The 144179-nt window shown below is 43.2% G+C and overlaps 1 protein-coding gene and 2 long non-coding RNA genes across 5 annotated transcripts; 1 reads left to right on the forward strand and 2 right to left on the reverse strand.

Moving 5' to 3' along the window:
• Positions 1-8765: 8765 nt before the first annotated feature.
• SLC24A4 (solute carrier family 24 member 4) lies at positions 8766-118689 on the reverse strand. Of its 2 annotated transcripts, none has more exons than XM_053376520.1 (17): positions 117461-118689; positions 110801-110911; positions 45339-45415; positions 40816-40890; positions 40276-40360; positions 38633-38736; positions 36083-36157; positions 34237-34262; positions 33445-33498; positions 30967-31109; positions 21165-21334; positions 19352-19490; positions 14823-14989; positions 12975-13089; positions 11552-11664; positions 10262-10327; positions 8766-9485 (listed from the first exon to the last, which is right to left on the reverse strand). In XM_053376520.1, the coding sequence occupies exons 1-17, from the start codon at positions 117615-117617 to the stop codon at positions 9333-9335; spliced, it is 1830 nt and encodes a 609-aa protein (XP_053232495.1). In that variant the 5' UTR covers positions 117618-118689; the 3' UTR covers positions 8766-9332. The 2 variants fall into 2 exon arrangements, with proteins under 2 accessions (XP_053232495.1, XP_053232505.1); XM_053376530.1 differs by having other exon boundaries at positions 31024-31109; positions 117461-118676.
• On the reverse strand, positions 61579-64394 carry LOC128407804 (uncharacterized). Of its 2 annotated transcripts, none has more exons than XR_008328910.1 (3): positions 64065-64394; positions 62747-62958; positions 61579-61842 (listed from the first exon to the last, which is right to left on the reverse strand). It is a non-coding gene; the product is annotated as an uncharacterized LOC128407804 (long non-coding RNA). The 2 variants fall into 2 exon arrangements; XR_008328909.1 differs by lacking the exon at positions 64065-64394 and adding an exon at positions 63699-64055.
• On the forward strand, positions 66048-74376 carry LOC128407810 (uncharacterized). The gene is made up of 5 exons (XR_008328912.1): positions 66048-66219; positions 67082-67110; positions 67445-67493; positions 69629-69837; positions 73973-74376. It is a non-coding gene; the product is annotated as an uncharacterized LOC128407810 (long non-coding RNA).
• Positions 118690-144179: the final 25490 nt, after the last annotated feature.

Genomic DNA, 144179 nt, shown 5'->3' on the forward strand with positions numbered 1-144179 from the left:
ACATCCACCTTCTTGCCCTTTAATGTGCATCTGCATGGGAGTCTTGGGTGTTGCACTTCATTCAGTCACAACACAGCAATATATACACATCAAAACACTCCCCTACCCCCAGAACGCTTTGCAATGCACTGGACTTTGTTGTGTGTTTTTTTACCGGAAAAGTTAATGCAGAAAGGATTCCCTGATAGTATTGTGTTTGAAAACCACTGCTTTGTATCTGCAGAAGAAACCAGGAATATGACAGCATCTAAACCAGTCTTTCTCCAACCTGGTGCCCCTCGGATATTGGAGTTGTGATGATGGGAGTTGTGGTCCAAAAGCGTGAGGAGGGTACTAGGTTGAGAAAGCCTGATATAAACACTAAAGACTGATCTAATCAGCCCTTTTAGGGAAGGTTTTGACATGGTCCTCTATTTGCAGGGCAATGGCTTTCTAGTTCATTAGATAGGAGTTGCTTGCTCTGTTCAAGTAAATGGCACAAATAGCAATGCTGCAAACTACTGGTATAGGATAACAGAAGAGCAGGTTTCTAAACCATACCAAACACTAGTTTGCCGTAACTAAAAAGGGGAATCAAGGAGCTTGGGATAGTTTGAATACCAAGGAGCAAAGGGACCTTCTACTATACAATTTTGAACTTTTAAGGTGCTGCAATTTTAATGGCAAAAATCTTTGGTTTCACATGGGTACAAACATTATTCATAATTTGCTTTAAAATTACATTGGAGTTTTAATTTCCTGCATTAACTTCAGCGCTTAGGCAATGTTAACAATGACCTAAACAAAGGTTCTGTTGGAACAACCTAATCTTTAACATTTAAATCAGAAGATGGAAAAGGACAGAAGGTCGTGGAAACTGAAAGAGAGCTGGAGCGCCAATTTCTACATTCACAACAGAATTTGGTGAGGTGAATGCAACTTTCTGTACACTTTTCAGTATAAAAACGACCTAAGGAAAATAATTATAATTTGGAACTCTTTCCTGTGTCTTTATGTTTTAAAATTGACCAAACAACAACAAAAATCCACTGTTGAAAAACTAGCTACTTATTTTGTTGTATCTGCAGTGGATGTAAGAAATCATATAAAAAGAAAATAAACTTGGCACAATGATGATTAAGAGTGAACGACACGAAGGATAAACTGCTGATCCAAAGGGAAGACTCAGGTAGGCAGTCTTCCAGGCTGACTTGCAACCCAGCATCAGAGTTCGGATCATCACAAAGTCATAAAAATAAACACAAAACTAGCTCTTGCGTACAATTAAAAAAGAAAAAGAAAAAACCACCCAAACAACCCAGAACCACAAAACCAAACCCTGGGCCTGCAGCATTTATTCAGTTAGTAGTGCTCCCTCTTAGTAAGGTTTGAAGTGCAGATTCCCACTGCAGGATCAGGGACATTGCAAAAAACGAAAACCCAACAGCCATACTACATTCTACTCTGCCGTGCTCTTTTGAGAGAGCTGCAGAAAGCTGGAAACGCAATAGTTTTTGAAAGAGAATTGAAAGTGGTTTGAGAGAGAGCACTGCTTTACCTCCCCACAGATTTCTTGTGTCCCACTTTCGTTGCTGGTCAATGTATGGTGTATGATTTTTGGAGGAGTTAGCTGCCTTGAGGTTAGTATGAAAGGCGGGATATATAAACCCCCAAATAAATAAATAAGCAAGTTTTGCACGACTTTTAAAGAACAAAAAACAAACCCCAAATGAGGCAAAACCTGCTTACTGGGCGCAGAAGTCAGAAGACACACTGCAAGCCATGATCCCTCTTTTAAACCACTTTCAAGTCTCCGAGAAAGGTACAGTAAGGAACTGCTTTGCATCCAGTTTTCTCGGTGGTTTATCAAGCATTTAGCTATCAAAGATCTTTTGGAGGAACTCAGTCCTATAAGCATCTCACACCCCTGTGAATGTAGCAGCAGTTTCATATTTAATCAACTGTAATCCTAAACGTGCTTATTGGGCTAGGAAGTGAGCTCTATTGAAGATAATGGGACTTGCTTCTGAGTAAACACGCATGGAATATTTAGTATGACTCACAGACCTGCACAGGACTCATTTTTCATTTAAGACAGAGTAAAAACAGGGTAAGATGGATCAGTTCAGAAGTGGAGAAAGAGCAGTATATAGTCTGATATAGAAAGGCTATATAAATTGTGACAAAAGCAAGTAACAGGCTGCTATCCTAAGTACGCTGGCATGGATTTTGAGCTGAGGTTCTAAGCCCACTTACCAGGGATTAAACCCCACTGAAGTTACTTTAGAATAAAGCATGCATAGGGTTGTGTTGTAAATCTCAGTTCAATTTATAGGATTTACTACTAAATAAAGAGTTTAGGATCTTACTGTTAGCTTCCTAAGTAGGTCTCAAACCACAACATTTAACTAAACATTCAAGTACTTGCATATCAAAAAGGTTGGCCCATGAAAAGAGACTTTTTGGGGTGAGTGGGAACCAATATGTTATCAAAACCACCTCCTTTCTCAACTTATTTGCTGCTTGAGGGCAACTGCTAGTTTCTGCAGTCTGCTTCTCTGTTGTCTTTTATATTATTTTATTTAGTCTCCATCTACTTCGAAGTATGACCTGGCCAGCTAAGGGCTGCACTGCATGATGCCACAGAGCCAATCAAATGTGGTGACATTATGATGTCATAAAGCCAATTCAGAGTGAGGGCAACACTTCCCTTCGTTCCTAAGAATATGCAAGCCCCTTTCCGTCCCCCTCCAGTTCATAACTCCCCCTCCAAAATAAATAAATAAATAAAGCTGGAAGGGCTGTGTGCTTTGACAAGCTGTGAAACAAAACCTTTGACTCTGCTCATCACACTCAAAGCTACAGTCATGTCCCTAGATTCTAGAACATGAAGCCTAAAAATGCCTTTTGAATGCTGCACAGATAAGCATATCCTTCCTTTTGCCACACAACCATTTCGTATATTGTCACTGCTACTACTCATAGTTGCTAGCTGCACTGAGAACTTGCTAGCTGCACTGAGAAACTGTACAGTACCAGTACAACTTCCTGGGACTGCTTACAAAGTGTCAGGGATTGTGGGAGTGTACTGGGATAGCAATCGTGCGAATCGTCATATACATTTGCTAGATCAGTGGCTCATAGTGTATAAGACACCTATGTACTGCTGGTTTGTGAATAATAATAATAAAATTTTATTTGTACCCCGCCCTCCCTGGCTGGAGCCAGGCTCAGGGCGGCTAACATAATAAAACTAACACAGTATCAGCTTATGGGGAATTCAGTGCTTTATGGCAAAATTCATCCATCTTGTACTCTCTCTTTTTTTTGCAGCGTACATTCCCAAATAAAGAAATATTTTCATGTTTAATCTATTGGCCACTTTGGTATCAGGGTAGAGAGCCTTTTCTTTCATCCACAATCTAAAACTTACTCAGCTTCCCCCAATAAACACAGCTTAAATGCATCATTACTGGAATTCCAGTAATGTTTGGAATTCCCCCTGCCCTGCACCCCAAAATACATTAGTAGTTGTATTCTCTCTTCAGACCACACGAGTGAATCTGTTTCAGGAGCAAACACAAGGCACAAGTTTGAGACCAACTTAAGAGATTCTTCCCCCGCTACCCCCCTCCCCCCCAAAAGAATGTAAGAAATCTTGGGAGATAGGAGACTCACTTTGTTTGCATGGCTTTAATTCTATGGGCTTTGCATATGGATTAACTATATTATGGGACTCTTCAACATAAATAACCATTGCCATCCTACATGCATTTTTGTCAGATCATTTGTGTGTGTGTACATAATGCAGTATAATCAAATACCACATAGAATAAACCTTTTATCAGGGTGAGAGTATAAGTATCATTCTGTTGAAAAATAACCAGCAATAAAAATAACAAACTGAACAAAATTCAGAATCTGGGGGTTGTGGGGTTTTGGAATCCAAATCCGGACTCCTTTAAAGTGCAGGCAATTTCCAGTCTGCCATGAAATGAGACCTGTGGCTGGAGTTTTTGTCTCTGGGGCCCCAAGCAAAAGGGAAGGAAATTTTTAGGCATATATAGACCATTCCTTTTCTGGGGCGATGAGGGAACATTACAAGAACACAATGCCTCTTCTTGAATCCTTTGTCTTTACTTCTGGGTCTTACCTTAGATTATGGCATTCCTAGAATAGGAAGAAAGTGCTTTTAGCATGTACTCTGGCTTATATATTATACAGATGTTCCCTCTGGTGCCATAACTCAAAGACACCTGAATGCTTCAAGGTTGTCCTATACAGATCAGGCCTACCTAACATATAAGCAAACCTTCCTTATCCTATTGGTATCCTTTGGACGGGCTAATCCAATCAGAGACTTAAAAGCCTCATCCGATAAGTGCCCACAGTTAGGCAGCAGCATGTGCATACTGTCAGCTTGTGGGGACATCTTGTTCCCTTGTTCTAGCACAAGAGCACCATCCCAGTGGCAATCATTGCAGAATCAGTTATGCTCTTCCACTTATTCTTTGCCATGGTCCCATGGGGCTGGGGCACAAGGGCAGAGGACAGCAAGAAACCACCTTAAGCAGCATGTACAGGGCTGTTCACTGGCTCTAGAGCAGGGTTTACCCAAACTTGGGTCTCCAGCTGTTTTTGGACTACAACTCCCATCATCCCTAGCTAGCAGGACCAGCGGCCAGGGATGATGGGAACTGTAGTCCAAAAACAGCTGGAGACCCAAGTTTGGGAAACCCTGCTCTAGAGGCAGAAAAGGACACACAAGCATTTGCCTGTACCCACAAACCCCAGGTATATGGGGCAGAGTATGGCATCTCTCTACACACACACCCTCATGTGCCAAGTATAGGGTACAGGCTGTTTCAACTTTTCTGATGCACTAGGGGCAGCTGAAGCTGATTCTTGGGATTTGCTTGCCAGCTTAGGTCAATACTGATATTCATTATGAAAGACAAAAGAAGATTAAGTAGTACGTTTCTCCCTTTGCATAAAACTAAGATTCAAAAGGAGCAATGAATTCCTCATACCAATTAAAAATGAAGTGATCTGTTTGAAAATAATAATTCCTATTTACGGCACACTTCCCAGTACAGTATAATGAATTTCCTGTGCACATATTTGCATTGAAAGGGATCAGCAGTTCTGTGCAATTTGAGTGATTCATGCATGCAGGAGACGGCCTACAGCAGACTTTTCCACAAGCGACCCTAGCAGTGCCTTTAAGCTTCTTCCTGCTGCTTGTATGGATGTGGGCTGATTCAGACATGCATGCACGTAATCTGATAACTGAATGCTTGGATGCTGAGCCAGCTCACACATTTTTAGCGGACCAGCTGAAAATCACCTGTGAATGCATGGAAACACATTTAGGATACTACACAAGCTATATGTATGCAAATATGTTTTCTGTCATAAGCTCAGCAGAGGGCCAGGACTCTGCTGAGTGTACAACACTTTGGCAAACCCAGGCTTGCCTCTATGTAATGTGTGAAACAGCCCTGTGCGATTCAATTGCCTTGAGAAATCTTGTGTCTAAGGTGAAGCATTATGGAAGTTCTATCCCTGATGGTTCACTCACACCTGATGTACACCAGGTGATGAAACATGCCCAGGAGAACTAGCCTGTAAGAGAGGGAAATGGAAGGGGAGAGATTTAAATCTGCATTGCAATCTTGATGTGTTTCAAAATGCTCCCTGTGAGCAGAATATGTGGAACACACTATTCTACTTTCCCATGGAGTAGAAAATTTGTACATGTACACTGAAATTTGAGGGCAGGCTTTTAATGCATAATTTTTTCTTTCCTTCCTTTCCAGAAGTTCCTCTAAGGTCATTGTGAATTGGGCCAGCATGGGCTAAAATGGATGGGTGAAAGGGAAAAGAGTATCCTATTTAGTGGGGAGTGGGGGTTATTGTGTGGACCTTTACAGTGCAAAAAGACTTGAGTTGTGAACAGTGAGAATGATAGACAGCAGGAGGGTTAGTGGCATCACCAAAGATCTGTGTGTAATAATTCAAGCAGTTTAAAAGTCCCTTGTGAGAAGCCCTGCTTGCCTCCTGCCATGGGGTATATAGTATTCTGTCACTGATACAATTAGTGCAGGAATTCTGCCAAATAGCTGAGCATGCAAAAATATATTTAATTTTTTTTCTTTAATTCATAAAATCTTTTAGCTATCCAATATATTTTATTTAGCAATGTACATTAAAAAAATAAAAAAGCTATTTATATAGATAACTTGTGCTTCTGTAGAAACTGCATTTAACAGCATAACTTTTCGTTATTTTGGAGTCAAGGAATGGTAATTAAAATATTAAATGTTTTTGGGGTGAATCTTGGTGGGATCAGCGTTTCAGCATTCCATGTAGCCAAGGTGAACCACCCCAGATGTAATTAGGAGGTGCTGTGGCTCAGTAGCAGAGCACCTGTGCTACATGCATAAGGTCCCAGGTTCAAACCCCCTGGCAGCTCTGGGAAGAGCTGGGAGAGATCCCTGTCTGAAATCCTGGAGAGCTGCTGCCAGTCAGTGTAGACTAGGTACAGGCAAACTCGGCCCTCCAGATGTTTTGGGACTACAACTCCCATCATCCCTGATCACTGGTCCTGTTAGCTAGGGATTATGGGAGTTGTAGTCCCAAAACATCTGGAGGGCTGAGTTTGCCTGTGCCTGGTGTAGACAACACTGAGCTAGATGGAGCAATGACCTGACTCAGTATAAGGCAGCTCCCCACGTTCCTATGTATAAGCGGCTTGCGCTTCGGGTTTTGTGCTTCTCCTTAAAGGTCTAAAGTGGGGCCTTTTGCGTTTCCCTTACACAATCTAGACACAAGCTCTAGATGCGGGTACAAGTAGTGCACCTCAACATGCTGGAGATGTGCATCTCCTTGCTTATACAAGAAGAGCAAATACAGGCTGAAAGAGGTATTCTACTCTTGGTCACATCCCCCCCCCCATGAAAAACAAAAGCCCAACAACCTTACACTTATTTTATTTGTGATCTATGCTGGTGAGAAATGGAAACCAGGTTGTGGTTCTAGGGGGCTATGATTCTTAACTCCACTGCCAAGTCAGTCATGATTTGCAAAACAAACAAACAAACTAACACCTCTTGGATGCAGATTGAGCTAATATAAATTCTCAGAGTGCACTTGGGCCATATTGGCAGCATACATTTAAAGCACTATTGTACTACTTTAAACAGCCATACCTTCCCCCAAAGAATTCTGGGAACTCTTTTTTTAAGGGTGCTGAGAGTTGTTAGAAGTCCTATGTTCCCTTCATAGAGCTACAATTCCCAGGGTAGTTTAACAGTTCATCTCTTGGGTGCCTGGGGCGGCATGCCCAGGGCTGGGGCGAGCCACCGCAGGGCCTCCGGAGTCTGCCTGCCTCCTCCCACTCAGCCGCCCTACAGCTGGGGGGAGGCAGCAGGTGGATCATTTGGGCAGAGCGGAGCCTGCGCGTGCCCAAGCCACCAAGTCTCTCCCAGGAGCGACGCATGGCTCGGGCGCACTGCAGGCCCCTCAGTGAGTGCCGCATGGCATTTTGTCACCCCCTTCAGTGGTGACACCTGCAGCGGCCCGCCCCCACACTCCCCCTTCCTCTGCCACTGCATCTCAGGGAACTGTGGGAATTGTAACCCTTTGTGAAGAATAGGGGCCTACAGTCCCCCCCAAAAAAAAAATTGGGAGGGGGAAAGTCATGCTGTTAAAGTGGCATAAGAGTGTTTAAAAGGTATGGTGCAGATGCAGCCTTGGTGAGAGAGAATTTAGTCTGCAAAGTGCTGAGCAGTGGATGGCAGCAAAGCAATCAAGCAGGTAAATAGCTGGGACCCTTGCTTTCCTCCTTGAAACTGCCCATGTACTTGGATTTAAGGGTTCTCAATTGATATCACCCCCCCCCAATGTTTCTAAGTTTTTTCACTGGACTGGGACTGTGGTGCTGCTTGCCAAACTCAGCAGATACGGGGCATCAATTAGTCTCCGCATTCTTAGCCGATAACGATCACAGTGCAGGCTGTGCCCAAAAGTGGGTTCAAATGTGCAGGGCATGAATAATAATGTCTACCTGTGCACACCATGCAGTACACCACAATTATTTCACTGTGTGCTCAGGTCCCAGTTTTTCAAAGCAGGGTAACAGCTCTTTTACCGTGATCCTACTGCCCAGTTTTCCCCAAAAAACCTTTTGCTAAAACACAAGCCTGTTTGGAAAAGAAAGGCTTGAGCATGTGGCAAAGCGATTGCACGGCCATTTCCACTGGGCACTTAAAGAGACGCAGCTGAAATTTCAATCCACCTTCAGGATGGTGGAGACGAGCCCCAACAGCAGAACAACAACAAACCAGGGGTTGTGCAACAACTTTTAGAGCAGCTACATCTATTACGAATATGTTAAAGACCTCCAAATCCACAGTGCACCTATGAAGACCTGGAAGGCTTTTGGATTAGGCAGACTTTTTTCTTCTTCTTCGTCAGATGATTACCTTCACAATTAGTGACTGAGCACCCAGGATTTAAGTTTTCAGTTTTCCTCTAAAATTAGGGGTTACGCTTACTGGTGCTGGCACAACATTTTGACTTGTAAGCTTAATATTCCATGTATAGTCAAGCTTGATATTTGCAATTGTTCCTCACTGATTGCAGGACAATGTGTTGTTGCTATTTTCAAGTATGGATAGCCCCATTTTAGGTACCAAGATTTTCAGAGTACATCATCAGTAGTGCTGTATTATCCTTTTCGTTCTCTTACTGTTGCTGTATCTTTCACACCTTTCTTTTTAAAAAATAAAATAAAAAAGTAAAAACAGGGTGACAAAGTACTACTGAACACCACCAATGACTCCTCAGCGTCAGTGAAAGTTCTCTATAAACAGAGCACTTGAAAGGGGGGTGCAAATAGGAGGTCCTTAGTAGTGCATGCCATAGTAAGTCCATTAGAGGCCATGGCCAAGATGCTTGCTAGGACCCAAGATAAAATCTCAACCCTTTCTCTTTCCTCTTATTTGGAAAGCCAAAGGAAGGTATGTCCCCCACCCCCTGTCCGCAACAAGCTTCATATGAATGTTGATGGATGGTTGACTGCCTAAATGAGCCTGAAACAGGATACCACTGGGCTTTTGCAAGTTTTGCTTGAGATCCACACCAAAGAGGAGCAAGAGGGAAATGCTTTGGTTGCCTTGAGCTTGTTATTCAAAGAAGCATCTGCTTTCCTTCCAAGTAGAGGAAAAGTGCCTGTAAGGTGATGAAGCAGGAAAGACACTGAGATTTTGGATAAGAAGCAGGTAGAAATGTAAAATGTCTCCTGTCATTTATAGCACAATGACATAGATGACATCCGACGGCGGTTTCTTTCAGTCATCTTCTCGGCACATTGGAAAGTTGACAAAAGTGAAGACGTTAAACTCTATCAGTATCGAGAAGCACAAGAAAACGGCGTAAAGGACGAGCACGTAGATGCCCAGTTTCTTGTCAAGTTTCCATTTGTTTATATGGATCCCGCCAACCTGCAAGAATATGATGCATGAGTTAAACAAGTAGTGGAGGAAACAAACGCTTCAGTCTCAAAGGACCTTTCTAAATTTGTATTTCAATCACTGCACAAGGAAAGTGGCATCCATGCATTCTGATGTTATGAGGATTTTTACCCCACACACACCAGTAGCAGATGAGAGACTGTCAGGGGTTTCTGAGTGAAGCTTTGCAGTACACAAACAGCAGGTGGGAGCAGAAGGGGAGCATCTTGTCCAATGCTCACTTGCATAAAAGGGCACAAAAGTGGCGGCAGAGGAGGAGGATATGCAGAGAAATAGGGCTTGGGGGGGGTTACCTGTTGTGGTATGGACCTTGGTTCATACCCAGCCCGTGATACATATTCTGCATGAAGCCCCAACGTTGGATAAAACCCAAAGGAAGTATATCATCATCATCACTTCAGAACCATTATTTATCTTAAATTAAAGCATGTCTGGAAATTTAATTGACTAACTACAATTCATGTGATCAATCAATTAGGATTTATTTAACTGAATGACAGCCTTGAAACATGACAGCATGTTGCTCTAGTCAGGAGAGATTCGCAGCTGCCTTTAGTGTTACCTAAAATATAAAGGAAATATACCTCTTGAGATTTCATGGATTTCAATGAAGCTTTGGCATCTAAAAATACACGAATTGTGAAGTTCTCTGGAGAACCTGGCTTCTGGCATCACATTCAAATTATATAGCTGTACCACATGAAACTGACTGGATGCAGAGAATGACTAATACAACACACACTTACAGTAAGAGCTACAGATCCCAGGAGAAGGACAACAGAATAGACTAGACCTTTGCTGTTTATCTTGACCTATGAAAATCAGAAGGAGAAAAATGCAGCTGAAAACTATGCCACTGTACCTCAAGGACGCACTAACTAGCAAATTGCTGTTTTCTACATAACATGGTGCATGCAGAAATAATGAACGAGGTTTAGTTCTGTATAAACAAAGGAAATTTTCTGCTCATTTGAAGTCAGTGGGGACTGTGCTATGGACATCAGCGGAAAAGGATCTGATTAAAGAACCAGAGAGAAGCAGTGATCAGACATTTTTTTCCACAACAAAAATTAGCTTCCAACAGGAACCTGGGGTGTAATGCAGAGGTGGTTTTAGGGTAGCAGGACTGCCTCTGCCACACTTGGCGCCAGTGCTGCAGGGAATGCCACAACAATGATGTAGAATGGAGCGTGAGAGGCAAGGGAGGGGTGCCAAAATTTAGCATGGCACAGGGCACTGCTGAAATTTCAGAGCCCAAAGTCCACCACTGATCTCTCTGTGCTTTTGACTGGGCAAAGTGAGGAGAAGCTAAGGCTATATCTTTGGCAACAGCAGAGGGAGCAATCCTATCAAACCAGGAGCTGAAGACTAACAAATGAGAAATTAGTAGCAGTTGGGGAAGCTTCAACATCTACAACCACCCATTATATTGAGCTACACAGTGCCTTAGGCCAGGCACAGCCCACTGGGCGTTCCACGGCCTATTGTTAGGTACCCATGAAAAACAGAAGGACACTGCAGATGCCTCTGTATTATTGGGGAGGCTTCTGGGGTGCCTTGCTGCTTTATATGAGTTTGTAACAGTCATGGCACTACTTCCAGTTGGACAACTGGCCCATGTGAAGGGAGAAAAAGTGGCCATTGTTTTCACCTGTCAGCAGGGCTACTGAATCAAGGCCCTTCGTGGCCAACTGTCAGGGATAATGATGTGAGCTGTAGTGCAACAACAACTGGAGGGCCAATGGTTCTCCACCCCTGCCTTGCAAGGCCCAACTCCCCAAACTATAGTGGTGTCATAGCAGGGGATCAAAGTCCTTGGTCAAGAAGATCTGGGCTGGAGAAATCAAATTATGGAATCTATGTACAGCGTTTTCTCTATCATGTGTGTGTGTGTGTGAAATTTTGGAGGACTGAACACACAGTGAATTTGAACACCTAGGAATTTCAGCTAAGCAGTACCCAGATAATGGTCTTTCAAATGTATCTGCTTCTGAAACAAGAAATTTAATGAGGAATGTCTAAGTTTGTATACGTACAAATGAGCCGTAATTAACCACCATCGTCTGCAAGCCCCATGGCACTCCGAGGCCCACCAGAATGTCAAACACATTGCTGCCAATTGTATTGGAAACTGCCATGTCACCTAAGCCTGAATAGGGAATAATTTCACAATTAAAACAAGCACATTGATTCATGCAGCAACTGTCTTTACAACCAAGCAAGAAGTAGAGAGGACAAGTCATGTTTAGACAATAAGCTTATCACCATTCTTGTGTGTTTTATTTTTATGGTTTTCTCCTGGTACATGTCAGACTGATACAGTAACTCTTGTTATCAACCAAGGGTTAGATGGTCTTAGCTGTCATGGCCTTGGGGGCTATAGGTTTGTGTGCTGGCCAGGGATCTCTCTGAGAATTCTCACCAGGTTTAGAAAACAATAGTCTTCATGGCTCCTAGTGTGGGAATGAGTCCCATGCCATCTGGACTGGTTCAAAACCATAGTATATTTGTAGTCCTAAGGTATGCAAAGACTAAATCTTGGAGAATAATGTGACACCCTTGGCACCTTAGTCATGTAGCTTAATACAGTGACATTCACTTAATCCTAATAGCTAGTACTTTTTATTTCAGCTGTAATTATTTTCTTGACTGATGATTCAAAATTGTTTCATAATTGCCAGAAGAGACCCAGTTAAAGGTCAAAAAAGTTGATTTAAGATATGCCACATGAACTTTGAGGTTGGAGTAAAAACTTCAGCATGGATTCTAGGGCTCTCCACTGATTGCTTCCCTTGACCAGTACAAAGCCCAATGAGAAATGGGAAACCTGTGGCCCTCCAGATGTTGTTGAGCTCCAGCTCCCAGCAGCCCCATGCATCATTGGTTAATAGGGATGGTGGGAGATGCAGCCCAACAACATCTGGAGAGTTAACCTCTGGGAGAAGCCCCCCCCCCCAAGAACAGCACACAAGGGGAGGAGAGGGGAGGTTATTCCGGTAAGCAAGCAGAAATGTTGCACTGACCGAACATTTGTTTTAGTATGACATGGATTCCCCCCTTTCTTTCTAGATGATCTAATATGTGCATAGCAGCAGAGATCTTATATGAAAGGGGGGGCACCTTATAAAAACTGGTTTAAAAATTGCATACGCATACCAGAACCAGTAATTTTTAACTTCTACAAAACTGCAGGTGTCCAGCAACATCTTAAATGAGGTATTCTGTCCTTTTCCTTGCATGTATGCATATACCTGCTACCCAATTAATTAAGAGCACCTATTTAGTTAATGAAAAGTATTTATTTGATTAATCTAAGTGATTAACCATTGCAACCCTATTTTAGCCGCACATTGCTTTTCAAACAGGGTCAAACCCATTTGTGTATATCACACGCAAGAGAATTGCTTGAATGTGTCAAGAGCACGCGCCCCATTTCCCTGAAACTGATGCAGACCATACCTTGTCTTGCTACTATTAAACTGGCCATACAGTCTGGCACACTGGTTCCTGCAGCTAGGAAGGTAATGCCCATGATAACATCAGGGATCCCCAGAGTGTAACCAATCACCGTAACCTACGCGACAAAGGAAAACACAGGAGTTGAAAACAATAGAGAAGCCTCTTTTTTGGCGTTCACGAACAGAATTGTGACTCACAGGATACTTTAACTCCTTGAGTGTGTGGGAGTTAAAGTGAACCAAACACACAAACATGAGAATTTCAGAAATGGAACTAAATTGCAGCAATAATCTGCCTAACCACCTAGAACAACAACAACAAAAAGGTGCTTGCAGATAACAGGGATCATCCACAAGAGGGGAGCTGTGTGGTGTGTTCCTTTGTGTACCCCCCATTCATTTAATAGAAATTGTGCAGGAGACATTCCCAGCGCCTGTGTGAGGCATCAAAAAGCATGTGAAGTGGCAGTCTGTACATAAGCTGCCTGGGATGGTTCAACTATGCAGCCCTTGGGTTCTATCCTAAATGCCTATATATTTCTCCTCCAACGGGCCCGACTCTTCGCTGCTGATCTAACACAGCAGGAAAACCATAGAAAGCCAGGCCACCATACATTTAAAGTACTATTATACCACTGTGAACAGTCATGGCTTCCCCCAAAGCATATTGGGAACTGTGTAGTTTGTTAAGGGTGCTGAGAGTTGTTAGGAGAAACCTGTTCACAGAGCCACAGTTGCCAGACGGGGTTCAACAGACGGGGTTCAACAAACAATCCATCTTCCCCATGGAACTCTGAGAATTGTAGCTCTGTGAGAGGAATAGGGGTCTCCTAACATCTCTCAACACCCAAACTACAGCTCCCAAGGTGCTTTGGGGGAAAGCCATGACTGTTAAAGAAGCATAACAGTGCTTTAGTTGTATAGTGCAGATGGGACCCCCAACATGGTGTGGTGGTTGCAGCAGACGGGCAGGTAAAAAGTGGGCAGAACAATGGGTGTGTCTCTTACCTCTGCCCATTAGGGGAATTTCCAGCCAATCATAGGCTTACTCACAGACACACACAGACACCTGTCTCTATCCAAACAAGCAAGAAGCTGGTTTGAGGACACATTCCGCTGGGCAAAAGTCCTTTTGAGGAGGGCACAGAGCAGGATGACTAAGGTGTTGTGGTCTGGGGAGAGGGGGCTTGGCCTGATGAGAGTCCCAGGAGTGGGGTAGAGACTTGAGAGGGCCTCATATGGCCCCTGTGCCTGAGCTACTATAGAAGACTAGAACTAGGAAAACTGAGGCTCAAATCCCCAACTCAACCCTGAAGCTGCCTGGATGATCTCAGACCAGCCACCATAGCTCAGTCCAACGTGTCTCACAGGCTTATTGTGAAGGTAAAATTAGCAAGTGAGAACAATATACAGGTACGTGCATTCCTTGGAGGAAAGGCAAAATAAAAATGTGATGCATAAACTTGTTTTAAAATAATTAAATGGTGGTGGTAAGATGGAAGTTTAGTTGCTTATGTTTTTTAAAAAACAAATGACCATAAAATATAATTAAGGCTACAAAACTATATAGTAAATATGTAGATACCTACAATTACACACACACTTTTGCCCCATAGTTGTCGCTGGCCAAATTTGTTTTGCAGGTTAATGAAACCAACAAAGAAATGTCCCTGTTTGTGTGAGCAGAGATGATAATGGGATGAGTGCTTATCTTGGCCAATGGTGCCTCTATCACGTCATCTATTCCCTACCTCCTGTGTTGGTATGTGGAGTTATTCCTTACTGGAAGCTGTATTCTGAACTGTATTTCAAAATGAATCTTCATGTTAAAAAGTGTCTTTGTACTCACCAGCCACACCATAAAGTAGGAAAACACAGCAATCCACAGGGTGGATAAGAGAAACGTCAGCATGAAAAAATTCTCCCATCGTGGTTTGCTGCAGTTTGGGATGGTGAAAAAGAGGAGGATTATCAGCGGCCAGGTCAGAATCCACTTGACTTTGTCCATCTTTCCTTCTGAAAAATGAGAAAGGGAAAAGGAGCAACTTGAATATCGGTACTTAAACATAAAACATGAGCATGTTGATAATTTTTTTTAAAATATACCAACATGCAATTTATTAGTGCCCATATGGTACTACAGCAACTGCGCAGAATAAAACAAGATGCCAACAAAAACATGGCCCTGATCCCTGCTCCACCCTCCACATTAGCGTTATCAACTACAATCTTTCCTCATGTCTACTTTGGCCTTTAGTATGCATGTACAGACGCAGGTGGCACTGTGGTCTAAACCAGAGCCTAGGACTTGCCGATCAGAAGGTTGCCGGTTCGAATCCCTGCGATGGGGTGAGCTCCCATTGCTTGGTCCCTGCTCCTGCCAACCTAGCAGTTCGAAAGCACATCAAAGTGCAAGTAGATAAATAGGTACCACTCTGGCGGGAAGGTAAACGGCGTTTCCATGCGCTGCTCTGGTTCGCCAGAAGCAGCTTAGTCATGCTGGCCATATGACCCAGAAACTGTAAGCCGGCTCCGTTGGCCAATAAGCGAGATGAGCGCCGCAACCCCAGAGTTGGTCACGACTGGACCTAATGGTCAGGGCCTTTACCTTTACCTTACAGAAAACAGTTAACTTATTGGACAGGATTCAGTTAATGGGTTCTGTCAGTGGAAGCCCTGGACAATGGAAAACCCCTCAGCCTCGACCCACAAGAAGCCACGAAACAGATCATACCCACGAAGCAGTTTGTCTGTTGCACTAGATAGTTGGTGCTGCAGTTGTGGGTTGTTGTTGTTTTTTAATTCATCTGAACTCAGAACTGACAAAACATCTTAGCAGAAAATACTATAATGCACTGGGCTGACAATGCTTGAATGCACCGTAAAAGTTAGTGGAGAAAGATTGGCCATCAGTAGCATGGTGGGATGGAGAGACATGACCTCCAGTCAGCTGCACTGCTGCAGTTTTGTTGTAGAGGGAGGCATGAGGTGGCAGCACGGTGCAAATGTACCAGCGGAGTCAATGCAATGCTCCTGGCCACTGTGTTTGCACTGCAGTGCCCTCCCCACTGCCTCCACCCTCACCCTTCTGGTAAGAAACAATGAGTCACCTGCCACAAGATCAGGCAAAGTGCCTCTGCTCCACCATGCCATTTACTAGTGCTGTCAATACCAGGGAAAATGCTAGTGTGAAAGCAAACTAAGACACAGTCATGCTGCTAGAGTGGCCAGATACAACAAGGCTCCTGCAGCTTCAACAGTTTTGTAAACAAGGAGATTCCAGCAGGTATAGCCCTGTCCTCTTTTTCACCAACATGATGCTTGAGTTAGGCCCCAAACAGAGATTTGAATCCAAGTCTCTCCACTCCTAGTCTAATGCTCTGTCAATTTCACCACATTGCCTAGCAGGAATAGTTCTGTCACTGATTACCAGTGATGTTCAAGGCACCTTTCAAATTGCTCTTGGGATCACAATGAGTAGCACAGACTAGGAAAGGAAAACTGCTTACCCTAGAACCTTCACTTAGGACAATTTAAAAGGCAATCCCCACATTGCTTAAACTTATCAATAAATACAGTGGTACCTCTGGATGCGAACGGGATCTATTCCGGAGCCCCATTCGCATCCAGAAGTGAACACAACCCGCATGTGCGGGTCGCGATTCGCCACTTTCGCGCATGTGCGTGACGTCCCTTTCCTCCCTTTGTGAACAGTTGTTGTGGATCATGAGCTTGATGTGAAGAAAGGGTAAAACCTCCCTCTAGGACGATGTTCTCATCTGTCTTCTCCCCCTGGCCTTCCACTGACTATTCATTTAAAAAAACTCATTACAGAAATTCGACGGTCTAGTTTGGCCTTGAGATGTTACAGACCAAAGGCGGGTGTGTGTGTGTGTAGACATACAGGGGTGTATCCTGCAAAGTCATCTTGTTAACACAAGGACTACTGCCTGTACAAAAGGAGCTCCTCTACCTTTCCTCTCTCCATGTGTCCCTAGCCTACCCCCAAAAAATTTCTAGAAGGTTGGTAGAAACCAGAGAACAGATTTGGGGGGTGGCGGGGGGGGCCCATGGGGAGAGGAGAGGGAAAGGAATTCTCATTGTGCATGCAGAAGTCCTAGAATATCAACAAAATTCAGCAGAAGAACAGATACTAAAAAAAAACCTCGTGATTTTATGCCACAGGTCTTCAGGGCTCTTATGTAAACCCTTGAATTCTTAACTGATCCATTACTCCTTTGTAGTCTGAAGCATAAGAGCTGCTGGTCAGTGCGGTCAGCTGTACATCAACTATTGTAAAGGATGTTCTTTAAAAAGAAGAAGCTGAATAAACAAATTAAAATTAAGCTAGTAGCTAAACCAGCAGTTCTATTCTTAATTCAAACCACTATGCCTTACAGGATGTAAGAAGTTCTGTTTGTCCATTTCTTTCTCCCTCTTTTATTATTATTATTATTATTATTATTATTATTAAATGTGGGTTGCATTTCTATATATATATATATAAGAGCCTGCTGGATGAGACCAATGGCTCATCTAACCCTGCATACTGTTCTCACAGTGGCTGATCAGATTCCTGTGGGAAACCAGCAAGCAGGATTTGAGCACAAGAGAACTCTCCCATCCTTTGGTTACCAGCAACTGGTAAAATAATGATGATGATGATGTTCAGGGAGCTAAACAAATCCCAAAAGGGGAGAGGAGGGAAGAGGCATTACGATTGTGACTATAATTTACATTTGCCAGTCAATTTATATAAAAAAGAAAAGGTTTCAAAGTGACTTAACAAGATACGAGCAATGTAATTCACTAGCTACATATTGAATATAGATCAAAGACTATACGAGTTTTCCAATGAAACACAGAGAGTAGAACACAATTTGGCAAATAGCTAAACCAATAGCAAAAAACCACAGATTGGTTTTAAGCTGTTGTCAGCAATTTCTTCTAACCCTAAGGTTAGAAGAAGTTTTGTGTCTTCATAACAATTCACAGCAGTCATTTATTCTTAGGGCTGGATGAACTGGGTCTGATTAAAGTAAGGAAGTGGAAGGCATAAATATTTGACCCAATGGGCACAATTTGCTGCGGGCGCTCCATTAAAATAATTTCCCGGTGGGTATGTTGCAGCCCTGCAGAACCCTGTGGCGTCTGATGAAGTAGTTTCTGGTCCATGGAAACCAGTACAGTACAGTAGATGTAAAATGTAGCTACTTCCGTGATCTGAACCATTTGATGACCCTCCACCCCTCAAGGTCTCTTTTTTTAATCTACAGCAAATTGCATCTGAAGGGGTTTCAAGGAAGGGGACATGTGGGTGCAATATTGCAACTTCAGCATTTAAAGGGGGGGGACTGAAGCCTGCAATTCTTGAAGAAGGAAGCATAGATTTGCAGGAAATAGTCTGAATGCACCCCGTAAGACTCATCCATATGCCACAACCAGTCTCTGGGGCATATCTTCACATAAATGTACAAGCATTCTATATCACTTTAGCTGCCTTGGCTTCCTATAAAGAATCCTGGGGTGTGTTTTTTTAGTTTGCTGAGAAAGATGAGAATTCTCTTTGCCATCTTCACATAACTGCCCTTTCCTGGGCTGCCTGGGAAGAGGAGTTGTTTCTTAAATCAGTTTGTGATTCAGATATTCCCTTTGTGCACATTTCCTAACCCAAAATACTAAGACCACTTGCAATGGCAACAAATCTAAGATATCGTTCCTGGAAATATAAAGCTGATAAGGAATACAAGTTCACTTTAAGGAGACCAAATATTCACTCACTGAGATCATAACTTGGAGACTACTTTTATTGCAGCCAAACAATTCCAAACATGTGTACAAGATTCACTTGTGTACAGATGAAAAGTTTGCCTTGCATACTATCCCTGGCCCCTGGGTGAGCACACATGAATGAACACCACTCCCTGGAGTCTCCAAATGGTAGATGACCCAAGTAGGCAACTTGAATATACCCATTCTCCCTTTTGCTGGGCGAACCAGTAAGACAAAGCAGAGTAGGAGAATGGGGAAACGACATAACTGGTGATCAAAGGAAAAGGAGAAGATCTGGGTCTCAGTGGCAGAGCACATGCTTTTGATGCAGAAGGACCCTTGCTTAATACCCAGCATCTCCAGGTCGCGCTGGTAAAGACCCTTGCGTGAAACCCTGGCCTGAGCCACTGCTAGTCAGTGTAGACAATGCTGAGCTAGATGGACCAATGGTCTGGTTCAGCTTTTCATGTTCTTAGAGCTGGAAGTGAGAGGAACTGGCTGGCTGGAGGGTGGTGGTGATAGTTTGGAAGCTGAATGCCATGGCTGGTTCCATGGGGCAAAGCGATCTTGCTCACCCATTCATTCTGTAATACAATTGAGATTTACCTGGTGGTGAAAAAGGAGACAGGTTGATGTGTTCATGCTCCTCTTCTTGGTTATCAACATGGATGGCCCCATTTTCGATATTCTCATGCTTCCCATTCTGGATCAGCTTGCCATTGGCAGCATGAATTAGTCGCTGGCGCTAGAAGACATGTGAACCAAATCCAGTGAATACACCATTTCTGGAGTGTTTCCTAATCTTACTTGTTTTTGTTTGTTTATATAATTTTGCCACTCCCTCCCTCCATGTCATCTTTGAGCAATTCTGGTTTTAGAATTCATCAGTTAGCCATTTCTGGCCCTCTATGTTTGGATCCAAAGATTTACTCTGGCATATTTTCAGCACATGTGTGGCTTTCTTTCTTTCTTTCAGATTGAAAATCCTGTTGATATATATGAAATGCTGCTGCCAAAGTTATTTCTATATAATTTTAAGTTTTCCTCTTGCATCAACATAAATAATATCAAGAACCATAAAATTTATTCCTTCCCTTGAGCTCCGATAGAACATTGGAAATGCAGAAAAGAAAGGTATCTCAATAACTGGAGGGGTAGCACATTGATAAAATAGAGAGAGAAGAATATTTAATACGCCTACAGTGAAGGTGTAAAGACTCAGACAAGAACTGGGGAGACTCAGGTTCAAAACTCCCTTGCAACCATACTATCTCAGCCTAACCTACCCTCACAGGGTTGTTGTGAGGATAAAATATGAGTGAGAGGGGGACAGAATCATGTATGCTGCCTTTGGAGGAAAAGTGAACTACTATTTTTTAAATAAATACAGTGAGATGGGATCTTCTGTATGCTACAGAAAGGGCATCTAGGTTAACAAGAAATCAGATGAGCTGCCTATCTTCATCTGGTCCATATTTTTGCCATCACTAGAAGTGCACTTTAAAATGCACTCCTGTTCATCTTGCCTAGACCAGGGGTAGGGAGCCAGTGGCTCGCCAGATGTTGTTGGCAAGTGGCCAATGGTCAGAAACAATGAGCCTAGACATTATCACTGGAAACAAGAGCCCAAATCCAGTTAAGTATTACCTATGAAGTCATTGCTTGCTTAAGCTGTCACACATCTTCATTCTTAACCACACAAAAATACAAATAGGCCTGCTGGATATGACAAAGGGTTAATCTAGTGCAGGGTTTCCCAAACTCGAGTCTCCAGCTGCGTTTTGGGACTACAACTCCCACCATCTCTTGCTAGCAGGACCAGGTATGATGGGAACTGTAGTCTAAAAACAGCTGGAGATCCAAGTTTGAGAAACCCTGATCTAGTCCAACATCCTGTTTCCACACTGTGGTCAGCTGAATGCTTCTGTCAAGGCAAGAGCAGTCTCCCATTGCTGCTCCCCAGTATACTGCCTCTGGGCAGAAAGGTTCTGTACACTTTTCCAGCTAATATTCACTGATAAATCTTTCCCTTGCAGATTTATCTAATGCCTTTTAAAAAGCTATCTAAGGTGGTGGCTGCTACCACATCCATGTGTGAAGAAGTATTTCAGGACTGCAGCTTGTGTGAAGGAGTATTTCAGATAATGAAATATGGAACCACAACAAATTACATGCATTTGTTCCCTTGTTCCCTTTTTCGCCCCTATCCTTCCTCTTTCCAATTCCCTTCTCGCTGTAAAACTTTAGTAGATTGTGAATGCCTTTGGGCAAAGTACTGTACTTTCCAAATAAATTATTCTGTAAACCATCATATACATTGACTGCTGCATAAACAATACATAACAGTGATGAAATGAATTGCGAAAAATAAAAAATGATTGAGTAAGCGCTTTAATTATTCCCGCCCTTGCAGACTCACCTCATTAATAATAATCCTGCTTGCCATCCGTAGCCTGGTTCTCGGCCCAAATTTGTTTGTAATCATTATTCGCAAGCCAGCTTCAGGGAAACGATATTTTGGAGGACTGGAACAAATGATCTCATCGACCATCACAACGGAGTTTCGGCCATACTGTTGCGTTCCCTTCACTATTGACCACAATGCCAATGGTTAGCTATACAATTTGCTTCCTTTTCTGTGCCTGCCTCTGCCCTTACTTGCCCCTTAATGGCTTTTATAGGCTGCTGAAGCGTAATGTCACCTGGAGCCTTAAAAATCGTAAATCAGCAAAATTAGGTAGTACGTCAACAATGCCATTTTATGCTGCAGTTGTGTAGAAAGAGATTGGGTATGTGTGGAAACAGGCAGGTTTCCCCTTTGCATTTCACCTTGACCCACTAATCTCCTTGATTAATTTAATCAACTGCTTAATAATTTGTCTGTTATAACGTAAGCTTATTGTATAGCATCTACTGAATTTCATGTGGTAAATTTATAATCAAGGCTGCAATCTATCCCAAGTTCCATCTCATTGATCTTAACAGAAACAGTTAGCATGTGCTCACCTCCCTGCCATCAGAATTAAAAGGCCTTAAAAGTGCATAACTTGTCTGGAATATGCACCATCATAATAAATAACTCATTATAACAGGTTGGATTCAGACTTGCCCTTTCATAGGAGGCAATATTCACCAATTACCCCTTCTGCCATTGCTCTCAGTGCCAACTCCCATGCTGTTCCTAGATTGTCCCCCAACACTTGAGCAGAGATTTTTAGGGGACACAGGGGGCTGCAAGGGGAAAGGAGGGGAATATCTGAAAATCCCTTCCCCCATTTCTGTCTGCAGGACAACATGGAGAGTAGTGTGGGAGTAGTTCTGCACACACATAGTGGGTCCAACCCAATAATAACACTAAAATGTCAATCACTGCTGAGACAGAGAAGCGGGCTCCTCAAAAATGAGTATTACTATTCAAAAGAATGAGCAAGTTTGTAGCCTGCTCATTGCCCTAGCAACCAAATGATTTAATCCTTTCAGCCTCAACTATGATTTTAGAAGGTGCGTTTGTCTTCACTGTAGCTTTTCAGGTTACTGTGCTGCTTAGCAAAGACTTGTTTCAAAGGAATTGCGACAATTTATATATAAATGGGAGCTTTAAGCTATCCTTAACTCTGTTACTAAACCAGAGGGGTCAGGGGGACATGCAGCCCTGAGAATTAATAAAAGGAACACATAATAAATGCATGCAAGTATTAACAACAAATGCAACCAGCTGGACATAGCAAGTGTAGCAAGGCTTAGCAGACAGGAGACATGTGGTGTTAGAAAACACATTGCAATGAAGTAAAATATTAACCCCAGAGAAAAAGGGGATGTGGACAATGGGGAAAGGGAAAGAATGGAGGGGCAATACCATTCTTTATTGCCTCACTTATCAAGTTGGATAAATATATACATATACATTTACAGCAGGTTACTTACATTAGCAGGAACAGGAAAATTTAGTCAACAGGAAAATGAAATAAACAAATGAGTCATTAGTGTAGAATTTCAGTTCAAAAGCACTGGAGATCAGGGAAAACATTCAACTCAAACAAAAGAATAACAGAAGAACCCTCAGAAAAATCTCACACCCGGTGATTACATGCCTGTTATCTAAAACAGATGAAGACCGGTGAGAGAGGTGGGGAAGGGGTCAAAACTAACATTTAGTTTCAGACTGTATCAGGCTATCACCTGAAGCATCTCCCAAGGCTGAGCTCAGATGATGGGTCCCCGCCCCCTGCTCACACAATTCTGTACTGAACTGGGGCCCCCCAGTGTATTCATTTGAAAACAGATGTAGGTGGTCCCAGCGATTGTGTGTGTGTGTGTGTGTGTGTGTGTGTATCTACACCTGCCCAATGACATGGTGAGTGGGCATATACCAAGATCACAACCTCCTTCATTCACCTGAGGCATGTGTAGGAAGCAAAAGGTGTGGATAACCTAATCAAGGGATGGGTTTTCAAATGTGTATCAAGTAACTTTGTGGAAGGTAAGATGTCGAATTAATCAAAACTGAAAGCAGCATGTTGAGGATTAGCACGAACGACTCCGGACTGAGAAAAACGACACCTTTGTGCTGCACATAGGTTGGTGGGTATGAAGTCTAAGTTAACTGAACCCGGGCTGCATTGAAAAGTTAGTCATGCCTATGAAGGGACAACATAGCCAGGTACCCCAGGGTCAACCTTAATCTGCTGCAGTGAAGAGCTATGTTCACTAATAGAGGAGTGCCCCTGGAGGGTGTCTTGCCCAAGGGCCTCCAAAATCTGGAGGCAGCACTAGTCATGCCTGCATGAAGCGCCATTAATCCAGAGGTCCAAAGGTTCACCTCCAGTGTAAAATCTCCCCTCAGAGGGTTAAACCAGAATATATGAGCTGGGAAGGGACCAAATGGTTAAAGGTATACAAGTCGGAGCTAAACAGTACAAACTGCTGTTGAAATGGAATACTCAGGATGAAACGGTGAAATCTGTTATGATTAAATGGGCACAAGATGTTGGACACAACATTATGATGGCTGACTGGGAACAGTTATGGACCACAGGTATGAAGTTCATGGCATGTAATGCCTTAAGAGAGAATATAATGAAAATTATATACAGGTGGTACATGACACCAGTCAAGCTTGCGAAAATTTATCATTTGCCCGATAATAAATGTTGGAAATGTAAAGAGACTGAAGGTACATTCTTTCACCTTTGGTGGACATGCCCAAGGATTAAGGCTTTCTGGGAGATGATCTATAACGAAATGAAAAAGGTATTTAAATATACCTTTCTGAAGAAACCAGAGGCCTTTCTCCTGGGCATGGTCGGCCAATTGGTGCCAAAGAAGGATAGAACTTTCTTTATGTATGCTACAACAGCAGCAAGAATACTTATTGCAAAGCATTGGAAGACACAAGATCTACCCACTGTGGAAGAATGGCAGATGAAGGTGATGGACTACATGGAACTGGCGGAAATGACTGGCAGAATCCGAGACCAGGGAGAAGAGTCAGTGGAGGAAGATTGGAAGAAATTCAAAGACTATTTACAGAAACATTGCAAGATTAATGAATGTTAGAATGATGTTGGAATGAATTTATGTGATTTTAGCAGAAATGTTACAAAGATTTAGGAATAATAGACTGTTAATTGGTGAAAGGAGGGAAAGTAAAGTTATATTAATTTCAAGATAAATTTACAGGACAAAAATTTGAAAAGAGGGAAAGGATTTGCTGAAATGGATAATTGACTTAGAATACAAAAAAGGGAGGTGTGAAGAGGTCAGGGAAATAAGTTAATGAAAGATCAGTAATGGGAAGATTTGTGTTTTTTTATTGATTTTTCTTTTTTGCTTAATGGATTTCAATTCTTTTTTTTCTTTTTGATTTTTCTTTTTTTCTTTTTTGTATTTTATCTGTTCTTGTTTAAAATGAGGTTCTTTTCGATTTTTCTTGTTGTATTTCCAAAAACTTTAATAAATATCTTATAAAAAAAACAAAACAGAATATATGAGCTGGAAGGGCCTGGTTCAAATGCCAGCTGAGCCGTGAACTTAACATAGATGGCCTTAGGCATGCCACTGTCTTAGCTTTAGCCACAATACCTTTAATAAGGATGGAAATATTGTTCTATCTATCTAATGCAGGCATTACTGAGAATAATCTATGAGAAGCACTTGAGCACTTAGGCAAAAGTGCTACAGGAGTACTAAGTGCCATTAAGTATGATTATTATCAAGAGCAAGAGACAGCCACAGATGCTTATCGCTGGATTTTAGTGGAAAAAGAAGTCATGACATTTTTTAAAGAGCTAATCTTACTAAGGAAGCCTCTCTTGGGTGAAGCACATTATTAAAAGCAACACAGAAGCATCAATGCAGTTGCTACAGAACTTGCTTGAGGAGCCCCAATGAGACTGACGAATGAGCATTGAAGTACTTGCGAGGATATACAAGGATGGGGGCTGTACTATACATATAGAGGCATCAAGGTCCTGGGTTCTGGACCCAGGAAGACTTGGCTGTGGCTGGACGAATCTGTCAATTTTAGCTTTTCTCAGTTTCAGTTTCTCATTTTTCCAATCTTCCTTGCACATCAGTTTGCAATTTTCTTAAAAGTCCTCATGAAAACTCACCAGCATTGTATTGCAAATTTCTCCTAACACACACATTTTACAATTGTTTCCCCTAATGTGCACATTTTTACCAAGCAGTTTTCACTAGCATAATGCATTTTTGAATGTTATTTTGACTGATATATGTATTTTTATGTACACTGTATCCTAGTAAATGCATTTTTGTACACATTACTTCGCTGGAGAAGTGCCATGCAAATTTCAGACATATATGAAATTCAAAAGATGGCTGTGTTTCAGTCCTTGTACTGTTTTGGAAAGTGCAAATTAAATAAGTTTTCATTTAAATGCAACCTGGATCATATTCTTCCCCCATCACCAACAGCAGCTTAACTGCAAACACAGCACATTACTCTTTTGCTTATAGCAAGTCCTCTGGCTTTGTTGCTTCAAACTGATTCTCTTTGCCCCTTGAGATATACATCAGCACCAAGCCATGGGTACCAAGGAAACCAGGGTGCTGCTTGCATAAATCTCAGCAGGATGAGATGGAACTTCTCAGGTGAAGAAGATGGGAAAGCCTGGAAGGGAGAGCTGAAGGACAGGCAGGCACAGAGACTGGTGAACAGGCAAAGAAGATGAGATGTGCTGAGGCTTGGAATGTATTTGAAGAGCTTTGTAGATGGGAATGGGGGAAAGAATCTGTCCGTTGCTTAAAGAAAAGACCCAGGCCTGACCCATAAACATTTATAGCCAAGTCAGGCTGGGGGAACAAATGTGCTGCCTCCGTGAGTGGAGTTGGGACCTGGGAGAACAATGCCGTTGTTTCCACCAACTTGCTGCAGTCTCAAGTGGATTCGCCCCACGGTGCACTGCAACACAGGTTTCAAGGTTGGGTAGAGTGTTGAGCACATACTGCATTTTACCCCTTGGCTGTTCCACTAAGAGGTAAGCTGCAGTATACCCTGAAGTAGTCCTTTCTAGGAGGTGATTCCCCAGGAGGAAGCAAGCATCTGCCGTGGGTAGCTACAACCTTCTAGAGTAAAGTGGGGCAGGGGAAACGAGAATTACTTCTGGTAAAAGTGCTACAAAAATATATAATGTCCTCTTCTGCATAATTATCAAATAGGTAGAAGTCCTGTCCTTTTTCCTTCTGATCACCCTGGTCCAGGGATTTCCAAACTGTGGTCTGTGGACCATCGGTGGTCCACCAGCTTCATCCAGGTGGTCTGCAGAGTGTCTGCAGATTTGTGGTTAAAGGTGGGAGATTGCACATCTATAGCACTGAATATTCAAACTGATTTTTTTATTGTACTTTATTGCAATAATTCTTTCATTTATTAGAATTCAGATTGTAATACAATATAAGAAATTACAATTGGTACAATGGGCAGAAACATCATTAAGTGGTCTGCCAAGAGCCTCAGAAATTTTCAAGTGGTCCATGGGTGGTGCTGGAGTTTGGGAACCACTGCCCCAATTGTTTTGGGTAAACAGTTGTATCAGACAAAGTGGGCTCTAGCCCAGGGAAATCTATGGTACAACAAGTCTGTTAATCTTCTAGAGTGCCACACATCTCTGTGTTGTTTTTGCCGAAAAAGATAAATGCCACCCTCTGGAATGTGAATAAGTTGTTGAAGCAGCTGACCTTTATTCCACACAATCCCATGCCCTAACGTATTTAATCACTATGGGGTTTCTATTGACTAGCCAGAAATCAAAGCCAATCTGTGGACCATCACAATAAAAACCAGGGGGTCCAGCCACCATGTTATTACTGTCAAAACATGGGCATTAGCAGCAAAGGTACAAATCTTCTCTTCTTGCGTAGAAGGCTTGTCTCTGAAATTGGATTTTCCTCTGGGTGAAAAGCTCTCTATATATGAGAATCCAGTAATAGAAGCTTTTATGTTTTTCCAGTCGAAGCTCTTGGAAGCAATAAAAGTTACAAGCTTCAAAGGCCGCTCAGCAGTCTGTGAACCTCCCTTTTATCTGCACCGTCAAGTAATAGAATTCCCACCATCAGGATGTAGAATGCATTGGGTAGAGAGCAGGTGTTCTTTGTTAGAAAATAATCAGACCTTGCACTCATACACTGGAGAAGATTAAGGTGAGATCTGAGCCCCACTGACCCAAGAGAGGTGTTAACCAAGGACCTGGGCAGCTTTGCTGGAGGCTGTGCTCAAAGCTACAAGTAGGGCATGTTTCAGCAGCCAGGGCAACAGAAAGATGTGGCATATTTCAGCTAGCAGCAAAAAGGCTGCCTGGAGGCAGTTAGTTGTGCAGAGGAGAGGTCAAATGAAGGCAAGCTATTGTGCAGCTTTAACATGGCAAATAGCTTCATTCTGGCTCAGTTTGCACAGTGCTCTTGCAAAGGACAATGCTAGATGGATACTCACACTGTATTAACATTCCCCCTTGAGTGAAAAAAATTACAGCAAAACCGAAGCAAGGAAGACAAAAACTAAGAACAGACCTCTTGGCATTCTCACTGCTTGAACCCTTACAGAAAAAGCTAACGATAACTGTTGTGTGAAAGCTTTTCTTTTCCGTAAAGAGTAGGAGATAGATAGACAGATGATAGATAGATAGATAGATAGATAGATAGATAGATAGATAGATAGATGATAGATAGATAGATAGATAGATAGATAGATAGATAGATAGATGATAGATAGATGATAGATAGATAGATGATAGATGATGATGATGATGATGATGAAGATAGATAGATAGATAGATAGATGATAGATAGATAGATAGATAGATAGATAGATAGATAGATGATAGATAGATAGATAGATAGATAGATGATAGATAGATAGATAGATAGATGATAGATAGATATAGATAGATAGATAGATAGATAGATAGATGATAGATAGATGATAGATAGATAGATGATGATAGATAGATAGATGATGATAGATAGATAGATAGATAGATAGATAGATAGATAGATGATAGATAGATAGATATAGATAGATAGATGATAGATAGATGATAGATAGATAGATAGATAGATGATGATAGATAGATAGATGATGATAGATAGATAGATAGATAGATAGATAGATGATAGATAGATAGATGATAGATAGATGATAGATAGATAGATAGATAGATAGATAGATAGATAGATGATAGATAGATGATATGGAAATCTTTCAGGATCAAAGAAACAGGGTCAGAAATATAGTCTTCCATGCAGCATTAGGAAAAGGAAGGTGGTGGGGGAGAAGGAAAGAAAAAGATGCAGTTCCTTTTCTAAACAGTTTTTTAAAAAAATGCCTACTTTTCTTCCTACAAGTGTTGAGACTGTCTGTATATGGTGAGAGCCATCTCTCAATGTCTGCTTCAAAAATTCAAACACTTTGTAGTACCACCTAATGCACCAGTCTCTTGGCTGTTACTTTCCCCACTCAGGAATTGCTGAAAGGCAGCATATCTTGCACAGCTGGGTGCCAGTAATTGCTTCTGAGGACACAACATGATACCAAAGTGCCAGAACACTTGCTCCACACTGGAATCCAGCACTCTTATGGATGCTTCAGTTTTCCTGCTGTTCCTCACTCAGCGGCCACACATTAATGCTGAAACTAACGTTCTTCTGTTTGGTGCCTTATTAAAATAGTTTCCAGGCTTTCCACCATTCATATGGACTTGTCAAGGGATTCCTGCACACCTGCACCAGAACCCCAGCATGTTGCAAACGAGTCTTTTGCATGTTCTTAGGTGCAAGAGAGCCGTTGCCAGGCATGTTGGGCCTTTTTGAGGCTCTGTGCATGGCCTCCTGGAATACATAAAATGCTCTGCTGTAGCTGTAAGCTGTCTTTTAGAGACGACTGTCTCCTATTACTGATGTTCTCCAGGGTCCTCCAGAATGCAGCATGAAAAACAATGCTATCCTAAGTCCCAAGGTGGTGCTATATATAATACATCTGGGAGCATGTATCTGCATGAATGATCTATGTGGCCACAAGGGCATGTCAGTCAGGGAAGAAACAGTGTGCCTGTGAGCCAGCTTCCATTCAAGAAATAAGCCTGAGATTCCAAGAGAAGCCAATAAGCACCTGTGGGAATCTTGAGGTGCATCACTACAAGTGTGGCCGTCCCTGAGAGCAAGAATGCCAACAAGACGGGTGATATAGGGCATTCTCCCTTCCAGTGACCCAACTTCGGAATGCTTGCCAGGTGCAAAGAGAGAATTGCCTGGTGCAAAATCTCTCTTTTCAGCAGCAGCTAAAGACCTTTTTTATTCCAACAGGTATTCCTAGTTTGTGCAGCTTGCATTACTTGTTTTAATCTAGCTTTTGTTTCCGTCACATGCTGGTTATATTGTACCTTCTATTGACTTGATTGTTGATTTAAATTGGTGTGAGCCATTCCGAGAGGCTTTCACTCGAAGAGTGGCCTATTAATCATCTAAAATAAATAAATAAACCACAGCAAAGCTGCAGGCACAGACATTATGATCCGTGTTAGCATCATGTGAACATGTGTGCTAGGGCAAAGGTGGATAACCCTCCCCCCGCCCGGTCTTTGGGGCTCCATGTGGCCATCCCAGCATCTCTGAATTCTCCTTAGGCTGCATTCCCTTCCTAGCACATGCCCCTCACGAGCCATGCCCTGTGTCCTCCTTGAGTGCTTTTGCTTGGCTGGAATTGACCTGCTAGCTAGATGGATGATGAAGAGATATATATGATATATGTGGGTGCATAAAGTCTTGAGCTCTGCATATCTGGCAGGTAGCCTACCATACAACGGCAAGAGTCACATCCATTGCTCCACTCCCTTTCGATTCTGGCCATGCCCAACACTGGCATGAGGACCCTGGAAGCTTCCCTACAACTGAGCATAGCCTTTGGGCTGAAAAGGGCTCCTTGCCCTCACGCTGGGGTAATTTTGAAAAGGCCTAGCTGTGTCAGATGTGATTGGGTTGCATCCAGCTATGTTTTACTCAAACCAGACCCACTAAAATTCATAAACCTAAATTAGTCATGTCCATTGATTTCAGTGGGTCTACTCTGAGTAGGGCTAACATTAGCTACAATTCTCAGAGAGTAGTGAAAGAAAAAAAGAAAGAACTGGAAAATATTATATAATTCTGCTTGAGACTGTGGGAGCTGGCTAACTTACCCTCTATTTCTGATGTTCTGGCATGAGTACCATTGTTTTTGGAACCAAAACTGCCTCTCTCTCTCCCTCTCCCTCTCTCTCTCTCCAGTTCTAGTTACAGGTAGGTAGCCATGTTGGTCTGCCGTAGTTGAAGTTTGTTATTAGTATGAGCTTTCGTGTGCATGCACACAAAAGCTCATACCAATAACAAACTTAGTTGGTCTCTAAGGTGCTACTGGAAGGAATTTTTTAATTTTGTTTCTCTCACACACACCCACAACCACCCACATCAAAACAGCCCAGTTTAAAACTGAGCATACTCAGTTGCCACAGAATGGTGATTGGCTCTTGGGCAAGGACCAGGACATAAAAATGGAACAGAATGCCCTGTCATGAAGGAGAGTATGGCTGGATGACTTGGGGCAGAAAAGAGGAGTGTTCCCCATCACAACATTTTGTTGCAGGTGCCATTTGTCAATGTATGAAGAAACACTATCAGAGAACAATATTTCTCGTCAAGCTTTTGTCCAGCTCCTGTCTGCTTAGCCTTACCTTTCCACAGCAATGGCAATGAAGGGTCATCACAGCTAATGTCAAAAGATTCATTACCATCTTCCAGTTCACTGTTGACAGTGTTGCCATTGCCAACATTCATGCTTTTGATAGTAAAGAACTTCTGCATCTTCACATTGTACCTAGATGGATAGAAGGAGAAAAATGCTAACATTCTAATGGCAGATAGTTGACTTCCAGCAATCTTTTATATGGCACTTTCCGGTGCTTGTTACCACTGTGAAAAGGGTAGGTTGAGACACAGCTATTTGCTAAAGGCCACCCAGGGAACATCACTGGATGATGAATGCAATACACTTTGGCCGTGATCCAGCCAAAATTAATCAGTTTTACAGCATTGATTTTCAAGTGCAGAACTAAGAGCATGCCTATGTATCTCCCGCTAAATGCAATGGGGTTTAAAAGTACATATGCTTCAGCTGGATCATGACTTATGCTTTTTATGGGTACATATACAAACAGAAGGTATGCATGCAACAATTGCGTATATTAGGTAAAGGGACCCCTGAGCATTAGGTCCAGTCATGACCGACTCTGGGGTTGCGGTGCTCATCTCACTTTATTGGCCGAGGGAGCCGGCGTACAGCTTCCGGGTCATGTGGCCAGCATGACTAAGCCGCTTCTGGTGAACCAGAGCAGCGCACGGAAATGCCGTTTACCTTCCCGCCGGAGCGGTACCTATTTATCTACTTGCACTTTGATATGCTTTCGAACTGCTAGGTTGGCAGGAGCAGGGACCGAGCAACAGGAGCTCACCCCGTGGCGGGGATTCAAACCGCTGACCTTCTGTTCGGCAAGCCCTAGGCTCTGTGGTTTATCCCACAGTGCCACCGGTGTCCCTTTATTGTGTATAAAAGCCATGTAATATACATGGTGCATTGCTACATGAACACACACTATTACTAACGTCCTATAGCAGCTCTCCACATTTCAGACAGTGTTCTCTCCCAGTTCCAGCCCTAACTGGAGGTGCAGCAGAATTGAACCTGGGACCTTCTGCATCCAAAGCAGCTACTCTACTACTGGGCTAGGGGCCTTCCCTCAAACAAGGCACAATCCCTGGTTCAGATGTAATGTGAAGCCAAGAATAAAGGTTTGCTTTCTCTGTATGCAAGTGGGTAGAACAGAGCCCTTTTATGTGTGATCATGGCAAACCATTAACTATTGTTCAACATGGCAAGCAAACATGACCATTGTCTACTTCTGCTCTATGAAATAAAAAAGATGAACAGCAACAGAAGAAGAAAGAGAGAAAACATCTCCCATACACATCAGACTTTTGATCTTTCTCAAGATCAAACCTTTCTCCTACTGCAAGTCATGTATTTACTTACACTGGGTTATATCTAATAGTAAAAAAAGTAAAAGGTAAAGGACCCCTGGATGGCTAAGGCCAGTCAAAGGTAACTGGGATGTGGCACCCATCTCGCTTCAGGCCAAGGGAGCCAGCATTTGTCTGCAGACAGCTTTCTGGATCGTGTGGCCAGCAGGACTAAACTGCTTCTGGTGCAACAGGAGACCTTGATGAGTGCCAGAGCGCAAGGAAACACCATTTGTGATACCTATTTATCTACTTGCATTGCCATGCTTTCAAACTCCTATGTTGGCAGGAACTGGGACAAAGCAATATGAGCTCAACCTGTCGCATGGATTCGAACCACCAACCTTCTGATCAGCAAGCCCAAGAGGCTCAGTGGTTTAGACCATAGTGCCATCCAGTCCTTTCACTGATGAAAGTTTCTTTGATCTAGAGGATGCCTTTCATCAGTGGAACAGCCCAGGAGGCCATTTTTACCAAATTCCCTTCCCCCTTGCAGTCCGCACACCACACCAAACCACCTTGTCCTAGAGGGTCCCCTAACAAGGAATGGGTGAATCCATCAGTTTTGGTTCCTCTCAGCTTCTCAATTTTCCAGTCTTAGTTTCAGTTCTCCACATTTCCAAAGCAGCTTGTTATGCATATTTGTACAGAGTGGATGGCTGGAAAACTGCATTGCATATTTCAGAGAAGTGTAAATGTCAAAGGATGGCTGTTTTTAAGTTTCCATTTGTTTCAGAATTGGATAGGTTTACCTTCAAATGCAAACTGAATTAAATTTCTTCCCCACCCCTACCAGCAATCATTTGGAGTAGATTTGGAGGGGAGGGTTTGGTTAGCTTAAGGAGACAATGGAAGGCAAGAAACCCAATTTCCACAGAAGTATTTCTTCTTAGTTGCAACTCCCTTCAGTACTACGGCAGCCTCCACAGGGCCAAACTACTAACTCAACTCTCTTTGCTTTTTTGTATACAATATATATCCAAAAATCTATCCAACCTGGGGAATGTTACAGCAATAAAAGGAAAAGGTGATGTTATCTGAGTAATCATTAGGCATGCATTAAATCACAATGCACCCCCAGATTAACAATAGCCAAACACAATTAAAGATCAGTGGGAGAAAAGAAAAGTACTTACTTCATGATAAGTATATAGAACGAATACATAATGATGAGCACGAGACTTTCCCACCTCAAAGAAATAAAAAGAAGGAAATTAGTAAAGTACCAGGTGCAATTAGCAGTGCTGTCACTAGGCCACAAAGCGTACTTTTCTTGGGAAAGCACCACTGTTACCACTGCGAGCAATTATTTTCTGCCTTTTGTGCATGCAGGGCTCCCATCGTTCATGCAAACAGATTTGCCTCTTCGGGGCTTTTTGTTGCGGGAAGCAATTCATAAATTTAATAAGCTAACTAAACTAACTATTGTCACGGGCAAAAGCTCTTTGCTCCCCCTTTCCCTTTGCACCTCGTCTCATTATCTGCATTATTTGGAAGTTCGGATCCCAATTTGTTCATAATTACTTTTTTTGGCTTGTTGGGCCTTTCATCTCTTTAGCCTCTTCTCATGCCATCCTTTCTGCTTTCAGCTCCATTTTCTCTCTTGTTACCTCCTGAACTGGTGTTCTCTAGGTCTAACAGCCTCTGCCACTCTGCTTGCCAAACCATTTCCCTCTCCTGAGACACCTTTCTTCAGCAAAGACTTCCCTGAAACACTGTAGCATCACTTTATTCATTTATCTAATGCTACGTGACCTTCACCTGCCCCTTCACCCTGGCTAACCATTCACTTATTTCAATCATCGGCATTGCAATGACAGAATGGGCTCAAGCCAGGGGTCTCTCTCTTGTCATATGGCCCAAAATACTTAAGACAAGGTTACATCTAATCCTCAATCCATGTGCAAGAAATAAGAACCACAGCTTACCATACAATTTTCTCATCATAGATAAACTAAAAGGGAGGAGAAAGGAGAGAGAGAAAAGAAGAATTATATTTCTCTAGAGCAATTTAACGAATTTCCAGTACATTACACAGCACATGAAAAGGCTTAACAGAGGCAGATATTAATGTCTGGCATAGAATGGTTTCTGGGCAGAAAAATACTTTCAACCACTATAAATGTCTGATACTGTATAACTGTTGTGGCAGTCAAGGCCAAATTCAACACCATATCTAAACTGGGTGTTTGTCACGAAGAGCCGGACACGACTAAACGACTAAACAACAACAAGGTGGCAATTATATTGTACGGATGCAGATCCAAACTCACAGATGGTGCATTAGGTGTAACAGCACTGAGTATATGAAATATTACACACAGGTGTATCATGAAGCCCTGGCTTTCCCCCCCCATTTTTTAAAACATATTTTTTATTAAAGATTTCTTGGTTTACAAAAGTATGTGCAATGTCTCTTTATTGTTTCCCTGTTTAGGGAAGTTTTTTAATGATAATAATAATAATAAAGTTTTTTAATGATGATGATGATGATAATAATAATAATAATATTTATACCCCGCCCATCTGGCTGGGTTTCCCCAGCCACTGTTGGCGGCTTCCAACAGAATATTAAAATACAATAATCTATTAAACATTAAAAGCTTCCCTAAACAGGGCTGCCTTCAGATGTCTTCTAAAAGTCTGGTAGTTGTTTTTCTCTTTGACATCTGGTGGGAGGGCGTTCCACAGGGCGGGTGCCACTACCGAGAAGGCCCTCTGTCTGGTTCCCTGTAACTTGGCAGTGAGGGAACCGCCAGAAGGCCCTCAGCGCTCGACCTCAGTGTCTGGGCAGAATGATGGGGGTGGAGACGCTCCTTCAGGTATACTGGACCGAGGTCTGATGACTGAGGTTTTAATGTATTTTTAATCTCCTGTTGGAGGCTGCACAGAGTGTCTGGGGGGACCCAGCCAAATGGGATGGGTATAAGTAAGTAGTTGTTGTTGTTGTTGTTGTTGTTGTTGTTGTTGTTGTTGTTACATTTTCTACAGATCAGTTTCACTTGTTGAGACATTTAGTGTTACATTAGAAAGAAAAGGGGGAAAGAGGTGGAGGGGAGTATGGTGAGTGGGGTCGGGGTCGGGTGGCAATGTTTCTATTCTACTTGACGTATGTATTATTTTTTAAATAAAAAGCGGCCCTGGGAAGGCTGTAGTTTTGAGTAGCAACATTGCAGGTTACTTTACTCAACCATTTCTAAACTGGTCTCCCAACGTCTTCCCCACTCCTGTTGGAATCTGGAGATATGTTTATAATATTGGTTTTTCACTGGGGGGGGGGAGTTAAGACTTTGTTCATGTATTTGCATTTGCATGCAGTTCTCCCCTACAACAGAATGCAGTTCCCTGCTCTGGGAACATTGTGAGAATGGCAATTAGACCCAGCCAGCCAGAGCTGCTTGAAGCATTGTTGCTCCCTCTACCACTGTCAGCTGGGTTAATCAAAGTGCCACCAGAGACCATCTTGCCCAGGGCCCTCTCAAACATGGAGCCAGCAATGATGGATTGCATGGGGCTTGAACACTGCACTCTCCTAGGTAACATCATAAGTGGGAGGACTTCTAGTTCCAGTTGAGAATGGGAACAGCAGCTAGATTCACAGCTCAGTAGTTTTTTGAGCTTTTAAATTTAGTTTTAAGCATCATAAGTGACCTCATCTACTGATTTTTCATAAGAAATCCTAAAACAAACAAGAACTTTCTGGTGACAACAGCACTTCTCAAATTCAGGCCCTTCACCACTTCATGGAGGAGCAGGTCAAAAATGGAAACTTACCGCGATAAGCACGATCACAGAAATGGTATAGTAGACAGAGTCCCTGAACACAGACCACCAGGTGAGACGGACCACCTAGAAAGAGGACAGAGTTACTCCAGAATTACTCCTTAGCCATCCTTTCATCTTAGGGTTTTAAAGGACTGATTCTGAAAATACCTGGTTGTATAGCTTTACTATACACGAGCAATGCTAATGAACAAAGCGTCGATTCACATATGCAAGCACATCTCTCTGTTTGCTCATCACATATGACTTCGGACAAGATAGCCAACCTGGTCCTCTCCAAATGCTGTTTGATGCCAACTCCCATCATTTTTGACCATTGGCCATAATGGCTGTGGAGGATGGAAACTGTAGTCATACGACATCTGGAGGGCACCATGTTAATGTAGTAAGAACCGTGCTAATATGGTCTATGGGTTATTTCAAGGCAATCCTGCCCACCCAACACAACATGCATGGTCTCTTACCTTCTTTTGCTATCAAAGAAGGGGAGTTCTGGATCTCAAGGGAAAGGGCCAAAATTGCCAAAATTCAGTAGTAGGTAAACCATGCGGAGCCACTACCAGATGGGGTAAGCAACAGGGAGTTACATGGACTGATGGTCTGACTCAGTATTAGGCAGCTTCCTATGGTCCTATGTTCTTATGTTTTAAGAACCACACGGGAGACATCAGAAAACAGTAGCCACATGGGTATTCATCCAGGGTACCCTACCACATTGAATGAAACCCCTCATACGATAGGACGGGGGAACTGTTGGCCTTCCAGATGTTGCTGAACTACAATGCCCAGCAAGCCCAGCAAGCATGGCCAGTGGCCAGGGATGATGGGAGTTGTAGTTCAGAAACTTCTGGAGGAACAAAGGGTCCCCCACAGCTGCTGTGGGATATTCAGGGCTATTACGGAAGAACTGCTTCACTCTGACGTAAGAAAAATTCTGAACAACACAGTCTTAATTCTGTCTGATTAAGCACCCACAGGGAAAACAGTTATACAGTGTGATGCTTTGTGGTAATAATTCAAAGTTAAGGACACTTTTAAATCCCACCGACAACCACAGGATATTGAGCATATGCACAAGTCTTTTCCAGTGAAAGCAATGGACTTTGAAGTGCTTCATTTCGGCTGGACTGCACCTCTTGTTCATTACAATTTACCATGAAAGTAGAAATATTCAGGTTTGCAAAGTAGAGAAAGGGCTGTGTGCTCAGCTGAATATAAGGAGAAACATTAGGTACTTCTGCTATTCAGATGAGTATTCCAAAGAAGTAATTCTTTAGTAATTACGAAGTATTCTAAAGAACATTCATCTGAATAGCAGAAGTACCTAATGTTCTCCTTATATTTGAATGAACATACTGTGCTTTTTCTCCATGTCAAAGTTGAATATTTCTACTTGTTTGGTAAACTTTAATGAATGTCCATTAATATTTTAAGAACAGGTGCAACACACACACACACACACGTTCCCAAGGAAGGTCAGTGTCAACAAAGCTACAGGGGAATATTCTACAGTTCTTTGTGACTCAGCCTGCTGTGTTGGAGAAAGGTACTCTGGAAAGAGGAAGAGCAGATTTCCCTCCAGAGCCGAAAAACACCTCTGGAGAGAGGGGATTTTCACTGGGATTGTGACATGGGAGGGAAAAGTTAAAAAATGTATATGCCATAATCCGAAACCTGCTGCTTCCCTCCAACCCTTATTTAATGTTTTTAAAAGAATTGCTCAAATACAAGTGCTGAGTTTAGCATCAGATTCACTTTGGTCAACAGAAACTAAAGCAAGCCCAAAACTTACAGCACATTTGTTAAGTCTCTTGTTTCTGTGAATAAGGCCAAAAGAAACGCTTCCCTTAAGAGGCAGGACATGAATCCAACCATTAGATATGGAACTACATCACAAGAACTGAGGATATGTCTCCCTCAAGCCAATATTTATTTTTTTTATAAACAAGTGTCTTTATATTTGCACACACACCAGCTGGGTTTGCACATAACACTAAGTCATGGTTTATTTGAACCATAGTTTGTTCAACGAACCACAATAAATCTTACAGTGGAACAAACAAGCCATGGCTTGTTCCTCCAAAGTTTGTGTTGTTTTCCAGGCGCTGTTGCTCTATAGCTTGGGGAACACCCGAGCAGAGGTGTCCATGTAAACCATGCCAAAGCAAGACTGTTGGGGTTGGATATACCACCCAACCATAGTTAAATAAGCTATGGTTCATAAACCAACAACAAACCACGTCTTCACAACATGGGTTATTACTAGAAAACAAACCATGGTTAGCCTGCTGGGCTGGGTTCAGTTGAACAAACCAACCAACCAACCAACCAACCAACCACACTTTGGCTAAACAAGCCAGGACACTGTGAAGCTACTTCAAGTTGATTCATTTAGGTTTCATCAGGAAATAAACAGAGCTTATTATGTTCACAATCACATAATTCCTTTGATTTTTAAATAAGATTTACTCCATATTATATTATCTGATTTACCCTCCTATGGAGAAGTAATGGTAAAGAAAATGAAAGAAACCTACTAACCTGTCCAGCAAAAAGTCCACAGACCCCAATAATGCAAAGAATATTGAAAACGGCTGAACCAACAATGGTTCCAACTCCTACATCACCATGAGTGATAAACACACCTAGACAGAGAGAAAGAGAGAAATGAAGGAGGGGGTTAGTACGGTAATAGATATGCTAAAAATAACAACTAAATGACATGATCCTTGGGAAGGGCCATAGTTCAGTGGCAGAGCATCTGCTTTGCATGCAGAAGGTCCCAGGTTCAATACCCACCATCTCCAGGTAGGGCTGGGAGAGATTTGTGCCTGAACCCCTGGAGAGCCTCTGCCGGTCAGTGTAAACAATGCTGAGCTTGATGGACCAATGGATTGACTTGGTACAAGGCAAATTCTTATGTTCCCAGAAGCTGTGCCAGAGGAGTAGCAGTATGACAAAACATCAACAGCAGCAGCTACTTAAAGAGAGGGAGGTCCCCAAAATAATATGCATTATTACGTGGGAGGGGCCAAATGCTGCTTAGAGTGCTGGAACCCCGAGAACAGGGAAAGGGAGCATATAGCCCACCAGATTTTGTTGTATTACAACTCCCACCTTCTCCAACCATTGGCCAACAACATCTGGAAGCATGGAGACGAGGAGCAGCATAAGGATTTGGTGAATAAATGAAGGGGGGAGAGGGAAGGGACAGAATCCAAGCAGGGGAAGCAAGAGGAAGGATGCACACAGATTAGCATATGAGTCTAACGAGGAAAGCAGAAAGACAAGAAAGTATGTAGAAAAACTGAGAGAAGTCTGCATTTAATGCTAAAGTTCACTTTGGTGCATAATGAAATAGAGACTTGGATGTGAATTTAAGGAAGTTCATGAGGAAAAAGTTTCTCCTTCTCTCAACAGCCAACAGCACCTCCCCCTGTTAGCCAAAAACATCCCAAAAGGGGTGAAGGCCCTCTTGGACATTGTGGCTGAAGTGTAGCTGACTGTACAAACGTAAGTTACATCCATCGTTCCACCCATATTTGCCTCTGGATCTGCCCTCACCAGTTCCCCACCCCTGACACAGTGTATGATTACTGTGTGAAGTAGGCTCCCACTTGAATGTCATTAGGTGTCAGGGAACTGCCATCAGTGCCGGAGGGAGAGAGCAAAATCCAGAGGGATTCCAGAGAGCGTCCCGGGATTGGGAGAGGCAGTCCATCTTCTGGGGAAGAGAATCAGAGTAGCACCAGTGGAGAAGGGGGGGCAGATGGGGGAAGCGGCGAGGCGGTCCCATGACTCCTTGCCGGGGACCAGTGGGGAGAGTAGAGGTCCTCTGCTGCCTACGCCCTCCTTGCGCAGAAGGCTTTCGCGCAGAGAGAGTAGGAGGAGACTAGGCGTCAAAGAGCTTCTTTGCTGGAAGAAGTTTAAGAAACGCCCACTGACGGATTCTGCCAGCGATTGAGACAGCCACGGGTGAGCGGCTGTCCGGACAGAAAAGGTTCACTCAGGCAATACAGCCAGGTGTTTGCACCGGCTTACGCACGAGCAACCCCTAGAACCATCACATTAGGATAGTTATTTTGAATACCAGTGGTCTATGCACACATCTGTGTAGTAGCCACCTTAGTACCCTTTCCTTTGGAAAACGGGTGCATATGAACACTACAAAGGAGATATCTTACCTATGACAGATGCAAATAACTCTGGCGTTGAGCTTCCTGCAGCCATAAATGTGGCTCCTGCAACATCTTCGCTCAGATGTAGTTTCTGAAAGAAACATTTGGGACCCATTATTCCAGTATGTGATTGGCAGCAATGCTAAATCTTAAAATGCCATTCTTGGCTGACATGGCCTTCAGATGCTGGGGTGAAGCAGACAGCAAACAATTAGACCTAAGAATGGAAGGATCTGTCCATTTTGGTTCTCTCGGTTTCACATTTTTGCAGTAATAAACACATTTTTTATGATATGCAGTTTTGATTAATGTCTTGCTTCACATATTGTTTCAGAAAGTGTGACCTTGGTAGATTCAGCTTCAAATGAGACCTGAATCAAACCCACCCACCCCCATTCCTGTTTAGAATGTTTGATGTGAAGGATGAAATAATATAGGTTCCATTTTGTCAGACAGGGATGTACCTTCTCCCCCTTAAGAAGGATGTACCTTCTCCCCAACTGTGAATGCATAGGTTTTGAAGAGCAAAAATCCTCTTTTACGTACCTCACATATTTTTTCTAAAGATGGAACAAAGAAATCATCACACACAATAGCCAAGGCATAGAACATATACAGAGCCTGTGGGGTGGAGAAAAAAAGAAGAATATATTACAAAACTTGGTCACAAGTGAAACTCACTTAGTACTGAGTACTGATCCTAATTAAACAAATGAAACCCAAACTCAACTGACAACTGAATCACTTAGAAAGAATCCCCATTACAAGTACCAAGTCTTCGTGGCAGCAGTGGTGATGGTAGGAGCTGGAGTCTAATAAACATTTCCCCATTCCTGTTCTACTGTGTACTCCCTTCAGCCACTTTTCACCTAGGTCCCCTACCCTTAGCTTTCCTGCCTCCAGTGACCTCCATCTACTGAGTCCTCCATCTCCAGGGGTGGAGCGCTGGATTTGGCCAGCAGGCTAGATTCTTAATTCCCACCTCCATGGGTCAACACTGACAGGTCAGTAGAGTGGTCAAAATTCAAAAGGGCTTTCAATAACTGCTGATTGGTGGTTACAGTGAGCTGCTTAAAAGTTTGTTTGCAGGCACAGTTTGGATTCAAACCACACCTGCAAATGGACAAAGTGAGGCTTCTTGAGTGGCACTGACAGTGAACCCATCAGCTGCACTAGGGAGCTCCTGATGGCCCCAACGCTATGAACAAATAGTGTTAGAAACTGAGATACGAAAGCTAGGAACTAAATGGCACCTTAAACCTAGGTTATGGGTGCAACCATGGAATGTCTAGGCACACTTTTCATAGAAAGAATACAAAGCTGAAAATGAATGAACTGCAGCTAAAATATTATATTCATTTTTCACATGGTCTAGTTCTCATGTGAAGACTGCAAAATACAAAGCCATGCTTCCCCTGCCTGCCCCCCTAATATTCTTAAGAGGGTCTCTTCTCCAGTCTTCAGAGAGTAGCTGAAGTGGGGAGGCAGAAAAAGGTCCTCCTTTCCTTCCACTCTGCAGTTTTAATCTGAAATCTTAGACACAGTACTGCACCCAGAGCTCAGAAACTGCTTGCGCTAATGAAATTCCTTGTCGCAAAATGTGCCCAGGACAGTGGGCGTTTCGAATGCTGCAAACAAACCATTGAAACTGGATCCGAAATGGATGGGTTTGCTGGTCAAGAAGATTGCAATCCTATGAATAACAGTGACCCTACCCTAGGCCCTCCAACTTGTGTGGCTGCTGCACCGAGTAACCAGAAGGGCAAAGCCTCCGAGGACACCTCTCCAGGTCTTAGTAATACATGCCAGATCAGCCACCACATCAACTATCAAATGGTAGGTCAGGGATCTCTTGTTATGGGCTGATTTGGCCCTTAGCAGCAACAGGACCAGGGATGAGGACTTTCGGTTATGGCAACTGTCAGGGAACTGCCATCGGAACTAGCGGAGGAGGCGAGGCTCCACAGCGATGCTGGAGAGGGGCCAAGCAGGAAGAGAGGCAGGTCTCCGGCTGGGGAAGAAAATCAGCGCAACACCAGGGATAGAGGGGGGCCGATGGGGGAAGCAGAGAGGAGGCTCCAGGACTCTTCGCAGGAGACCAGCGAGGAGAGCACAGGTCCTCCGCTGCCCACACCCACCCTGCGCAGAAGACTTCCGCGCAGGGAAAGTAGGCGGCGACTTGGCGTCAAATAACTTCTTTGCTGGAAGAGGTTCAAGAAATGCTCACTGACGGATTCTGCCAGCGACTGAACAGCCACGGAGTGGATGGCTGTCCAGACAGAAACGGTTTAACCAGGCAACCTAGCCCAGAGCAGCGGTAACTTACGCACAAGCAACCCCTAAAGCCATTACAGCAACCCAAAGTCTTTTGTGTGGAAGATGGCCAAGAAGGAGAAATGACCTTCAACTTTCTTATGCCCCTTCTTCTTACCGGGTCTGATCAACCCCTGGTCCCATACCTCCCTCTGCTAGTCACAGCAGCAATACGGGGTGCCAAAACACTCTCTCAGTTCTCCTCACCAAGACAGACCTCTAATCTCTTTTATTATTAAAATAGCAATTTAGCCAGAGGCTATTTGAATCATCCGATTCCTCAAAATACAAACATGAAATTCAGATTTATTCTTTAAAACAGTACAATTGAAAAGAACAATTTGCATTTAAAATGTGAAACCACTGAAGAGGTGACTTTAAAGCAGAAAAGTAAATATAACCGAGCCTGATTATGGATACTGAATTGAATTAGTTCAGAAATTTGTAGAACTGCTGAAGAGAAAAGAGGAGGCTTTATCATAGGCAAGCATTTACTACTTCCTGAAATCCAAAACGGAAATGGGTTTGTAACTTGCTGCCATCTTATAGACCTGGACCCTAACTGTGCTTTCTGTGAACAGAAGGAGTCCTTCCTTTTTCAAAAGGACCTTCAGTCCATTAAAGGCTGGTGGAAGGGAGAAGGAAGGTGATTTCTGCTCATACTGCTTCCCCCCCCCCCGCAGAATCCACCCCCTCCCAGCAAACTGTTTTAGAAGGTCTTCTAACATTAGATTTTGGGGGGCCACAAGAAGCTGCAGAAGGGAAGAGAATCAACAAAAATCGCCCCCTTCTGACGGAAGGTGTGTCCAATGAGCAGAAATTGCACCTGAACTGTATGTGAGATGCTAAATAAATAAATAAAATAGGTAAGTCCCTTCCCTGAACTACACACAGTCAATTGAATACATGGGTGTTTTGCAGGCATGGAGACTCCAAAGCAAGACCTCCCCCCCCCCGCCGCCTGCAAGATCTTCATTATTCAGTTCTACAGAGAGAAGGTTCCACTTGCTCATTACTGTCTCTTCCATTGACAGGAATGGGGGTCCAGAATGGGGAGCCACAGTGCTGTGTGTGTGCCAGTATACGCACAAAGCTTGGGGCTGGTCTTCTTGTTTTAAGAAGCGCCATAGGTCTCTTTCCCCTTCTTAGTGCAAACCATCTCACAGCCTGGAAAATGCACCTGCAAGAGTTCTCCTACTGTGCATCTTCCTGTGAAGTCTGTGAGCAGGCCTGCATGTTCAAGAGCTCTGTGTTGCATTGCTGCATACAAACCACCTTAAAGTTGCAAATTCTGCGCAGGCTGATCTAGGTGAAAGTCTCACTGGACAAAATTTGGCTTATTTCTGACCAATGTGCATATGATCAGGCTGCATGTGTACTTGGTTGCTTGGAGGGATCCATTTACCAATCCTAGATGAAGAAAACTGGGTTATGCCCAATGGTCTTCTTTCTAGAAAGCTTGCAATGCACCAAAAAGAAACAGCCACATCTCCCTAAAGTTGCCACTTGGTGTTTTGTTTATTTTGTCTTGCTGCTCCCTGTATGGGATATTTTGTAGTCTACCTCAATGAAATCTATATATAACAATATAGGATCTATATTTCACAATAATCAACAGCTGCACTGAAGGTTTTCTTTTAAAAACTAAGAAAACGTTGCACCACAATTGTAACAGGTTTTCCTGGAAATATACTTTATTCTTTTTTCTGAGGGCTAAACTACAATGAATGTTATGAATTGGGGGTCAGTGCACATGGCTGTTAATCAGAAGGTTGGTGGTTCAAGCCCACCCAGGGACAGCATTGCAGGGACCAGATGACCCGGGGGGGGGGTTTCATTTCCAACTCTGCAATTCTATGATTCTATGAATGCTTGCACATACATTTAAAACTGCATGAGGAGAAGTGAAAGGGTTATGTGCTCAGCCCTGCATCCTTGCTCCCAATCAGCTTTTACAATAATAATAATCTCCATCAGACTTCTGTTACATGCATTCGCACTCAACATGTAATTTGGTCCTGAAGCACAAGGAGGATGTAAAGGAGAACTCTCCATGTTTTGCATCAGGATAACCAAAGTTAAAAGGCAAATAAAACAGGACACAACTGCGCATTATGAGGCTGCTAGAAATAGCAGGCAAGTCTTAAGTTATTCCCTTCAGCTTTCCTAACATGCAGCAAAACTTGTGAGTGTCCTGGCATCATCACACTGAATTTCCCTGCCCTTACCAGCAGAAGCCAATGATACAGGGTGAAGAGATATCCTACAGCATTTCTGTCAACCACTAGCCCATATTAAGTGTCATGTGAGATTCTGCCCTGAGCTTTTTTAGGAGCTGAGGCTCTGTGGACACTCCTACTGCATCGTATCAGGTCAGACGGTTTGTCCATCTAAACAAGTATTTTCTGTTTTGACTGGCTGTGTGGCTTTTCATAGTCTCCAGGAAGTCTGTCAACTGAAAGCAGAGCTCCATTAAAGAACTTACTCTCTCCAGCCCTTCAGGATGAGGTTGGCTATAAATGGAAGGCATATATAAATTAAGGCCATGGGTGGGAATCAGTGTGTCCCCTTCCCCCGCGATGTTTTTGGACTCCAACTTCCACCAGCCCCAGCTAGCACAGACAATGGTTAGGGATCATTGGGGTCATAGTCCAACAACATCTGCACCTCGAGTTAAGAAATAAATCAGTGTCGCGCTTAAGCTAACCATCTGCACAATAACAGCAACATATATGAGAAAAGTTAGGTATACTTACACCAAGAATATGTAGCAATACTGCTCCTTGCTGCCTTTCCTTATTTGTGAATAGATCATCGGGAAATTCATGAATCGCTGAAAGAAAGAAAGAAAAAGAGAACAGGAAAGATTAAATTAGGGAGTCAAAAACAAACAAACACAAGAGGGGAGGAGTAGCATTATATGCAAATGATGTGGCTCATCATCATCTTGGGAAAAAGTGACAAGTGGGGTGCTTCAGGGTTCTGTCCTGGGCCCTGTTGCTGTTCAATGTCTTTATAAATATTTAAGAAGGGTATGACAAGCTGAACGTGTGCAGAGGAAGGCGACCAAGATGATCAAGGGTCTGGAAACCAAGCCTTATGAGGAACTTGATGGGGTTGGATATGTTTAGCCTGGAAAAGAGGAGACTGAGAGGAGAGATGATAGCCACCTTCCAATATCTCTAGGGCTGTCACTTGGGAGATGGAGCAAGCTTGTTTTCTCCTGCTCTGGAGGGTCGGACACAAAGCAATGGCTTCAAGTTACAAGAAAGGAGATTCCAGTTAAACATCAGGAATAACTTTCTGATAAAAGAGCTGTTTGACAGTGGAACAGAGTCCCTCAGGAGGGGTAGTTTCTCCTTCACTGGAGGTTTTAAAGCAGAGGTTGGATGGCCATTTGCCATGGATGCTTTAGTTGAGGACGCTTCAGTTGAGGAGGCTGTATTGCAGGGGTTGGACCAGAAAACCCCCAGAGTCCTTTCCAACTCTACAGTTCTATGATTCTGTATGGCAACAGCACTGACGCCATAAAGAAAGCTTAACATTCAGGAAAGGCTAGGATTAGCTGAGTACACTGCAGACGGCAACACTTTCATTCCGTCTCTGGGGAACAAATATTAAACCTCAAATAAATAAATCTCAATCCAATTAATTTTCCTGAAATAGAGATTTTGGCCTCAATACACCACGGAATAATCTGCATGCAGAGAGCATATCTAAGCCAACGCACACATGAGAGGCAACAGGACTGCAGGGAATCCCTTACACCAAGCAGATTTAGGCACACACATAGTGCTTGATCTCCTTTCCATCAACACCATATCGGACAATACCCAATACTCAATTTGTGCGATAGTAACTTCTGTAGGCTGATTTGCAAGGCTAAAGTGAAAGCTTGCTTTTTTTATTATTATTCTTGCAGCTTCTAAGTGACTGAAGGCCACGGTTCCTACCGCATTCCCCAGGATTTTTGAGTGGCCGCAAAAGGATGTTTTGGATGTGCCCCCATTTTACTCTGAAAAATGCTTGTATTTGGTTCAACAGAGCTGAATCAGAAGCACGAGCAGCTCTTGGGAACACAGGAAGCTGCCAGGAAGCTGAGTCAGATGATTGGCTCATATAGCTCAGCAGTGTCTACACAGATTGACAGCATCTCTCCAGGGTTTCAGGCAGGAGGCTCTCCATGACCTACAGGGGATTGAACCTGGGACCTTTTGCATGCAAGGCAGAAGTGCTATCACTGAGCTACAGCCTTTCCCCCGTAGCTCTTTTTAGACTGTCTCCTATGGTCACCCTACAGCATGAATGGGGAACCTTTAAAAAAAAAATCCAAACTGAGCATTCCAGCTCAGTTGGTAGAGCCCCATTGTTGGGCAGAATATTCATGCATTGCAGGGAGATGGACTATATGCCCCTTGTAGTCCCTTCCAGCTCTACAACTCTATGATTCTATGAAGGGGAATTAGCTGAGAGCCACATGCCAGTGTGGGGCAAAGGATGTGTCTCTCATCTTTGTACCATTGGCCACATCCCATTCATGCAAAATTTAGGTGCTGGCAAGGATGTGTCCTGGGGCCCAGACAGAGAGGCCTGGGGGGCTGCATTTTGGGCCCAGGAGGATCCCCACCCTTGCTCTACAGCAGTATTTCCCAAACTTGGGTCACTAGCTGTTGCTGGACTGCAACTCCCATCATCCCTGACCACTGGTCCTGCTAGCTTGGGATGATGGGAGTTGTAGTCCATCAACAGCTGGGGACCCAAGTTTGAGATGGGAGCACTCATGATGAACAATCCAAATAACATGGGTTTCCTGCCACTCTCTCAAGAACATGTCCCTAAGTGTGAGCTACCTTCTCTTTCCCCTATCCCCTATTTGGGTCTACACTGTCCCTACAGTCAAAACCATGTGGTCAGTTCTTTGAGAATTTGCTGTGCAGAGCACTTTGATCCCCTTTAATTGCCCCAACCTAAATTTCTGGAATGCGACTGAATCCCTCCCACAAAACAGAGGCAGTCTGGAGGCAACAGAGCAGGCACAGGAGTCAGCTAACCAAAGTCTTCCCCGCTATGGTGAGATAAATTGTATTTCTATTTAAATTAAGGTAATTATTGATAAATATGCATCTAGACACATAAACCAGCACATGCAAATTTTATGCAAATATTTGTGTTCTTTTGCAGTGGATAGTTTCCTTTTTCACGTTACAAATTGGCCCCTCAAATTTTAACCATGATTTTCAAACCCAATTCAAATTGTGGTTAAAATCTTGGTCTGTTTGCGATAATGATGTGAACGTGCAAATATTTTTTTTGGGGGGGGGGAGGGAGAGGCCCATTACATTTTAAATTTCTGGTGCACCTGTAACAGCAGAAGGGCAACAAACCTGCTTTTCAGAGTGTGTTGCCAAGTACTGCAAATCAGATTTGTTTTGTTTTTTTTTAAGTCCCAAGCCTGGCTCCTTTAAAAACAGCAGGAACTTCTGAAAACCCAGCCAAAAGGAACTAAATAAAGTTGTGTTAATGCTGCAAACTGCATTAAAGGACTGAATTATTCATAATATGTTCAGGAGCATAGCCGATAAATCACTTCAAAATTCAATAGGCAATCAATTTGGAGTAGCACATAAAATGTTGCTTTGATACAGATACAAACCTTCCCAGTTGCACTTTTCATGCCCATGGGCACCAAATGGCGCAACATCATCACAGAATAAAAGAATAATAATGTGCCAATCTTTTCTGAAGTCCCAAAGACAAAGCTGTATTTTTACAAACCTCTCTGCGAATATTCAAGACAAATGCAAATAATCCAGCGGCCAATAAAGCAAGAGGGAGAGGGGGAAGGAGTGCGAGAATTTGGCATATAACAGAAACAGAGTGCTTATTGCTGTTTTTGTGTTCTGCAATATATTTCATCATTGCTATCAAACCAGAGTTGCCTAGCAATTCTTATATGAAGAGTCACCTTTATTTACAACAACTTTTCTATCTGGATTTTCACTGTTTGAAATATGGCAACCCTAATGTTGTGAGTCTAGCAGAGTGCATATTTCAGCTTACCTGGGAATCTCAACATTCGTTTTAAAAAATCTCACAAGTTCCTAGCCTCCATCACTGCTGAAATCTGAGAAGCTGGGGCAGGGAGAGGCTGAATAAGATCTGAACTGTTTGGGGAGTCAGTACTGTATTCCAAAGCATAGTTACCCCCTCCCCCACCCCCGCCACCAAGAATGGCCGACACAGAATTAATTAAGCAAAGCAGTAAAAGTGAAGTATAATAAATTAAGCTCAGTGTATGATTCATATCAGTTGCAGAATCCATATTTTTTAGCCCAGAATATGCACATGCATGTTCTTTCTCCAGAACCACATGGACCATTGAAGACATGCTTATTACAGGAAAGAATATATTAGGCTCTGCTGCAATTCCATAGAAATGATGTGCTAACTGCTTCTTTTTATATTTGAAATTCTGATCAGACAACGCTATGCAGAATTCTTGCTAGCAACTAGCTGACAATACAGAGAGTGGCCCAGAAAATAATTTGAGAATGTTACCTACAAGTGGAGGCTGTGGGACAAAGGAAGCACATGCAAAACATATATATCATATGAAACCGTATTTTGCATCCCAAAGTAGGGCAGCCTTAGGGTGAGCTGACCATCATTGGTCACAACCTGACTGTTGCTGGATTTTTGCCATTTCTCAATAGGGCCATATGTCTCTATCTGCTTAAAGGTGCAACGAAAGCTCCAGCCAATAATTGCAATTGAGTGTGCCCTCCATTATGGTGGGTCTTAACCAGGTTTCAAGGTCCAGGCAGACATCTGCGGAGAGAGGCAGTTCTCTTTTAGAGCACCCTCACCGCAAGCTGGTCCCAAGCTGTGAAGGATCTTAAAGTTCAAATCCATGAGTAGGGCCCAGCAATGGAGAACCAGTGAAGATGGCAACGCACTGATCCAATGTGCTTATATTGCTCAGTTCGAGATATTTAGTTCCTAAGCAACTTAAATTTCCAGAACATTTTCAAAGACAGCCCCAAATACTGTGCTATGTTAAAAGAGGGGGGCAGTGAAGAATTCAGGAGACAAGAAAAATGGGGCACTTATGAGGTCACCTCTGAAATGACACTCACCAACTCCTAATGAAAGGGTGGAGAAAGTCACAAACAGGCAACACTTAATTCTCAGACTAGTTCCCTCACTTCTCTCCTTCTGTGCTTGGAAGAGCCATATACAAGGGGTGTGGGAGGGCAAGTGTGTTTGTTTTGAGCAGCAGAGATGAGGGGAAATAGGGAAAGGGAGATTGGCAGCATTTTTGGCACCATGTTCATCAGGAGATGGTGCATATTGACACTGGGATGAAAGTGACATTATTAATCTTCTGGGACGTTGAAGCAGATAATCCACAAAACGGCTGCTGGCGTGCGGTAATCTTCAGTGGTTGTTGTCAATTTTTCGAGAGGCCAGAATCGCTCCACATTATGTAAACCGGATGTTACTAAATCAAGCAGCTCCCTCAAATCACTTGCATCAGGCAGTGCATTATCCTCCTATACAGCTGCCCCCTGCGCTGCTGCTCGGGATTTATCATTCTCTCCCAGACCTCAGTACAAAAGGCAGCATGCGTCCCCATTTATGATTAACCAACTAAATTCCCACTGTGTTGCTTGGCAAAGCTGGTACCAAACGACAGGACAATGTTTATGCACCTAAAATGTAAGGGAGAAGAAAAATGAACATGTGTCCATTATAGCCAGTTTAATTAAATTACTCCCAGCTCCTCCCAGTCTTTCATTAGAAACCTTCAAAAACCCAAACCAATGCAGCTGCGTTGTGATGGTATTAATCGACTGGAAGTTACACTGGTGGTGCATCTGGAAGTCTGCAATATTTCTCTGTGTACTTTGTGGACCGTTAATGGTTTTGGATTCAGGGACACTTGATTCGGAACTAAACCATCCCCTTTTCCAATCTTGGCACTGCTTCCTTTCATCCAAACTCATTGTGGCCTCTGGGCCTTGGTGAGGAAGTATGGTAGGGTCTCTCCATCAAGCCAGAAGCTGCATTCAAGATGGCAGGCGGGGGTCAAGAGATGTCGGCCCAGTGTGGCAGGTGTAAAAAGGGCAAGATCCATTCTAGGGATCATTGGGAAAGGAACTGAAAATAAAACTGCCATAATAAGAATCATAACGCCAATATACAAATCTATGGCGCAACTGCATTTGGAATACTGTGTACATTTCTGGTTGTCTCACCTCAAAGAGAACATTGTAGAGTTAAAATGGATAGGAAAATTGGTTTTCAAATAGAGAAATCCAAATTGGAAACGGAATTACTAGATACAAAAACAAAAAAAACCTATCTAAGATGTATAATATATTGCTAGAATGGCATACGAAAGATGAACAAGTGAAATTGGTAATGATTGAATGGGCCAGGGATGTGGGGCACAATATCTTGATGGAGGATTGGGAGAAATTGTGGAAAAAAGGAATCCAGTTTACAGCTTGTAATGTATTAAGAGAAAATCTGATGAAAATGATGTACAGGTGGTATTTAACACCAGTGAAGTTAGCAAAAATGTATCAGACATGATAATAAATGCTGGAAATGTAAAGAAAAAGAAGGAACCTTTTATCACATGTGGTGGACGTGCCTCAGGGAGTCCCCCCCTCCTGCTGTGGCCAGCTCTGCTCCTCTTCTGGTCTCCCAGAACATGGAATGACGAGGGCAGAGGAGAGAGAGATGAGACAATGGAGCCTTAGGATGCTGGGGAAGGAATTGAGGGAAGTGCCTTAGGGAGTGGTGGGAAAGCAGGGACCCACTGGGAAGAGTTACTGTGATCACCAGGCCAGCACTGTTTCGGTTTCTTTGAATCTAGAGTTAACTTCACTGACACCAGGTGTTTCTTGCTGACCTACTCCTGACTCCGGGTCCTGAGAGGTGAGTAAAGGGTGACACAATAAAAGTTTATAAAATTATGCAAGACATGGAGAAAGTGGATAGAGAAAAGTTTTATTTCTCTCTCCTCTCTAACACTAGAACTTGTGGATATCTAATGAAGCTGAATTTTGAAGGACATACTTCTTCACGCAGCACGTAGTCAAACTATGGGACACTACATTCCACATAAGGCAGTGATAACCAGCAATTTTAAAAGAGGATTAGACAAATTCATGAAGGATAAGGCAAACAATGGTTGCTAGCTGTGATGACTATGCTCTGCTTCCACAGTCAGAGGGAGTAATGCTTAATATCAGTTGCTGGAAACCACAGGAGGGGAAAGTGCTCTTGCCTTCAGGTCCTGCTTGCACGTTTCACACAGGCATGTGGTTGGCAATCATGAGAACAGAATGCAGGACTAAGATGGGCTATTGGCCTCATCCAGCAGGCTCTTCTTATGTTCTTACACCCCCACTTCCTGACCTCAAATAAGTAAGCCAGGGATGTATGTTATTTTATTTGTCTATCTCATTTGCATGCCACCTTTGCTCCAGGGAGCTCACAATAGCATCCCTGGGGTGATCCCATTTTATGTGCACTACAGGTAGGTTAGTCTAAATGCTAATTACTTGCTCAACAGATTCCAGTAAGCTACACAGCAAAGCCAAGTAAGGATTTCTAGTTCAGCACTATATGCATGATAACACATCGACATGCTAGCAGTGCAATCCTATGCAATGATGATGATGATGATGATATTAATAATAATAATAATGCATGTTTATTCAGAAGTCCCTGTAATTTCAAAAGGGCTTACTCTCTATAAGAGAGTATACACTCGGCAAGCTAAAATTCTATTAAAATAATAATTGTACGTAAGATTACAGCTTAGGAACTGCATCACTAAGCAGCAACCTTAAAACTTATCAGAGGGTGAGCACCATTCATCAATGAGACAAGGTGAAGCCATTTGCCTCAGGTAGCAGATCCGACCCTTGGCCTCCCTTCTCCCCACCCCAGCCACTGAGCTGCTGCCAACCTCCCCACCCCACCCCCCAGGCTTCACTCGCACCACTGCACCCTTGTCACTGCATTGTGGCAGCAGTGTGGCACAGCCAAAGGCACCTGTGTAGTTGCACTGGCAGGTGCAACAGCTGGGCAAAGAGGAGGCCTGGTTCTGTGGGGCATGGCATCAGGGCATTTTGCGTATGGCAGCAAAACATCTCAGGCTGGTTCCACTGGACACAGTGGAAATAACTTCCAAGTAAGCATATCCAAGATATGTCCTGTGAATTGCCATTTTAGGTTTTTCTTTCAACTCATTTTCTATTCTTTTAACTTTTCCCCAATAATCTGCTGCGAGCACCAGAAATAATGAAAGTAGACCACTTCTTCCAAACACAGTCTTTCGTTTGTTAAATCCAGAGGTGTGGTGGCCCAGTCGTCAAAGGGGATCAAAGACTCAGCAAGGTCCCTGTCTCTAGCACCCTAGAACCACCCAGTCAGCATGAAAGTGGATCTTTCCAGTCACTGAGAAGGAGCCGTCTCCCCCTTTGTGCTGATTCAAGCCAATCAGAGTGAAAGGTGAGTCAGCCATTGAGGACTGGCTCCTGTTAGGATTTTTATCTATCCGAGCTGCTCCAGCAAGTGGTACTGTTGTACTATGTTTTGTGTACATCATGTGAGTGCCTGAGTGAGCATGAGACAGGAAGTCTGAGGACTGTTGGAAGTTAGTTTCACTTCTGAAAGTGTTGCTGTTCTGTACTGATGCTGAAAGAGCACAGACGTGCTGATGGAGTCTTTGTATATAGACTGTAAATAAAGTAGTTTTAGAGCTACTGATTGAGTCTTTCTTCTGCAATGATACGCCAGAAGACGAGTGTGCTCCTCTCAGGAGAGAGGGGTCGCTTATCACCGGTCTCTCTGGACTGAGGGAGATTTACAGCCAGGGAGGACCACTGGAGAGACGCCCCGAAGACTTGAGAAGTTGGGGGCCTTCCCAGGCGTGTTTCCAACAGCTCCTTGGGCCACTCTTGAGAAGGCACATGGGAAAAACATCATGCAGTTGTTGTTCTGGATGCTCCAAAGCTAAGCATTTGGGAACACTGAAAACAAAGGGTGTTCCAAGTTCTGTTATGTAAGATGGAACTTCAAGGAAAACGCCATTCGCTCTGAAAGAAGAGACTGGAGCTCTCCAAATCATTTGCCTATGCACACACACAAAAAATAGTAGCACATGCATCCTTAACTGCTCTTATTGTATAATTATAAGATTACTGTTATAATCTTAGTGGATTATAAAGTCTTATAAGGAAGCATAGCAGTGAGAGGGGTGTGGCAGTGATTTTTATGAATGGATCTTGCGTATCAGGGACTGGCTAGATGAGGGGGAATGGTGGGAGGCTACAGCCAGGGAACCCACCCCACAGGGAAGCATCAGAGTGGGAAGGCTCCGAGTCAGGAGAATGGTGGTGGGATTCAGAAGCCAAGTCAGAGGAAGAAAGGGGGCAGACAGGTTGGAGGCTGAGCAAGCAATAGGTTTAATTGAGAGTGAGACAGCTGAGGAGGAGGAGGCTGAGGCAGCAACAGATCCCCAGCAATCTGCCACTTCCACAGTTTCCCCCTCCCCTCCTCCTCTGTCCTGAAGAACGAGGAGGGCATTGCATGCAGCAGAAGAAAAGGCACAGACAGCCCCTCCATGAAGGAGTTTGCTACTACAGTGGTACCTCGGGTTAAGAACTTAATTCGTTCTGGAGGTCCGTTCTTAACCTGAAACTGTTCTTAACCTGAGACACCACTTTAGCTAATGGGGCCTCCTGCTGCTGCTGCACCGCCGCCACACGATTTCTGTTCTCATCCTGAAGAAAAGTTCTTAACCCGAGGTACTATTTCTGGGTTAGCGGAGTCTGTAACCTGAAGCGTATGTAACCCGAGGTACCACTGTATTGGGAAGGCAGCTCACTTGGGAGAAGTTTTAGGATGAAGTCGGAAGCTCAGATCCACAGTTCTGGCAACTGCTTCATTGCGCTAGTTCTGCCCACCAAGTTCTCTGCTGTGTTTTGTGTCTCTGAATAAAGAATCAACCTTACTGCTCACTTTTGAATTTCTGTGCTGAACCAGCCCTGACACTGCACTTCTGAATTTGCTACTGCACTACTGGTTAAAACACCATGAAAATTTCTGTATCAATCTCTGTATTTACAGATAGATATTTTTTAAACAAGCTCTGGACAACTCAGCAGACGATCATGTGATATGTTTGTTTTTTGAAAAACACTCTCAACAACTGGGTTATCAACACACAAGTGTTAAATGGAAATGCATTGCTTAAATGACCACTTTGTGTGTCTCCTCTAGTTTTCAAATGTAGAGTGGCTCTGCAGGAGCAAGGGGTGTGTGGATTTGTGACTGACACCTGATGGTTATACTAGATAATGATTGCAGCAGACATTTGTGTATAGCAGGAGAGCATTGCTCCCACATGCCCTGTCTATACTGCTGAAGGCAGCCTGCCAATGGACTAAGTTCCAAAATCTCATAAGCCTGACAGAACATCTCACCAGCCACGTGGAACTGCTGTTTTATAACCCATCCAGGCATGTGATTTCTTCACCTTATCGCCAGATGATTCACCCACAGAGGCAAGAAATCCTCAGCAGGATGCTGATTGTACAGGGCATTCTGTGACTTCCCTGACACAGTTACTGCAAGTGGGATTAGTCCTTCTACAGGAGCCTCCCTGATCTTAAATAGCTATACATAACGGGCTGGGCTATGGGTTATTTTAGGCAGGAATTTGGGTTGATAAGGAGCAAGTTGTTGGAAAATTCTTGCTGATTCTGCAGTTTAATGTAAGCATCCTAGAGGGGGATTTGTTTGCTTGTTTTTGTAGAGCATCCTGTTTCCTGGGGTTAATTTCTGTTCAGGTTGGAAAAGAAGACAGGGCTCCTGCACCTTTAATAGTTGTGTAGAAGATGAAATTTCACCAGGTACAGTTTATTATTAAAGGTGCAGGAGCCCTGTACTCACCTGCTCATTTTATTTCTGTTTTACATGAAATGAATAGGGTCCATTTTAAGACTCACTATCAAGAGCGTGCGTGCGTGCATGCATGCACACACACACGCGCACACACACACAGGAACAGCAGATGTTTCTGGGAAGCAGACAACCAGGACATTGAATTATCCATCGCTTGTTCTTTCATCCCAGCATCTGATCACCAGGGATATGCTGCCCATGAACATGGAGGCTCCATGTCTCAATCATCACCAATAACCTGTTAATAAGCCTTTTAAGCCTGGATAGCTCAGCTGGCTAAAACAAGGTTGCAGGTTTGATCCCCATATGGGGCAGCTGCACATTCCTGCATTGTAGGGGGTTGGACTAGATGATCCTCAGGATCCCTTCCAACTCTATGATTCTAAGTGATCTGTTTTTTTTTTATTTTAAAAAAACCCATTGCACAGTCAAAATATAGCAAGCAGAGATGAAGGAGATCTCTACTAAATGGGTGGGTCATTAGGTCTTTCTAGATTGTTGGCACTGCACAAAACATTTCCTCCCCTACCCCATTCCAACATTCTGTAACATACATTTGTGAAAAAGCTGGCAAATATTAAAGGACCATAACTGCAATATATCAGTTTGTGGCTTGAGAAATGTCTGCTTGTTTATATTAGTACTGTACAGTATATGAAACCAAAGTAACAAACATTCAAGGAAGCAGGGTTGTTGTTTATTTGTCCTCCTGCTACTAGGATCTGTTCAGTTAATTTACTCATAATTGCAAAGTCCCATAGCTAACAGAGAGAGTAGGGACCTTAGATAACCTCCATAACTAGGCAAGACATAGCTTAGTGGCAGCAAGTAGGCATTTAATTACTACTTCATAAGTAGGAAAGGCATCTCCTGCCAACCACTATTAAGGAGAATAAAAAGCACCTGTTTCGTTTATTTAAAACATGTCTATACTATTTGGATTTAAGGGCAGCATACAACCAATTTATATCATGATATAAATAATAGAGCAGACAAAATCCTTGAAAATGAAAGTAGGATTTACAACATATTAGAATGCCTGGGTAAATGCAGATGTTTTTGCCTGAGGCCAAAATGTTTCGCAGGTATCATGTGAGACTGTTAAGGGAGGGCATTCCATAACTGAGGTGCCACTACTCAGAAAGCTCTCTCCCTTGTTCCTGAATACAGCACCTCTATTAATAGAAGCACTCAGGGGATCTCAGTAGAAGTTATGGGCCCATTGCAATGGGAAGAAAGGCTCCTTCTTGAATCTACATCCCAAACTATCTATGGCTTTATTAAAAATAATAATGGACACTTTGCATTGATGCAGAGCTATAATAATAATAATAATAATAATAATAATAATAATAACAACAACATTTACACCCCACACATCAGGCTAGGTTTCCCCAGCCACTACGGGCAGCTTACAGTGCATACAAAAGCAAAGTAAAATATCAAACATTAAAAAACTTCCTGATACACCAATTATAAAATTGGTATACCAGGTATAATAAACCTGGCAGTTCCAGTCATAACTATGACCTCTGCATTCTTCCCCAACTGAAGCTTCCAGTTTGTCTCCAAAGGCAGTGCCATGAATGACCCACTCCAGCAATCCAACTGGAGGACCAAAACAAACACCACTGTGGCCAGACTATCTCTGTCCAAAGATCAATTGATTCTATGAATTCATTACAGTCAATAAACCAAAAATAAAAAGCATACAGTACACAATCTCATCACAAAAGAGATTGAAAAGTTTAACATAAAAAGCTATCACATAGAACTATAATAAAATCATCATCATCATCTTCATTGAATATGATGCCCCTATTTTCATTGGAGAAATGTTGGAGGGTATGTAGACCTACTGAAATCAATACACATTATTAAGTCATGGCCAATAATTTCAATCGGTGGTCTACTCTGAGTAAAAACTTAGTTGAAGGCCACCCTCTGCCAAAGGGTGATTTCATGCATCTGACAAAATGAGCTCTGCCAGAATAAAGGCATCACACAATACTCTGTTGTTTTTTCTGCAACTGACTAACATGGTTACCCCTCTGGAATAACCTAATCAGACTGTCGTTTCCAAAACAACCGCCCCTTTCTTTTTCAGTTCTTAGCAGTGGGCAGAAAACACCTGAGCTCTGCTTCTGTTAACCAATGAGTTTGTAAGAGAGATGCAAGATGAGTTACAGGCCCATTAATTCAAAGCAACGCACAACTTCATGAGCGACACTGAAAGAGGCTGCAAAGGGCAAGTCCTTCAGAAGCCGTTCTGCACACAGGTTTAATGGGCTGCCCTGCTAAGACAATGACTAGTGGTTGCAAAGGAGCCTGGAATGAAACAGGACTTAGCATGCTTGCAGTCCCCACCCCACCCCACTTCTTCTTAGTAATCAATTTGATGTGGTGAGAAGCCAAAGATCAAACCTTCTCTCTCAGGGAGAGCACCATATGGCAGGACAGGAAGTAAGCTCCTTGTGCTCCAAAACCTGCTTGCTCTCCCTCTCCCAATTCTGCAAGCAACAGCAATTGCTAAAACATTTAATCTCTGCAGTATATTAATTCAATTTGCCTGGCTCAACCAAGAGAAGGCTGCCAAATGCGATTATCTTTGTCACGGCGAGTGGCAGGTTACAAAGCAAACGGCGGAATCGAACTGCAAACTATTAAATCCACCGAATATTTGCATTCTGAAAGGACGGTGTACTGTGTCTTAAAGAAACAAGACTCCAGAAATGCTCTTTTGCTTTGACTATAAACATTCTTTGTGTAAAATTCAAGATTAGCGAAATAAATGCAGCACTAATTCATTCGGATTTTTGTTTAATTCCCTTAAAAGGTAGTTCAGTACTATTAACCCTATTTTACAGATGGAGACACTGAGCTGGAGAGAAAGTAGCTTGGGTCACCTCCAGACCGTCAATATTTTTCAGGAGGGATTCAACCACATCGTGGAAAGTTAGGTTTGTGCAATTAAAGTGAATTAAAGTGCCCCATCACTCACACACACACACACACACACACAAACCTATTTTTAAAAAATAAATTTAAAAACCTTACTTTTTTGCTGTTAGGAAGGTGACTGAAAAGTGTGGTATGATTAACAGATGATTAACAGGAAGATGCAGAAACACCCAGCAAGCAAATCAGGATGAAAGCTTGTTGTTTTTTTAAAAAAGGTAAAGGACCCCTGACAGTTAAGTCCAGTCGCGACCGACTCTGGGGTTGCTGCGCTCATCTGCTTTACTGGCCGAGGGAGCCGACGTTTGTCCACAGACAGTTTTTACAAGTTATGTGGCCAGCATGACTAAGCTGCTTCTGGCAAAACCAGAACAGTGCACGGAAACACCATTTACCTTCCCGCCTGAGCAGTACCTATTTATCTACTTGCACTTTGACATGCTTTTGAACTGCTAGGTTGGCAGGAGCAGGGACCGAGCAACGGGAGCTCACCCCGTCGCAGGGATTCAAACCGCCGACCTTCTGATCGGCAAGCCCTGGGGTCTGTGGTTTAGACTGTATACAAATCAACAAATGATTGCTCAGTAAAATGTAACCTCAATGTACGCTTTGTGCAAACCCTTCAGGATGTCACACTCCCTTCCCAAAAAAACATGACAGTGACTTTTATTTGTAAGGAAGGAAGAGATCTTTATTCAGACTAATAGGGGTACAGACTCAGTAGCAAGCTAAGTCCAGAAGTCACAATTCACAGGTTTAAGAGTAAGGTAAGAGGTTCATAACTGAATGGAAGCTACAAAGATGTCCCGCCAGTTGACCTGCTCCTCTCACTAAGCTTCTAGAGATGACGTGGGACAAGCTCACTCCTTGCGACTCTTTGGCCCAATGCACACACATGCTCCATTGGGGGGGGTGTCTGATCCCACCTATAAAGAAGGCACCTGATTCTCAGTGACATGGCTGTGTCTTTCTTCTCAGCCTTCATGTTTCTTCCTGTTCTAGGCATCTTTCCTTTGTGAGCCAGTTTAATGTACTTTACGGCGCTTCTTTCAAAAGGGAGCGTAACTCTTTCTGTGACTCTGCACTGTGAAAAGATTCTCAGTTATATACCGGAAAAGATTCTCAGTTATATACCCCCTAACTCCACCCTCAAAACCCTGTTACCCACATGCACTCCTGAAATAGTTCTTTGAAACTCTCCACTGTGGCTGGAATGTTGGAGTGAATTGACGACAGCTGGTTTATTCAAAACCTATGATCTGATTTGTGCTCCAGCCCTGTTAAAACAAAAACAAAAGAACCCTTTCCTTCTATTGTGTTTTGTTGTGTTTTCACTATATTGCTGTGCTAAGGGACAAAGCAGCTCCTGGGAAGATTGCAGAAATTCCCAACAGACGATTGAGAGTGAAATTTTGTTTTCCGTATAAGTGTACTTGCTTCCACAAGACTACATGGCACATATTCCTGAGAGACTGAAGGGGGTCAAATATATATCGTCTAGGAAGGAAGAGGTCCACTGGGCATTTCCAAATATTACTTACGTAACCATGCAGAAGAACACAGGGAATTACTTGGAAATCTCAGAAGAGAAGAAGAAGAAGAAGAAGAAGAAGAAGAAGAAGAAGAGGAGGAGGAGGAGGAGGAGGAGGAGGAGGAGGAGGAGGAGTTTGGATTTGATATCCCGCTTTATCACTACCCGAAGGAGTCTCAAAGCGGCTAACATTCTCCTTTCCCTTCCTGCCCCACAACAAATACTCTGTGAGGTGAGTGGGGTTGATAGACTTCAGAGAAGTGTGACTAGCCCAAGGTCACCCAGCAGCTGCATGTGGAGGAGCGGAGACGCGAACCCGGTTCCCCAGATTACGAATCTACCATTCTTAACCACTACACCACACTGGCTCTCAATGAATGGAATGGAATGGAAACTGAGGGCAAAATTTTGACAGCAACTGAGAATGAAATTTTGTTTCTGCACATGTGCACTTGCTTCCATAGCAAGCAATGCCTGGCACATGTCCCTGAGAGACAGAAAGGTGCCAAATAGATAAACTTCAGGAAAGAAGAGACCTAGTGCAGCACAGCCACCATTTCTGAATATTGTCTATGTAACCATGCAGAAGAAGACGGAAAATTACTCAGAAGACTTGGAAGATGGCAGGGGTTCTGTGCCTCCCAAGAGACAGGAGCCAGAGCTGGAGGGTGGGGACTGAGCAGTCAGAGACAAGGGAGGAGGTGCAGGCTGTGGGAGAGGAGCTGGAGCTGCAGGAAGGACACAGCACCAGGAGCTGAGAGATGGTGCCTGAAGGGAGGGGGCAGCAGGATCCCTTCTGTCCTCTCCCCCACTGTCCCCTAGAAACAGGAGGGGCTTGAAAAGGCAGGCACAGTGACAACTTGCATGTAGAAGTTGCAGGATGCTTGCACTCACACCGTCAGATGAGGGTGTAGGCATGGCCACCCATTGCTCCAACCATCCAGGTCAGAGCACAAGCCAGGGGAGGGGCATCAGTTGCCTAGCCACCAGGTGTGTGCGTGTGCGCGCGCGCGCACACACACACACACAGAGATTTAGTGCACCTCAGGAGCTACTGTAAGTTCATACTTTGTCAATAAAGAATTAAACTATGGGGCAGCTGTCCTGCTTGGGCTGAGCATGCTCAGGACAAGCACAAATAATGTTTGATAGTGGGGGCAGGGAACCTCAAAGGCAGGGAGAAACTCAAAACTCAAGGTCAACTAACCAAGCTCATTGGTCAGGGAGTGCTGATGGCGAAATGGAAAACCATGGAGGAATGGGGACCAGAATGAAGTGTAACTGAAGAAGACATGGCTGGCTGGCTGGCTGGCTGGCTGGCTGACTAGAAACCTAAACATGAGCTCTCCATACCACATTTGTTTTTATTTTTTGTTATAGATCCCACCTGTAAAATTCTATAGTAATATTTAAAAATAAATAATTATATAAATATTATGATTCTTCTAATCTCAAGAAAGTCCCAAGGAGATTACATCCAAAAAGAATGAGTCCGAGACAACAAGCTGCTGAAACAGTAAGAAGGAGTCAATACATTTTTATTGATATCACTGTATCAGGTGTGATTTCCAACTACTCCACTCCAATAACAGAAGTCGTTTGGAAATATTCCTTTGGGTGCATATGACATGAATGTGCCATTGCTCCAAGCTGCAGGATCCGACAGACTTCAGGATGCAGGGCATGGGATCACCCTTGAAGAAGCCACAGAGGTTATTTCTCTAAGTGGAAGACTATTGATCCAGTTGGCATCCACAGTGATCAGGGATGACTGCAAAGAGCTCCTGTGGATTACGGATGGGGGAGGAATTCAATTCAGTTTGCATCTAAAGGTGAATCTAGCAAATCTGCACTTTCCCAAACAGTATCAGAACTGAAGAACAGCCATCGTTTGAAATGCACACTTTTCTGAATTTCGTGAGGCTGTTCTCCAACCAACCAAAAATGTTTTCATAAACACATATATCAGGGCAAAGTGTGAATAAAAATTGAATACATCTGAGAAAATAACACACAAAAATGCATTATATTGGGGGTAATTGCTTTGCAAAAAATGTTTACGTTTGTAAAAACTGCATACAAAATGTGTTTATTAGGAGAAATCTGCACCAAAATGAAGATGAATTTTCATTAGGATTTTTAGATAGATAGATAGATGATAGATAGATAGATAGATGATAGATAGATGATAGATAGATAGATAGATAGATGATAGATGTAGAACAAATGCAGATTCCTGAACAAATGCGGAGAACAGAATTTAAGATTTAATTTAAAATGTGAAACTGAGAAAACCAAAAATGACAGGCCCTTCCATTCCTACTGTGGATACATGATGGTATATTTTAACTGGCATTCACAGCAGCACTGTGAATCTGCTCTGAAGTTCTAATAATGGGACTGGAAAAAACACCTCCCCCCGAAAAAGATCAGCAAATGATTTCAAAGCAATGTGCCACACCCATTAACACCTTGTATTTAAGTGATTATGGGGAAATTTGGATGAACTTTATGCAGGGAGTTTCATCTTGAAGAATATGAACAGGAAGATTAAGGAAATAATATCCATTTCTTACAAATATAGATGCAAGATTATTACAAAGTAACTTGAGTCAGCTTTCCAAGTTTCATAACCTCTTGCTTAACGCATAACAAAACTGCCTAAAAGCAATAAATAGTTAACAGTACCTGTTTACCCGAGGCAACAGTTTGTGCAGACCCAAGGCTCCAGGCAAATTCCTAGATTCTGTACTCCTAGATTCTTGTCAAGTTTTCACTATCTTGGAGTCAGCTGCGTAGTATGTCAATCTAAGGCCACTTAACCAACAGGTCAGCTTTATGTTGTAAAATGACAGTCTGATATTAAACATAGATCCATATATGACAGGGTATACGAGCCCCTAGATAGTATGTATAAGACAATAATCACTTGAAGCCTGAACTACATAGCTAAATACACTTTATCTTGATCTTCCATATCCAATAGCTGTTTGGCATTTCAGCATTTTGTTTTCAACAGATTTAAGTTCCAGTTAAGGAGGCAATCCTATACATGCTTCTCTGGGTGTAAGTCCCATTGAGCTCATTAGTGATTACTTCACTAAAGCTTGCATACTCTCCCTTCCCTTTGCATTTAAGAATTAAATCTTCCATACCTGGTTTGTTCTAAGCAGCAGTTTCCTATTTTGTCTGAATACAGAAAACTGTGGTTTGTAGGAACCACAGTAAGTTAACAGGCCAGGACATCAAACCATGGTTAGTTGTTACACATGAACTGAGTCAGTAAGTGGCTTAGTTCAGTTCGGTTCAGTTGGCCAGCTTCACAGATTTCTAGACTTCATTTATGAAATTGTTAAGTGGGATTTGTAATATACCATATGGAGGTCAAATACTCTCCTGTGTGAACCTCCATGAAACAAAAGGAAAAATGCACTGGAGTTCTGTCATTTGGAGTAAGTTGGAAAGAAATTCAAAACCCAGTAGGAGATGCTATGAGCTTGGTTCAGGACTGAGAAATGGCCTAGGCACTGGCATATGGATGTAGATTTCCTCCTAAAATTTGACATGAACAGAATATTTATTACTGTTTAATGAACAAACAAATAGGGGAGACCACTATCTGGGCCTGCCATATACTTACAGCAATTGTTGGATAACAATTTGAGTTGTCAGTGCTGTGACCTAAATACACTAATCTATATTTTGTCCTTCCTTGAAAACACCTTTTCTTTTTATTTTCTTTTTTTTAAAGGTTCCTCCTGTTATCAAAAGCATTAGGAGAATCTACATGCTAATTATTAGCTCTGCAACAAAGGCACAGCTCTTATCTACTTAAACTGCATTTATACTGGTGTCTAAAGTATGATAATGAAAATAAAAATGCTTATTTGAAAGTATCAGTCAAAGTCATGGCTCAAAAGGATAATTCTTAATATACCCTTTTCCTCAACAGCAAACTGCTAGTAATCAATTATCTATAATCAATTATCTATAACTGTATATCTACCTGTAAAATAAATCAAAATAACATAACATAAAAATAAAAATATGATCTCAAAACATGAACAATGCCAGAGAAGCATCACAGGGGGGTGGGAATCTATTATAAAAGTTATGTCAGAGCCAATGAAGCAATACTTTCATAAATAAATTACTGCAGACTGAAATGGATAAGCCAAACTACAGCTCTAAACAATAACAAGTCCTCATATTGAATAAAGAAGCCAAATTATTGTGGGGGAGGTGGAGGCAGGTCTGAAGAAGAGTGTGTGTAATTGCCATAATACGTATTCCACTCATGCTGGCAGTGTTGAAACAGCATGCAAAGGACAGGCAGAATCTTGGGAAGCCTCTCATTGTGACACTGTCAGGGCTCTGGAAGAGAACAGGAACCAGAAGAGGTGCCAAGGGTGAATATGAACAAACTCCCATAAAGGGTTTTTTAATTGAAGGAAAGACTTTGAAAATGGAGAAAGGCAAGATAATGGCAGTATTAATGGACAGTGATATATATCTGTCCAGATACAAACTGACCGCAGGAAGTTCATTCCCAGTATATGATGAACACATCCACAACAACAGCAATAACATATTTCTGGCACCCCCACCCACCTGACTGGGTTGCCCCAGCCACTCTGGGTGGCTTCCAAGAAAAATACAGGAAAGCTTTCTGAAACAGGGCTGCCTTCAGATGTTTATGAAAAAAATTATAGCTGTTTAACTCTTTGGCATCTGCCAGAAAGGCATTCCACAAGGTGTGGGTATGGCTACTGAAAAGGCATTTTCCCGAATCACTGTAATTTCACTTCTTGCAGGGAGAGAACCTCCAGAAAGCCCTCAGACCTGGACCTCAGTGTCTGTGCTGAACAATGTAGGCAGAGATGCTCCTTCAGGTATACCAGGCCGAGGCCATTTAGGGCTTTGAAGGTCAACACCAATACTTTGACTTGTGCTTGGAAACATACTGGGAGCCAGTGAAGATCCTTTAGGACCACTGTTATATGGTCCCGCTGGCTGCTCCCAGTCACCAGTCTAGCAGCCACATTCTGGATTAATTGTAGTTTTCAAGTCACCTTCAAAGGTAGCCTCATGCGGAGCATGTCTATGGTGAAATGGTACAAGCTAAACACATGGAGGGAGAAGGGGGATCATGCCTGATGACCTATCTCCACAGGATCCAGTTGAACCTGGGTGTCTATTGTCTTTAAACCAGACTTTATACCAGCAAAGGAACAACCAAAGGGCACCATTAGTCTTGCTGGATAATATAACATCTAAAGGGAGTCTAAATCTAAACCTCATTAAAATAGAAGTGAGGCATATATTCAAACATGTCCATTTTAAATAATACATCTTTCCAATTATAGAGCTTGGGATATTTATTTTGGTATGGCAAACTATACTAACAGAAAAGCACCAACATCACATGCCAAAGATGTCTTCAGTATTCAAATTTACATTCACCAGGGTAGTCCCACACATATTAAGTGTTGCATTTATGATGTTAATAAATTTTTTTAACCACCTTTCATTTCCAAAAAAAACCTGGAGTTGATCACTTTATCAAACTCTGTATCCTTTGCCAAAGATTGCTCAGCTAAAATAACTGCAAAATGAGAACATAGAATCATAGAATCATAGAGTTGGAAGAGACCACAAGGGCCATCGAGTCCAACCCCCTGCCAAGCAGGAAACACCATCAGAGCACTCCTGACATATGGTTGTCAAGCCTCTGCTTAAAGACCCCCAAAGAGGGAGACTCCACCACACTCCTTGGCAGCAAATTCCACTGTTGAACAGCTCTTACTGTCAGGAAGTTCTTCCTAATGTTTAGGTGGAATCTTCTTTCTTGTAGTTTGGATCCATTGCTCCGTGTCCGCTTCTCTGGAGCAGCAGAAAACAACCTTTCTCCCTCCTCTATGTGACATCCTTTTATATATTTGAGCATGGCTATCATATCACCCCTTAACCTCCCTTCTTTTCTTGGAACAGTGGCAATTTCATTTTGTTATTAATTTACTTTACTGAAACTCCACAAGTTAGTTATTAGTACACTGTGTTTTTGGTATATTCGAGTCACTCTGCGGACAATTAGTATTTTCAGGAGCACTTGCTGTGGAAATGATAGTCATCTTCCCTTCTGCCTCTGCTGGAGAAGCTACGTAAGTTTGCCACCATTGCTGTGGCTGTTGACAAAATGCAACTCCTTCCCCTCTCCTGACACTGGCTGTGTCCATGTTAAACGACACATGTGATCTTCTTTATGGGCACCCTGCTGACATCTGACATTGTTGCTGATACAATATACAAATCTTGTCTCTCATGCCTGCACCTCCAAGGGTAACTCCATGGAGATCGTGCTACGGTAGTCTATATGGGAGGTTACCAAAGTGTGGATCACCATAGCAAGGCTATCCTGGTCCAGGAGAAGCCACAGCCAAAAAGACTTGGGAAAATGCACCAGTAGCCACCAAGATCACTTAATCACATATGATTGCACCCACTGGGTGGCAGTAGTGATGACGAAGAGAGCTTGACTCTCTAAGGACACAGCATCTTCAAGTGGCTGTCAAGCAGCCAAGCTTCTCAAGTTGGTGATGTGGCTGGTTGCTTCCAGTCTCCCTTCTGGGTCAACAATTCCCCCTAAAGGTGAACGTGACAATTTCCCAAGGCACTTTCAATTATTTAATGATTTTTTTAAAAAAAATCATTGCAGTGTGTTCGGGTACTCCATAAGGACTACATCATGCCCCGTGGGCATTCCAGAAGTTATGGCCCACTGAAATTAATAAGCATGGCAAATTTGGGTCCATTAATTTCAGCAGATCTACTCTGAGTAAAACTTAGTTGAATACAACTCAGGATCTCTACCTGCTTTTTGGGATGGAGCTTTCTTTTCGTCTTCCCCAACCCATAAATGGCTGATGGGTGGGTGTATGATTAGCTGCAATTATTGGAATAACTCTGCTCTCATTTATTAGTTCATTCTCAACTTTGGTCTCTCAATTTGGTTTCATTTTTCAGATGCATGTTCTGAAGAGAGAACTGTCCAGGTATGTTCATTTCCCCCAAATTTCCTTTTATGGTGTCAGATGCAAAGAATGTGCAATATCTTTCTCTCTCTCATGGGTACATATTTCAGACCTTCATTATCTAGAGATACAACTGACTGCCAAGCAGACTTTCTACTTCTAATATTTCATATCGTTAAAAATATCCAGTTTGTTTGTTTTCAGGAAAATCCTCTTAGACCTTAAATGTAACTTGCTAAGCCAAATGCACCATTTTTGCTCATTCTGATTACACTTCCAATTTTTGCACAATACCTTTTTGGTTTTTAATCTTGTCTTTGTATGATGCAATTTCACTTCTTTTTCTTCTATATAGTTTTCATTTGATCGGATTGAGGATGCAGCCTAAACAATCTTGCTAAATAGTAAGTGTGGGAAATAAAACATTTACCTCTTTAAGCATCTAGTGTACCTAGAACGATGCCCAAATTTCCCCAATACATAGCACTCTATCTATCACATTTCAAGTATCATCCATACCTTGCAAACATCAAGAGGAATCTGGGCAGATGCATGTAATCTTTGAGATTTATTAATTATTGTCTGACCTAGAATTATTTAGATACTTGTTTTCTTTTGATAATGTCCTGTAAGCCAGTGGTGAGCAGACTTCAGGCTACTTTGTTTTTTAATTAGAGCTCTAAGGCTTAAGTGGTACACTAGCATCTCAGCAGGTGGGTCACTTGATTGCTTACCAGGTGTCAGGATGCTGTCAGCGGCTGGTTGCCCAGGAAGTATAAAGACAAGGGAACGCTTCTTACCGTCCTTTTTTATTTCAGTACTTACATAGAGAGGCTATAGAACCCATCCTCTTGGATAATGGCATTGTCCCAAGTGAATCTCCACCCCCGTCTTTCCCACTTCCTCATTCGGGTGCTGCTATCTGCCCTCTAAGCTCTTTGCTCTCCTACTTTTAAGCCTTGCCAGGTTCTGGGAAATCGAGGGTCTAGGGTGCTTTCTAATGACACCATGTTAGCCAGCTGCTGCTCTAGTTCTGCCTTCCCAACTTTCCCCATCATCTGCCTCTGAGCTGTGACCCTCCGCAAACCACTGTTGTAAATCTATACTGTCTTCCTCTTCCTCCTCCCTGGAAGGGTCAAGATGGGGAGGCAGTTTCCACCATTCCTCCTCTGCCTAGTTGCTGACACCAGGAGAGGGGAAAGTTGGAAAGGAGGTTGGCACATTAAACATGCACCAGTAGAGCCAGGCCAGCACTCCTTGCCAGTGTGTTTTTGCACCATGCCGACCTCCCCACCATCTTGGCCATCTCCCTCCCAGTATGCAACATTGACCTACCTGCCAGAAAGTAGTGTAACAGTCCTGTTCACCTAGCAAGCTGCTTCTGCCCTGAGGTATAACATCCAGAATCAAGGGAAAAGAAGAGACTCAGGAGGAATATGGACACACCCTTACAATTAAAGAACATGGTGCCTCTGGGTGCATACTAAGTCCAAGAATTTGTTTCCAATTCCATAATTGTGCTTCCAGTCCTTTCAAACAAAGACCCACTCCTCAATTTCCTTCAGGCTGGCTTAATTCTAGCAGCCTAGCAGTTGCTGCTATTGCTAGACAACTGGGAGTGAGAAAGTGTTGCCAATCTACTGCGATTCACTCAGAAACCTACCGTGTAGGTGCTGATCTTCCCTCTGCCCACACCTGATGTAAGGCATTGAGGCAATCCAAAATGCCAATAATGACCGGAGAATGTGTGCTTTTGGGAACAGCCAATTTTAAAATTTCAGTTTACTTAATTAAGTGACTGAGTGCAAGGATGTCTCTCCTGCCAGATTCATCTGGCTTCTTGCCGTGGCCATTTCCCCCTAGGGCTTATTGTAGGCGATTAAGGCATTTGCTGGAGATGGACCATCTCCCTGAGCAAGTCAAGTCCACTCTGCTGTTAATCAACTGCAATCCCACAAGTTCTAATCAAATGTAAAACTGTGGTATCCGACACTCACTGATTGTGAGGTCAAAATTTTCAACCCAAAGGTGACAATCTGGAACTGTACTGCCTGAAATAAAGGCTTCTGTCTTCTGATGTGGAGCTAAGGCGTATTGCTCAAGTCGCACATTAGCATGGTGCACTGAGAAAAACCAGTGTTATTATTTGTTAATAGAGTGAAATGTTCTGAGAAAACTGTTGATGCTAATGTTTTATGATGCCAGCTGATCTCTTGGGATCCCCAATTAAGTTCCAAACTGGCAGCGAGCTCTGCAATTTTAACGCCTTCTAGCCTGAACATGAATACGACCCAGCCTCACTCAGCCTTGCCCCACCATGAGCTCAAAGCTAATTTGGAGCTAGCTGTTATTCATCATCGCTGCTAAGGTTCATGAGCTGTGTTCAAAATCCACGATTTTCTCTTATGCTTTTTAAAAGTACTTTCCTGAAATTAAAATATCAAAAAGCTTTGCCTAGTGCTGTCCAACATGTCAGAATGTTGGCTGTTCCTAGCACAGCACTCTCAAGTCGTCCAACTTGTGCCTCTTTATCCTGCAGCATGAAGCTAGGATAGCCTTCACCAATGATGACAATGCACTGGAACTGCCAGCTGCACTGGGAACTTTCACAGAGCAGGCCTCCTGCTCCCACGTGTCTCACAGTGATTAGGCAGAGAAGACCATATCATCTGTCACCATCAACCGTGTCTCTCTTTCTGTACGGGATACAGAGAAGGAGCTCTCCACCTTATGTTACAGAATGAGCAGGTTGGTACGGGAGGAGGCATACTTCAAATATCCTGGACCCAAGCCATTCAGGAGGACTTGCAGTTTGGGCCATTTGCTTTCTGAGGGTCACTACACTTCTTCCTTTAGAAGAAAGATGGAGGGGATAGCTTGTCCTCAATATCCATATGTGAGGAACTATCTTTAGTGTTTAAAATGCCCATTTCCTAGTAAGATGGTCCACAGATACTTGCTGGAGTCCCGCAATGTACGAGAACAGAGGCAAAAAAAAAAAAAGGTTCTTTATACATTTTAAAAAGCAGAGGCTTCCAGTGCATGGTGCCTCTGTACCAGAAGATAATCCCTGCTGTGGGAGCAGCATAGTACCCGTCCCACAGGCATTAACAAGGTGAGATGAAACTCTCAGTGGTCACCTGGAAGCATGATACATCCAGCCTCATTTCTATTGTCCCTCAGTCAAAAATAGCTGTTATGATTCTGTGCACAGCATGCATTCATATTACAGCCCATGAATTTTCCTTTGCTAAATGGCAACATGCAAGAAACAGTAGAACCCAGAAAGCTTTCATTTTTTTTCCTACTGTGGGCACTTCCAGACAGTTGCTATTTAGCATATGGGATTCAACTGCATACTAGCAAATTCAGGTTCCACAGCTGAACAGGGATTTGGTGATCTTGTGCACCAAACTTGCTCCCCCACCCCACCCCAAAATGGATTTTTTGAGGTAAGGAAAATGCACTGGAAAATCGTGGGACAACAATTGCTTGATGCGACATCATATTAAAAGGTAAAAAAAGGTAAAGGACCCCTTGGATGGTTAAGTTCAGTCAAATTCGACTATGGGGTGCGGTGCTCATGTTCGCTTTCAGGCCAAGGGAGCCGGCGTTTGTCTGCACATCTTTCTGGGTCATGTGGCCAACATGACTAAACCGCTTCTGGCATAACGGAACACCTGACGGAAGCCAGAGTGCATGGAAACACCGTTTATCTTCCCGCCACAGCGGTACTTATTTATCTACTTGTGCTGGAATGCTTTTGAGCTGCTAGGTTGACCGGAGCTGGAACAGGGCAATGGGAGCTCACCCTGTCGCGTGGATTCAAACTGCTGACCTTATGATCAGCAAGCTCAAGAGGCTCAGTGGTTTAGATCACAGCACCACCTGTGTCCCTTGACATCATATTATCTCCCCACAAGCAAATCAAAATGAATAAATACTTAATTAGCAGCCAACACTGTATTACCTCCCAGAAAGCATTGTTCGAATAAATCTGGATGAATGCTCAGGAAACAAGTTGTCCAGAAGTGACCTGAGGTAGTTCAAAGCCGTATTTGGGGTTTGGCATATTATTTGATGGAAACTGGAGGAGTATTTCCATCACTCCCCCGCCCACCTTTTAAGCAAACTGATACAAAAGGAAGGGAGGAACTAAAGTGGATAAGAAAGGAGGGAAAGGAAAGGGGAAGATAATGCCCTACATTAATTCATGTGATGCATCTTTTATTATCACAATCCAAGACGTTGAGAAATCACTTTATTCTAATCTAAAATAAACCATCTCCACAAACTTAATTGAACTATTGGGGGTTTTGAATGTATTGACATAATGCCAAAAATTTAGGCCCTGTCCATCTTCACCATTCTCCCCTAACATTGTTGTCATCATCAATTACTACCACCAGGTCTCAGTATGGATTATGATTATTATGGTGGCAGGTACAATTCTCTGGGGAGAGCATTCCACAGTCAGGAAGCCATCACTGAGAAGGCTGAATCTTATATTAAAATTATATTAATAAGATGAAATTAAAAGAGAGAGAGAGAAGGCCGAGTCTTGTGTTGCCAACATCTGCACCTCCCTTGAAGGATCCGGTGGGTGGAGGGTATCTCTAATGTACTGGGGGTCCTGAACACATAAGGTTTCATAGGTCAAAACCAGTGCATTGATTTGAGCCTGGAAACTAAATGGCAGCTATGCAGTTGTGCCAGGATTGGTGTTATATGATAAAACCTCCTACTAGTAGTCAACAATCTGGACCGCCTCCTCCAGTAAGGAACCCTTGTGCTGAGTTTGACAACAATATCTCAAGAGGCAATGAAATCTATGGAGAACAGATGGAGAGAAGGGCAAACCACTTAGAAGATAATGCATTTCACAAGAGAATACATCTTTCTATCTGTCTTGGGAATTTTCCTGGCAGGAAAGACTGTGGGGAAATTTCCTGAGCCAATCTGAAGGCTCACAGACGTGTGTCAAGCACCTTCATTATATAGTTATATACTGGTAGTTTCCCTCATATGCTGAAGATGCACCTCTTTGCCCTGAGAAAAATTATAGTAATTGTTGACCGGTTGCCATTTGGAATTAAGATGGCGGACTGAAATGTGACCATGGCATGACTCTGCCTGTAGTCAAACTTAGCACAAGGCTTCCCGAAGTGGGGGAGGCCATCTTCATTGATGTTTGGATGCCGGGGGCCACTTTGAATCAAACTGGTTGACCAAAACATGGCTTGGGAGTGGCTTTGCCTGATTTTTGGCATGATAGGTAGAAAATCACAAATTGCACTGTCCATTAAAAAATCACCAATTTTTTTTATTTCTGCAAATGCCAGAGCAGTGTCATGTGCTCCCTGCCACTATAAAATAATAATAATAATAATAATAATAATAATAATAATAATAATATTTCTGCCTCACCCTTCCACCTACTGTAGCCACATGTCTTCTTCATCGGAACTTTGTAGTACCAAAAGGATTATACAGATTGAGCTGCCTATGCGTTCACATCAACAATTGTATAGTGACTTTTCTCCTTGCTGTTCAAGCCATTCTAGGAGAGCTGCCCCACGTGGTTACAAAAGAACAATATAGGAACATAGGAGCCTGCCTTTCACTGTAAGACTATTGGTCCATTTAGCTCAGCAGCTCTCCAAGAGTTCAGACACAGGACATTCCCAGACCTACCTGGAGAATGCCAAGGATAATATGTGGGACTTTTTGCATGCATGTACCTCTAACTGAATAATCTCGGCCCACCACAGGGACATCATGCTATTTCTGTTTCAGGTAACAGGCCTGAATGCGATTTTTATTGTAAGGATCTTTTGTAAGCTGCTTTGAGAGGGCTAGAAAGTGATAAAAAGTATTATTATTATTATTTATTTAAAAAAATCAGAAACCACCCCTCTTATGCAATATTTTCCCAGCCCCTTATGAATCTTTCCTCTTTCCAAGCTGTCTCCTTTTTTCCATTCTTTTTCAAAAAATGAAATGTAGCGTTAAGCTGTGTGCTTTCTTCTTCAGTGCTAGAACATAAATCTATGGCAAATAACAGTATGGGGTCACATGTAGCCATAGTACCACGAAGCAAGTGGGTGTGCACCAATGCCTGGAGGGAGACACCCCCCCCCCAAAAAAAAGTGTTTCTGAGCTTCCCAATGAGGAACAGAATAGTAGCAAATACTCATCCTTCCCCTCCTGTATCTTACCTGTTTACAACTCTCCCCTTTATATAATTAAAACAGTTGTATATGCTCCAGGGAAAGCGTAGCGGAGATGGCACAGGCACTAACTAATTAAGTGTTCTATAACATAGTCCAGCTCTCACTTCCATACATCACTACTGGGGAAACCACTATACCTTTTATGGCCACTAAACATTTGTACATCACTACTGGGAAGCTATGGTTTTCCCAGTAATGTTTAGTGGCTGTAACAGGTATAGGGGAAAGAGTGGCAAATTGGGTTTCCCACCTTGAAGGAAAGGTCTCCCATCATCTACTTTACAGGGAAATGATATTCTGCTACATGCTACTACAAAGCACAAAGAGGATCATTAGAAGCTTTGCATGCTTTTGCTCCCAGCGTTGCTTTGTCACTACTATTTCATGTATTTGGTTCAGGCTCCCGCTTGATCTCTTGCCTCTTTTGTTTTTGCCTTCATTATTTTATTGAAACCCTTATTTCTGTGTAGGACTCAAGGTCATGTCTATCTGAAGAATGAGGCCACTTAAGCCATGCTTTGGAATTAATAAATGCTGAATAGGTAAATTTTTAAAAGGTCATAATGCATTTTTGAATCCTATCTTCTGCTGGAATTCAATTAAAGGGAGGCACCCAAGTGTGAACCTAACCTTTGGAAATCTAACCCTAGGTGCTGCTTCCAATTCAGGATTCGCTCGCATTTGCCGTGCAAAACAGATAATTTCTCCAAACAAGGCTTCTGTCTTTCCAAATATCGCTTCGCATGAAAGAAATACGACCCTATACGCCAAGGAAGCGGAACCTGCAGTTCTACAGATGATGGAACCATTAACCCCAGTCAGCATGGCCAATAGTCAGGGAAGATGGGAGCTGGAGTCCCACCAACATCTGGAGGGCCACCATTTCCATAAGAAGAGACCTGGTGGATCAGGCTAATGGCCCATCTTGTCCAGCATCATAATGACCAAACAGATCCCTACGGGAAGCTGAAAAGCAGGATCTGAATACAACAGCACTCTCTCTACCTGAAACTGCTAGCAACTGGAATTCAGAGGTATACCGTATTTTTCCGTGTATAAGACATGTTTTTTGCAAAAAAAAAAAAGTAATAAATTGGGAGTCGTTTTGTACACGGAACATGGGCATCTGGGGGAATTTTTAAAATATTTCAGCATATGTCTGGGATTTTGGCTTGGGTGGGCTGAGGTGGTCCCTCCTGCTGCCATTCCCCCTTTCTCCCCCTCTCCGGGCTGCATGCTGGCGACTGGCTCGCCTCCTGAAGCCTCTGCTGGCTCAACCACTGGATCGAGAGCAGCTGCCTCTGCCGCTGCTGAGAGCTGCCTCAGATACTTCTCCTTGCCCTTCTTTCCTTTTCCCCCTCTTCCCCTCTCAAACTCCCACCCTGCCCCCGGCCAGCTCACCACCTTCCTCAACTCAGTTTGCTCGATGGCACAGCCCAACGCAGAGTGGCTGCTGCCTTCTCCTGCTTCCCCGCAGCAGAAGCTGCCACCGAGGGGGGGTGTGGTGCCCCAGTCGCTGCCTTTGCTTCTGCACCTCAGTGCACTGCATACACCTCATGCTGGAAACTTTGAGGGCAATCACCCCCAAAAAGATCAACAACATGCCATCGCCAATCATCCAGATTTTCACTTCTATTTTAGGGGTTCGTTTTCTTAATTTTGGGTTCAAAAAAATAGGGGTTGTCTTATACATGGGGGCGTCTTATACATGAAAAAATACAGTACTTCCTCCAGCAGTGGAGGTTAAACACAGCCACCATGACTAGACGCCATTTATAGGAGGTGGAAGTTGAACTGAAGGCCAAACATTTTCTTTTCATTGTAGAAAAATACACATTCCATACATCCTATTGGGACTCTGGGTACATTCTAGAGTAAAATTAGCCTGTGCCCTAGGGCTAGAGTTCCTTAGAAATTTACCAGGAAGAAGCAAAAGTGAGTCCCATTTTGCATTGAGGCAAAAAGTGGGGTGTTGGGGTCTAAAAAGCTTTCTGTAGACCAGCATCTAGCCATAAAGTACCAAACAAAAAATTAAAAACATAGAATTGTCAATTTTTCCATGAGAAACAAAATATTTGAAATCTAGATATGAAATAAATTACAATACCATAAAGACAGATCCTTAGAATAGCAATTCTTCAAATAATATACAAAACATTTTATGAGATAAAACACATGGTTTTCTTGGTAAAAGTTGTCCCACATAGCAAGGGTACATAGGACATTTGCTTTATTGTGATTTTTCCCTAGCTGGTAACGCATTATACAATCTCCTTTTGTAATATGCTGCGGCTTTAAATAGCACACAGTTCTGTCCTTTTCTATAATCCCTTCAGAGCCCCTCTACACATCATTCAGATCTTCTTTGAAATTTCACATCAAAATTTACATTTCAGGAATGGTGTGTTTTTTAATGTTTTTTTTTCTTTGCTGTTACTTGCAATGCAATGAAGAACAGGCGAGAGTCTATTTAAAAGCTCAAGAGTGACATCTAAGATGAGTAATACAATGTTAAGCTACTTTTCCATTGCTTTTTATTTTAACATCGGATTATAAAATTATCTTTAAGAGAAAGTTTGACTAATGAGAAAGCAATTGCTATCTTGGTAGCCTAATGCCATATAAATAGAATGATAGCTGAAACTAGGTCATGCCAAAGCATGTCTACTTAGAAGTAAGCCGCAATGAGCTCACATTGGACATGGGGCTACAGCCTTAACCTTCACAGACTTTATATGTCATTAGACAGCCACCATTTACAGCTACTTTATCCAGATCACTGCATCATAGTAAAAACTATAATTTTTCTTCCATCATCCATTTCTTTTCAGTCGCAAACACTAATTCATGGACAAGGAACCTGTGGCATGGAATTTGCCTTTTTCACAGCTGCTACTGGGTCAATATCTTCATCGAGCCATTACTATAATCCCAAGGTCTCGTTCCTGGGTAGTCAGCACCAGTTCAGACACCCTGAGTGTATATGTGAAATTAAGATTTTTTTGCCCTGACATGCATCACTTTACACTTGTTGACATTGAAGTGCTTTTGCCATTTTACTGCCCATTCACTCAGTTTGGAGAGGTCCTTTCCAAATTCACAGACTCTTTTTGTTTCAATGACCCTGAACAACTTAGTGTCATCACAGCAAACCTGGCCACCACCTCACTGCTCGCTCGTAACTCTAGATCGTTTATGAACAAGTTAAAAAGCACAGATCTCAATACTGATCCAGGGCTGCATATATTTCTATAACACTCCTATAGATCTCATTTATTCAGTGTGGTTTTCACAGAAGTTCCTGGTGGATTGTGACCAAGTTTTGTAAGGAAAGGTTATTTGACACTTGAATGGGAGGAACACTAAGAATGGGTGTGTGTGTGTATATACAGCGGTACCTCGGGTTACATACGCTTCAGGTTACATACGCTTCAGGTTACAGACTCCGCTAACCCAGAAACAGTACCTCAGGTTAAGACCTTTGCTTCAGGATGAGAACAGAAATCACACGGGAGCAGCGGGAGGCCCCATTAGCTAAAGTGGTGCTTCAGGTTAAGAACAGTTTCAGGTTAAGAACGGACCTCCAGAACGAATTAAGTACATAACCAGAGGTGCCACTGTATACACAAAATGAACAAAGGTAAAGGTAAAGGTAAAGGTACCCCTGCCCGTATGGGCCAGTCTTGCCAGACTCTAGGGTTGTGCGCTCATCTCACTCTATAGGCCAGGAGCCAGCGCTGTCCGCAGACACTTCCGGGTCACGTGGCCAGCGTGACAAGCTGCATCTGGCAAGCCAGCGCAGCACACGGAACGCTGTTTACCTTCCCGCTGGTAAGCGGTCCCTATTTATCTACTTGCACCCGGGGGTGCTTTCGAACTGCTAGGTTGGCAGGCGCTGGGACCGAGCAACGGGAGCGCACCCCGCCGCGGGGATTCGAACCGCCGACCTTTCGATCGGCAAGCCCTAGGCACTGAGGTTTTACCCACAGCGCCACCCGCGTCCAACAAAATGAACAAAGGGTAATCTAAATTTATTTTAGTTTGCTTATGTCCTTTCAGACTATAAAGTGAAGGCATATCATGCAATAATTCTGCTGAACCTAAGCAGAATTATTGCATCCATCCAGTTGGTGCCTGGATGGGATACTACATACACCCTGCCTTGAATTCCACAGAAGAAATGTACAGTCATTTTAGACATACTTGGGTTCAGAAGGCATTTACCTTTCCTCTTTCTACCTTGCCCCCCTCATCTGCAAGACTATATATTGCATACATTTGAAATATCACGAGCCATCTGCAGGGAAACCATGTAAACATTATTAAGCTTTTTAAAAGAAAAAGAAAAATTATATACCTCTGTAACAAATTAAGCAAGCACAGCAACTCTAACCTCTTTTCAGAATTGTGAAAAGCTAATTGGTTTTAAGACTTTTATAAAGAAAGCTGACAAGCACCTTTAACCTGCCTTGTAAGAACCAATTTGCTTTGGGATTTTTCCCCCATGGAGTGTCAGATGTGATTCAGCTGAATGCAAGGCAACAAAATACTTAAAAAAAAAAATCTCTAAAGCACCAGGACTAATAAATAATGTATACTAGGACTCTTTCTTTGCCTTATTTCAGTTCCAACTTTTGCTGCATAAATAACACATCTGCTGTCCCGCCGACCCAAGTCACATAAGGACACATTACAAAGCTTAGCCAAATGGTTTGCTTTTAGTACATTTTGGTTACAAAAAAAAAATGCCAACAAATCCAGATTGAGCAAAACAAAACAAAAAATGGCAATAATCTTTAGCAGTGATCATAAAATTTGTCAGGAGGGTGCTGCAGCCAGCATAGTACAAATGTATGGTTGTGGCATGGATGGTCTCCCCATTGAATTCAGCAGCCTATGCTAGCATCAGGATAGGCATCAGCTCAGTGAGCATAAACTTTCCTGATTTGGCTGCAGCAGCAACTACCTCTCTGCAAGTTCAGCGGTGCAGAATTTGCCTTGTAGGCATAAGGTCCCAGGTTCAATCCCCAGCATCTCCAGGGTAGGGGTGGGAGAGACCCCCATCCGAAACCCTGAAGAACCACTGTCAGTCAGTGTAGGCAATAAAGAAGAAGCTAAATGGACTGATTGTTGAGGATTCCATTCCACCCTTTGCTGCAGACATGGGATTGTTGTGTGTCACATGTCTGTTTACATTCCAGCACAAATTGCTGGCGTGAGCGGAACTTCCGCTCTGTACAGCTTTTGCTTTTCTGTCTTTCTCCGAGAAGACGGCAAGGAGAGATGCCATGTTGTCTTTGTCCTGATTTATGTATAATAAATGTGTAGTTTAGTATGTGTCTACAGCCTCAAGCCTCTTCTGTTGTGCAGTTTACACTGCTGAGTAAAGTGTGCTCAAGTCTGCAAGCTTGAGTCTCTGATTACATCGGAGCAGAGGTTGAGGGATCTCCGTAGCGGCAAGGCTGAAGGGAGACGCTCCAGCTGGGGATGAGCCAGCTGGCCTTTTGACCCCCCCCCAATTCTGACACTAATGGCTTGACTCAGTGTAAGGCAGCTTCCTATGTTCCTGGCTTTATTCTTTCTCAATTAAAATAAAACTGTTAATGACAACATCCGATATGGGTTCTTTTGTGTCTTAATTTCCCATCTTAGAGACAAATTAAATTTTGTTCCCAGCAGGGACAATGTGCATATGTTTAGTAGTGGGATCTGACCTCTTTTTATACTACAAAGCGTGTTCTCCAGTAAATGAGAGCACGTGTTGCAGTGTGGGCCGCCGGGCCAGGCCTCTTGTTGCCAGGCAGGTTAAGAGTTGTTGCCTGGCATTATGATTGGGTAACCGGGTTGCTGGGGCAAATTGTATGTTGCAAATTGGGTGGGTGGGACCATAGTCTTTAAATATTGGTGCACTCTGGTTTCTCTTTCTCTTTGCAGAGTGCATCGGATCAGGAGCAATCTTCTCATTGTCTGGTTACATTTCTTTATTTCCCCCTTCTTTTTAATCCTCTCTAGTCCCTTAATTAATTTAATTTCCCTTTTTTCCTGTTTGATTTCTCACCCCACCCCTTACCCTGCCCTGTGGGAAGATCCTCCCTGTATTTTTGCCTGTTTAATTGTGGGGCTAGTCAGGGCTGTTCCCAGCTTAGCTGGAATCACTTTCATTTATAGTATCCCCAAAGGTTGGCTTTATTTTGGGTGCATGCAGTGCTGTTGGCCGAGTTTTAATCTAGCCTTGGGCGGAAGCACTATATTGAGTTCCTTTAATATTGCAATGAGACAATAAAAGGCAGAGAGCAGAAGCAGGGAGGCCTTCTCGGCCTGCACATATCATTCAAGCCTAAGCCTGCTGCAGTTAGCAGTACAGTAAATTGTTAAGTCTCTGTGACATGTGTCTCATTCTCTCTATAAGAATTTATCTGTTTGTTTGCAGGCTCACTTGCAGGCTCACTGTCTTAGGCAGACAGAGTGGAGCCAGAGGCTCTCTGTGCCTCCAATGAGCACTCTGTGTATGCTCTTTAACTATGCTGTTTCTGAACAAGTTTATTTTCTTCAAGTTTGTTTTGCCCTGATAGTGGCAACTGCCATTTTAGAGACGAGCCATTGTGGCTTAGTGGCTAGAGTGCAGGACCAGGACCTGGGAGTCAGGGTTCATATCCCCCACTTAGCCATTGTTATCACAAAACATAACAAGCTGCGCCTTTTGGACTATTCTGTTGCTGGGTAGTTCGGCCCCCTTGTGATATTGCTCCCAAAAAGAACTTTGGGTTTCTTGAGGGCGTGCTTCCCTCTAAAGGGCAAACAGGGGTACCTGGACAGGCGGTGGGCTGCCTCGAGTTTGTTATCTCATTGGAAACATTTATGTCTGGCCTAGCAGGTGATCTTAGGGCTTGGCCCTCTTGGCCCTAGAATTTGATGGCCTCTGGCAGCGTTTCCGGCCTGAATAGTGTCCCCATGTGGTGCACAAAGCATTGGTTTCACCAGTTCCTCACATTGTTTAGTTTTGGGGGTTTTTTGCAGACTATGACAGGGCCTTTGCAGATGCCTCCAGAGCTTTCCTCTCCTGCAGAGGTTGACTTGCTGATGCCCTAGGTGCCTTCTTCCAGAAGAAAGCGTCTTCAGAGGCAGCAATCCAGGAGCAGGGAAAAGGGGAGCAGGGATGATGCTTACACCTCCCTGCAGGTACGTCATCCCTGGGTCTTTAGGGATCATCCTGGATACCTCAGCTGGTCAGCGTATGGTGCCGGTAATGCCTAAGTTGCAGGATTTGTCCCTGTATGGGACAGCTGCATGCTCCCCCATCACTCTACCCGGACACTGAGGTCCAGCGCCTAGGGCCTTCTGGTGGTTCTCTCTCTGTGAGAGGCCAAGTTACAGGGCACCATGTGGAGGACCTTCTCAGTAGTGGCACCCGCCCTGTGGTACGCCCTCCCATCAGATGTCTACTACAAAACTTTTAGAAGACATCTAAGGCAGCCCTGTTTAGGGAAGCATTTAATGTTTGCTGCATTACTGTATTTTAATATTTTGTTGGAAGCAGCTGGCTGGGGAAGCCCAGCCAGATGGGCGGTTCAAATAAATGATGATGATGATGATGATGATGATGATGATGATTATATTGTGCAAGAGTGGACTAGATGATCCTCGGGGTCCCTTCCAACCCCACTATTCCTTAAGTTGCAATTCACTATGGGAATGTTAGATGCAGGGCTGCCATCATCCCCTCAGCTTGCTAGGATCACAGGGACGGGGACATGTGGACCACTTGCGCAGCTCCACATTTCACATGGAAACTCCCTGAGCAATAGAACCTTAAGCTAGTATGCAGGAAGCTGGCCCGGCAGCAGCTTTGTTGGGACTTTTTAGGGTTTCTGGCCAGCGTTGGCCCTGTAAATTTACACATCATGGTGGCAACACAAGGCAGGGCATTTTGCCCAAGTGGGGGCTGGGGGCTAGCAAGCAATAACTCAATACCTCTCGCCCATATTTCCATAACAATATCTTCCTTGAAAGCCTTGCTAAAAGGTTATCTAGATGGGTCAGTGGTTTTGTGCTTGTGGGAAGGGTTTTCCCAAGGTTTGGGATTCCTCTGGCTTTTCAGCCAGTGGCTCAGAATACAGCAACTCAAAAGCCAGTCAGAGAGCTACCTGTGGTAGCAAGTAAGAAGGTTAGGAAGCAGCTTTCATTGGGACGTATGGTGGGATCCCCTTGATTCTCCTTCTATTCCTGATTTTCATTGATCCCCTTTGGGGATCGTCCCTAAGAAAGCCCCATATAATCCATATTTATCACATCCCAAAGGCACCTCAGTGAATGACGCTCCGGAATTGTTCGTGAAATATGCATCTTTGGATCAGGCAGTTGAGCTTACCAACAAATTGGAAGAGGTGCCTTGTTGGCATTATGCGATATTGAATTGGCTGTTAGGCTGCTGCCGGTTCACCCTCAAGATTGTAAGTAGTTGGGCTTTAATTGGATGGTCCTTACATTGATAAGGCGATGCCAATGGGTTGCGCTATAGGCTGTGCAGCACTCGAGTCCTTTAGCGTCTTTCTGGATTGAACATTGCGAGTCAAGACTCATTTAACTGGGGGTACCATTATTTGGATTTTTTAAAAAAATATTTATTTATTTTACTGGCTGGTTCACCAGCCTCTGCTTAGGCTTACTGGACACCCCTTTTATTCCCTGAGGAGCTGGGTGTTCCGTTGGCAGTGGATAGGACAGTGGCTTCGACTGCCCCCTTTAACGTATTTGGGGGTTAGCTGGATACCGTTGCTCATACCTCTGTTTGCCTGTGGAAAAGCTGTTTGCCGTGAAGGACGTTATTCTTGTAATACTTCCTCTGATAGCAAATGTTGCTTTGTCAGATTCTATCATTGCTAGGTCAGTTAAAAATTGGCATGCAGGGTGGTTGTTCCAGGCTGCCCCTTCCATTCCTGCTTGGCCAGGTGGTCTCATAGCCCGGGGTCCCTTCATCATCCTGTACAGTGGCCTTGAGCCTGGCAGGGCAAGGCAATCACATGTGACCTAACTTTTCTTGAGTTTTCCCCATTGTAGTGCAGCGCACATCTGGACTGAGGAGTACAGGGACCATCGGGTCTGTCTTGGTCTGATAACCAGGCAGTGTGAGGGTCCTGGCAAAATGGTCCTCATGCTTCAGCAGAGTCTCCGCCCCCTTTTATGTGCTTTCCGGCTGCACTGCTTAAGGTTTAATATTGCGTTTCTGCTCGCTTTATTACAGGATCATCTAATGTTTTCGCTGTCACTCTATCCCGTTTTCAGTTGGAGAGCTTCAGATCCTGGGCTCTGGATGCCCAGCTATAGCCAGATTTTCTGGAGCTCCTGTGGCGCTTTGGCAACAATTGATAATTATGAGGAGTAGTAGTTTACATTTCCCCTTCTGCTTTCAGGTCTTATGAGAAGGCCTGGACTGATTTCTTAGCGTTTAGCTGGCAGTCCTCGGCCATTCAGAGGAGCTTGCCTCCATCCTCTGAGCAGGACCTGCAGTAATTGGCCTACCTGCTGCAGATCGGATGCATTGTTAAAACTATCAGAATTCAGTCCGCTGCAATGTCTGCTAGAGTAAAGCTTTAATTTTTCAGAGACCCTTCTAAAAGTGTGTCGTGCGCAGGGTCTCGGAAGGTTGGAATAGGCTCCAGCCTTCACAGGACTGCAGGCAGGAAGCCGATCAATCTTGACCTATGCAGTATCCGCAACAAGTTAAGACTTGTCTCCTGGTTCTAGATCTAGACGAGACTTCTTTCAGTATTCCATTGTAATTTTGGTGTACTGAGGGTTGGGGAAATTGTGTTGGAGCCAGCACGGGGCTGAGAGTTTGGAGGCTTATTGCCTCCGGATTTTTCCTTATCTGCTTTGGAGCTTGTCATAAGTGTCTGGAGCTCTAAGTCAGACCTAGTGAGCAGGGCTTCCATCATCAGGCTTCCAGTCACAGGTAAGGTGGGCCCTTGCCCTGTTAATGGATACCAGAAATAGTTGGCTTTCCATTCCCCTGGGGGCTGGCTTGATCCTAGAAGTTGCTGGTTCTCGTGGGTTGCTCCTTCAGGATAAATGCGTTCCCCTTTTGGAGTTGAGACTTGTAGTGCGCAACTCCAAAACTGACCAGCTGGGTCGGGGGGAGGTTGTCCGCCTCCCAGCGACTGGGGAGGTGGGCCCGTGCCCGGTCAAGGATGTAAGGAAGTACTTGGCCTTGAGACCTCCTGGGGACAGCCCCCTACTCAAACATGTAAATGGTCACCCTTTGGCGCGACACCAGTTCACAAATGTCATGTGTAAGGCCATCTCTGCTTGTGGGATCTCGGCCTCTGGTTTCGCCCCTCATTCCTTTCGCATAGGTGCAGCGACTATGGCGGCCCATTGGGGCTTCTCAGCCGCCAGGATCAAGGATTTGGGGAGATGGATATCGGATGCTTTCAAGGGTTATGTGCGAAACAAATGCTGAGTTTGGTACTAAAGCTTGTTTGTTTCAACCTTTGTAGATCCCAGGCTGGTCCGCGTCTGGATAGTGGGACACAGCATCGTTCATTGGGCTGGCAGCAGAGCGAGGCAGTCTGCAAGGGGAGCGTGTCTCGGCCTCCCACAGCACGTGCAAGTGTCATGGTTTTCCAGACGCGGAATGTCATCGGGAGAGTTTATGCCGCTGATTGGTCGCTGGCTGCTCTCGGACCCCCCCCCCCTATGTCCATAGTGGTGCAGCTGGGGGGAAATGTTGTGGCAACTATTGATTGCCTTGCTTTGCGCTCCCACCTCAATCCAAAAGGGATTTGGAGACATTGGCAGCCTTATTACCTTCAGTGAGAATAATTTGCTCTCACCTGTTGCAGAGGCACACCTGGCGCAGTGTTTCCCGCCCGGAGGCCGCTAAAAGGGCCAGGAAGCGCATTAACTCGGCTGTTTGTGGGAAGGTATTGGAGCTGGGTGGTTTGGTGATTCCCCACCCTAGCATGCATTTTAAGGCGAAAGCCCTTTACCAGGCAGATGGAGTGCACCTTTCTGATTTGGGGAATGATATTTGGTTGGATGCTGTGGCTGAAAAATTAGGTTCCTGGTTGGGTTTGTGAGTGGTTGGCGGCAAGCGTTAAAGCTCGGGTGGCGGTTAGGCATTGGTTATAATATGCTGGTGGTGGAGGGGTCAGGATAGGCTGTGCCTGCCCCTCCTATTGCGCTGAAGGGAATTCCGTTAAAGGAATCCTGGGGCTTGCCTTGATTTCGTCCAATCCCTGTCATGGGACCAGGGCCGCCCAATCACTGTCATGGGAATCCCTGTCATGGGACCAAGGCCGGCAAGCTTTCGGGGAGCTGCTGGGATGAGCGGTGTGGGTCCGACGCTTAGCTCAAATGACTCCCAAGTTTGACTTTCCCTTCTACTGGCTACCGATCGGACCTCGGGATGTCAGTTCTGTCCCAGGTGGGGGGACAGATAGTCATAACCAATGTCTAAACAACCACTCACTGATTTTGTATTTTAATAAAGTTGTGGCCAAAATTGTGCCCAAAAACCAAAACTAAAATTACGTGTTATGTGTGAAGTTATTTGAGGGGTGGCCTGGGGACCTACACACGCAACTGGTTTTTAAGGGATTTTGGTATTATGAAGCGCTAACCAACTTGGAAGACCTGCTGGGGTACTACATTTCTATTAGGATGCTTTCTTTGTTGCTTTCTAATAAGGATTCACAACAGAATGAACTACTGAGCATTCTTAGGTTTGGGGGTTCAGTGGATGCACCCCCAGGACTTCATCCTGCCAGAAATTTGGTGGTATGAATATAAGAAGAACCTTGCAGGATCCGAACAAAGGACTATCCTGTTTCTCACAGGAGACAACCAGATAGAAACACTATGACATGAGGGCAATAGCCCCCCTCATGATACAGTTTGCCAGAAGGTGGCAGTCAGAGGCATCCTAGAAATAGCATTGCCATTATGACTACTAGTAGCAAATGGCTGCATTTGGACATCACGCTAAACCACAGTTTAGAATGATGTAAACAAGTGTTTACATGACTCAGGATCTTGTGCTCTCCTCTTCTCCTCTAGCACAACCATGGGGTAAGGGGGTGATTTGGAAGCTTTTGCTTAACCGCAGCTTGTTGCATCATCCAAACCAACTTCCATGCTCCACTCAACCGTCCTCTGCACTGACAGTTAACCCCCAATTGACAGGAACCTCCAGCCAATCAGAACTTGCTGCCACCCAGACCAATCAGACTGAATTTACCTGATGAAGGCCCCACCTAACAAAATCATAAAGAGATGTATCTCTCTCCTCAGAAGCCGTCAACAAGAACTACTGCTACAAAGTGGTAGCTTGAAACATAACACTACAAGGCCTCAAACTTTTAAATATTTAAGTATATTTTCCCCTTCGAAACACAAACAGACATTTCGCTGCACTGGCCCTGAACTTGCGAACTTGGTAGCAGAACTCTGCTAAATTTGTTCCTTTTGAACCAGTCTCTCTGGATCTTTTATAATCTTCCAAAAACTACAGGGGAATTCTATTGCCATCATATATGGGATTAGATCAGGGATGTGGAATGTGTATCCTCCAAATGTTGTTGGGACTCCAACTCCCATCAGTCCCAGCCAGTACAGCCAGTGGTTAGGGATGATGGGATTTGTAGTCCAACTGTATCTGGTTTCTGCGTATAAGATTACTACTTCAGAGTACAACACTATACATGTTGACTCCATGGCACTTGTTTTCAGGTCAGTGGTATAGGACTTAAGTGGCAACCTTTTTTAAAAAACATCCTGAAAACTCTAATTTTGCTGGAAAGGATTTTGTAAACAGATATATTCTATTCAAAAATTCCCTTTTTACATTGCTTGTGCCACCAAGCAAACCTCATATGTTTGAATTCACCTTGATTTCCGGAGTCATTAAAAATGGTGTTAAGAGTACAATTATTCCTTTTTAATTGCCTTCAATACTTTAGTGGTGGTCAGATGTCCCCTTTTCAGAAAACAATAATAATAGCAAAGTGTACCGAGGGATTACACAGAGAACTATGTAAAGCTGTGTAGCCTCCAGAAGACTTAATGTGGCCACTTGCAGATTAAAATTCCTGACATTTTTCACTTTTCATAAAGTCTGAGCACCGTACACTTACAATATGCTTGGCAAGTCCATTTATTGTGCTGAATGGAAGCAATGCAAAAAAAGAGACTTAATATTTTGGGGGGAGAGGCCAGATATTAAAGGCAAGGAACCTCATTTACCTTAATCATACCTTAAATATCTATTCTGAGATATGCCAGCATAAAATAATGGCTACTTATACAGTGCTGATCTTCTATATATCCAATAGCCCCATGCAGTTAATGAAGCTCACGTGGCCTGGGGCAAAACCATGGCCTCGCAACCTGTTCTACCTTACAGAGTTATAATGAGGTTAAAATGCTGCTATGAGCTCCTTGGGGAAACTGTGGGATAACAACTTAATGAATAATGTGCCAGACATTCTACAGATAGTAGAAAATACTGTAATTTTCCGTGTATAAGACTATGTTTTTTGATCAAAATTAGGAGTCGTCTTATACATGGGAGCATTGTGGGGCCGTGGGATAGGTTGCTGCCGCGAGTTGGGGATTGTTATTGGTGGCTGCTGCACGGGCTGTTGTTGATTGGCTGTCGCTTCGGCAATTGGGCGGGTGATATACACGAGGGCGTGTTATACACGGAAAAGTACGGTAACTTCCTTGCCCATTGAACTCCACTTAGGCTTCTATTTCAGAGTTGGCTTATGCATTCCCTGGGTTGAGCCAAAAGGAGTGTTGGTGCTGTTTGTTAAAACCATTAAGCACCGTCAAGGAGTGCCCCCTTTTCAGGCGGTACTTGGCAAAAAAGGGGGAAAACTGGTCATTCAGGGTGTTGACCCAGAAAAGATTGCCTCACACAATCTCTGTGATGTCATCATAGAGCCAAGTGTGATTGGCTACATTGTGTGATAACCACATCCTGCTCACTATGTCAAGGGGACTCGGGGGTCTGTGGCACCATTCACATAACAAAAACTACCATAGAGAGATCAAATTTTTCAAAAGTAAAGGGGGCCTTGGCTTGGCTTTTGAAAAACAGGGGGACTGCGGTACTTAGGTAATTGTGAACCACTACACTATGTGATCTCCAGTTGGCTTAGGAAAGAAAATGACACAAAACCCCCTCGATGCTGAAGCAATCAGGCAGTGACCATTTTAAACATAAAAAAAATTAAACATTCAAATTATAGTGAGTGCCTATGAAAAATGACACGACCCACAATGAAATCCAGCTTTGATGCAAGCCAACATGTCTATATTTATGATTTCAGGTTAAAATTATGACCTTTTGCTTGAGAGATTGCATTAAATCTTTTTTATGTAAAAGAAAAAAAACTGGATGAAGTTTGTAGACTCTGGCTATTGACATCAGTCATTTAAGGCCGCATCTGCACTGTACATTTAAAGCAGTATCGTGCCACTTTAAATCTTGGGAAGAATAATAATAATGATAATAATATTTTTTTATTTATACCCTGCCCATCTGGCTGAGTTTTCCCAGCCACTGTGGGCGGCTCCCCAAAAAAGATTAAAAATACATTAAAATGTCAGTCATTAAAAACTTCCCTAAACAGAGCTGCCTTCAGATGTCTTCTAAACGTCAGGGGCTGAGAATTGTTAGGAGACCCCCATTTCCTTCACAGAGCTACAATTACCAGAGTTCCCTGAATACAGGGATTGATTGTTGAACCACTCTGCGAAACGTGGTAATTGTTTTCTGTTTCCAATCTAACAAGTAACAGAAATAATTAGGGTGTTCTTTTGGGGGAATATAAGTAACAGCTTGCTTTTCGTAGGCACTATAAAAAAGAAGAATACAATACTCTAAACTTCATCCTCTAGCAAAATGTTTATTGACGTTAATCCTGAAAAATGCAAACACGTCAGGTCAGTCCACAGATAGCTTACAAAACGATTACTCCAACTGTTTCAATAATCCCTCTCACACATGCTATACATCTTTGAATTTTGTTACCTGGCAGTCCAAAATAAGTGGAAAAATAAAAGCATCTTCCTTCATTAATTGCATATATTTCTCTTTCCAAAGAAAGAGGGTGGGGGAGAAAGAAAAGTGAAAATACTGTTTCACTCATCCATAACTTTGAGGGGTGAGAAAGTTGTTCAGCACTTTGCGTTTGATTTCTTTTTGAAGGAGGTCATCGGAGGCTTATTGGTATTTTATGATATTCAGTTTATTTACTAATATACATGTTGAGCTTATATGGAGGCACAGCTTAAACACTCCATTGGACACCCCAAATTTACCACTCTCACACCAGACACTAGTGAGGCACCATCCTAACAGAGCCCAAACTCAACTCTCTGTGCCCACAGCACCCTCCCAAAGAATCCTGAGAACTGTAGCTTGTGAAGGGTATTGGGAATTGTAGCTGTGAGAAGTAAACTACAGTTCCCAGAATTCTGGGGTGGTGGTGATGTGCTTTAAATTTATGGTGTTTACACAGCCTCCAAAACCTAAATTGCAGTCTGTCTGCTTTTGTTTCCTTCTTTCAAAAAGATACCTAGATCACACCAGCCCCCCCCCCCCCCGGAGTGGAGGGACAGGCTCTTTTTCAGATATTATATTGCTGTTTACAGAGCAATGTTGGATGGTGTGCAATTGCCTCTCAGTCAACCAACACAAACAGATATGTGGCAGTGGCTCTGCTGAAGAGAAGGTCCCAGTTCTACCAAAGTGGGAGGTCAGTTACCACCACCAGCAGCCTGAAGAAATCCCTGAAATTGAATATATTGTTGCTGGGCACCAGCAGCTTTGACTGTCCTGGATTCAAAGACTTGTGGATCTCCAAGTGGTCCAGTCCTTGGGTCACTGAACTACAAGAGCCTGGAGCTGGCATGACAAAACCCAAAGAAGAAATGTCCCACACCTTCTGTTGGTCTAAACAAAAAAAAAATTTCCTTCCAGTAGCACCTTAAAGACCAACTAAGTTAGTTCTTGGTATGAGCTTTCGTGTGCATGCACACTTCTTCAGATACCTGAAGAAGTATCTTCTTGCCCAACTTCCCAATTTTTCCCAGAAAACTAGACTCTCTAGCGCACAATCTAGAAACAATCTAGATTATAGAGAGTGGCTGCTCTAATTTCAAACACCCAAATAGTGGAAATAGTTTTACCTTAACAATAGAAAAGGGACTGATGATCGTATGTTTCTCTCATGCAGTGTTACATGTTCTGTGTCTTATTAATGGATCCAATTTTTATATTTACATATATTTTTTAAGCAAGCTCCTAACGCTCATAGAGATAAATTTGAAAATGTAATTACAAATATTAAACAATGAAAATGAAGTGGCTTGTTTTTAAAAAATAAATAAATAACAAAACACCAACCTTCACTTATCACAATTTTTCTTGGGCTGAATCACTTCATTTCCACTTTTGAATTTAACAGCTCTCTCAAAATATGAATATTACGGAACAAATTCAAACCTGTCCACTAGAGAGTAGTAGGGATTCCATATCCCAAACCCCCAAATTCAGACAGACTGATTTGAATAATTATACAGAGTGTTTGCTAATTATGCAAATCAAGAACAACAATTCAGATATTTTGTACCAATTGCTTTGTGGCAGTACCTCAAAGGCTGGCAAAGAGCCTTTAGAAGGATACCTGATCATATTGAAAGACTGGCCTCAATCATCAAATTTGCCTGACTTTCTTCTCTGAGCCTAAGAACACAGCAAAACCCATTCAGGAGAGATGCAGAAGGTCAATCATATTGCTCCCTGAGAGGAAAGACAAGATCTTCCTTTCCCACCGCTATTCCACATACAGAAGCCCAGAAGACTTGCGCTTGAATCTTACTTCAACACTGACAATGATTCAGCATCCTCTAGTCCACCTGAAGGTAGCAGGTTAACTCCACAGGTGCAGGGCGGGCTGTGTAGTGCACATGCGCTCTCTCTCTGTCTCCTTACTGTGGCTCCTAGAAGCCATCAGCAAGCGACAACAGCCACACCCTGCGAAACAGCTTCAACTGGCCAGCTAAACAAGATGAGAGTAGCAGTTGAGTCTCAAACCCTCATTGAGCAGATGCAACTAATACGTGGATCCAATGGTCAAGAAAGCAGCTTCTGCTTGTGCTGTAAAGGGAATTGAGGGGAAGATGGGGCTCATTGACCTGGGAAGGAAAGCTCTGATCTGTTGCCTTGTGGGACATCTTCAGGAAAAGAAAAGGCTAAGGAGTAGGTAAAGGTAAAGGGTAAAGGTACCCCTGATCATTAGGTCCAGTCGTGACCAACTCTGGGGTTGCGGTGCTCATCTCGCTTTATTGGCTGAGGGAGCCGGCGTACGGCTTCCGGGTCATGTGGCCAGCATGACTAAGCCGCTTCTGGCAAACCACAGCAGCACACGGAAACACTGTTTACCTTCCCACCAGAGTGGTACCTATTTATCTACTTGCACTTTGAGGTGCTTTCGAACTGCTAGGCTGGCAGGAGCAGGGACTGAGCAACAGGAGCTCACCCCATCGCGGGGATTCGAACCACCGACCTTCTGATCGCAAGTCCTAGGCTCTGTGGTTTAAACCAATTCAGAGTGGAGTCCCTAAGACAATTGGATGGCACTTGGTATGCCTCCTTCTGGCAAACTTGTGCCAAATGTATTGCTCTGCTTTCCTTTGGACCACATCAGAGAGGCCTTACTTCACCCCCAGAGGCACAATCCATTGTCTCTTGAGACAGACAGATGCCAACAACTGTCCCATTGTTCAGCTTCACTGGATCGCCCTGCATTCTAGTATCATGAGATAGCAAGAGGTCTCTTTATCCACAACAACACACATATTTCCATACACCTCTGTCACATTCCTCTTTGCTCGCCTGTTTTCTAAGTGAAAAAATCCCCAAATGTTGCAAACTTTCCTCACAGTGGAGTTGCTCCAGCCCGCTTCTGGTTGTCCTTTTCTGCCACCTCCTCTTCAGATATAATCATCTACACGGTCCTCCCTCCAAGGAGTGTGTGCATCTGTGCCTACTTCGCCCCTCTGGCAGTGAAACTGGGTGTAAACACTGCCTAATGCCACAGCCCTGCTCCTTAAGCCTTTTAAACAGTAGAAAAACCTTTTGGCTAACAGCAGATTCCTAGCCAAAAGGTCAGATCATGCTTTCGGTCAAAGAGCACATGTATTCACACACCCATGGACTTAAGGCAAAATGAAAACACAGTGTAACTCCGGCTAATCTTATAATTACAAGAGGCTTTTGTCCGTGGCTGTTAAATAATAACAAGATCCAGCGTCTTAGTTCAAAATATGAAGTCACCATGTAACCAAAATAGCACATGGGGAAAAGAGATTGGATTTGCTATATACCATTTATATAAATAATATGTAAGCCTGTAGGAGTAATTCAAAGGGAAGGTGAATAGACCGCTCATACACGCTGCATGGATATGTCAAACTAATAGCCGATGTACAACTTCCTAATGCCAACGGGGTCAAAAATGAGCTAAAGCAATAGCCTTCAGCCATTCCAGATGTGGGCCGCACATTTAATCTCATTCTAAAACATGGGCTCCACGTTTACTGTATCACTCTCTTTCCTTTGCCTGTGGAAAACGTTTGCAGCTCCCTTGCTTTTTCCAGGGGGCTGGGAAAGACCTCTGCCTGGAATCTGGAGTGGGGCAGACAATACGGACCAATGGTTTGACATGGTACATCATGGTTTGACACCCTTCTATGTAGAGAACTTGTTTTATTTTGAAGGAACAAGGGTTTGCAGTGGATGAGTCAAATGAGGTTTCAATGCCATGTAGCACTGAAGAAAGCTTTAGCTACGAAATATGCATTTTCCTCTTATCAAAAACAGAAAGCATTACTGCATTTACATACGATTGCCCTAGTCCAACTAAGCTTTGGCTTAGTTATGACTAACTCGAACTATTGATTTCATCTAGGTGGAACAATCGTAGGATTTCACATAAAACAGCTTCTGGGGGTGTCCCCCTACACAGTCCACCTCCATGCTGTGTCTTTAAAGACTGGCCAGTGATTCTCATTTACAAAGAAGGGCTGAGAAGGCTCATTGCCCAGCACAGCAGCAGAAAACGCAAGAAGACGCTTGGCCCTTCCTTCCCTTATGTATATAAAAGGTAAAGGTACCCCTGACCATTAGGTCCAGTCGTGGCCGACTCTGGGGTTGCAGCGCTCATCTTGCTTTATTGGCTAAGGGAGCTGGCGTACAGCTTCTGGGTCATGTGGCCAGCATGACTAAGCCGCTTCTGGCAAACCAGGGCAGTGCACAGAAACGCCATTTACCTTTCCGCTGGAGTGGTACCTATTTATCTACTTGCACTTTGAGGTGCTTTCGAACTGCTAGGTTGGCAGGAGCAGGGACCGAGCAATGGGAGCTCACCCCGTCGCGGGGATTCGAACCGCCAACCTTCTGATCGGCAAGTCCTAGGCTCTGTGGTTTAACCCACAGCACCACCCGCATCCCACGTATATATATATATATATATATATATATATATATATATATATATATATATATTATGCATAAATAAAAGTATGTATATGCCACCCTGTTGCAAAATATCAGGGCAGCTTACATTAAAAAAACACATTTGAAAACAATACAGAACCATCATTAAAATGATGGGCTACCATTGCACATGCAACGCCCCTCCCTGCAACTCAGGATCCAAGCCCATATTTGCAGCCAGGCTCTGAAGACAACAGGTAGAGGCACAAGATGTAGGTATACCCTTTTACTCCTCTCTCCTTCTTCCTACCTTCATCAGCACTGGGGTTTGAGCTGCCCCTTCATGTCCAAGGGATGCTATGCCCTTATTACTTTAACCAATCTCCTGCTCTTTTAAAACACATACACTGAATTCTGCATTATCTCTGGGCTGATTCACACAGCCATTATGCCACAGGTAGGTTGCTCATTATTTTTCCATTTACAATTTCCTCCCAATGAAATAATCCCACAAAGGTTCCATCACAAATGTAACACATTGCAAAACAGATTGTTGTGAGTGGATGGTTCACAATGTGGTATTACAGAGTAGCAGGCAAGAAGAATGAACTCATTGTGCATTATAATATATATATATATATATATATATATATATATATATATATATATATATATATATATATATTAATAAAAAAAATCAACAACAGAAAGGCAAATTATCTCCCAATGCTTATTGGGGAAACAGGAACAAAGTAAGTCCCAAATTCCAAATATCCACTATTGCAGCCAACTCAGTGCCTTCACTTTAAGTGTGAAAACATAATGTTCAAACCACACATGAAGTGGTGCCAGTTGAAGAATGAACTTTTTCTCCCATATTTCATATTCTTACCCTCTCTTCTAAAGCCCCAACATTGCGAAGCAGTCCATTTTTTTACATTTTAAATAACAGCTTTTATTTTGACTTCAAAATGTGCACTGATGCTTTGAAGCTAGGCAATCCTTTTAATGACAAGATACCGTCCTATTTCAAATGACGGTGTATTTTCTTTTTGAAGTCCTCAATTAATCAACCCGATTTAGACCCTTATCGCAAGGAAAAGATGTTATCAGATTCAAATCGATAAAGACATGGATTGTAAACTGATGACCTTGTAAATACCCTCCAAAAAGAATTGCTGTGTCTTTCGAGAGAGAGTTTAGGCAGTTTGGCATATTTCCCAATTCTCTAATTGTTCCTTTGTTTAAATAATTAATATGAATGTAAAAGGAGGACTGAACCCAAGTCACTACTATAGATACCTCTTCTCATTTTGGACCAAATTTGATATATTTGGCTATGAGAGGGGTATTTTTTTTATTAAAGAAAAACACATTTTAGATTAAATGAAGCGGGCGGCAGTGGAGGACAGGAGGAGACAGGGAGTGGGGAAATCTGCCTGACTTCCCTGCTTTCAGTTGTTTATAGGTTTCCAATAGACCCTCTGATACTAGAAAAGAGATGGGTTAAAGGGAAAAAACTGCTTTAAATAGCGCTGAATGAGGAAATAAGGTGGGGAAGAGGCCAATTTCACACTCATGGTGCCCCTGCCCCCTGTTATGTACTGAAGTTCTCAACATGGGCCAGCAGGGGGATACTGTAGATAGTTTTCCCTCAGGTCCACATATGCAAATAAGGAATTGAAAGTGATGTTCAGTGATTGTATAGTTACAGAAAGTTGTTACTGTTGCTCTGTAGTAGAGCTCTATATAAGCAGGTTGGCTGAACCCTTCAGTTCAGTTCTGTTCTGGCCTGTGAATAAACAAGAGCTGCTTGAAGAATCGCTGTGTTGTCTGATATGTTTACTCACTACTTAACACCCCCACCCCTCAAACTTAAGTCAAAACGAAAAGCAAAATCAAACTAGGAAATGGGTGTTAGCAAGCAAGGAGAGAACACAAGGAGAGTTTGGCCCTTTGGCATGACTCTGACACAGCCACTATCAAACAGAGGGAGTTGGTGTGGCCCTTGCTACGGTATTCACTGGGCCTTGCAAATCCTAGAGTTGTAAGGGAAACAGCCATTCCATTATTTCTCCCCAGCCTCTAGTATTGAAGCACAGTTATTCCTGAAATATTTGGCATTTGGCATCCATCTGTTTGCAGCGTTTCAAATGCCCCCTTGCTGGAAGTTCTGCCAGGCACTTGATAAAATGCCGGGAACTTCCAGAGGGCCTAGTAACAAATTCAGAATGCGTTCTTGGTGTAGAAGAAGAAGATGGGTTTCTGACGACAAGTACCAGCTGATTCTAAATAAGCCGTGGAAAAGGTGAATTTTAAAGCCACCACACAATTATCCATTGCCCGAAGCAATTTGCAGAGGAAGAAGAGCATTATGACAATTTGCTATGCCTGCTCAGAATGCTGTTTAAGAAGCAGCATTGCTCTTCTCCCAGCGCCTACTGCAAAGAAAGGATAAGCTGAGGTAAGGGAAATGTGCAAGTTGGGAGATAAAACACAGGCACCACCACAGAGCTCAAGGCAGGTAAGTGAGGTAGCCAGGTGGCTTGAAAAGTGTAGCATCCTTAGTGCTTAACCACTATTCCTATTTTAGTGATGATGTTCTCAGAAAACAGTTGCTATGGGTAAGCACTTCCCAGGCAACCCAGGGCCTCAGACAGACTTAATCCTAGACTGGCCCCCGAACTGAAACAGGGATTAATGAGAGCACAGCTGGATTTATAATGCCTTTTCAACTCCAGTTTCCAGGAACAGTTGAATGAAGCATGAGAACCACTCTGTGTGGTACTGAGAAAGAGGAAGAGGAGAATTTCCCCCTTCTGGCTGTGGGAGCACGTAGCTATGTTCTAGTATTGGTAAACACTGCAAAAGATAAGCATAAAGGAACAAACACACAACCAAAATTACAAAGCAGTTCCTCTAAGGGACAATGACCACAACTGTGGGGGTTGGAGGGTTGTTGTTTTTCTCCAACCAGGCATAAAAGCTGCATAACTTCTGCACGTTTTAGTACAGTAATACGTAAAGGAATCCAGTGGGGCCTTGTTAAATCTCTCTGCCAGGTAATTTAGTACAGGATCAGTCCCTCTAATAATGAACTCAGGTGGTGTGTGCTAGCAGGATTGGATAAAAAATGGGAGCACCAACAAACAACGGGGAAATGTCAGCATGTTCAAGGAACCACAAAGGTTTGCAGAAGTTGTTTAAAAAGATTCTTTTAGAAAGAACTAAAGGGGCATTCTTCCCCCCCCAAAAAAACCCCACCAGCCCATTGATTGTTGATCATGCTCATTAGCATGCTCATTAGAAGAGACATGGGGATTGGGGCGGCTGGAAAGGAGAGAGTCCTCCTGTTTTGCTATTTGTCATTCTGCAATGTTAATCTGATAGAGAGAGAGAAGTAGAAGGAAAGAGGAATAATGTAGGAAAAGTTTCTTACACAACATGCTGGAAGCAAAATAAATTGCATAATATAATAGTCTTGATGCTGGATTTTAATTCTGCGCTAACAAGTAAAATTATATGAATTCTTTTTTTTTTTTTAATTGAAGGACTGAAGAACTGTGACCCACAAAACCAATCAGCTGTCAATCAGCTCACCAAGGTCTTGACAAATCTCATTTTTCCTGCCTGGCACTGCAAAAACAGGAGGATCATCAAGTACCTGGCAGGTATTCATAGATGGGTTGTAGGACTGAGTTCAGCTTAGTGGATCACAAATTGTACAGGTCCAGGCTATGGTAATCAAAGCAGATGATGTCACTGTTCTGTCCATAATTTCTGAAATATATACAGTGGTATCTCAGGTTAAGTATTTAATTCATTCCAGAGGTCTGTTCTTAACCTGAAACTGTTCTTAACCTGAAGCACCACTTTAGCTAATGGGGCCTCCTGTTGCTGCCGCGCCGCCGGAGCCCGATTTCTGTTCTTATCCTGAAGCAAAGTTCTTAACCTGAAGCACTATTTCTGGGTTAGCGGAGTGTGTAACCTGAAGCGTATGTAACCTGAAGCGTATGTAACCCGAGGTACCACTGTATATTTGTTTTATCTTCCAATGGTGTTCAGATTAGGGCAATGGGTGGGAAGCAAGGTTCTATAAGTGATCTACAAATGAAAATATATGCTACACCTTAGAACAGAGCAGAAGCTAGGAAAACTCATATTCAGCGTAGTATAAAATACAACCAGGGCATACAGCTTTATATATCAAGATCCAAAAGAAATTAATGATGGGCATGAACATAGGTAAAGTTTGTTAACAGAGCTGGGACATTTCAAGGTAGAAGGTGCTCTTTGTAATGGAATATTTAGTTCTTGTTCTAGAACAGAAGATTTCTTTGAATGCAAATGCATTGTGCCTACTTCAAGACAATCTGGGCTCTTTCCTGTTACCCGAGGGCTATGATCAATCTTGGTTCTAAAAGTCAGTGCATGGTATAATTTGTTCCAAAGTAAACGAAACACTCTAGAAATATGTTGCACAGTAACCTGCCATTCTACCATGCACTGTACTAGGAAACGAACCACATTATTATTATTATTATTATTATTATTATTATTATTAGCACCACAATAACGCATCAGCTTTTCTTCAGGTTTGAATCCAATTTCAACAAGCTGAACATGATTGCAATTTAGTTTCAGTTCACTGAAGTAAAAAGAACAGCCAGCTTTTCTGATTCTAAAGTTGGATAAGAAATGGAAGTACATCAAATTATGTGTGTAGATTTTGAAAAAGTTTGTTGCTGCTCTCAGTTGCATCCGCTACTGAAGCAAAGAAACCAGTCACAGCTCAATGACACATACAAAGAGGTCCCAGGTTAAGTCTGTCACATCTTTAGTTGAAAAGGATCCCTGGTCACAGAACGAAGAAAGACTTTTACCTGAAGGCCTAGAGAGCCCCTGTCACTCAGATCAGACAATTCAGATGAGACCCTCAGTATAAAGCAGGCTCATATCTCATTAATATGAGGTAAGGGTCATAGCTCAGATATAGTGCAGGTGTTTTGCATGCAAAAGGTCCCAAGTTCAATCCTTGACATTTCCAACTTAAAAGAAGATGAGGAACTAGTCTGCATAGGCATGGCAGCTCCATATGTTCATAAAGAAATATGATGAGATTCTGAATGAAAACTACATCTGAAGCAAGAGCCTGAAACTAAAGACAGCCAGTCTGGTGTATTGGCTAAAATACTGAACAAAGACATTCGCAATCAAATCTCTGCTCAACTCTACCTGAGCTCATTGGGAGACTGTCTACAGTCTGTCTGTCTGTCTGTCTGTCATCTCTGGGTAAAACCATATGTGTGTAAGCAAATAACATTCACTATATTGAAAATGTAAATAGTTGCTGCAGCTATTATTATTATTTATTCAACTTATATACCGCCCTACACCTGGAAGTCTCTACTAGCAAGCAGGATCAGTTCCATGGTGTGTGCATATAAGTGGGCAGGATGAGACATCATAAATAAGTTAAGAGGCTGAAGTTCCAATCGGCACATTAACAGAGGGCCAGTCCATACATGAAATGGCATCATTTGATGCAAAAGCCCATGTCAATGTCCTCAGTTTTTCTCAGAATGCCCTGGAATGATGCTCTGACCAGAGCATTCGGAGGAAAAAATGGCATCTGTGAGCCAGCAGACATCAAGAAGAACTTTGTTGAAGTCACAGGCAAGAGCACCAAAATAGTAATAAAAGAAGAAATCAGCACTGGACAAGGCAAGTAGAAAGCCTCCCTAACTATTTTAATGTGCACACCCTCCCCCCCCCCAAAAGAATGGCCAAATAGGTTTTGTAAATTTGCTATGAAATACCTCCGCCTGAAGACGCAGAGAGATGCTGCCAGTCAGAGTAGACAATACACAGACGAGTTAGATCTAGTATGAAGCAGCTTCCTATGTTCCTCTAAGCTTCTGCTAGATCTTGCCTTCCACACCTTGCTGCCACCTAGTTGTTTTGGACTTCAGCTCCCATCATCCCTGAGCAACTGGCCATACTGCTAGGGACTGATGGGAGCTGGAGCTGTGATGGGCATCAGGTTGGAGAAAGCTTCTTTTGATTATGGAATGAGCTTTGTTATGCAGCTGAGCTCCCGCTGAAGCAGTATGTGTCATGCAGTGGAGCCTGTCCAAGATTGCTACCTCCCTGCCTCCCCCCTGCTCTGGAAACAGGTTTCTGTTGCTTGCTAACTGTTGATCATAGAATCATTAAGTTGTATAGTTGGAAGGGGCCCAAAGGGTCTTTTGGTCCAATCCCTGCAATGCAGGGATCTCAACTAATGCATCAATGACAGATGGCCATCCAATTTCTTCTTAAAAACCTCAATGGAAGCACAGTCCACCACCTCCCAATGGAGACCATTCCACTGTTGAACAGCTCTTACTGTCAGAAAGAGTTTCCTGATGTTTATTTGCAATCTCCTTTCTTATAACGTGAATCCATTGGTTTGAGTCCTACCCTCCAGAGCAGGAAAAAACAAGTTTGCTCCATCTTCCACGTGACAGCCCTTTAGATATTTTGAAGATGGCTTTCATATCTCCTCTTAGTCTCCTCTTTTCCAGACTAAACATACCCAGCTCCTTCAACCATTCCTCATAAGGCTTGGTTTCCAGACCCTTGATCATTTTGGTCTCCCTCCTGTGCAGCACATTCCATCCAGACTAGTGCCTAAAAACTCCAGCCACAGATGAAACAAGTTCAAGTAGGTGCAGCAGCCCAGTCATTGCATTGCTAGCTGCATTTTTAGAAGATGAAGACGACAGTGAAAGCAACAAATGAGTATCAGAAACAACAACAAAACCACGGAGACAGACCTGCCAGTTGACATCTTGATCTAAACCCCAGCCGCATCTGTTTCTGTGGCTGTTCAACAGCTGGGCAAATAAACGAAGGCACACTGTCATGATGAGATCCTGTCATCCGAGGAATTTAGGAATAATATAACCTATGAAATTTGCACAAGGCAAACTCCAGCATTGGGCTTATTCTCAAGAGCGTCTTTGCAAATGGCGGGGACCAGAAAAATTCTGCCCACAGTGTAAGCTTCCAGCTCAAGGCAAATAGTGTGCGCAAACTGTCATGTGCAGGATCTGGCCTTTGGCATGCATTCAGAAATGTCATTCTTTCAACAAAGCGTACTGAGAGACAATAAGGTGAATCTTCCCCAATTTCCCCAATCTTCCCCAATTTCCATGTTCACTGCCTGGTAACATGAAGACTAAATTCAGGATGTAACAGATAGGTACAATTTCCTGGAACAGACAGGTGGGAAGCCCGGTACTTCTCACCTTTACGTATAGATGCTATAGGTTGCTGCAGTTGTTATTCAGTGCCATCTGCATGGCATTTTACAGGATTTCATAAGCCACCAAGGGACTCACAGTATAAAAACAACAAGGAGTAACAGCATTGGATCCAGTGGAAATGTCAACAGAAGGGGGAGTTGACTTTCCTGACCCAGGGATGGAGGAGAAATTTTATTCAGTTTGCATTTAAAGGTGAACTTAACTAATTTGCACTTTCTGGAACAATGCACAAACCAAAACACAGCCATCCTTCATAATTCACACTTCTCCAAATTTTGCAAAGTGGTTCTCCAGCCACGTAATGTGTACAAAAATACATATGCTGTGCACAGGTGCATACAAATGCACATATTAGTAAGAATAACATGCAAAAATGCATTATATTAGAGTAAATTGCTTGGCAAAAAATGTATACATTTGGAGAAATTCACAGTGAAGTGCTGGTGAATTTTCATAAGGTGATTTTTGGGAGGCGGGTTGCAAACCTTTGTGAACATGTGGCGAACTGAATTTGAGACTGGAAAAATGAGAAACTGCAAGAAAGCAGAATGGACCTATTTGCACATCCCTACCTGACCCCTCCTCTCTCAGCAGTCCCTGGTGCGCCACAAAAAGCTTCTCCAAAGAATCAGGGGACCCTGTTAAATGAGATGAGTTGTGGCACAGGAGGCTGTGGGGGAAGGGGAGACCCCTAAAACCCAGCAAAGAGACCTTCTGGGAACAGACCTCCCTTTCATGGAAGGTGCCGTCACCCGAACTTCAGTTATTCCCTCTCAGTTCTCTCATGCTGCTGATAGCGAAGTCCCAGGTTTTGTAATTCCAACAGCCACAGCCACCCTATTCAGCAAGAAAGGCTTCTCATAGGCTCAGCAGCAGACCACAGGAAGGAGGGGTTCACATTCTGACACCACCATCCCTTTGGGTGGTAATTTCTCTGAATCCAACCTTTGATTTTAAAAAGTTGCAGAGCTCTTTTCAAACTCTGTTGAATATCAGAATGCTAACATTGCATTCCCTTTCTATCTACTTTACCAATATTAGCAAACAGATGGGTTCCTGTTCTTTGTTTCTCTCCATGCCTCCTCACAGCCCTAGGCTACTTTTAAAATGTTTTTTTTATTTATTTAAAGTACTACTAGATGAACTTTAAAATGTTTTCTGTTCCAATACAGCAATTCCAGAAGCATTAATAATTTGCTGAAGAGAACACAATGTAAGTTGATGTACGTTTTACTTCATACTTTATGCTTTCTAATCATTTTGAGAATTCTTCCCACAAGATACCCTCAAGCTCTTGGACAAAGGAACAAGTTACCTTGTAGAGTTTTAGAGCTGCTGTCTCTGGAGTATGTTAAGAACCATCAAGAACCATCACATGGTTTATGTAATTTAGATACAGTGGAGAACAGCCTTTTCAAACTCTACTATCCAGTGTCTTGAGTCGAAAATTGTGGTATTGACCACAATGCCCCCCTAGGTGCCCTCCTAAAATGGTGCTGGTTTGTGGTTCAGATAAATAAAATATTCCATTTATAATCAATCCACTTAATTACAACTGCTTTATATAAGTGCTATTTGTCTTCTTTGGCCTGGTTGAGACATGAGGCTGAGCCAAATCATGGCTATGCATGAACACAGAATGTGTGGCTACTCACAGAAAAAATCATGATCGTTTCACTCCTCCCCTGGTCCTGCTGCTGCCACACAACCCAGAACTAAACCATGGTTCGGCTTTGCATTGTCCAAACTCAGGCTTTTTTTTTTAAAAAAAATCATCTTTATCAATTTAAATTACACACTTGTACAAAGAATTTACAATCTCATACTACAAAAAGAAAATTAAAGAAAAAATAATTAAGAAAAAAGAAAAGAAGAAAATACAGAAAGAAGAAAGAAGAAAAAGCAAATTTACGTACATAAAAAAACCTTAATTTTCCTAATTAATACTTAATTAAACACTTAAATAAAAAAGACTTCTGACAAAATGAGTCTTCCAATCATTCTCATTGTACTGTTTATACTGTCACTGTTTTTTCTGCACAGTTTTATATTCTTTAATATTGTTTCCGTCTGCTCCACAAACTCAGGCTCATAGTTTGTCTCGTTCTAGGCAAGCCATGATTTGTAGCAAGGAAATGTTACAGAGAGCAGTGGGGCTATCCTTCTATATGTTCAACTATGTAAAAATCAAAGCTGCCACATGGGATAAAATATGATATTCTGAGAATCACCTAGATGAGAACACATTCATGAATCAAAATTACTATATCTTTATGGAGAGAAAAAAGCAAAGCAGATAGTTATTTTATAAGGAACATCAAATATTGGTTCTATCTGATATCCTAACCTAATATCACCAACTCCCCTCTTCAACAGGAATGCTAACCACCAGCCTTTTAGGGTAAATAAGTAGCCTTCTCTTTCTCTCTCGTATCTCCTTGTTTCATATCTCTACAACTCTCTGACCCAGTTCGCACATAACACTAAACCAAAACACAGCTTAGCAGCAGGAATAAGGAAGGAGAACGGCAGCTGTGGTTGTCACTATAGGAATCTGCCCACTTGCTCATTCACACTAAACCATGGTTTGCCTTAGCAATATGTGCGAACTGGGATCCCAGACAATTCATGGACCTTTGGGGATTTGTTTGCTTTTTTGTACGGAGAAGCATTTGACCACGTGAGCCTAGGCTGCAGAAGGAAGTGGTACGGTCGAGATACAGATTTATCACCTCTGAAAGAACTAGGCCTGTGGGATCTCTTTTATCTTTGTGCAGGGATGTTATCCTATTTGCTTATCTTACAAGGATAATTAAAACTCTTACTCATGGACTCTTTCCCACAGATTAGAACAAACTCATGATTTCATACAACCCTATAAGAAGATCTTACATGCTAGCAACTGAGAGAGGTAATAGCCAGTTACAGCTTAGTCATTTCAGTGCCAGCAGTGGATGCGAGCTAAGTTAGTTCCAAAGTCTCCTTCTTCTGCTCCCTTGGGAGTTGCACATGCAACTCAGCTGAGATTTCATGGATAGGCACTTGGAGCACAAAGCAACTGAAAATGGCCTGCGTCACTTTGTCCTGGAAGAGCTAGCATGGAGGTGGAGTACAAGAACCATCTGTGCTTCAATCATTGATGGCATATGAACAGTGGAGCCAGGTGCTTCTTTCCTGATTGTTGTTAGCACCAGGCACAATCTAGCAGGACTTTTCCACTACTGTGATTTTGCATAGCTCATTTTAATGGTGTTTGTGAGATAGACGTTCTTGCGGGAATTGTGTTCATTTTATGCTAAGGGTAATAGCTACAGCCACAACCCAAGCCTCAGGATGTGTCTGATCTGAGAACCAAGTGAGAGGTTTTTAAATGTTGTGTTTTAAATGTTCCCCTTACATGGGGAAACAGTGCTGAAGTTACTTGTAGCTTTAGGGAAATGTTAGGCAATAACTTCCTGGGATGGTTTTTTATTTTAAAAACAAAACAACCCTATGCTTTTGCCAGCTAACTTTACAGACAACCACAATAAAAATATTAAATGGCAATTAGATTAACATGATTGAGGTTGGAAAGTAAGACCAGGCTTCTCATGGCAGTCGGTTTGCTACCTTGCTCCTTTCCAAAGGAACTATCAAAAAAATGAGAAGGTAATATTGTATGTGGATAATTTTCAATTGCTACAGAATTTCCTGGTTCTCCTTGCTTATCAGCAGATTGCCTATCTGGCTTCTCTTATCTCTGGCTCCATTGAAGTTCCCCTTTGAACCTAATGCTCAACAGAGGATCTACAATCTAGCATGGTTGTCTAGCCTCTGTTTAAAGTGAAGGAGAACTGACTACCCACAAGATGGTCTGTTCCAATGTGGAAGAGCTCTTACCATTAGGAAGTTTCTCCAAATAGTTGGCTGAAATAAACAAGTGCAAGCTGTGAGTGCATAAATATTGCACTGTTCTAGCAAATTCCCTAAAGTGTGTGCTATTCAATAACTGAATAATAATAAAAAACTAGTGCACTTTTTATCAGAAGCAATCTGAATGATGTTATGCTATTTGTATTGGGTGCTATCCTACTAACTCGTTCAGTCAGTGCAATTATTTTTGCTGGCGCGACAGAACCTCCTCCACTAGCCTCACTGCACATGCTCTGCACCTTCCTCAAATCTGTTCTGGGAAGTTGGGAGAAACCCAGAACAGGTGCACAGGGAGAGGAGGGTGTTATGTTGAGCAAGTGGGAAACTTCGAAAACTACTCATTGTCAGTGGTGTGAAGAAAGTGGTAATGTTTTCTCTCTTTCAGAATACTGTACTAGTAGTCAAGGTCACCCAATGAAAGTAAAATTCTGGACCAGCAAAAGGAAATAATTCTTTATGCAATTCATAATTAACTTACACAACTCACTACCACAATATAGGTTAGGCCTGGTGGCTTTAAAATGGGATTAGACAAATTCATTAGCTGCTATTAACCACAAGCTAAATGAAACCCACATGTTCAGAGGCAAGAAGCCTATAAATATCAAATGCTGAGGACAAACCACGGAGCCACAGTTTTTGTGTTCCACTTGTTGACTACCCTGAAGCATCTGTCTGCACAATGACAGAAACAAGATTCTGGACTAGGTGGGCTTTTGATCTGATCTTGTATTGCATATTTATGCATACAAAACACTGTCATATGGGTGGTGCATGGTTCCCATTTTCCTTTATATTTAGCAGCTCTATTGAAAATAGAAACCTCACACTGGGAAAGCAAGGCTAACAAAAGATTTCTGTCCATCAAGCTCCTTTAGAAATGCACACGCGTAAGAAAACAGTGAATACTATTTGAGGAGACATCTAAGTATAGAAGCTTGGCAAAATCCCAATGTTGTAATCTGTGCTTGGTAGCATTAATGGAATTGATTCTGTCAGCTTCTGGGAGTGGATTCTGTTCTCACTCAGTGGGTGACCATAAGCCATGATGTAGGCTTCAGCCTATACTCTATTCTGCAAACCTTGAGCCCATATTCTATCATGAATCCAAGAGAGTTGGAAAGAATTAACCTGAGAGATAGATCAGTTGGTAGAGCATGAGGCCCTTAATCTCAGGGATGGGGGGGGGGCGCTGAGCCTTATGTTGGGTGAAAGATTCCTGCATTGCAAGGGGTTGGATTAGATCAGGGGTGTCAAACGCAAATTCATCGGGGGCCGCATCAGCAGTTTGGTCACCCTCAAAAGGCCGGTTGTATCTATAGGACTCAATATGCGCTCAATATAAAAAAAAGTGGAGGTTTCCTGAATGCATGTAAAGTGGAGGTTTCCTGTGTAGAACGGCCGGCGCCGCTAGAGGCCAGAGGTTCTCTGGCTTGTAGGCTGCCGCGCATGCGCTGAAGAGGCGGCTTTCTTGTGTCAAAAAAAAAAGGGGAGAATAAAAGGTGAAGGCTGGCAGCCGCTGGTGGCTACACGGGCCACATGACGAGGTCTGGCGGGCCGGATTTGGCCCGCGGACCTTGTGTTTGACACCCGTGGATTAGATGATCCTTATTGTCCTTTCCCACTATACAATTCTATGAAAGGGGGAAATGGTAAGAGTGGAGTAGCCAGTGAGGAAATGTCTCAAATATCCAGCTAAAGCAAGCCATATTTTCTTTCTGAAGTTAACCAGTACACTAAGGAGGTTACAGAGCACAGGTCACAGCCAAATAAGGCTGAAAGAGTCCACTGGCTTCTCAGAGCAGAGAGCAGGTCCTTCTTACCCTTAGAAAAATCCTCTCTGCAGTTTAGGACTGAATCAGAGCATGTGCATATTGCTACATTTGCAATAAATAGTAATGTGGAGGCTGGCAAAGTAGGAAGTGAGATTAAAGAATCACAGGATTCTGTGACCCCAGAGTAAGAATCCGCAGTAACTTTTGATTTGGTCATGACCACTGTCTCCAAGCACTTTTGCAAGAGATGCTAAAAACATTTTTATTTTCTCTAATTGGCTATTTTTTCCATTTGTGAATATGAGAAAGGGCAATCATAAGCTCAGATGAGAGCCCCATTCCCATCTGAATGGCTGAAAGAGCATTTCCAGGTCTGTGAACAGATGTGGACTTAAAACACACACATATTGATTGATTGATTGATTGATTGATTGATTGACTGACTGACTGATTGATTGATTGATTGATTGATTGATTGCCACAAGGAAATTAGGATATAAGTGGTCTTCCTGTAGTGAAAAATGCTACACTGAAAAATGGTGTGTGTGTGTGTGTGTGAGAGAGAGAGAGAGAGTGAGTGAGAGAGAGAGAGAGAGAGAGAGAGAGAGACATAATTTAGTGTTTTTATTAGAACGTCAACATTTTAATGTGTATAACTTGGATCGGAATTAAAATTATAATCACAAAGGTTGTGATTAAACAGCTTAATGGAGCAAGCAAATGAAACTGCAAAGCACAAGAGGTTTTGAACCAGGCTGTGGCAACAAGGGTCAAGTCAAGCACCTTGCCCTTGATGCAACCATGGTAGCTTAACCAACAAGGGTAGGGCAGGGTGGGGGGAGCTGTTGACATGTTCCCTGCCAAGAGGGCACCTGGTCCTATAAACCTTTGGATTCCCAGAAGTGACAGGAGAGGAGGAGGAGCAGCAGCCAGAACAACTGCAGAGCAGACGGAACTTTTGCTGTATCTCCCTGCTCTGAATTTGCTGCTGCTATCTCTGCAATAGAGGAGAGCCATTGGGATCATCCCTGGAAAAGGACCCTCGCCATACTAATTTACAGCAGCCAGCCTTGACACCGAACCTCTGGGTGGAAAGTTAAATAATAAAAAAATACAAACCAGGAACATTGGGTGGGTGGGTGGGTGGGTGGGTGGAAGCTGGTGCTGACTCTTCCAAGTGAGGGATTCCTGGGCCAAGGAGAGGAATATCAGTGTTTGAGCTTTTATTTTTCTCTGCAAGAATATAGATTTGTTTTTTGTGCTGCCAATGCTGTTATCACTGTTATTGGGGAAGGGAAGGTTCGTGTGTGTGTGTGTGTGTGCACGCGCGCTATATGGATTGTAAACCTTATATATGGTTTTGTTTTTGTTTTTGTTAATCTATTTTACAAGGTATTTTTGTGTATGTTCTTCAGTGTAAGTTGCTTGGAGATCTGTTAGGTGATAAGAGGCTAATAAATTTAATAATTAATTATAATTAATTAAATTTCTAAACCACCTTCACCTGAGGACCCACGGGGCGCATTACAATATAAACAAACCAAAATACACAGCACAATACCAAACAAAAACAATAGCCTCCCAATAATTTAAAAGGCCATAGATTGTTTAATTGGCCAAGGGCTAATATTATTAATTCCACACTGGCTCCTCAACCTGAGGCTGTGTACACAATACCATTTACTTCAGCTCCAGTGCGCTCCCACCATTGGTGTTGTGTACACATGACAATAGCCACACTCCATAACTATTCTGCAGTCTCTTGAGAAATATTGCTAACTGATGTGTCTTCCCTCGTACCACCTCCTATCCGATTTGAAAACTTAAACTCATGAACTGAACAGTTAAGCTGAGGTGTGTACATTTCAGACAACCGCTGCACATGCGCAGACCATACCATATGTGTGGATGACAACTTCATGAATGGGAGTCCAGGGGGTTGCAGGTACAGGGAAATCCAACAGGTAATGTGCATCAGGTGACGACATCCTCTTTCTTTCTCTGGTATGTACAGCAACATGCCAACGCGACTTGAAACACAACAAAGTGTAACAACCTCGATGTGTTTTAAGTCGCTAATGTGGATACAGCCTGAGTAACTTGCTGCTTTGGTATGGAAAGGGCTACTTGCAGACTCCAAACTTATCAACCTAACTACTAGGTGATGTGACTGCTTACCACTTTCCAAACTCCTTTATCTACCTGGGTCACACTGCACAGTTAAAGCACACTTACTCCATTTTTAACAATCATGGAGAGTCCTGGGAACTGAGAATGTGAATTTATTTAAAGATAATTATGAGAAATGTTGGACAGAAATTAAGAAAGATTTAGAAATATGGTCGAATTTGAGACTTTCCTTGTTAGGCCGAATTGCTGTTATTAAGATGAATGTTTTGCCAAGAATGTTGTTTTTGTTTCAAACATTGCAGATTGTGGACAGAATGGACTGTTTCAAGAAGTGGCAGAAAGATATATCGAGATTTGTCTGGCAGGGCAAAAAGCCCAGAATAAAATTTAAGATATTAACTGATGCAAAAGAAAGAGGGGGGTTTGCCCTGCCGGACTTAAAACTGTACTATGAAGCAGCAGCTTTTTGCTGGCTGAAAGACTGGCTACTTCTTGAGAACACAGACATTTTGGATTTAGAAGGGTTCAATAATAGGTTTGGTTGGCATGCATATATATGGTATGACAAGGTAAAAATTCATAAAAGTTTCAAAAACCATATTGTTAGGAAAGCATTATACAATGTTTGGATTCGTTATAAAGATCTGTTGGAAAATAAAACCCCTAGGTGGTTGTCACCAATGGAGGCTAAGGAAGTTAAAAAACTTAATATGGAATCTAAATGGCCAAAATATTGGGAAATTATAGAACAAGAAGGTGGAAATGTGAAACTACATAGTTATGAGAAACTGAAGTCTAAAGTAAGAGATTGGCTTCATTATTACCAGATAAATGAAGTTTTTAAACAGGACAGGAAAATCGGTTTCCAGGTGGAAAAGTCAAAGTTGGAAACAGAACTGTTAGAACCCAATACTAAAAATTTGTCAAGAATGTACAATTTGCTGCTGAAATGGAATACACAGGATGAAACGGTTAAATCAGCTATGATTAAATGGGCACAGGACATTGGTCATGACATTATGTTTGCTGACTGGGAACAGTTATGGACCACCGGTATAAAGTTTACGGCATGTAATGCCTTAAGAGAGAATATTATGAAAATGATTTATAGGTGGTACATGACCCCAGTCAAGCTTGCAAAAATTTATCATTTGCCCAATAACAAATGCTGGAAATGTAATGAAACTGAAGGTACTTTCTATCACCTTTGGTGGACGTGCCCAAGGATTAAGGCCTTCTGGGAAATGATTTATAATGAAATTAAGAAGGTGCTTAAGTGTACCTTTCATAAGAAACCAGAGGCTTTTCTCCTGGGCATGGTAGGCCAATTGGTGTTAAAGAAAGATAGGACGTTTTTTATGTATGCTACAACAGCAGCAAGAGTCCTCTTAGCAAAGTATTGGAAGACACAAGAACTACCCACGCTGGAAGAGTGGCAGACGAAGGTGATTGACTATATGGGACTGGCAGAGATGACGGGCAGAATCCGTGACCAAGGGAAAGAGACGGTGGAAGAAGATTGGAAGAAATTTAAATTTTATCTTAAAAATTGTTGTAAAATTAGTGAGTGTTAAAATGTCATGGGTAAAGTATAGCAGATTTGCAGAGATAAATGATTGGACAAGAGGAAAGAAAAGGGTTATAGAAAGGAATTTAAGTAATTCAGATCAGGGGTTGCTGAAAAAGTTTAAAACAGGGATGCAGAAAAGGGAGGCATGGGGAAGTCGTTGAAATTGGGTACATGAAAAAATTCATGAAATTATACATGTTTATATGTTTGTTTGTTTGTGTTTGTTGTTTGTAATGTTTTTTAATATATGTTGAAAAGCCAATAAAAATTAAAAAAAAAAGAGAGTCCTGGGAACTGCAGCTTCTTAAAGGTACAGGGAACTATAGATCCGTGAGGTCAGTGCTCCTAGCATACTACAGTTTCCAGGATTCTTTGGGGAAAACTATGCCTGTTAAAGAGTGCTTTGAATGTATGGTGTAGATGTGGCTGGTCAGTATCTGCTGACCAGCTCTGCTAGTGATAAAAGCAATGTTTTGGTTTTTCCCTCTTTCTCTGTAAACATTATGTAAAGGTAAAGGTAAAGGGACCCCTGACCATTAGGTCCAGTCGTAGCTGACTCTGGGGTTGCAGTGCTCATCTCGCTTTATTGGCCATGGGAGTCATGTGGCCAGCATGACTAAGCCACTTCTGGCGAACCAGAGCAGAGCACAGAAATACCGTTTACCTTCCCCCTGGAGCGGTACCTATTTATCTACTTGCACTTTGACGTGCTTTCGAACTGCTAGGTTGGCAGAAGCAGGGACCAAGCAACGGAAGCTCACCCCGTCGCAGGGATTGGAACCGCCGACCTTCTGATCGGCAAGTCTTAGACTCTGTGGTTTAACCCACAATGCCACCCACGTCCCAAACATTATGTATATACCAGTAAAACTGGGCTATGCTAAATATAGTCATTTATAACACGGATCAAGGCATCACCAAACCAGAAGAAGATAGGTAACTTTTCAAAGTCACATATAATAATAATTTTTACTGCAATGCACTTTGTTGTCTCAACATCCAGGCATAAATAATAACTTATGCATTCACAAGGTATACCGTAAGTATCTACAGGAAAACCACTGTGAATGAGGACTTGAGCACTGTTTGTGTGATGGGAAAATTACCTTCCTGCCTGCTTAGGCACAGCCTTACGTTCTTGTGTCAGCTGTGTCTCTCAACAACTTTTGTGCTCATGAAAACCTTCTGACATGGCACAGTCTTCAGATCTGGCAAACCACTGCAGTTTTTGCACAGCAGAACTGAAATATACTTTTAAGCTCCCCATTTCTTACCTGGCTTTGTGCAGTTCATTTCTTCATGTGACTCATTATTTGATGCCATCAATCTTCTATTCCTCCATAACTCTGACAGGATATTTCTGTCGACTATAGTTGATTCTTGTTCTTGTCCTGCATAAAAAGACAAACACAGTATATTTGCACCGGCAAAAATAAAAATAAAAATGCTGCCCCTAGATAAATTTTCACTAGATCAGCCTTCCCCAATCTGGACTCCCATCAGCTTTCAGACAAAATGGTCAATGTTCAGGGAAGATGGGAGTTGTAGTCCAGCAACATCCGCTGGCTGCGTTCAGATAAAGGTTCTCTGTGACTAAAACAAAGCTTGGCATCTTCTGTTGGTAAACAACACATTATATAAGGGTTGATGCATACCGGAGAACAAGCTGTGCTAAGGGAAAAGAGCCATTTTGGTATAATGGTATGAGTACTGAACTCTGGCTGAGGAAATCTGTAATAATCCTGATTATAATGCAAGTCTGAAAAACCTAACATTATATATATCTAATGTTCAAAACAGGGGACATGAAACTGAGGCCAGCAATCAGCAATCCCACTAAAAGCAAGCCAAGCCACACAGAACAAGCATTAAGAGCTCTGCAAGACCAAACGAAAGGCGTACGTGGTCCATTCTCTTTTCACAGTGGCCTAGCTATGGGAAGCCTGCAAAGAGTATGTGCATGCAACACCACTCTCCCCATTTATGTTCCCCAGCAACTGGTATTCAGAGGCATATTGCCTCTGAATCAGGTGAAACCATCAAGGCATGGATAGCCTTGTCCTCCATGAATGGTGGCCTGTGGAAGTTCTACACACCAAAACACATATGAACGGAGAGAAAATGGATTTTCAGTTCCAACCAGGAAAGGCAGTTCAAACACAGGTCATTTTACACAATAAGCACTGTGTGGAAATCCCTTTTCAACAATTATTCGATCAGGAAAGAGAAGGGTTCATTGGAAGACACGGAGTTACCAATTCTTTGCAGACTGTAAAGTGGATATGGTTCATATACCAGATAAGATTTAAAGTTTATCATTCTTTGAACTAAATGCACCATATAAGTTATTTAGATTGCAAACACACCAGGTTGTCCCAGAGTAGATTACCTGCAATAACCTTATCATGATCACTTGGTGCTCCAATCTTAGATAACTATGCAAATGTCTGACAGTGAATAAAAAAGAAGTTTGCGTTGCAAGTACAGTAATATCAGATTGAAAGAGAAAATAAATGAACTGAAAGAGAAAATCGACTTGGAAATATGCCCCTTGGCAAATGGCACAACTGACAACAGTGGTCTCGAAGCAGTTTTCTTGGCCAGCCGCATGAATTTAGACTTGCCACTTTTCTTATAAATGTATACATTAGCAAGATTGGCCCCTCTAGCCCAGCTTCCTGTTCTCACAGTGGCCAACCAGCAACTGGTACTCAAAAGCATTCAGTACTGCCTCCAACAGTGGATGAAAAACATATTATCCATCACAGCTAGTAGCCACTGGTCACCTAACCCTTCATGAATTTTTCCAACCTTCTTCCAAAGCCATCCAAATTGGTGGCCATCACTGTCTCCTGCAAGAAGCCAATTCCGTAGTTTAACTACGTACTGTGTGAAAAAATACATTCTTCCAACACTGCACTACCCAAAAAGTCTCAGCTTCCCTCATTCAAACTGTACCCGAAAAACCAAACATGAAGAACTTTGTTTCCCCCCCCCTTTTTATAACAGCCTAGAAAAATGCATTTGCTATTAATGCCATGACAGCCCCATCAAACCACCTCTTCCACTGTTAAAATATTACATCTGCCTTCATTCTCTCTTTCTTCAGCAACAATATGGGCTTGGTCCTTAGGTACTAGATATGTTTTTGTATCATCGTCCTTCTGGGGGCTTGCAGATTCTCAGGGGGCAAAGGTTTATTACATTACGACTGGTACAGAAGGAAGATTCACAATTAAACGTATCGTTCAAGTGACCTTCTTTCCAATAAGGAAACTGTGGGCCCAATAAAATATGAAATGCTCCAACAGACCATAGAGTTAAAGGCTCTAAACCAGCACTCCCCCTGTGTTTGCATAAGGTTGTCCTTTATTCAGAAGTTTTTGCTAGTGCAGAATTTGCAGGTTTGCTTTCTTCCTGAAAGGGAGGGGGAGGAATACAAACACCAGCATCTGTGCTCCCTCCCTCTAATACTCTCTTTAAAAAAAACAACCCTATAGTTTATTCAAGTTCTCATATTATTACAATAGAACAGAATGCTCCTTCCGCTCCTCCTCGTTCATTAAAGTATTTTCATGCCTGGTATTCAGTTGCTCAGAGCCCACCCCGCCAACTAGACTTGGACAAAAACACTGTGAAACAAGAAGGAGCTATCACCTTCCTTCAGGTATCTTAACATTTGCACAAGTACACTTTTTTTTTAAAGGAGGGGAGCGAAATACCCCAAAAAAACCAAGCCCAATGTAGACAGAGCATGCTCAGTGTTCAGCAGAAGCCACAGAATGTTAAGAGTTAGCTGGATGCAAACAGAAATCTCTGAGTGGCCAACTTGAGCCTCTCCCAATTTATATATTCTGAAAGAAAGCATGGCTGGTTGCTGGAAAACTGAATAGGAGCACTCCTGTAAGAGACCAAAGGCAAAATGCAACATTTTGTTTTCCGGTTCCACTTTATTTATTTATTTAAAAATTATATACTGCTTAATTGTAAGTAAAACCGCTTGTGACTCATTATTATTCAAGATTAACTGAAGACTGATTCTAACTTCTTTCCATTGTTTTGACCCTGCCTACTTAGAAGCAAGTCAAATCACAGATTTGCAGAGTTGGAAGGAACTACGAGGCTCATCTAAGTCCAACCTCCTGCAATGCTTTCTTTCACTCAATGTGAGGCTCAAACCCACGACCCTGGGATTAAGAGTCTCACGTTTTACGCAACTGAGCTACTCCCAGGTAAATGGGGTTAGGGGTACAGCTTTAGGCATTTAACCAACCTCCTCCTTGTTGTCCCATCAGAAAATGTCTAAAGCCACTCAACAGTGCCCTCTTAACAAAACCATATGTTCTCCAAAGTACCGTAGAACAGCAAGAGAATGCATAGGAAAGTCCATAGTGATTGCCATGTGAGTGGAGAAGTTGTGTACCTTGCTACTGAAATTCCCTTTGTCTGGAGACAAACAAAAGCCAAACAATTTCTGGAATTATTTACAGTCCACCCTTAAAGTTTAGGGGCATGGCCAGATGGGGTTTTAGCAAAGTGTTTTGATCAAATAGCTACAAAAACTGGATACTTATCCTACTGATACCTGTCTCTGCCTTGTATTCCTAGGGATGGCATAGTGCAGGAATACTTATATATGAAGCACTAATAATACATTACATTCAAATAGCATATTTTGGTGTCCAAAATGCTTTATGCACATATCTCAGTAAGCCTTGCAACAACCTTGTAAGGTTGATCAGTGTTATCATGTACACACATCCATAATAATAATAATAATAATAATAATAGGCTTGAAAGAATAATGGAAGGACCTAAGGCAAGGGACCATAGGTCAACAAGTAGAGCACCTATTCTGCAGGCAGTCCCCAAGTTGAGTCCCTGGCATCTCCAGCTAAGAAGATCAGATGGCAATGTGACATGAAAAACCTCTGCCTGATGCCCTGGGGAGCCACTACTCATCAACGTAGGCAATACTGCACCACAATGACAAACAAGTCTTTATTTTGTCAGGCAGCTTTCTAAGTATCTTGAGAGTTTGTGGCAGAGGTAAAATTTGAACCTATGACTAACTCCTTAAGGCAACAAGGCAGGGCAGATTGCAGGGAACTAAAGCTGGCAAAAGGTAGGAAGGGATCTGCAGAGAAGAGGTCTGAGAAAACTGGACAAAACCTTCAGACAATGACATCTTTATGTTACCCTTAATCTTAATTTTCACTGTGCGTGTTGCCTTTCGGTTACGCTACTGAGAACTGAAAGGTGTTTTTTTTCAAAGCAGAATTTGGTATATGGCTTCGCTTGCTTGAACGTAAGAGGAGCCCTGATGGATCAGGCAAAAGGCGCCTCTACTCCATTCCCAAAGCAGGCAAACAGATGCCTATGGGAAGCCTGCAACAGGAGATACGTGCAACAGTGCTCTTCTACCTTGTGATTCCCAGCAACTCGTATTCACAGGCATGCTGCCTCCAACCACTGTTGGAACGACCTAGCCGTCATTCTGCATCCTCCATAATGAGTGGGGTCACTTGCACGTGTGACCTGCCAGAGGGCTGTTGGGTTTGCCTTCTGTTTGAACACCCTCTGCCCTTTGCTTGTTAAGGTGACCCAGTAATGATCTATGGCCCGGGAGAGGACCCAAAATCCAGAAGTTGCCTTTTCGTTTGATTCGGGGACTTTCTGGTTTAGAGCTCACCCTGACGTAGCACAATCCTATGCATGTTCACTTGAAATTAAGTCCTACTAACTTCAGTTACTCCAGCTAAGAGTGTATATGATGCCCCATCCTTGGCCGCGAAGCTGTGCCAGCTTTTAACAGGGGAAGCCACAGAAGGAATATTTGTCTTTCCCAATGGCCGCGCACGTCTACTTCCTGGTGTGGCTTTTGATGCTCTACTTCCCCAGCACCTGCTGTTAGCATCAGGATAAGTAGCACAGCCGCGGCTAAGCTAAGGAGGCCTGCCAACACATGGCCTCACAGGTCATTCCTTTAATAACTACCTGGGCCCTGGCAGACTAATGTTTGGAACAGCCTGCTTTTCTGGCAACAAAGGGAGGAGCCACCGCACCTGCCAAACTGCCTCTCTCATTAAAGGAACAGGAGTCCCATTGGTGGGGGAAGGGGAGGAAGTAGTGCTACAGCAAAGGTGGTGAGATGTCCATTTATTTAAGAGCCTATTGTATTTCTGTAGTTCGGGAACACCTGCTTTCTGATTTGACCCTGCTTTGTCAAACTCTACAGAACAGAGAGCAAAATTCCTTGGTTCCTTCCCCCACCTCCACTCCATCCCCATGTTGATCTGGCAACCCTTGTTCTAATCTGCCCATTTTGGAATTACTGTTCTAAGCCTACAGCAAGCAGCACAGCAGGCAAACAGAAAATATTTCAGCGGGGGTTTTTTGCACCAACTCAGCTTGCAAGGCAGGAATGAAGCACATTAGATCGGCGGCAGCATTTTCCAGCAAATTCTCTCTTTCTCTTTCTCTACTGAAAGTTGTCAGTTGGGGCTGTAGCTTTTATGCAACGTATAATAAATGGGACACAAAGTCACCAGGTTACTATTGCTGAGACATTGTGCACTGCTATATGGGATCTCTTCCTCATCAGGTTTGTTCTGTTCTTCCTACATTTCCGAACTAATACTTAGCCACAGTCATTCGCACATTATATTTAGTAGTCATGAAAAAATCACTCCTATAATGGGATCCCACGTCCCAGGGAAATATAATGTTCTGTTTCAGAAATGTTCCATCTACTCATCATCTCCAGATCTGACTCTGGAATTCACAGGTATGGAATCAGTTTGAATGCACAAGTCACAGGACTGTTGCAAAACTGAGTGTACATGAATTTATACGGATATGCTGTTGTTTTTTCCTAGATGGAAGTTTGTTCCTCTATGAAAAAAATGTACACAAATCCGCCTTGTATTGCTGGTAGCCAATCCTTAACCGTTTCCTCAAATATTCAGGAGTAATCTCACCCTTATAAACCTATAAGCATGAAGCATTATCCCATGGGTGACAAAGGATGCAATCCTAAACACACTTGCTCATCGAATCTTCTGAGTAAGCATAGCATAGGATTTCACCGCAAGCAGGACCTGAGAACTGCCTGACACTTCACTATTCCTACTGGCAGAAGATTCAGGACAAAAGGGGGGGGAGCACTTCTTCACACAATAGTGTAATTCACTTGTGGAACTCATTGCCACAAGATGTACTAGTGACATCCATTAGCTTCAACGGCTTTAGAGCAGGGGGAGATGGCAAATTCACTGAAGATAACGCTGAGAATGACCCTAGTTAGATCGGCTGTACAGAACCACCAGCTTCCAGAGGCACTTTTGCTTTTGACTATTACCAGTTGCCTCCACATCTCACTTGCGGGCTTCCCAGGTGAATCCAGCTTGTTGCTCCTGTAGGAAACATGGCCCTTTGCTTTGATCCCACTGCATACACACCGTACATTGAAAGCCCCTAAGAATCCCGGGAAGTGTGGTGGTATGAAGGTCAATCTACAATTCCCAGGACTCTTGGGAAATGTCTGGGGGTACACAGGATCGCCCAGGTGTGCATGCATGCCCGGTGCCGCAACAGCTGTTGCGCTGGCAGGGAAAGCATCCTGGCCAGATTTGGGGAGGGGGAGATAAAGGACACAGGCAGCTGCTACCTTCTGTTTCTGCCAGCTCAGCCTCTAGCCACCCACCCACCAGGGGTGCCAACTTGAATAAAATACTGGGGGGGGGGGAGGTAAACCCCTCCCCGCATAATTGACCACATGATGTGATGCATGGACACAATTTGAATGGCAATGACCATCAACTTTGGGGTGCCCGCCCCTCTCAAATATTTCATTGGGGGAAAGGAAGGGACCCTGGCCCCTAGGGGTCACCCACCCACCCTTCCCAACCCATCCCCTCTGGCCAGCCACCTACCTAGCTTAGACAGCAGGGTGGACATGCCCCAAACGAAGAATAGGATCGCGCAGATGAATCCGACCTGCTGCAGGAGCATCTCCCGCCGCTTGCGAACTTTCCTCAGCTTGAAGAGGGGCGCCTTCGGCGGGCCGCTCGGCTGCACTTCCAGCCCCATGGCGACCCCGGGGGCTCGCTGCACAGGATGGGGAGGCCCTGCGGGTCAAGAGGAGGCAGCCTCCTTCTCCCCCCACCCCTCCGCGCCTTCGCGAGCGGGGCTCACTTGCGGGGGGTCCCCGCGAAGGGCTCCATCCCCACGGCCAAGAGCCGGGTGCGCATCAACAGGGAGTCACAGGACGGGGGGCGGGGGGGGGAGCGGTCCGGTGCGCAGCAAGGCAAAGCCTCCTCCGCAGCTTGCAGGTGGGGAGTTCGGGGTGGCTTCGCGAGCTCTGCTCAGGAGCCCGTCGTCGCCCCACGGCAGGCCTGGCGCCGGAGGCAAAAAAAATATTAAAAGATCCAGGCAAGAAATCACCGCCGGCGATGGAGAAGCAGTTGCAGCAGCAGCAGCAGCATCCAGCAGCTTCCCTCCACAGCGGTGGCGGGAGCCGAAAGTGCCCTTGAAAAACCCCAGGCAAGCGCCGCTTCAGGACAGAGAGCGATCAGGACCGCAGCAGCGCAGCTCCTCGCAGCATCCCGCTGGAAAGTTTGAGAGCCCCCTTCCTTCCCTCGCCAGCGGCTTGCGAAGCATCAGCGGCGGCGGCGGCGGCGACTCTCCTCCGCCTCCTCTTCATGAGGCTCCACATCCCTCTGGCGGCTCGGAGTTGTTGGGCTCCCGGGCGCACCAGCCACGCGCTCTCCTCCCCCTGCCTTTTTCTCCGGGCGAGGAGCCACCAGCAAGGGGCAAGTTCCTGCGCTGGCTGGCTGGCCGGCTGGCTTGCAACGCCTCCTGGTCCTCCTCCTTATCCCGCTCGCGGGCAACTTTCTCTCCCTCAGAAGCACCTCAGCGCTTCCCTCAACCCGCGCAAAGCCACCCCCCACATACACACACTCACTCGCCCGCGCAACCAACGCGCATGCGCCTCCTCTCCGGGCACCACAGGGTCCCCTCTGCGCCTCGCGCTGACGGTCACCTGCAGAACTGTTTGTGCATTTTCCCGCGCTCGGTTCTTCGCGGTGGGCGGGGGGAGAGAAGGAGGAGCAGGAGGGGATTAACTGACCAAATTAATCTTTTCCCCTAAATGGCACAGGAATTATCTCTTCTCTATTTAGCGCTTGGCAAGTGCTGTGGGTTCGGGGATGAAGCGTGCAAGAGCATGTGCTTGCGCCGCTGAGCCCAGCCCTGTCACACTCAAGATCACACCCAAGTTGCTTCCCCCCCCCGCCCGCCTTTCCCCTTCCCTCAAGGTGGAATGAATTCCCTCAGCGATGAAGCCATGGGCGTAGCTAAGGCGGGGAGCAGCTGCCCCCTCAGATCAAGTAAAACAATAGAAATACTTCACTAACTGACCAGTCAAGACGATTCTGTCCACTGACAAAAGTCCTAACCCCGCTAAAAAAATCCTGGCTATGCCCATGGATGAATCCCGCCTTTTCGAAATGACGACATGATGGAAAGGTTGAGGTGGACTGGGGACTGTATGAAGCTGCCAATTTGGGTGAAAATGTTTATTTCAGACATTTAAACATAATTTGAAGAAGAAATCAGAAACATTGGCTCCTGTGGGCTCTTTCAAACTGCCTTTCGTTGAACGCAAAAGTTGGGTCTCTGCATACCCTCCAACATTTCTTAATGAAAAATGAAGTTTACTACAAATAGACCTGTGGAAATGAATGGGCCTTACCCTTACTTCATCATGTTCATTTCAGTGGGTTTGCTTTGAGTAAAAGGCAGCTGAATACCACCCTGGGGCATCGGCAGTATGGTTCCTCAAAAGGTTTGCTTAATGACTGCAAAAAAAATTTAAAAGGCTACAAAATTCACCAAAGTCCAGTGGTACCTCTGGTTACAGACGCTTCAGGTTACAGACACTTCAGGTTACAGACTCCGCTAACCCAGAAATAGTACCTCGGGTTAAGAACTTTACTTCAGGATGATAACAGAAATTGTGCGGCGGCAGCGGGAGGCCCCATTAGCTAAAGTGGTACGTCAGGTTAAGAAGAGTTTCAGGTTAAGAACGGAACAAATTAAGTTCTTAACCCGAGGTACAACTGTAATGCAAACTATATGTTTGTATTTCAGCTTCAGTTCATTAATGTGATACATAGGTAAAGGTAAAGGGACCCCTGACCATTAGGTCCAGTTGCGAACGACTCTGGGGTTGCCGTGCTCATCTCCATCCAGGGTGGAGCTATGCTGAAACTAGCCTACTGCACGGAATTAAAATTTACGTACATTGCTCTGCCCACTTTTGCCCCAGGCCACACCCACCAGTAGCATAAAGGTAAAGGGTAAAGGGACCCCTGACCATTAGGTCCAGTCGACTCTGGGGTTGCGGTGCTCATCTCGCTTTACTGGCCGAGGGAGCCGGCGTACAGCTTCCGGGTCATGTGGCCAGCATGACTAAGCCGCTCCTGGCGAACCAGAGCAGCGCACGGAAACGCCATTTACCTTCCCGCCAGAGCGGTACCTATTTATCTACTTGCACTTTGACGTGCTTTCGAACTGCTAGGTTGGCAGGAGCAGGGACCGAGCAACAGGAGCTCACCCTGTCGCGGGGATTCAAACCACCGACGAAAAAGAGGTGCCGGGACTCATCATGGACGCCCCCCTCTTTCTCTAAGAATGGCAATGGCACCTACACAAGAGGTGCCGGAAATGAGGTCTGGTGAGTTCCCCCCTGAAAAAAAGTCATGGATCACTTTTGAATAGAAATACATCTCACCATGGGGACGCAGGTGGTGCTGTGGGTTAAACCACAGAGCCTTGGACTTGCCGAACAGAAGGTCGGCGGTTCGAATCCCCGCAACGGGGATTGGCCGGCTCCCTCGGCCAATAAAGCAAGATGAGCGCCGCAACCCCGGAGTCGGCCACGACTGGACCTAATGGTCAGGGGTCCCTTTACCCTTTACTTTTACATCTCACCATAATGGGTATCTAATAAAGTCTGCTGTCTAAGTGCTGTTGATGGGCAACTTCACAGCCACTGCTCTCCCTTCTTATGGTAATTTATCTTTAAAATGGCCCAGACAGCTGCTCAAATAGATGACTGTCCTCTAAAAACTAGAACATAGTCACCTTATTCATAAATTGCCTGATTTCCCTCCAATTGAACCCTAACATGACTCTATTCCAGAGACAATCATGATAGGAGGAGGAGGACAAGTCCTAAGCCAGGTCATAAAAGTGACATCTGGCAACTTCACCAAATCCTTCAAAGCTCCAGCTGTATCTGTTTAATAGCACTTGTTTCTGAACTGTGTGTACTGACTGATTGTGTGTGTTCAAGCTGTACCTCGTTCTTAGACTCACCTGCCAAGTACACTCATTTGCCTGGCACAGCACTGCTCCCTCTTTTTCTTGGAAACTAGAATTGGCAGCTTTGCTTGTATGAACTGTTTTAAATTACGGATAGCTTAATATTTTAAAATCCTATAATTACTAGCCACCGTAAATATGGCAGGAAGCAGGATCTGAGTGCTGAAATTAACAAATTCAAGGAGTGATCTATCATGTGTTCATATAGTAAACGTAAGACTTCTGAGCGCGAAAGTCGGCTTTCTACATTGTAGAAGTCCATGGTGATTAATATTATTTCCATCCTTTGTCATTTCAGGTAACTTTGCTCCACAAAAAATGCCTCATACAAAGCTTGCTAGCATACTATTATCAGGGGTCAGCAAACTTTTCCAGCAGGGGGCCAGTCCACTGTCCCTCAGACCTTGTGGGGGGCCGGAATATATTTTGGAGAAAAAAATGAACGAATTCCTATGCCCCACAAATAACCCAGAAATGCATTTTAAATAAAAGCACACATTCTACTCATGTAAAAACACCATTCAGGCCCCACAAATAACCCAGAGGTGCATTTTAAATAAAAGCACACATTCTACTCATGTAAAACATGTTGATTCCCAGACTGTCCGCGGGCCGGATCTGGCACCCAGGCCTTAGTTTGCCTACCCTTCCTATTATGATCCCCTTGTTCAATTAACTTGAAACAGGGCATGTTTTCTTCTGTCAAATGTTAGCTCCCCCTTTCTACCCAAAGATACCTTCTTTCTAAAGGTAGTTCCAGAGCAAGCTCCTTTTTTATTCTTTTGCATGCAACAACAGTTGGGAGATATTTCTTTCTCTTTTTTTACAATCCCAGTGCAGGTGTCTGGAAACAAAAGGCACAAAAATAAATATAATTTTGTGGGAGCTGGGTTTTTTTTGTTTGTTTTTTGTAAAAGAGAGAGAACTTTCTAATCTACTAAAAAATTCTAGGTATATGCATAGAACTATATGTGGCAAATAAAGAGAAACATACTTAACAAGTTTGCATGATTTTCACATATTTAAGATCCAGATTTAAATCTATTTTCCAAGACTGTGATTCTGTTCCTTTGTTCCTTCTCAGTCCTGGAAAGTCCTTGATTTTGCCTCAATTCTCCCTTCAACAGCACTACAAATTATTGTGATGACAACCAATTCAATTTTTGGCTCTTTTGGCTTGGATGATGATGGTGATGATACCACCCTTTATTTGAAGATCACAGGGTGGTTTACATTTGCCACCTTTTGTTGCTGATAGCCAGCATCTCCCAAGGTCCTTAATTTGCTCCTTCAACATTTAAAACTCTAGGTAAACTCAAAAGTATACACTCTTGCCAGGGACAAAACCATGCCCAGTATTTACTTCTTGGAAGCATTTCACCCTGCTCTTCTGCTGAAAAATCTCCCAGACCTTACAAGGTTCAACAATAGGACAATAGGGTTTTTTTTATTTCAATTACTTTCTTCCTCTCTTTTCTTCAAAAGAACAATGATGGAACCCTGAATTACTGAATCAAGGAGTTAGCAAAGAGTGCATTATATACTGATGTTTTTGGTGCTAAATTTGAACTTCTATTTTTAAAAAATGCAGTAATGCCCATGGCTCTGTTTTTAAAATGTGCACATTTTCAATCAAACTCACAATTCTGAAGGTGCAATGAGTTTGTGTGTGCAGACCCAGTCCCAACACAGAATTGCATGAGAAGTTCCCATATGAATGAGAACTTCATGTTTGCATCAGAGTCCCTTTGTCCATAAGGAAACTATATGGAGATATGAATTTTTAATCTGGATTTGTAAATGTAAATGTGAAACCTGCATTGTTGCGCGCACACACACACACACACACACACACACACACTTGATCTTAGCCCAAAGGCTGAGAAGTGATACCAGTGTTTTAGAAGACATCTGAAGGCAGCTCTGTTTAGGGAAGTTTTTAATGTTTAATAGGTTATTGTATTTTAGTGTTTTGTTGGAAGCCGCCCAGAGTGGCTGGGGAAATCCAGCCAGATGGGTGTGGTATAATTAATAAATTATTATTGTTGTTGTTGTTGTTGTTGTTGTTGTTGTTGTTGTTGTTGTTGTTGTTGTTGTTATATTTTATTTATTTCGTCACCAAATGAAACAATTTGGCTCTCAAACATTATCTACAAACTATTACAGGTTTTTAAAAAATGTTAACATGAGAGGGTGTTTCAGCCAAAGCTCAGTTGAGCAGGAACATCAACTGCAAGGCTGGGGAATTGCCAGCTTTCCTCTTGCGCAACCTGCTCTTCGGGCTTCGGGTTCTTGCCATGCTGCGTCGTCATCATGCCAGTCTCCAATGGGGTGCAGAATTTGAATGAAGCAATGCCTTGCTGTGTGGCTTTTGTTTTTGAGGGATGCAGAAGCAGGAGAACAAGTCAGTAGTTTCCATCTGGCACATACTGTCTCTGCAGGGTGACTAAAGCTGCTGACATCACGAAGCACAATTCCCCACCCTCCTTGCAATTTGCTGGCAGTCACCTGTGGGAGAAGCTAAGGGGAAGGGAGGGAATCAGAATGGGAGGACTCCGAAACAGCTCTCAGAGTGAATAGCGTTGGTTTGTCATAGTTGAAGTGCTGTAACTATAATGCCGCAAATTACCTATTTCAGTTGACCCTGTTTTCAAAATAGGTTGTGGCCTGGGACTGGATCCAGACTTAGCCATGGTTGGAGTAGACTCACTGAAAACAATGGAATAAGTTGGTAATGCTATTTACTAATATCCCCAAATATTTGCAGAGCATGTGTGGTTATATTCTGTTTCAGTTTTTCAACTGTTCTTTATCCTGTAGGAACCAAAGCATGTGTGTGTGTGTGTGTGTGTGTGTGTGTGTGTGTGTGTGTGTGTGTTCATTAATGAAGTGTATTCACTTCATTAAAACCACTAACATTCAATTCACAAAGACTTCTCTTAAGAAGAGGGTGATTTGCCAGATTCTGAGACTGGGAGGGGCATGCCAGGTAATTCAGAGTTTGAATCAGACTATGTAAAGGAATAGAATTATAGAATCATAGAGTTGGAAGGGACCCAAGGGTCATCTAGTCCAACCCCCTGCAATGCAGGAATCTCAGCTAAAGCATCCATGACAGATGGCCATCCACCCTCTGCTTAAAAACCTCCAAAGGAGGGAGTCTGTTCCACTGCCAAACAGCTCTTAATGTCAGAAAGTTTTCCCCAAATGTTTAGTCAGAATCACCTTTCTTGTAACTTGAAGCCATTGGTTTGAGTCCTACGCTCAAGAGCAGGAGAAAAACAAGCATGCTCCCTCTTCCACGTGACAGCCCTTAAAATATCTGAATATGGCTATCATATCTCTTCTCAGTCTCCTCTTTTCCAGGCTAAACATACCCAGTTCCTTCAACCATTCCTCATAAGGCTTGGTTTCCAGACCCTTGATCATCCTGGTCTCCCTCCTGTGCACACATTCCAACTTGTCGACATCCTTCTTAAATTGTGATGCCCAGAACTGGACACAGTATTCCAGTATTCTGGTAGGCATTCAAAATGAATGAAAAATTAAAATGACCGGGACCCATTTGGTTCAACTTTAATTCATTCTGAAATGAATGCATTGTGCAACACTTTGGAATGTTCTTAATTATCCTGGAGTGTCCATTCCTCATTCAGCAACAAGGAAGATTTACTTGTGACATGGATAGCAGTGCTGGATTTAGGGCAATGTGGGAGGTTATCCCACACAGGGCACTGAGCCAAGGGGATGCAAAATTTCACCCACTACCTTTTCAGTGCAGCAGGAATAATTCCTTTTCTCAAAGCAATACTGATAATTTCTGAGTAATCCTGGTCCTAGAAGATTCTGATAGCCAGGATAGGCAAAGAGTCCAGTACACAGGTGGTAGTCCTCAAAGCCTCAAGCACCTTTTCCACATCCTTTAAGTAGCACTAACTGAAAGGTATCCAAAACCATCTAAACTAGACAGTCTCCTGGCTGCATCCATCACTGATTCTGCGAACAATATGCATAGGGAAAAGCTATGACAATATGGCATCCAAGTCATTACATATGCCGGTGGATTTATCTGCAAAAGCTGACGTTTCTATCCAAAGAACTTTATGCTCTTCCTCAGTACCAGTTATTGGAAATTTGCTAGCTAATTAACTAGCTCAAAAGTTAAAGAATTGGCCAGCTTTTAACTTTAACTAGCTGGATTTTCCGGTCATCAACTTTCCATTTTTGCTTGATAAAAAAGAGTTAACTTTAACTTTCTTTGAAGTACAAGTCAAAAGTTTAAAAAAATGAAATTCAGCTTTCCCAGAATTTCCCCACACACAGACACTCGCTAGGATTCCCTATGGAATAACAATATTTCTTTACTTGAAACTCTAGGATCTGGGATGGCTCCAGATTTCTGGGAGTTCTTCTTGCACACTGGGAATCAGTGGGCCTCCCTTTTCTCCTCAAGCCACAACCTCTTGGCCACATCCAACAATGCAAATTGTTTGGGGGGTTTTTTTGCAGTAAGTTCTGCTCTGCTTACATCTGAGAAGCATTAATTTACAGAGCCTCCACCTGGATCTGTGATGTGCTGCTGCTTGTAGCTGAGTCCCCAAATATAGCTTCCATTTGTACCAATAGAACACACGCACATAAGCTCATTCGATCACATGCTGTTACCGAGAAATTCCTTATGACTGACAGTATGGATCACAATGAGAATAGGGATTGTAAGACATAGCTGAACAGCTTTCTAACGAAGTTCACTAACACCATCCTGTTCATATGAGAAGATGAGCGATTTGTTTTAGTGCACAAGCTAATAAATTAACTGAGCTACAATCCGACAACGATGTGTGTAAGCCTCCCGCAAATCACTCCTAACTCCTGTAGTTACTCCTCACTTCAAGTGCCAATGTTTGACCATGTTGGAACATTTGTCCAGCCATAAAACTGTCAATACTGAGGTGTAGAGACAAACCGAGTAACATTTCTATAAAGCCAGTGTACAACGTTCATAGAAACATTTACAAATCCAGATTAAAAATTCATATCTCCTTAACAGTTTCCTTATGGACAAAGTTCATTTTGTGAAGCAGAGCAAGCAAAGGGTTTAGTCATATGGCTGCATTCAGATCAATAATCAGCTGCTGCACACTGGGTCAACATCTTCATCCACCTGTGTACTACAACCCCAAGGTCTCATTCCTGGCCAGTTACCACCAGTGTATATGTGAAATTAAGATTTTATGCCAAGACATGTATCACGTCACCCTTATTTACATTGAACTGCATTTGCCACTTTACTGTTCATTCACTCAGTTTGGAGCAGTGCCAGATTAAAACCTGTGGAGGCCCCTAGGCAGTCAAAATTTGGGGGGGGCCACCCTCACAAACTATCTCCTAATACATTTTTGAAAACTTCGTATCTGGAGGTTTCTCGTGCACATGCTCTAGTGGGAGAACATTGAACTAAGAAAGCTTTATTGTAATTTTCTTTCGGGATCAAATCAATATTATTTTGATCTGTTGTCGTGGGGTCCCTAAAAGGCATGGGGCCCGTAGGCCAGTGACTACTCTGCCTCTTTGGTAATCTGGCACTGGTTTGGAGAGGTGCTCTTATATTCTGTAACATTACTTCCAACGTCAAAATAAACAACTATGGGGATAAAGGGCAGCCTTGCCTAGTTCCTTTTCTTATTAAACATTCATCTGAGAGATCATTACTTACTAATATATTTGCAGATTGTTCAGTATAGATCGCTTTGATTCTTGCTAGGAATACCGATCCTTGGGGGGCGGGGAGACACTTTCTATAGCCCTTCCTTTTCGAAAACTAAGCTGACTCTCCCACTAGCTACATCTGTGTTGTGTGGAGCCATATGCATAGTAGACTAGTCTTTTCACCACTTTTCCAAAACTGGAGTTTTTAGCCTAGTTTTCTGCAGCCCCTCAAACTTCTCTGCTGGGGTAGCGCAAGTTCCTGCAGACTTTCTGCACTTAGAATTTAGCTCCTAAGTGCTTTCAGGATGTGGCTCCTACCACATGTTGACTTTACTGTGCCCTTATTAGTCTCTGGCCTGTTTTAATTAAGTAAGTGGGTATTGCTTACCCTCTCCTTGCATGTCTACTTAACTCGCCTTGGCTTTTTGTCAGCTGGGGCTGAGACGCTTCGTCATATGAAATGAATGGAAGCACAGTGAGGCCTCCAGAGGAGGAAGTGTTCTTGGTAGATTATGCCCTCAGAAGCAGAACTGATAGGACATGCAAAGGGTAACAAAGAGCCCAACTATTGAGTGGTATTTCACTGAACGTTTATTCAAAATACTCTGGAGATCCCTATGCTTTTCACTGAAGCAAAAGCAAAGAAAAGGGGAAAGTTTACAGCACAGAAGCGGAACTTTAACTGAAATGTTGCTGTTTGGGTTATTTCCTCTGCACAGATAATTGTTTAGATGCCCTCAGATACTCCCAAGTTATCTACAAAAGCAGTGTGTTCTTGTGGACTAAAAACAAAAGCCTGGAACAGTTCAAACGATCTTTTATCTTTTAGATCTAAGCATACCATGAAACCAATTGTGTGCTGTTTACAGGAGATTTACCATGACATTTAATGACCAATCAAATGCTATGAAATTCTCATTTATCAGAACACCAAGTCCATAAATATCCTGCCCTGCAAACCCTGCCCCCCCCACAAAAAAAATCACAAACAGGCGTGGTGATCCAATACTCTGACCATGCTGGGCAGCTGCAACACCCATGCCTATGCCTGCAGAGCAGGAATGAGGAACCATTCTTGGCCAGCAAGGGGGTCTAATTTGACCTGTGAGGCCATTTCCACCAAACTGCTTGCACCTGCCCATCAGCTGATCCTGCCTTCGTTGTATGCCCTTTTCCTAGGAGGGAACAGGATTGCATGGCTAAGGTAGCAAGATTTAAAGCCCTTTGCAAAAGCACTCTTTGAAGCACATCCATGCTTTTTCTTTAACCCACCCCCTGCCTGTTTAAAAGAGAAATACTTCAAAGTGCATGTCTGCAAAGGATTTTAAGACAAATCCCATGCTCGTGTTTTAAGACTCAAACAGGAGTTCAGGGGCAAAAAGCCCTTTGCGTACATCACGCACAAGGGATTTTGAGAGTTGGGTGGAGCCACTCACCTGTCAATCATGTGAAGTCATACTAACACCATGTGACTGATAGTCGGCTGGCCCCACCCACATGTCCAATTTGGCTTGTGAGGCCGATCCAAATAAGGATCTAGCCCACGGAGCCAAAAAGGTTCCATACCCTTGCTATATCGCTCCCTATGCTGAATCACTAACAGAGAAAAGGGTGCAACAATAGCCACAGAAAGAAAAGAAGGTATCAGGTAGCTCTGTGCTGTATGAATTGGGAAACATGTCAAGTGACAGAGGCAAGTCTCACCATAAAGCTCTACTGTGGGAAACAGACCTCCCCCCCCCAAAAAAAAATTAGGAATCGTATTCTTGTAAGTGATTATAAAAAGAAAGAGAATGCTGTATTTCACTAGGTTGGTCTTATTAAAAATAATCTCAAGTACCGCTTCTGGTCAGGCTATGGCAGATTTGCATGGAGCAGCAGAGTGTATTGGATGGGAAGATGTTGGTATGATCTTGTGCTTCTGCAAATGAATGGTGCAAAAGCACATTCCCTAATTTCAAATGCCACAACGGGGAAAGAATTAATGTACAGTATTGTTAGAAGCCACTTCCTTTCACCCAACATGTGAGGGATTATCATTAATGCTGTCAGGTCTCATGGAAATCACAAGGATCAGACCTAACTAAGCATGTGGTTACTCACAGGCAGGCAAATTTCTGGTCTCCTTCTCGACTGAGAAGTTTCTCTTGGCTTTAAATGCAACGTTGTGCAGCTTTAAGAACCTGCTGGGGATGCACGACCCTTTGGAGATTAACTGAAAGGGAAATGATGTTTTGTGAGTCAACTGAACAAAGGAAACCCACTAACCATAAGAAGTAATCTCCATTCAGATCATATGACTACAATAGTGCAGTTAAAGCTGGAATTATACTAATCTTCCAGGCGCAAAAATAATTCATACTTCAAAACCACATGATTAATCAGCAGTCAGTGATCAAAGTGCAAGTCAGTGAATGTGTCTACATACCAGATAAGATTTATACAGGACCTGGCATCCCAACCCTGCAGGCAGACATAGCTGAGATGAGCACAGAGCTCTGCCCCCTCTGAACAGGTTACAACTAGATACAAAAAAATTAAGGTTTCCCCACATTGAAGAATTCAAGTCTGCATAGAGGCAACATCTTCTGACCTGCTCACACTGATCTCTAGACGTGGGTTGTGGGAACTGGCTGTGCATGAGGACTAAGCATGGTTGCTCTCTTAGGGTGCCTGCAGACTGTCGGTATTTTGCAAAGACCGATTCTGTCACTTGCGTGTTGAGATTCTGAAACCTCCCCCCTAAATAAATTCACACACGATTCAAAATTTTGGTTTTTGGCAGAATTTAGGCCACAACTTTATTGATTACACAAAGTGACTGGTTGCATAGGCTCTGGTTCGACTAGCTCCCTGCCATGCAGGTAGCGCTGCCCCAAGGTTCCAGCATAGGTCAGCCGAGGGTGAAAACCTGGATAAGCAGAAAGCCGGGAACAGGCTAACTCCACCACCCAAATGTCCCCCTGGACTCAGGCATGGGCACAACCTCTCAGGGGTTGACCAAACCATCAAGTTCCTAGATTCCTTTAATGGAATACCCTTCACATGGGGATGGTGAGACTGTTCTCCCATTCTTATCACTGAACCAGAGCCTATCCGCAACCTTACAAGTTGTGATGATTTGCTACACGGCAGGTGAAACCCAAATGGCAACAGCCAATCAGCCAAGCGGGGAAAATTCCTGCCGTGCCCCTGTCCCAACGACAGACGACACACGACAGCATAGCAAGGTCAAGCGCAAAGCCCTGAAAGTAGGGAGAGGCGTGCGGGTGTTCCGAATGCACGTGCTGAAAGAGAAAGCTCTGGGTCACGTGCATGGGCATAAATAGGTCCCTCAAACCATTCGGACTGCATACCATTGGCCAGATTGCACCCAGCTACAAGGGACCTACCAATTGGGTGTTGTGGCTGACCAATCGTACCCACCCACAACACAGGGTGTCGGTTTGCCAGGTCTCACCGCAATATATGCCCTCTTTAAGGGAGGACTCGATATACCAGCCTTTAGGGTCTCATCCAGAATGGCATTTTATTGCAGGTGTATTTCGCAATATGTTCTCGACATAATAGTAGTGCATTGTGGCAGGTTTATTTCACTTTTGTGTCCTTTGTGATGATTCCACAATGCTATATCACATTATTGCTGTCTGGGTGGGTGTGAGGGTGTGGGGTGTGGGTGTAGTGAAACAGACGCAAGACAAAAATATTCAAAAATGTGGGATGAATGAATGACCAACAGGAAGACATGAACACACCAAAAGCAAATCTGGATGAATGCTCACTGCCGTATAAGTGTCCTTAATCAAATCAGAAGAAATGCTCAATAAATACTGGATATAATTGCATCTTTTTTCCATTTTTGATGGGTCTAATATAGGTTTAATATGTGAACCACTTACAATTTTTCTGTTCATAGCTGCTCAGTTGACCATATCACAGGGCTAGAAGGAGTCCTTAGGTTTTTCTTTAAATATTTGGTTTAATAAAGAAATTTCTGAAAAATTGACTCTAAAATTAAGGGTATTGTAATGGTTATATGGGGTTGCTCGTGCGTAAGTTGCCACCACTCCTGGCTAGGTGGCCTGGTTAAACCTTTCCTGGCTGGACAGCCCTTCACTTCGTGGCTGTTCAGTCGCTGGCAGAATCTGACAGTGGGCGTTTCTTAAACCTTTTCCAACATAAAAGTTGTTTGACGCCCAGTCTCCTCCTACTCTCCCTGCGTGGAAGTCTTCTGCGCAGGGAGGGCGTGGGTAGCGGAGGACCTGTGCTCTCCCCGCTGGTGTCCAGTGAAGAGTCTCTGAGCCTGCTCTCTGCTTCCCCCAGTGGCCCCCCTTCATCCCTGGCGTTGCGCTGATTTTCTTCCCCAACAGGAGACCTGCCTCTCTCCCTACTTGGCCCCTCTCCAGCATCGTCGTGGAGCCTCGCCTCCTCCTCTCGTTCCGATGGCAGTTCCCTGACAGGTATCTTGGGGTGCAGCTAAATCTATGGATTTTCCCTTTGTTTGGCAGCCATTTGCTATTTATATGAGAAGTCAATCACAGGGATTGCAAGTCCCGATGAAATATGGCATTATTTGGTATTCATAACATTTGTTTTGTACTCTCTTTATATCTGGTCAATTCATGTTGTAACATCTAGTTTATTGTGTAGTCTCTTGAGAATGTACTTTATTTTATGTGGTAAACAGCTGTGGACCAAGTTGTTGTCTTTTGTATAGTTTTTTCCCCCTGTTTTTTTTCCCTTTATATTTTTATATTTTTTGTTCCTTTATATTTCTTACTGGCCAGTTATTTTAATGTTACAATACAGTTTTGCATTGTTATTATTATTATTTTTAAGACTGGCTATAATCTTACACAAGCCTTGGCAGTGTGTATGGAGGTCCCGTGCTGCCCAGATGACAAGTCTCCCTGCTCAGCTTCACTGAAGTGGTTCTTTCCTTTCGTTGGACAGAGGAGAGAACATGAGACTTTTGTCCCATGAACTTCTCAAGGTTCAAAAGTCAATGAATTCTCCCTCATCCAATTGCCATGTCTAAGATTTACAGCAGCAACTTATCTTTAGGAAGAAAACTCTGCACTTGCTAGCAAACAGCTGCCATAAACCTTTCAGCCAGGGAACTCCCTCTGAGAAGATAAGTGAGATCAGTTCATTTGATGAGAATGTAGTGGCACTCAAAGAAAATCGTGAGCAAACCAGCCCAGACTAAAAGCTCTGGCTATTAGCCACAGATTGCACCAGTTTTCACTGCCGAGGATCAGTCTAATGAAATGTGAAGTAATAATGTAGAAGTGGGTGTCTTGAGCATATGCAGAGTGCCCTGGCTCACTAAAAAGTAACTTTTACTAACTCCAGCAAATAAGGGATTAGAGGGAAAGGCAGAAAGCCCTCCTGGTCAAAGAATGTCCTACATCAACCCTGTCTAAAATTATAGGGAGAAATAAAAGTTATGAGATTCGCACTCAGTTTCACCAAAGAGGGTTCACAAACAGGGGCTCCCTGAAAAACATTCAGGTAGTCCCAAGTTAACGTTATGATGACCCTGAGGAGGAAAGGGTCTAGGTGGCATGTTAACAACTGATGATGAGGATGGTTTTTATGACTAAGTATAAATAATTAATAAATATGCCAAAAAAGACTTCTGCTTCGATATAGATGTCATCAAATTATCTAAAATTAAGAAACAAATATTCAAATCAAAAAGCAGATCTCCAAACATAAATAATTCGCTATACCAGTTTCTGTAAACTTAAAGAAAAGCAAGCCAACCTGGCTTCGAAGGTGGAATTATGTAATTCGTCTGAGGTACTCATGGTGGCACACATACATGGATTTCCCTTCCTCCCTGTCCTCAGCAACAACAACCCTGTAAGCAGTGCTATTTGAACTCACCATGAACATCTCCCTCATTCTCTAAGGCAATGGCGCCCACCTGAGAAGTAGCAGAACTGAGTTCTGGTGGATTCCGGCTGAAAACAAAAGCCCTGCCTGAAAGGAACGTAAGGGCTTGTCCCCATTTCCACTTATCCCGTGCTTAGACAGCATGGGCTTAAGTGGTTTTCACTTGTCCCCCACTTTCTAGGCATGGATCTGAGCCAGTGTGGTGTAGTGGTTAAGAGCGGTAGTCACCTAATCTGGGGAACCGGGTTCGCGTCTCCGCTCCTCCACATGCAGCTGCTGGGTGACCTTGGGCCAGTCATACTTATTTGAAGTCTCTCAGCCCCACTTACCTCACAGAGTGTTTGTTGTGGGGGAGGAAGGGAAAGGAGATTGTTAGCCGCTTTGAGACTCCTGAAGGGGAGTGAAAGGCGGGATATCAAATCCAAACTCTTCTTCTTCTTCTGAGCAGTTTTGGCCCACTGCTTTCCCCTGGAAAACCCACTCTTCAGCGACAAACCCTCTGTTTATCCCTGGAAATGATAGTCATTTGTTCCAATTCTGCTCTAAAGATCAGGTTTTCCCAGGCGGAAGCGGTGGGACAAACAGAAGCCCTAAGTCTAAGAGAGAGAAAAAGAGAGATTAGCTCAAAGTCACCCAGTGACCTTCACCGCTGAGCTTGGAAACAAAGAGCCTCAAAAAAATATGAGAGCTAAGGCCCTGTTAGGCCTTCATCTGGGGATATAAGGAGGACAATTACTGCAACAGAATAATATCGAGTAGAAGCGTTTTCTACCTGCACGCTCTAAGTGTGCAGCTTTGGCATGCGCCTCTTTTGCAAATGTGCCAAATGTATTTTAAGCTCTGCTTTCATGGATGCTGACACCCGTCCCACTTATTGCAAAGTATCAGCAATAAGCTACCTTCCAGCATTCAAACAACAACCGCATTCAGGCTGGCCTGTCCAAGTCAGGCACCAGCTGGACACAGAAGTAATGCCACACTCCTGTGTCATCTTAAATAAAAGCATCAAACAGGATGGTTGAGGGGGTCAAATAGCTGCCCTTTGCCTGGCTAATTTTGCATGTCTTTTTCCTTGTTTTGTTTAAATACCAAAGTGCCTAAATCCTGAGCCACATTTCCACCTTTCTCGGGATGAAGTGATGTTTGAGCCATGTCACCATGGAAACCTGGATGAGGTGGCTGAGTGCGAGAGCCGGTTATCCAGCATTAAAATATCCAGAGATGTCCTGGACCATCCTTAAGAGGGGGGCGGTTCATTATTTAATTGTGTTTGGGGTTGTGCTTTGTGTCCATCTTCTTATCATTGTATGAGATGGCACTTCTTGCATCCACTATGAATTAGGTTGTGCGTGTTTTTCCGCCTTCTGAAATCCTCAGCACATAAAAGGATGCTCAACAAAAGAGTCTGTCTTATTCTTTAGGCATAAATGGCAGCAATTGTAGGGCAGCTGTCACTCTCCACTGATAATGGAGCGTGTCATTTTGAGAGGAAGTGGTCACATTTAAAAGATGCATATCCATCCTTGCCTTTGCCCATTCCGCAGGAATTAGAAGGAAGAGTTCCATACCAACTGGTTGTCTCAGAAGGAGCTTGCTAACCAGAAGGCTGGTGGTTTGGCAGCCCACTCAGGGACAGCTGTGGACAGGATTCCTGCATTGCAGGGGTTTGGGCTAGATTACCCCAGGGTCCCTTCCCACTCTACAATTCTATGATTCTAAGAGGTAGACTCGGTTAGGGAAGGGAGACCATGGTAGATGCCTTGCCCAAACTGGTTGGTATGTTGGAAGCACAACTAGAAATTCAGATGCAATGACCCATTGTACCACACACACACACACACACACACACACACACACACACACATGTTGAATGGTTTATTTAAATGTAAAGGTTCATCATTGTTCCACCCGATGTGTATGTCTTTAAGGGGCCAGAGCAAGGGCCAGAGTAAGATAACGAGACCCAGCTTTACAGCTGTGAAACATAGCAGGTGCTGCTGAGTTGTATTTGATTAAAGTGTGTCAGCATTTGGGTGTAGTATATAAGGAGCAGCACCTAGCTCTCCCATTACCCTGGGGGATGGGTTGGTGGTTGGGTCTGGTTTGGTTGTTAATGTACTTAGTGTAAAAGGAGTTTTTGTTTTTCTTATTAAAACCTAGTTTAAGTTATTTTTGAGTCCTTTCTTTTTAATGCATGGTCTCCCCAGCAAGCTCTCTGCAGCGTTACCATACTGCAAACAGCCAACATCTTTGGTTATGGGCCCAGCTGCTGAGTGGATGACTGCATATTTTTGGACTCTGAGAAAGGTTTGGAAACTCCTTCTCCTGTTAGCGTAGTTCTGTGGGTCTGGAAGAGTTCCAGAATGGTTGACCGGGTTCCTGAAGCTGAGAAGGCTCTGGTCTTCCCACAGCTAACAGATGAGAATTATAGTTTATGGTCTTTTCGGGTGGAGGCGCTTTTGACCTCTAGAGAAGTATGGACCTATGTAACTGATGACCCTCCTGACCCTGTGACTAATGCTTGGTCGAAAGGAGATGCAAAAGCCAGGGCGATAATTAATTTGGCAGTCAGCGACCAGCAAGTAGTCTATATAAGAAATAAGAAAACTGCCAAAGAAATGTGGGACAGTCTTGCAGCAGTGCATGTTAGAAAAGAGTCAGCATCTGCATTGACGTTTTTCAAGCAGTTGTACCAGACGAAGTTGCAGCCTGGTGGTGATTTGGCAGCACACTTGAGACGTCTGGAGGCAATACGCGGCGAATTAATTCAAAGGGACATGGAGATACCTGATATTCAGTATGTTTTTATCATTCTATGTTCCCTTAATGAGGACTTTGATGGTATAGCTAGCCAGATATCTGCTGTTCCACCAGCACAATTAACTGTGGAAGGGGTAACAGCAAGATTAATGGGCGAGTTGGATAGAAGGGAGGCTTGTGCCATAAGCACTCCTATTTCCAGAAGTAATGAGGAATGCCATATGCAAACTTGTGGTGATACAACTGCATTTAAAGCTGCAAAGCGTTGTTGGTTCTGCAATAAACAAGGACATTTTGCAAAGGACTGCAGATCCAAAAGAAAGCAAAGTACTCCCAAGCCTGTTTCTGTTCGTCAGTCACGGTTGTCAGCCCAGCAGCCGACATCGTATAGTAGAGACAGAAATGAGCCGCGAGTTTTCCATGCTAGGACAACAGATCGTAAAAGACTTAAATGTGCCAAGTGGAAGTCTTTTGTTGTGGACTCAGGAGCATCTCAGCATATTTGCAACGATCGAAGCTTGTTTATTTCTTTCGAAGAGGAAATTGGTAATGTACATTTAGCCAATTCACAAGTCTTGCAGTCGCTTGGCAGGGGTACTGTTAAACTTGACTCTTTAAACATTACAATAGCGAACTGCATTTACTGCCCGTCAGTGGACAATTTATTGTCAGTAAGGTGCTTTGCTCGTCAAGGCATAACTGTGCGTTTCTTAAAGTCAATGTGTGAGTTTTTCGATGGGAACAAACGTCTATTATATGCCCGGGAATCTGATGGTTTATATAGACTGTATTTTCGCACCTACTCCCAATCGCCTATAAATTGCAGAGCAGCACAGTCAAGCCAGGGGTTGAGGAATGTAAGGCCACATTCCGGGTGTGTCCATGAGGCACACAGAATTCTGGGACACCTGAATTTTGCTGATGTAGTTAAGACAAAGAATATTGTTAATGGCCTCAACTTAAAACCATGTAAATTATTTATGCAATGTCTATCGTGTTGCAAGAATAAGATTAAGGTTGCACGCAAGGGTAGGTGCTCAGATAGGAAAGTAACTGAGCCATTTGAGCGTGTACATTGTGATTTAGTTGGGCCACTCCCACCATCATTAGGAGGTTCTAAGTACTGGCTTACCCTGATAGACCAGTATAGTAGATATTGTTGGACTTATGCAATAGCTGAGAAGTCCCAAGCATTTGAGAAGTACAAAGTTTTTTGCAACTGGGTAAAAACGCACTTTAACAAACCTATTAAGAACCTGTTTTCTGACCGGGGTGGAGAATTTGTTTCTGAGGATTTTGAGAATTTCCTGGAAGCGCAGGGGACTACTCATGAGTTATCTTGCCCCCGAAGTCCATGGCAAAATGGGCTTGTTGAAGTTGTGCAGCGTGACCTACAGGCAGGGGTTAAAACATATCTGCACGATGCTAATCTGCCCAAAGACTTTTGGGCTGAAGCGCTTAATGCGTTTTGTTATGTTAGAAATCGCAGTTATCATTCTGGTTTAGATGTCACCCCCTATGAGAAGCTGTTTAAAAAACGCCCTAATCTGAAATACCTACGCATTTGGGGTTCAGATGTAATTATGCATTATCCCGCTAAGCAGAAATTGGGTGAACGTAGTGTCCAGGGAAAATTAATGGGCTACCAGCAGGGGGCGTACAGAATTTACATACCAGCAACTGGCAAATTTCATATTACCAGAAGCATGATACAAACTGTAAATTGGAATGGAGTTGCTGTCTTCCAAGATACTGATGGTATAGATAATACTGAGGAAGAAGAGGAAGCAGCAGCAGCAGCAGGAAATGGTGCTTCTGAATTAATGGAAAAAGACAAAAAGTCTGTTGAATCTGATTTGTTTGATGATTTAAAGTCACAGGCACCCAAGGGGAGGTTAGATTCTCTTGAGTTTTCTGACCGTGAGCTTAGCCTACAGGCATCTCTTCAATCTGATAATGATTTACAACCTGAAACTAGTGATTCACTTAGTCCCATTAAGTCTGAGGAGTCTGACTCTCCTTCCGGACTGAGACGTTCAGATAGAAAGAGACAGAAGCCACAACGTTTTGCAGATGAACATTTTAATACTGTGTATGCCAATAAGGCAGTTTTTGAGCCAAAAAGCTACAATGATGTTCAGAAATTACCTTAAACACACCAAACATTATAGGTTGCAGTTTACAACATGTATTGACAAAGGTTTTGAAATTTTCTGCGATGCATCTCATGCAGTGGAACAAAATAATTGCAGGGGTGTGTCTGGTATGGTGTTTTGTTATAACAGTTGTCCATTTAAATGGAAGTCCCAGACACAAACCATTATTTGTCTCTCCACAACAGAGAGTGAATTATGTGCATGCGTTCAGGCCACTCGTGATGTAGAATGGTATCTGCAAGTATTTGCAGACCTACAGATGCAAGTAACATTACCAGTAAAAGTTTACCTTGATTCCCAGAGCGGACTTGCTATCCTGTGTTCAGAGACCAATACGCAGCGCACTAGAGTCTTAAGGTTACGTTTACAGTTTGTAAAGAAACTAATTGCTGACGAAATGATTGTATTTGAATATGTTCCAGGTGACAATCATATTGCGGACATTTTTACTAAAGCACTTCCAAAGGTTACACATGAAAGACATGTACAAAGTATGCTTTATGTTTTTGTTCCACAATGATGAACCGCAGGGGAAATGTTGAATGGTTTATTTAAATGTAAAGGTTCATCATTGTTCCACCCGATGTGTATGTCTTTAAGGGGCCAGAGCAAGGGCCAGAGTAAGATAACGAGACCCAGCTTTACAGCTGTGAAACGTAGCAGGTGCTGTTGAGTGTATTTGATTAAGGTGTGTCAGCATTTGGGTGTAGTATATAAGGAGCAGCACCTAGCTCTCCCATTACCCTGGGGGATGGGTTGGTGGTTGGGTCTGGTTTGGTTGTTAATGTACTTAGTGTAAAAGGAGTTTTTGTTTTTCTTATTAAAACCTAGTTTAAGTTATTTTTGAGTCCTTTCTTTTTAATGCATGGTCTCCCCAGCAAGCTCTCTGCAGCGTTACCATACTGCAAACAGCCAACAACACACACACACACACACACACACACTATCTCTCTCTCTCTCACACACACATGGTTGTTAATGACACATTTAACATCACATCTAGTTTGGCCTTTACTGAAAGTTCTAAGTATCTGAAGAAGTGTGCATGCACACGAAAGCTCATACCAAGAACAAATGTAGTTGGTCTCTAAGGTGCCACTGGACAATTTATTTATTTATTTATTTATTTATTTATTTATTTATTATATATTTCTGCTGAAAGTTCTAAGTGATCTTTTCTGTTTATTTTCTTGCACTCCTCATCATGTGTATTCTCTTCTGTTTCCCCATCATAAAACCTTTCCTCCATTGAAGATCATTTGTTTTGCCCTGGCTTATTCAGTCACTTGGCTTGGTACTGGCTCAGTATCAAATTTGTTTTGCCTCTCCACTCAAGAGGAAGCCACAATCAACCCCAGCTTTCTGATGACAATACTCTATAATGTACATGTTTTCCAACACCTACTTGTTCCATTCACATTTTACATTATTGGGTGTGAAAACCACGATAAAGTAAAGTACTTGCACATCTTAACCCATTTAGAAATAAGTATGTGGTTAGGGACATGGGTGGCGCTGTGGTCTAAACTACTGAGCCCAGGGCTTGCTGATCAGAAGGTCAGCGGTTCGAATCCCCGCAACCGGGGTGAGCTCACGTTGCTCAGTCCCAGCTCCTGCCCACCTAGCCGTTCAAAAGCACATCAAGTGCAAGTAGATAAATAGGTACCTCTCTGGTGGAAAGGTAAACAGTGTTTCCATGCACTGCTCTGGTTTGCCAGAAGCAGCTTAGTCATGCTGGCCACATGACCCGGAAAAACTGTCTGTGGACAAACATCGGCTCCCTCGGCCAGTAAAGCGAGATGAGCGCTGCAACCCCAGAGTCATCCACGACTGGACTTAACTGTCAGGGGTACCTTTACCTATGTGGTTAGATGGTGCCAAGATGCTCCCCAGTGAAGTGCTAGTTTGATAGCCCACTTCTGCTTTTGTAAATAAAAAGTATGAAAGTATGAAAAGTACATTTGCTCAAACTAGGTCAGTCTCTGAACCTGTGATAGGAATGCTGCAGAACTCTCTGACATATTGACTATTCTATCCTGGCAAAGCCTCTGATTATTCTGGTCTGCCAAGTAAACTACAGGGGGGAAGAGGAAATGCTGTGTGGACTGTGCACAGACACACTACCAGACCACCGGTCTATTTAGTTCGCAGAGAGTGTATTTTCTGACTCATCTACCATGAGCAAATGTTATCCACCCTGCACATCACCCAAAGTGCACTTAGAGGTGGTTGGCAGAAACATGTAAAAACTCACAACTTCTGCTTGCAGAAAATGAGTAAGACAACCCACTTGCCATGAGCAGGAATCCACCATGGACCCTGCCAGAGTTCTGCAGGTAAGGGAGCTCTGCTGCCTAGAAAAGGAACCCTAATGCCCTTTGCAAACCCTACTGCAGCACGGAGCTTTTATTTATTTCTCTTGGTTTGGACTGTTGCCATTGCATTAAAGAATGAGGCAATCCCTAGGCAGATGCCTTTGTGCCTGCATCCCTATCAGTTGCTGCGCTGCTACCTAAGTGGTTTCACAGCAATATGCTCAGTGGGAGTTGAAATTCTCCCCTACAGGAAAGGCAGAGAGTGATGCTTTGTTTTTGTTTTGCTCTCTCTATCCAGATTGCAGGTTGAATGTGATTCTCGAGAAAATTTCCATTGGTCCACTGCCTTTTGCTCAGAACTGCATGCTGCTACACTTTGATCTCTCGTAATATTTGTTCACACAGGTACCCTGTGTGTGATCATTTTATCTTTCCAGCTATCCCATAGTAGGAGGACATCCTCTACCAGCTCTCATTCAGGCAACACGACAGTCCCTACAGGTGAATAGAGTTGGTGAGCAGCGTGGTGGTTCAATATTACCAAGTTTCAGATATAAAGCAGGGGTCATCAATGTGATGCCAACGGGCAGAGCAATATCTCCTCTATGGCATCCATGAAAGGTCTCAGTGAATATCCTTTCAAAACTTCACAATGCAGGTAAATCTGTTTGCTCTTCTTCTTCCGTTTGTGTTTGCCATCAGCTAAGCCTCCCCTACTCTGAACATGCCTAGATAAACATGTTCATTGGATGCTAGGATTGGAAACCCAAAGAACTTCTCTGTGAGTGAAGACGGTGGTGGCTGGTTCCCAATAATGGGGAGTCTGAGGAAAGGCATGCACAAACCATTTTGTGCCCCTGTCTCTTTTTCTGCTCTTTTAGATATGGCAGCCATTTTGTGTTGTGCCGTGTCCTCACAGTGATCATTTTGTGACTGGTCTCTGGCACCCAGAGCACTTTCTCAAAATTCCAAATATGCCCACTGGACCAAAAAAGGTTGATGACCCCTGATATAAAACCTTGGTCAGCAACTAGTTGCATGGGCAGCCTAGTTTGAGACGAAAATTAAAGACAGTGGACTAGCTTCATGCCCTAGTCCCAAAGAAGACGGCCAGCAAGTCCCGTTGCCATGCCAACCTTCCCTCAACGCACATCTCTTACTTCTAGGTTGACAGCTGGGATGGGGAAAGAAGCAGCTGACACTCTCAAAGGACCAGTTCTGAAAAGGCTGATGGTGACAGGGATTGTCATAGAATGCTTAGAGGATGCTCTAGTCAGGAAACTAGGCCAAAACTTCATATCGCGCTCTCTCTCTCTCTCTTTCGCTCTCTCTCTCTCTCTCTCTCTCTCTCTCTCTCTCACACACACACACACACACACAGAGAGAGAAACAGAATAATAACTGGAAACTTCTGGTGCCCCTGAGCTATAGCTAAATCCAGTGCCACCTAGTGTCTAAACTATATAATGACATTATCCACACAATGAGAAGCAAGGAAAAGACATCCAGTTTCTCAAGTGTGTGTATGTATCTGAGTTGGGACAATTTGGGGAGGGGTTGGGTGTGTGTGGAATTTTGTGTTTTGTAAAGTGACAGTCATAGAATCATGGAATTATAGCGTTCGAAGGGACCCTGAGGATTATCTAGTCCAACCCTCTGCAATGTAGCTGTCCATACGGGGATCGAACCGGCAAGCTGGGCATTATCAGCATCACACTCTAACCAACTGAGCTATCTGAGCAGTCTTCAGAATATATAACAGGTGCTGAGCAAAGTTAAGGAGAGAGAGGTAAAGGGGAAGGCACAAGGGTTATCTATTATTATTATTATATCTACTGAAGGGATTGGTGCATTTTAGATAAGTGAATGTAAGAGTCTTGTTTATTGTGTACCTGTGAACCAATAAAAGCTGTCCTGGGGGCAGGAGAGAGAGGATAGAAAAGGGGAGAAAGCAAAATAGGCAACTGTGCCAATCAGGGGCATGTTTACTGGAGCAAATTGTCTTTTAAAAATGGCACTGGAGCTAGAACTAAAAATATAAGGGGGTTTCAAGACATTGGACAAATACTGACTACTAGTTGGAGGGGGGGGAATTCCCATTTGGTTTAAAAGAACATTCCAAAATAAAGGTGGGCAAGGATGAGCCCACAAGGATGAAAAACACTGTGTGAATGATATCACTGATCAGCTTGTCACAAAAGCACCAGCTTTTTCCTTCTTAATTCCTTCTTAGCATTTTGTTTCAAATATGGAAGGCAAAAGAGTGATGGTTCTTGATAATGATTTGTTGTTGTTGTTGCTGCTGCTGCTGCTGCTGTTAAAACTTGTACAGTATCTGGATAACTTTGGGTCATTTCGACCTTCCAGGGTCATTGTGGAGATAAAAGAGCTACTTGGTAAAAAGATAGGATATTAATGTAATAGATAAATACATTTTAATGGGTGCTTAGGGTTCTGTGTTTAGGCTAATAGTGCTATTTCTGAAATGTCCATCGAATTTATTTTATTTATTGGGGGGGGGACCCAGAAACTCAGCTGAGCTTTATAACATGAGCCTCAGCCTCAGAGGGAGTTCTGTCGATTCCCAGGTAAGCTGCCTCTCGTTTATATAGTGTGTTGCTAATTAGCACAGCACTTGCAGTTTCACAGAGGAAACTTTAGGAACATCCATTGAATGTGCAAACACAAACAAGCAAGTCGAGAGAGGAGGAGAGGTTTTCTTCTTGTGCTGTTCAGCTCCCGCATATGCACACCTCAACCATAGTTTTGTTGTTGTTGTTGTTGTTTAGTCGTTTAGTCGTGTCCGACTCTTCGTGACCCCATGGACCAGAGCACGCCAGGCACCTCTGTCCTCCACTACCTCCCGCAGTTTGGTCAGACTCATGTTTGTGGCTTCGAGAACACTATCCAACCATCTCATCCTCTGTCGCCCCCTTCTCCTTGTGCCCTCCATCTTTCCCAGCATCAGTGTCTTCTCCAGGGAGTCTTTTCTTCTCATGAGGTGGCCAAAGTACTGGAGCCTCAGCTTCACGATCTGTCCTTCCAGTGAGAACTCAGGGCTGATTTCATTAAGAATGGATGCGTTTGATCTTCTTGCAGTCCATGGGACTCTCAAGAGTCTTCTCCAGCACCATAATTCAAAAGCATGAATTCTTCGGCGATCAGCCTTCTTTATGGTCCAGCTCTCACTTCCATACATCACTACTGGGAAAACCATGGCTGTAACTATACGGACCTTTGTTGGCAAGGTGACGTCTCTACTTCTCAAGATGCTGTCTAGGCCTGTCATTGCCCTTCTCCCAAGAAGCAGGCGTCTTTTAATTTCGTGGCTGCTGTCACCATCTGCAGTGATCATGGAGCCCAAGAAAGTAAAATCTCTCACTGCCTCCATTTCTTCCCCTTCTATTTGCCAGGAGGTGATGGGACCAGTGGCCATGATCTTCGTTTTTTTGATGTTGAGCCTCAGACCATATTTTGCGCTCTCCTCTTTCACCCTCATTAAAAGGTTCTTTAATTCCTCCTCACTTTCTGTCATCAAGGTTGTGTCATCTGCATATCTGAGGTTGTTGATATTTCTTCCGGCAATCTTAATTCCAGTTTGGGATTCATCCAGCCCAGCCTTTCGCATGATGTATTCTGCGTATAAATTAAATAAGCAGGGAGACAAAATACAGCCTTGTCGTACGCCTTTCCCAATTTTGAACCAATCAGTTGTTCCATATCCAGTTCTAACTGTAGCTTCTTGTCCCACATAGAGATTTATCAGGAGACAGATGAGGTGATCAGGCACTCCCATTTCTTTAAGAACTTGCCATAGTTTGCTGTGGTCGACACAGTCAAAGGCTTTTGCATAGTCGATGAAGCAGAAGTAGATGTCTTTCTGGAACTCTCTAGCTTTCTCCATAATCCAGCGCATGTTTGCAATTTGGTCTCTGGTTCCTCTGCCTCTTCTAAATCCAGCTTGCACTTCTGAGAGTTCTTGATCCACATACTGTTTGAGCCTTCCTTGTAGAATTTTAAGCATAACCTTGCTAGCGTGTGAAATGAGTGCAATTGTGCGGTAGTTGGAGCATTCTTTGGCACTGCCCTTCTTTGGGATTGGGATGTAGACTGATCTTCTCCAATCTTCTGGCCACTGCTGAGTTTTCCAAATTTGCTGGCATATTGAGTGTAGCACCTTAACAGCATCATCTTTTAAAATTTTAAATAGTTCAGCTGGAATACCATCACTTCCACTGGCCTTGTTATTTGCAGTGCTTTCTAAGGCCCATTTGACTTCACTTTCCAGGATGTCTGGCTCAAGGTCAGCAACCACACTACCTGGGGTGTATGAGACATCCATATCTTTCTGGTATAATTCCTCTGTGTATTCTTGCCACCTCTTCTTGATGTCTTCTGCTTCTGTTAGGTCCTTACCACTTTTG

This window comes from Podarcis raffonei, chromosome 1 (genome assembly GCF_027172205.1).
Source record: "Podarcis raffonei isolate rPodRaf1 chromosome 1, rPodRaf1.pri, whole genome shotgun sequence".
Classification (NCBI taxonomy): Eukaryota; Metazoa; Chordata; class Lepidosauria; order Squamata; family Lacertidae; genus Podarcis; species Podarcis raffonei.

Coding starts and splice junctions, on each gene's coding strand:
- SLC24A4 (XM_053376520.1), bottom strand. CDS start 117,617: ATGGGGCTGGAAGTGCAGCCGAGCGGCCCGCCGAAGGCGCCCCTCTTC. Junction 45,416..110,800: donor AATGAACTGCACAAAGCCAG/GTAAGAAATGGG, acceptor TCTTTCTTTCAG/CGATTCATGAATTTCCCGAT. Junction 40,891..45,338: donor TATTGCTACATATTCTTGGT/GTAAGTATACCT, acceptor TCCACCCCACAG/GCTCTGTATATGTTCTATGC.